Source organism: Tursiops truncatus, chromosome 16 (genome assembly GCF_011762595.2).
Source record: "Tursiops truncatus isolate mTurTru1 chromosome 16, mTurTru1.mat.Y, whole genome shotgun sequence".
Lineage (NCBI taxonomy): Eukaryota > Metazoa > Chordata > Mammalia > Artiodactyla > Delphinidae > Tursiops > Tursiops truncatus.
The window spans coordinates 13,687,379-13,809,274 of record NC_047049.1 but is presented as its reverse complement, the minus strand read 5'-3'; the positions used below and the strand labels follow the sequence as shown (position 1 = coordinate 13,809,274).

Genomic DNA, 121,896 nt, shown 5'->3' with positions numbered 1-121,896 from the left:
TTTGGCTTCAAGGGAAAAGGGGTTCGTGGATGTCCATGGAGGCTTGGTTCCCAGTGAACAGAGGAGCCAGTCTTATTGGAATGAAAGTTAATAAAGCTTGCAACACCTAGGAAAAGACCTGAAAATCAATTTCCATCTGAGATGGGGCAGAGGGGAAAGTCAGTAATGTATCTATAATTCCATTTACAAATTCAGAGTGCACAAAAGAAGTCTGGGCCACATGAGATCCAGAGTTTTGCTTTATTAGACATCTGTGAAGACAGTTTGCAGATACAGTCAGATTGTGAATTGCTGCCACGTTCTGTGAAGTTCGAATTTATAGTGAACAAGACCCCAGTGGCTGTTATTTTAGAATATATTTCCATATTCCAAGCCGATAAGAGATACGATGTTATGGCCAACAACTTTTATACTAGTCACCCACTTCAGCCATTTCCCAGCATAAATACGCAGCTTAATCACAGCTATTTCATCTCTACAATGTGTGATTCGATCTTCAGCTAATAATGCATTTTGACTCCTGTTTATATAGGTGCATGCGATTCTTTGCCACCCTGGCAATTAACCAGACCTGGACTCTAAAAGCTAAACTTGATCTAAATAACATTCTAGGGGTAGGGCAGGCTCTGTAATCTGGATTCATCTTAGCCATCGGTCTGCAGAAACGCTTGTATGTTTCCTCTTTCCTCTCTTGTCCATGTGACATTCTTGTCTGACATTCAACATTTATTAATGCCTGCTGTGTACAGAAAGGGAAGTTACAAAGGAAACCCTTTGACAGTTCTGCTTCCAAGAAACTTGAACCTCAGATAATACGCCAGGGACAACTGAGTGATGTGTTAAGACAACGGGCCTTTTAGAAACTTTCTAAGATTAGAAAATGTGTCCACATGTACCTATCCAGTGTTCTTACTCTAGAATATTTCTGTGGGGGGGAAGGGGAGAAGGGGTGGATTTGAGGATTCCCTCTAAGAGTCTGACTATCAGGGCTGCATCTCTGGAGCAGAAGAAAATCCAGTAAAATCATCACCCCCTCTCCATCATCTTTTTGCCAACATTGCAAATTTCAACCGTTTCATTTAAGAGAAATAGACAAGGAGACATCCTTAATGCAAGATGGGAAAGGCCTTACATTAGCCAAGAAAAGGACTTGACTCTATTACTCACACTTACACTTAATCCAGTAGAAAAGCTGGATTTGTGTACCACCTGATTCCTCCCTTTGATGCTGGTGTCCTGAAAACATCACACTTTGCCTTCAGAGTGACTGCTTCGCCCCACAAGGAGACGCTGACAACCCTGCAGGGACACAGAGTTTTCGGAGGTTTTTCTGCACAGTCACATGGCTTACAGAACCAGAACGTTCAGCTCTCAAAGACAGTTCAGGAGAATCGATACATTATTATGCACCTTTAAATATAAACTGTGAACCTTTGGGAAGGATGTGTGTGTAGAAAGGTCTGATGGAGCTGTCAATCCAGCCGGTCTGTTTCGTAGAGGATTCTGACCCCAGGCACCTCTGTCTGTTGCTCAGTCTGCGCACACAGTCCATAGCTTAGCCTCAGTACAAATCAATGTCTAGTAAGCACAATTAAGAAATGAAACCATGGAAACTTAAAGGCAGCAATGTCATCAACAAAATTCAAAGAGCCTTTTCCCTTTTTTTTTTAACAAGAGCGCATTGTAGAAATCAAGATTCTGTACAATTTTCTAATATTATATGTACATAAAATTATATTACTTATAACTGAATGGAAAAGTCTTGTTTGTAGAGTATGGCTGGCAACACCAAAGACAGACCCATGACATTTAGCTTTTGAAGCCGAGCAGGCAGCGAGAGAACCCTAGAGCCACATCTGTGTCTCGATGCGAAACCCCGCTACTAAGTATGTGACCAGCATCCTCTAGTTCTGGGTTTGTCAGTGTTTCACGTTCTAGTAGGGAATTCTGCAGCAAGCGATGGGAAAAAGAAGACACTTAGCATGAAGTTGGAAATGCTATTTAAAATCTGCATATGATAATGGGTTTGTGAATCCAAGTATTCAAAGTTAGTGGCTGAGTCATCCACCCTCCCCTCATTCGTTATGCATGCCTCTGGTGATTTAAAATCGAGTTAACTCCAGCAGGTGGAAAAGACAGCTTTGAACAGATCACAGGGGCTGAGTCAGGTTCTTGATGCTTTTCCTCAGTTGGCTCCTGAATGTTGAAGACTGGCTTTGCAAGTGGGGAAGGATGGAGAGCGGACACACACACCCGTTGGTTCCTCAGCCCCATTCTGAGGCTGCCTTTCTTCCAATCTTTTTCCTCCCCGGGCCCTTCCTGTGAAGGTTAAAAGCGCCCTCCCCGAGCCAGCTGGAGCTCCAGCCCCACTCACAAGAAGGTTAAAAGCGCCCTCCCCAAGCCAGCTGGAGCTCCAGCCCCACTCACAAGAGGGCAACGTGTGGGATTGTGGTTCTTCACTTGCAGACTCACTCCCTAAGGGAACCCAACTGGAAGCTGCAGGCTCTGGTCTGGGCCCCAGCTTTCCAAAACCCTAAAGATAGGAGTTTTCAAATTCCAACTGAACCACAGTCCCCTGTGGCATTTACTAAAAATTGCAGATTCTGGTTCCCCTCTCCAAGACTTGAGTTCATAAAAGGGACAGAATCCAGGAACCTGTATTTCAGAAGCGCCCAGGCAGTTCTTGCGCGGGAGATCCACAGATCTGCTTTGAAAAAACCCAGCTTCATTCACTAAGTACAGATCTCTGAATGCCTTTAGATAGAATCTTCAGTTCTAGTTTTAAAACTGAAGATTTTAAATGAAACATTTCGTTAAACAGATTCTCTGCCCAGGTATCACCAATGTATTCTTTTCAAAATGTGGAAATAAATGGCCAAATCTCTTAGGGAGATGAGGGCAAGCAGGGAGGAGGGAGTTAGTTTAAGATACGTGTGCCTGTCAAGGGGAGGGGCTGTTCCGGACTCCCGGGCTTGGTGATGTGAAGGAGGCAACCTGCAACTTCATTTTCTCACACAGAATCCTACGAAGGTTAATGCAGATTACTTATGAATTCAGAAATCAGGATTTGGCCTTTGGGGAGTTCTATCACAGCATATAATTGGGGATATGTCACTAGCTCAATATCCATTTCCCTCGAAGCAAATTTTTACCTGCTGAAAAGTCGAGGTGTCAGCTCTCCCACTCACAAATCCTAGTGGATTAGCTGAAGCTACAGTTATTCTTCACTAACCCTTTCTGGAATTTAAATTATGAGAACCTAAAATAGCGCCCAGTGTAGGCAGTCTTCTCCCACCAGCTAAAAACCCTCCAAGTTCCCGGTGAATCATCACTTTTAATCACACCATGATGAAAAGAAATTAACTGCAGATGGATGGCATTTTATAAGCGACTGCCATCCAAAACATGTAAAAAAGAAAAGTCTCAAGAGAGATGAAGAATCTCCTCCTGGCTCAAAGATCTTATTTCAAATCTGGAAGGATCACGACAGGGCATCCTAAGTTCTCCATAAGGGAGATCTCTTCGACCCAAGCCCGATCACTGCTGCAGAAATGTACTGATTCCCTTGTGGGGCGGCGGGGGGTGGGGGGGGGGTTTCACCACTTCGTACCTATGAACACTAGCTGCTTTTCTGGGATCCTCAAATTCCTTATTTCCCCACCTCCATCTTCACTGCCAACAGTTTTTCTGACTCCAGTGTGCCCTCAAAAATCCCTAATTATTTCTAGCCCTGGCTGTTCTCATCTTCCCTGCTGAAATTCAGACGGGTGATGGCTAGGGTCAAGGGCAGGGAAAGAACAGTCAGGGTTGAGGTCAGCAGATGCAGGTGAGCTGAGCCCAGGGGGACAGGCGGCGGGGAGGGCCAGTTAGTAATTTAAGAAGTCGATCCCAACCTTGACGCTCTTGGAAGTGGCTACATCCACGGCCGTGGCCTTGATCTCAGTGTCCCCGAACTGCATGAGCGTCTGGATCTCCCTGCGGGTGGGCACGGCAGTGCCGCTGGTCCCCGTGAGATCGAGGCGCAGCGTGCCGCACTTCTTCACCCCGGGGTCGGTGATGAAGCTCACGTTGTCGAGCTCAGAGCTATAGATGTTGATGACAATGACCAGCTGGGAGGGCTTGGCCGGGGTGTAGCTGCGCTTGACCAGCTCGCCCAGGGCCACGGACTGGTCAGCGGAGATGAACTTGTCGAAGACGTCAGTGCACCAGCGAGTGCCGTCCTTCACCAGCAGCTTCTCGGGCGGGTGCTTGCCCTCCACGTAGCGGTTCAGCACCCCAACCCCGTAGGTGAGCGGGGACCGGCGCACCTTGATGACAGTGGGGTCCAGGCCGAAGAGGACGGCGCCCTTGAGGATGGTGAGGCCCACGTCCTGGGGGATGATGATACGGCACTGGTCGCCGAAGGCAGCCTGCACCGCCTGCTGCAGGAGGGGCGCCTCGGCGAAGCCGCCCACCAGGAAGAGGAACTTGACCGTGGACACTTCCGGCTTCTGAAACAGGTCCCCTGAAAGGGAAGAGTAATGGACAGAGACCTGTCACCAAAAGCCAGGGGGGGATTGGGTGGCCTGAGAATGTGGAGAATGGACAAAGCCGCTTGGGCCAGCTGGAGGACAGGCTTAGTCTGACCTTGTTGAACGGAATATTTTTGTAGAGCCAATCTTTTAAAGAAAGGAGGGGTTTGTACATCAATATGTTCAGGAATAAAAACCAAAGCTACTGCTAAGCAGAAACTTATTTTAACAGCTAGACAGTGATCAGTTTACGTAGTTCTTTGTTACACATAAATGAATACCCCTTGCCCTCTCCAAACCTGCGGCTCTGTTAAGGCAGGCTGTTATCAATATTATTCTTTGGTTTTCATAAAATTCCCATCCCACCTCTAGGAGTTCTGACTGTGTAGGTGCAGGGTGGGAAGTGTGTGGAGGGCCTGGACACTGAAAGAGGCCCCTGGTGAGCCTACTGTTTGTCCCTGGGCGAGGGCCCCTGAGGGAGCAGGTTAAGTGCACGGCCAGATTCCGTTTGCTCTCTTGTGGGAGACCTTTCTTTGGTTTACACAACAGTTCCTCCTCCCTAGCAGAGGTTGTGATTTCTAATTTGTTCTGATACAGCAAAGACCATCCATTCCCTAAGGCCTGTCACTCGATGATAATATCGCTTTAGATCTCCTGCCTCTCTGACTTTTGAAGCCAAATGGAAGCCCAAGTGAGAACAGGCTCTGGGCTGCTTTGCAGTACCTGAGGTGAGGGATCCACAGCCAGTGCCCAGCAACCGCCCTCATGCATGCCCAGGCCCTGCCCACTCCTGCCGGGGCCCTGGCCTGCGGCTCCAAGACCCAGACCCCCTGCCATCCTGACTTCACATACACTGGTTGGTGATATTGGAAACATCAGTCCCCATTCTTGGCCACTGAGTGGCCGAGCCCTGGCTGATCACTTACGGAGATGCTCAATGATGCTATCAATGGTCGGCTTAAAAAGGGCATTCATGGCATCTGGACTCATCCTCAGCATCCCCTGCGAGGACCACTTCACAAAATCCACACTGTGGAGGCATGGCAGAGAGAGAACGAGCGGTGAGTGTATAAAGGATACCCGGGCTAACCTGCATAGTCACGGGCCCTGGTAGAATGGTTGTCACATCCGAGGGGGCTGAAGCGGGCTTGAAAGTCCAAAAAACCCTTAGAAATACACTAAACCACCAGGACCTAGACTCTTAGAAGCTTCAAAGCTAAGGCATAACCTCTTTTGTTTCTCTTTGCTTTTGCCTGTGGCCAACATTCCCCTGAGACAGTGGAAGCCAAAGTCTAGTGCAGAAGGCAGGGTGATAAATAATTCAACAAATATTTGCCGAGCACCTACTACCCATGCATCAGGTCCTGTTGTAGACACTGGGGCCCCAGACAAACTTCCCTGATTTCACACAGCTTATCTTTTTAGTGCGTAATCATAGCTGACACAGAGGTAGTATTTTCCAGGTCTCAGGCATTGTGCTAAGCATATATGAATACATTTCATCCTCACAACAACCCTTTGAGGTAAGTGCAATTATCATGCCCATTTTCCAGGTGAAAAAACCAAGGAACAAAAAAGTTGAGTCACTTGCCCAAGGTCACACAGCAAGTGTGTCGGATTGGAACTCAGAGTCCACACCACCTTCCTCCTCCCCACGAACACATTCTACCCCCCAGACTGTCCCGAGCCAAACATGAGCCCAGCTCACTTGCTCTTCCTCAAGGCGTGCTCCACGCTGTGCCCACGGAACTTCTTGTAGTAGTCAATGAAGGAAAAGGGCAGGGTGATATTCAGAGGGTTAGTTCGGTCCGGGGCAGCTGCCCTTTTGCGAGACTCGAATGCAATCATTAAGTCAACCCAGGCCGCAGGACGCTTGATTTTGAATTGCTCGATAAAATCCTCCCCGAATATTTTACACAGAAGCTTTTCAAATTCATAATCTACTCCTAAAGATCCGTAGGGTCCACCTGAGTCAAGGACACAAAGGGAGACCACTGTTAACAACGGCCAGAAATGGAAGCCGGCGTCTGAGAAGCAGCCTGCCCTGGGTTCTGAGCTCTGCTCAAAGACAGCAGCACAGCCTTGGACCCACTTAGCCAGCAGACCGCAGCTATGCGTTTTTACTTACACTTTAAAACCCTTAGGTTCTTCTCATTCCACGTGGAGAAACTTTCCTACAGAAATCACTCGTCAACAATCTGTTTAAAATCAATTACATTTTAAATAAAATCAATACATTTAACTAACTAGGGGCATCATGGTCTTCCCACCCAGGAAATCCAAGGACAGTGTCTGGAAAACCAGCAGACCTCACTTAGTCCCTGTGATCTACTAATGATTCATCCCCACCCCACCAAGAAGAAGAGAATGTTCTTTGGTTTGATGATCTTGAATCAAGACCAGGCATCGTGGGACCTCCCTAGAAAGCTTAACCAAATCACAGGTGACGATAGTGGCCAGGATCTGAAACAGGCTCACTTTATGCCCAAACCCAAGTTATGGTGGTTTGTGTTTTAAAGGCCATTTAACTGCAATTTTTTTTTTTTTTTTTTTTTTTGCAGTACGCGGGCCTCTCACTGTTGTGGCCTCTCCCGCCGCAGAGCACAGGTTCCGCACGCACAGGCTCAGCGGCCATGGCTCATGGGCCCAGCCGCTCCGCGCGCGGCATGTGGGATCCTCCCGGACCGGGGCACGAACCCGTGTCCCCTGCCTTGGCGGCGGACTCTCAACCACCGCACCACCAGGGAAGCCCCATTTAACTGCATTTTGCTCTCTGGTCTCATGCATCCGTATCCTCCACTGCCTGTAATTCCACATGCTGATGGCACTGAAAGAATGAGATACTGAGAGAAATCTGAAATGGGTAAAACAGCTCAGGTATGAGAAAATTAGCCATTTTTCTCATTTTCTCAGGCTTACCTGTTGCTTTGTACAGTTCTTTAAGGTGTCCCTCCGGTAACCGTATCTGGTGGACTGTCAGGTCTACGGTGCCACCGCCACTGTCCACTACCACATACTTGTCACCTGGTACAAAAACAACCAACCTTTATACAGACCACTTGTCCATCACGTCCTGGAACAAGCTGCCAGGATGACTTGGTGCACCCAGCTAAGCACCATCAACACTCATTAGTACAACAGTTTTGCTAATTAGCCACACAGTGAGTTATTCATGACTAAAGAGATGAGATAGTGTCTGCCCAGAAGTGCCGGTTAGCATGGATGATGAACCCAGATGAGTGAACCTTTAGGACTAAAGCATTCAGGTCATGCGCTGCTGCATACCTGACACGTGTGGACCACTTCCTGCCAAGTTAATAGCACCATCAAATGACCTGCTGTTTAGCACAAGACTCACTCTGGAACTGGTGAGTTCCAATTCCTACTTTTCTTCTGAAGAACCTATATGGTTTTAGAACATGCAAAATTACAGCTCCAAAAAGAGCTCTCCCTGGGTGAGTGGTCTGTAAAACCAACTGATCTGGAACATTTTCCAGAAGTACAAAAGGAACAAATAGAAATGCATTTTTGCCAGCAGCCCCCGCCCCCCCCCCCCCACACACACACACAATCCAGCAGGGGCAAAGGACGTTTAAGGATGCTACCTTCCTCCAGCTCGGACCAGATTTCTCCTATGACATTCTCCACCAAAAAGGTTCGACTCTGCCGATTACGTCGTGTGTGTTCCTTGGCTAGTGGCCAACAGAAAGAAAATAACGACGGGTAAGAAAACATGAAAAAGCTGGCAGTCAGTGGAGGTAAAAGAGCCTGGGGGGTTTAGGAACAGAACATTTGGCGATACTTGATCAAAACGATTACATAAATGCAACATAGGGAATGACAGAGTCAGCTCTTCCAGAGCAAGTAGCTATTTCCACCAGCCTTCATCTATTCATCTGCCTGGCAGCTCTGGCCAATGCCCTGCTGAAAAGCTCACCCTGATGAGATTCCCTTCCTCCAGGGACACTTTCAGGGGAATGCGCATAAAATAGGCCAATTTCCTGGCTTTGCTGCCCCAGTGAGGAGGCTGTCTGCCAAGCAGCCTTCAGTGCGCTTGGCTAAATAATTTCACATCAAGCAGCTTTGTCTGATAGAAGGAATGCGGGGTATGTTTTCCTAATCTGGATCCTGGATAAACGGCCAGGAGCCCTTTCCAGACCCCGTTGAAGTCGACATGCTCTTCAGCCACAAGGTGGCGCTTCAGCCGCAAGGTGGCACGGCTGAACCTAGAAAAGTCGGCGCTGCCTTTTTCCTGCACACCGCGGGACAACCTGGGGGTGGCTCGGAGTACTCAGGGGCTGTGACTCGCATGGGTATTTCTTGCCCCGCAGGCCTCCTGACAGCCCCGTGAGGCGGACAGGCACAAATCATATCGCCCTGTGTTCAGACGAGGAAACCAGGTCAGGGAGGTCAAGGGACTTGCAGTTCCCACGACTCTGTCTTGCAGCCTGAAATTAACCCTCAGGCCACGGACCCCCTCTGCCTTTGAGATTTAACAATTTAGAGTGAAGTCTGAAAGAGCAGAATACGAATGTTAAGAGGTGAGAAAGGTGCTGTGAGAGGGAGCCTGGGAAGCAGCAGAGCACCGGCACGATGGGAATTTGGGCAAATCACTTAACGTCTCTCACAGGCAGAGCAGGGACCAGCCGTCTGATTTATCCTCAGCACCCACTGTGACACCAGGCACACAGCAAGTGATAAGGAAGGCAAAGCACCAAGTGTGAGACTGGGAACCCAACAAATGATCACTACAATGAACAGTTTAGAGCAATCCTGGCTTTACAGACGAAGGCTCTGTCCACCACTCGCTGTCCCATCCCACAAGTGTCCTCCCGACCAATTTTTTTTAGTCTCTAAGCCCTACAAATCCATCTGTTGCTGGTTATCCAATAAAGAACCCTTGACCCTCCAGCCTCCTTCAGCAAGGAGCACAGTGTTTGCAAAACATCTTCTCTGGGGATTAGAATGGCAAACATCGGGCCAGCCTTAAGTTCCTCAGGCTCTGGTTTAGAGCAGAGAGGCCGCCCCCCCCCACCCCCCCCCATCCCGATTAAAGAGTTCCCGCAGGCCTGGGAGGGATCTCCAAACGCAGGGCTTCTCTGCTGTTCCCAACACCGGCTCCAGGTGAACTTATATTGCACACCTCGTAGTGGGCACTGGTTTTCTAAAACAATCTAGATGACTAAGGAAATGGCATTCATAATAAACATCCTAGTGAGGCTAATAAAACATGTTCTAAGCTTCAAAAAATTATCTCATTTTTCGGGCAAATTAAGCCCAAGATTGAGAAAAATGTAATCTCTAATCTCGTTAAGTCTTTTTTTTTTTTCTAATCTCGTTAAGTCTTTTTGGAGTAAAATAATACCGACAGCAAACCCTGCAGTGCTGGAGGCAGAGTGCCAGCTCTGGTCTCCTCAGTGGTGGCCACTGGGAGTCCATCAGGGAGGAGCATCGGAGGGCAGAAAACAGCCAGGGGGTCTCAGGGTATTAATGCCATCCTGGGTATCCCGGATTAAGTGCTCTGCCAGGCCTCGGCACATAGCAAGCACCCCGTCCTTCCGGGAGACAGGTTCCCACCGTAAAGCAACGCTGAGATAGAACCCCTGTCTCACTGCCCCTCTGAGGGATGGTGGCCAACAATTTGAGGATTTCAAAAACCAAAGACACCCCTCTGAGCACAGGAAACAACAGTAAATCCCACAAGGCACAGGACACAGACACAGCAGTGTGAAGGTAGGTAGGATATGGTAAAGAAAGGGAAGCGAAAACTGAGCTCTTGGGGAAGGCAAGCATTCAAAACAATTCCCCCCTCAAATGTGAATGTTATACTTAAGAAGCGTCAATGCCGTGTTGAATTAGCTAATTCTGACATGAGCTGCTGTTTATGAACAATGGCGAAAGAACCAGCATATGAAATACAGAGCCCAGTCAGTCACTCCTCTTTTTTCCAGTTACAACAATGAAGAAGGAAATGTAAATAACGAGATCATCCTGAGTATTTAAAACATGAATGCATTGGATTTAGTTAGCGGTGAGGCCAGCCTTGGCACGATGGGGAGGCCAAGCATTGTGAGAAAAAGGCAAATCAAGCCCTCAAACTTGAGGGGAAGCCCGTTTCCATTCATTCTGGGTGAATCAGATCCAGGGTGTGAACACGTGGCCCCAGCAGGCTGAGGCAGCAGCCTGGGGACAAGCGAACTTCCTGCCACTGTCTTGTGGCTGAGGTTAACAGACGCCTCCACCCTGGGTTCAAAATGAAGAGCAGTGGCTGCCGGGGCAGAGTCACCCTGGGAAGAGGAAGAGAGGCCTGTCTGGGCAGGAAGAATGTGTGCCTGCGAAGTGTGAGCCTGGGCCCCAGCACCCCAGGCAGTGCAGAGACAGGCGTTGGGAAGAGGACCAAGAAAAGCTTGGGACCAACTGGTGACCGTCCTCACTGATGGCATCCCTCTCCTCCTGGGCCTGGGCCTTGCAGGGCAGGATGGAGACGGGCTTGGGCGATGGGGGGCTTTCTGTCCTCGGAGCCCTCACCCGGGCACAGAGCTCAGAGCTGGGGCGCACAGCGCCACCTCCCCGGCTCCCATCAGCTTCCATGCTCACTCACGTGGCTGTGAGTGATCCAGGGTATCTGCAGACTCCGTGGTCCTGGACAGACCGACGGAACCCTGCATTCCAGGGAAAACAGTCCTGAGGCACAAGATTGTGAGCAACTTGCATATAGTAAACATTAAAGAGAAGAAGGCCCTTAAAATGCCCATCCCGGGTCTCCATGGGCGATGCTCCTTCCCACAGCTAAACGAGCATCAGCCCCTCAGGACACGTCAGCCCTTTCCATCTCTAGCTTCAACTCTCGCCAGGTTTACAGTTAAGACACATACTGAGCTCATCACACACGAAGCGGCCCCAGTGAGTGAGTCAGCAATAAATCAACAATCTTAACGGAGGAATTAATAACAAGCAAGTGGGATGAGATTAAGAATCAGTTCATAGAGAGGAGAGATTAAACGCCCAGTAAAATGCAAGGCCGAGAGCCGCTCTCAGGCCACCCTTGGGTTCTTGGAGAGAAGTGCTCTCCCCTAAGGCACTTGGGGTGGGTGACGAACTAGGGTAACCACTGCTGAGTTTACGGGGGTCCTTGGAGGGGCCAGGTAGGGGGCTGAGCACAGAGGTACTTAAGGGCCAACCTCCTTCAGAAGCATCTTGATTTCTCACGACCGCACTGAGTGCCTTTAAAACTCCAAGGCACAGAAACATGCAGGGGGCTGGAGGGAAGACAGCAGGGAGGGGGAGAGAGAGAGCAGGAGGTACCCTGTGCAAACCCAGCTCCTACTGTGTCACTGGCGCTGTACCCATTGACCGCGGCCTTGCTGCTCAGCTCGATCATCTGGTGCAACCGCAGCTTCCGGCAGTAGATGGAGGCCGCCTCGGGCTCCAAGGCAATGATGAGCTGCTCTGAGTTCTCGGGGGAAGCCAGGCCTGCCTGGAAGACAGAAGGCAAGGCTGGGACCCAGGCTCCCTGGCCAGGACCCCTCCAAGGACACCCACGCCTTGGGCTGACACCCGCAAGGAAGGGACACTCACAAGCTGCTTGTTTGGGAAATTCCCTCCACAGCCCTCTCCAGAGCCTAAAATCGGGGGTGATCGGGTGCTGGTCCCCAAGCCGGGTACCCAAACGTCACAGAGTGGGGAACGAAAATGTACAAGCGCCCTTGGGAAATTCCAGGCTCTGTGAGCCTCAGGGCCTCCTGCACTTGGGGCCTGCTTGGCCCAGAACTGAGAAGCACAAAGGGGCAAAGGACCGAAAACTTTGAAAACCACCACGGGATGGAAGGCCGATGGTCTGTTTCCGGTTCCAGGACTAAATGGTCTGACCGGATCGTAGCAAACCCCGATCTTTGGTGGCCTAGAAAACAGAAAGGCCATCACGGGGCCTCAGCTATGCAAGCGTCTGATTCTGTCGTGTGGGAATCTGATCTGTTATCTCCAGAGCACCAGGAAGGTTCCAGGAGAAAGCCCCCCGTGGAATCCCACAGAGTCCCCCTTTCCTAGAGTGCAGGGGGAAAGGCCACTGACAGTTATCTTATTCAAAGCCTCTACCCCTTTCACAGCAGAAATGCTTCTGCCCCGTGACACCGGGCTTGCTCCAGTCACAGCCCCTCCAGGCTTCACGAAGGGCAGCCAGGAAGCTCCGGGACCAGCCTTCTGAGGGTGCTCAGAGACACGGCCCGGACTGGCCTCTCACGGCCTTGACCTGGAGCACGAGATCTAGCTTGCTTGTTGAAGCCGCCCAAGCTCGCGGCTTTCCGTGGTCGCCAGCACAATAGGAGATAAAAACTAGCTCCTTCGATCAGCACTGCGTTTGCTGACTTTGCTGCCGTTTCCGAGGAAACCCGGGATGCGCCCTCACGTGGTACCCCTTTGGAGAAGGCTCCCAGGTGTCCCCAGGCCCCTGGGGGGTTAGTGGGCTCATCTCGTCAACCAGGGACAAAGGTCTGCCTAATGTCACACACGTACAATGACCCGGTGGGGAAGAGCTGGCCTAGAGTCACGGGCGTGCGCGGAAGGAGCTTAGGAGGGTCAATTACTGGGCAAGGAAGGGAGGGGAGCTCAGGTTAGAAATTAGAAATGCCTTTCGTCCAAGCCCTTCACTCTATGAAGAAGGAAACCAAGGCTCGGAGAGGTAGGGCAACCAACTGTCCCGGTTTCCTGGGGCACGGGCCTTTCAGTGCTAAAACCGGGCCAGTCTTAGGCTCCAGCGTATCCCAGAGAAGTGGCAGAGCAGCCCAGGCCCAGGTCTTGAGCCTTGCAGACCAGCTCTTTAATTGGTTCTCAGCTCTCCTGCTCTTAGTAATTCCAGGTACTGGGGTAGGGCCCAGGCCTCTGTACTTTGACAAAACCCGCGGGCGCCCCTAATACTCCCGAACTGGTTTGAAGGTACGCTCTCTACTCATTCACTCTGCGACAGTACCGCCTAGACCTGCTGTCATTCACTGTCACTAATAACCACACCCCAAACGAACCAGTTAATTACGTCTTAATGAGACACCATCAGCCGGCAGGTGACTGAAAATCTCCACTCTGCCAAAACCATGAATGCCTCACAAGGGCAGAACCCGTCTGGACCGAACCGAAACCATGAATGCCTCACAAGGGCAGAACCCGTCTGGACTGAACCGAAACCATGAATGCCTCACAAGGGCAGAACCCGTCTGGACCGAACCGAAACCATGAATGCCTCACAAGGGCAGAACCCGTCTGGACCAAATTACAAGAACAGATGGAACCGCACACGCCTACACCCTCTGCCAGGAACCCGCCTCCTTCCTGCCTTGTACCCTTGGCTAAGGCCAACCACAAGGGCAGCATCTGTGCCCATCAGCAGGGTCCCCAGGTCAGAGGCCAGGTCTGCCCTTAGCTTACACGGGTCAATAGGTTAGTGACACAGATGCGCGACAAGATTTCCCCATCCAAGGGAATGAAGGTGCCCCCTCCCCCAGCCTCACTTTCTCATAGTGTCTCCTCGGACACCCTCAGCACAAAGGCAGACAAAGGTTAAGATGCCCGATGAAACAGGACATGGGTTACACGTGTCAGGTGCCACCAGGAACAGTGAAACCTCTGAACCTTTATCCCCAGGATCCCAGAAGAAGAAATCCAAAGTGACACCAGGAGGAGCCCCGTCTATAGAACAGCGCTCGTGGACTGGTTCTTCTATCCTCATGGGTTTGTACGTAAAGCCAAGGCCCTCCTAGAACAGAAGCTCATAGGCCCAGCTCCCACAACATGGGCTGAGGGAGAAGGAGACGCATTACAAAGCAACAATGGGCCCTGGATGTACAAGCCTTTCCTCCAAAGTTCAGGATGGAGGATAAACTTGGAGGAGGCTGGGGCGGGCAGAGCAGAGTGGTGCCCGGGACTCGGTGTGGAGGAAAGGCACGGGCTCTGCCCACGCAAAAGGCACATTCCTGTCATTGTGTCCCACTGGGATGTCAACCAGCCAGGCAGCTCCCATGTGGCCGGTAAGAGCAACAGGGGCCTGGGCCCAGCGGGAATGGGGACGGCAGGGGACAAAGGAGAGCAGAAAATAGACGCCCTTATTCTCCTCCATGCCTACCCAGAAATTCTGAGCAGGGTCTCTAACTTATATGTGAAATATCTACGTGGAAAATCACATCAAGAGGTCCAGAGGAGTGAAGAGCCTGGAGGAAAATGTTACATTTTCCTCCAGGCTCTTCACTCAAGGGCATCCGAGGGTACCTGGTGTGTGACTGAGACCACCCCCCACACACACACCGGATGCTCCCACCTCCTGAAGATGTGAAAGACAATCAGGCTGACCTGAATCTGCCCCAAACAGCGTGGGCTGCACCCCTCGGGGGGCCTTTCACCTGTCCCTCCCCAGCTGGGCTGGCCTCAGCTCCACAGCCAAAGCTTTGACCCATTTCCATGGGGGCTTCCCCACAGTACCCTGCTCAGGATGCAGACAGAAGCAAAGGTGAAGAGGACCCCAAACCAGAGGGGAGGGGAAAGGCAAGGTCAGTGGGGGCCCCGGCAGTGCCTGGGAGACCCAGGACAAAGTAACAACACTCCATTGCTTAAGCCAGCCCCCCTGTCCACTCCCCAGTGAGAGTGAGAGGCCGTGTCCCTACCAGCAAACTCTCATGGACGTCACAGGGAGAGGGGAGGGGGAGGCAAAGGGAGGCAGCTGCCTCTGCACAGATTCCCAGTCACCAGGAGGCTTCCCAGAGCTGCTGGTGGGCTCCAAGAGAAGGAGGAAATGCGAACGTCTCTGCCACACTCTCAGAAACCCAGATGTCTTTATCTCTGAGAGAAGGATCCAGTGCCCTGAAATGTAAGCTTTGTTTCTGCATGAAAACACTTGCCGTCCTTCTCAGCAGAAGCCCTCTGGCCTGGCAGCTGGCAGGAGACCTGGGGGTCTTTTCCTGGGATCAGGTCAGGGTCAACCGGGGCAGGAGAGCTCTCTCTCCACTTTCAATAATTCTGCCTCTGGAGCTGGTATCTCAAGGCCACTGTTCCGTTCCAACGTGAGCTCTCCCTCTGCTCGGCCCCCGGCCCAGCACCTGGCATATTCTGCCCCCGACTATAGATCCATGGGGACCTGTCTAGCCTCTCCTGCAAGATGGTACATCTTCTAAGGGCAGCAGTCAGGTCTTCTTGCCCCGGAGCACACAGTAGGTGCTCAGAGAGCAGCTGCCGCAGGAACGAGTCACCCATCCCTCCAGCCAGCCTTTATTCTGCAATTTCCGGCCCTTCTCAGGAGAGCATTTCAAACACGACCTGAGGATTCTGCAATCAGAAAGCGTCTGAACAAGGAGGTTGCTACCCCATTTGACTTCACGAATCTGGGCAGCAAGAACTCCATCGTGGTAGTTTGTAGCGCTCTGCTTCCTGGTCACAAGCTCCACCTGAAAGGAGTGGGTGGGTGAGAAGACCGCACTCCAGGGAGGCCGAGGACGTGGGCAGTGACCACCTCGACCACCGCTCCTTGGCCCTGCAGTCAGCCAGGCAGATCCGCCAGGGGCTGTGTCCACGGCTGAGAAAAACGGCTGGACCAGCAGAGTACTCAGCTGGCCTGGTGTCAGACGGCAAAGAGCTGCAGCTGCGCGGCTTCTAAGCGTCATGGGGCTGGCTTTCTTTCCTGACATGATTACTTTTCACTGCAGTTTGTTCAGAAAGGGAGGCAAATGCAAGCTGCAACTCCGCGTTAGAGGAGATCAGCGTACGTGGGGGAACATCACTGATTTAACAGGTTTCTGAAACCTACCAGAGTTACACATTTTAGGCAAAATGCCTCTAGAAATACACTGGACTACCTCCTTTGCATGATGTGCTCAGGACGCAGTGGAACTATCTCCTCATTCTGGGTCTTTTCTGAGGGCCTCAGAAGAGGCATCAGCCGTTCCTTCTGCCACCATCTTTTCACTGAATGTTCTTAAAGGGTCTAAAGCTGTCCCGAGGCTGTGGATTATAAAAGATGGAGACTTAACCCACTTTCTCAACAATCACCTGACATAAGAGGAGTTTTGGAAGTTTCACAGATGAAACTGTGCCCATGTCAAGTGCTGGGCAGCCCTCACTGGCAGTGAATCTCAGTCCTCCAAGTGCAGGCCCCAGGCCCACCCCCTGCAGGCCTGCTTCTCCACGGGAGATGCTGCCCAGAGATTCATCTCCTGGCTCTGGTCCAGGCCTCTCCCCCTCCCCCAGGCCGGTGGAGGATGACCTTCAGCCTCCATGTGACCGTGCCATGAACTTGGGCTCGGGAGGCCTCCCATGAGCCCGGAAGGAGGGGCTCCACTTGCCACAGGCAAGCGGGGTGGACAGACGAGTTTCCCAGCTGCTCTGACGGAGAACCATCCCACCTCCTTCCTCATCCTTCCTGTTCATCTGTCAGAAGCCAGGCCGACAGGCAGCAGCACATCAGGTGGAAGGGCTGGTGGGCACTCAGATTTCAGAAGCTGGGCGGGCCAAGAACTGTGTTTTTTGCTCAGGTTCTGTATTTATCAGGTTTCTCCAGAGAAACAGAGCCAGTAGGATGTATGCATATGTAGAAAGAGCTTTATTATAAGGAACTGGCTTACGCGATTATGGCGACTGTCAAATCCCAAGACCTCAGCCGGCAAGCTGGACAGCCAGGAGGGCCGATGGTATAATTCCCTTGCCGGCAGGCTCAAGACGCAGGAGGAGGCGATATTTCATTTGGAGTCCAAAGGCAGGGGGAAAACAAGGCTCCAGTCTGAAGGCAGGCAGGCAGGCAGACAGGAGGAATTCCCTCTCATTTTATCTAGGAAGGTTCAGCCTTTTGTTCTAGTCAGGCCTTCCACTGATTGAATGAGACCCACCCACCTTAGGGAGGGTAATCTGCTCTATTTAATTGATTTAAATGTTCATCTCATCCTGAAACACACTCACAGCAACACTCAGAATGATGTCTGACCAAATATCTGGGTATCCCTAGGCCCAGTCAGGTTGACACATAAGCGTAACCATCACAGGTATGCATCTTTCTTACTCTGCATAATAAATGGGAGGTGAGGAGGGAGAGTTGGAGAGATGCTGATTTTGGAGAGTAGCAAGCTCTATTTCCATCTTGTCATGAAGACTCTCCCAGAAGACAGGCTGAAGAGGGTGCCCTGATATGCCACCTGCCCCTTGGCAGAAGTACAGATGGCTTCAACGAACCACCTGGATGCAAGTGATTTGAGAGCAGGGCTCCCGTCCTACGACTCGAGCACCCACCACAGTTCTGGCACAGGAGGCCCCTGGCACAGGCTGTTCAATGAATAAATGAACGAGTGAACAAAGAATGAATGAATGGTACCTGCCATCTTAGAATCCATCCAGTGACTGTAAACTGAACACAAGTATCAAATCAGAGCTACAAAGGGCCCAAAATTAAGCTGCACAGACACTGTCCTGGACAAACGTTACCCGGCATGGAGAGGACATGCCGGTCCACAGGGTGTCTCTGGGCCTCAGGAAGCAAATTCCCCCATCCCCTCTGTCTATGCTGGCCACCTGGGCCCTGCCCAGGAGCTGCCGGCCCTCCTACTGCCTGAGGTGCCAAAGCCTAGAGGACGCCACACCCCCCTCAGCCTGGTTTCCCCCTTGGCCTCCCCAGTGTAAGGGGCCTCTCCCCACACTGGCCCCACCCTCTCAGAGAGACAGTCCTTGAAGAGCCGGCCCAGGGCTCCATGAGCCCCGACAAATCTACAAGTCACCGCACCTCTTTCTTTTTCAGGCTAAAACTAAGAACTGTCCCCTTTCCGGGTCACGTGTTTGTTGCTGAAGTCTTCCCATGGGCTGGAAAATGAAAGTCAGAACCATGATTCTTGAGTATCCTTCCTGGGAAAACTCAGGATCCCAGGCTGTGTCTTAGCAGACAGCCATGTCCCGGTGTCCCATCTTTGGGTCTCTGGACACTGCCTGAAGGCTGACACCAAGGAAAAGCTCCCTGATGCCCAGGGCTCCCATGGACAGTGAAACTGCATTTGTGTCTCTTCCTTTTTAAAGAAGTTGCCTCTTTCTGGAACTTCCACCTTCTCCCTTCATCCCTATAAAAACAAATCTATTTTTGGCAAACACAAAGACTGAGCCAGATTCTCACGCTGAACAGAGGAAGGGGAGAGCAGAGGAGCCAGCCTGGGGCAGGGAAGGGAAGGAAGGGAATGGGAGAGCATGGGGTGGGCGGGGCGGAACACTGCCCTTCCTTGAACTCTACCTGCAGCCTGGAGTAAAGCCTCAAGCGTCCAGGACAATTCATGACGCCAAGGTGCCTGGGGCCATTTGACCGTGTTCAGAGATCAGCGCTGATTAGATGGGCGTTTTGAAAGGAAAGGTTTATTTATATTTATACATATGGCCACAGACTCAACATCAAAGGTGTGTCTCCAGGGAAAGGTGGCTCTCTCCTGAGAGGTGTGGCAGGGGACAAGGGGACATCCACGACCTTTGTGATCTTCCCCAGCCCACTCAGGTTGGAGGCTCTGAAACTGAGTCTCAGCACAGACTCGACCCAGGCCCCAGGGTCGGCTTTCATTTATGAACCCCGGGGACTATGCACAACAGGGGCCAGCTCTGTCCCCGGGACCGGAACAGCAGGTCAGGACGGCCTCTGCCATTCTTGCCACGAAGTCAGACACTCATGGGAGCCCCATCGTGGCACAGGTTGTCCGCAAACAACGTGAGGGTTGGGGGCCACGGGGGTTTTGGCACCAGGGGTGCCCACTGCACCCACGAGGGATGGGCTGGCCGTCGACGCTGGGATGTTCTGGCTCCGTGGCGCCATGTTGACTGGCTCGCTCCCTAACTGTACCACTGCCCTCACCCCGCTGTGGGCGTCCTCCACCAGGCAGGTCCAGCAGTCCCCTCCCCTGTCTGGGGCGCCTGTACATGCCGTGCTCCTGTGTCGCTCCTAAGATGAACTGTGCAGAGGACAACCGTACCCCCTTTATTTCCCAGCCGCATAGGTGCAGCTTTCGGCCTCCACCAGGCTGATGGGCCTGGTCCATGGCCATCGGCATTGTCTTTATTTCTTCCTTGTTCAAATATTCTTGTTCCCCAAGCCTTTTCCTTGAGGGTCTCACTTCCATTTGCCCACAGAGAAATACCTCTGAACCTCAGTTTGCAATCCTAGCCCCAAGGAACCTACAGGGGCAACAAGACCTGGAAATGAATAAAGTCAGAAGGAAAACTGAGCTCAGCCCCTCCCCTTGTCCGTCTGACCCCCGCTGCTCCCCGAGGAGGAAGGTGAGGAATGGGAAGGCTCCTGGCCCCCCACCTGTGGGAGACCCCTCGCTGCCTCCCCAAGGAGGCCTGTGAATGCTGGGGGACCCTGGAGTGGAGTGACAGCCACCGTCAGGTGTATCTTGGGCCCTGCCTGCCCCCAGCCCCGCACTTACCTGGTAGGCAGCTTGTCTCATGAACTGCTTGGCGGGCTGTTTCCAGATGGCAGGCACTGTGATAACCCATCTGACATCAGAGTTCTCGAACTCTGAACCCGTCTGATCGCTCAGCTCCTAAAGCCAAGGAAAATGCAGCAGGTCAGGTGGACAGAGCTGGTCCTCCTGTGGCTTTGCTGAAAATCCAGGCTTCCTGGCCGTGAACTCTCGGGGCATCTATTCTGCGGCCCCCCCGAACTTATCAGCGTCAGGAACAAGAGTCTGTTTTCCGAATATACAGCAAACAGGGAGCCCCCAGCTCCTTCCACTCCCTGGATGTGGCTGCAGGTGGGAGATGGGCAGATCTGAGGCCTCTGGCCACTTCCTAGTCATGTGACTTAGGGCAAGTGACAACCTCTCAGGCCTCAGCTTCCTTATCTGTACAGTAGGAATAACAGTAAGCTCATACAGTTATTGGGAGGATTGATAATTTCCCGAGAGCTACACTTCCTGGCAGCTTGCTCCAGTGTCAACCTTGTTAAGCCCTTTCCATAGCTCAACCGCCATTAATCCACTTGAGAATCCTGTTAGGAAGAGATTAGCACTGCCCCTCTTCTACAGGTGGCAAACTAAGGCCTGGATATGTTCGGTATCTTTGTGATGATTGCCCAGCTAGAAAGTAGCAGAGCCAAAGTTTGGACCCAGACGCAGGTCTATCTTGACTTGAAAGGCCAAGGTCTTAACTAAATTGTTACTTTTGGTCTCGTATCTGATCAGTGCCTGGCCCACAGGAATGCTTGACGACTGGTAGCATTTGTTAGCAGAGTTGTGTCACTGTCACCCACCTTACTGCAGGCCCAGCACATCAGTGGAGTTTTCCTGGCAGGATGGTAAGGGTAGGAACAACATGACCTAAGCAAGAACCGTGCTGCCCTTGACTTTCAGTTAATGTAAAACCTATCTACAAAACAGAAACAGACTCACAGACATAGAGCTCAGACTTGTGGTTGCCAAGGGTGGAGGGATGGGGAGGTAGGGGAGGGAGAGGGATGGACTGGGAGTTTGGGGTTGGTAAATGCAAACTATTGCATTTAGAATGGCTAAACAACAAGGTCCCACTGTATATGCAATCTCCTGGGATAAACCGTAAAGGAAAAGAATAATAAAAAAAAAAAGAATGTCTATATGTGTATAGCTGAGTCACTGTGCTGTACAGCAGAGACGGGCACAACACTGTAAATCAACTCTTCTTCAAAAAAAAGAAAATCAGTGGGACCCATGTGGATAAACAGGATGGGTGGAAGCATCAGAGGTTTCCATCAGGCCCAGGTAGACAAAATATGTCTCTAGAATAGCTCTCAGACTCAGTATTCCCACCGGTAGAATGGGAAGAATAACACTAACCCACAGCATTACTGGCAAGATTAAATGAGAACACACAGGGAACATCTGGCCCAGAGAAGACCTCTGATTGATGCTTGTCCCCCCCCTTCTCCTCCCCTTCCTGTTGCCACATTCACCAGACAAATCTGAAATCAAACCTAAACACACACTGATGTGCTTCTGCATCAAAGTCCGCTCTGGGGACATGTTTCAGAAGATTAATAGGCTGGCGGTTTTTTTCCTAATGGGTATCTCATTTTCTCTATTGTTTCACATAGTTATCTTGGGGCTGACCCACCCTCTCACTGAACTAACTTCCTCTTTGATCGGTAAGTTTTTTTTCCCTTTTAAAAAAAACTTTTCATTTTTCATTGTGAGAAAATACACGTAACATAAAATTCACCATCTTAACCATTTTTAAGTGTGTGGTTCAGTACATTCACTAAACTTTTTTTTAATAAACATGTTTTTAAAAACATCTCTGCTTTAGACCAACATGAAACAACCTTTTTTTTTTAAATTGAGGCATAACTGATTTACAATGTTGTGTAAATTGCTGGTGTACAGCAAAGCGATTCAGATAGATATATATACAGATATATATATAGATATGAATGAATATATATATAGATATGAATGAATATATATATGAACATATATATATATATATATATGTTCTTTTTCAGATTCTTTTCCATTATAGGTTATTACGAGATACCGAATATAGTTCCCTGTGCTATACAGTAGGTCCTTGTTGTTTATCTATTTTATATATAGTACTGTCAAACTCCTAATTTAAATCCCGAACTCCTAATTTATCCCTCCCCACCCCTTTCCCCTTTGGTAACCATAAGTTTGTTTTCTATGTCTGTGGGTCTATTCCTATTTTATATATAAGTTCATTTGTATCATTTTTTTAGATTCCACATATAAATGACATATGATATTTATCTTTCTCTGTCTGACTTACTTCACTTAGTGTGATAATCTCTAGGTCCATCCATGTTGCTCCAAATGACCTTATTCCATTCTTTTTAATGGCTAATATTCCATTGTATATGTGTACCACATCTTCTTTATCCATTCATCTGTCGATGGACATTTCGGTTACGTCCACGTCTTTGCTATTGTAAATAGTGCTGCTATGAACACTGGGGTGCATGTATCTTTTTGAATTTGCATGTATCTTTTCATCTTTTCCGGATATTTGTCCAGGAGTGGGATTGCTGGTGAAAGAGCCATTTTTTGTTCGTGTTTATTTTTGTTTTTTTAATCACGTTTTATTTCCTTGCAGGTCTGCGCTGGGCTTTAAAAGCAGGTGAGCATGTGATGGGTTGGGAGGGATTCTAAGTGTGGTGCCTATAACATTCCAGGCTATTTTAAACTCTTTAAACAGGAAAAGGCTCAAAGGTGAATGATGGGCTTCCCTGGCTGTACGGAAAGTTGTCTGATGAGCTGTTTGTTTGCCAACGGGTGGAGATCAGCCTGGAAGGGAAGGAGCCCGGCACTGACTGAACATCTCACGTCAGGCACTTTCACTGACTGTCCCTCGTGAATAGTGAGACTGCTCCAGGGACGTGATTTCTGAGATATTCTACTTGAGCTTATTCTGGTCCAACATGCAATAGTCCCCCTCTGCACTGAACCCACCTGCCCCTCAAACACCAGCCAGCCTCTTATGCAGGGCCTAGTTCCTATACACCTCCTCAAACAGCTCTTCTGCATGGAATTTCTTTACAACGTGTTCCCTGCTCAGAGAAGGTTCCGGAAGCTTCTGGCTGAGCCGACAGGTCCACAACCACCCACCTACCCACGCCCGTGCCTGACCTCTGCCCCCTCCACCTCCTCCCTCCCTTGAGAGATGGGCTGTTCACGCCTTTCTTCTTGGCCAACTTGAAACACACTCCAGTGTCGCAGACTTTCTCAAGTTCTACATCTTCCCTGAGTCCCCACGGCTGCTCCTCTTATTCCGGAGACCCCCACCTCCCTCTGCGCCTTCATCTTTCTCCAGGAGCTGAGCCCATCCTTCTGAGACCCTTCTCTTCAGGCCGACAGAGGTCCACCTCCTCTCTTGCTTCGCCGTCTCCTGGACCAATGGCGGCTTCCCTTCCGCAGGTCCCCGCCGGCCTTACTGCTCCTGCCTCTGGCTGGTCACCACCTTCTTCCTGAAGCGAACACAGCCCATCTCCCTCCCACTTCCTTCCTTAGAATCCTCTCCCCACCCCTTGTCATAGAAGAATTTTTTCCCAGGAACCACTCCCTCCCTCCACCCCACCACCTTCATCTCCCTGGTTTTCATGTTCCTCAAATGACCCCGCAATTGGAGTCTCAGCCTCGCCCTCAGCCCTCGGACAGACCTGCTTCGGGATCTGGGTGAGGTGCTAACATATCACTCTCCTCTACCTGCAGGCCCTCGGGACCACGTGGTCTCCCCTCCTCTAAGCTACCCTTGTGGCCATGGCAACCCATGTGAGAAATCCTTTGAGGGCTCCCCACGACCCAGGAAGAATTCCTTCGCCTGGCCCTTGGGGCTTCACACGATCTCCCTCGGAGCTTTCTGTTCCCTCTCTCTCTGCAGCCTCGCCCTTTGCCTGCTCCAAGCTGCCTGCTTCCCACAGCGGTTTGCTATGTTTTCTTTCCCCTGAGCTGTGCCTGGGCCGTTCCACCGGTGCAAAACACCTGCCCTTCCAGCTGCTGCCTGTCAGAGGCCCGCAATCCCTCGCCTCCGGGGAGGATTCCCTGCTGCTGCCCTTGGGCAGAACCTCTGCCTTCACCGAACACTCAACACCCACGGTTACCCCCTCATGACACCCACCCATCGACTGTATGCACTGGGTTTCTTTCCACGTGGCCAGAACTTGCATAGCACCTGGCTCACAAAAAGTACTCAAAACAAGAGGTACCTGAATGGATGAAAGCAGTGTTACGACCTCACCTCTTTGTCTCCCTCTAGCCCTATTTCTAGAATTCTATTCTACTCTATTTCTAGAATTCACTAAATTTCTTCTAGCAATCACATAATACCAAATGCTTCTGAAGTTCCCAATTCTTTTTGGATAGAGTTTAATACACGAGGCTCTTGAATCATCTGATCTACAGCCGCTCATCGCCACGCTATGCGAGGGGACACCGAGTGGATGGCTCTATTCCATTCGGAAATTAGCCATTTTCTTAATTCTGGGCCATCACTGAACAAACCTTTGCAAGGGCCAACCAAGGGGGTTTATTCACCTGGTCAGCTTCTTGCATGGGGTCTGGGGTGGGGGACATGGAGGAGAGGGGGGACAACAGCAACTATTTACCAAGTAAATAGTTGCTGAGCCCCCAGGGAGGCAGTTAACATCTAATATTTCACTTACTATCAAACGACCCACGAGGCACAGTTATCTGACCCCCTTTTCATGTTAGGAACGTGGGTATCAGAGAGAACGAGCACCTCACCCAAGATCGCACAGCTGCTGCATGTCTCCCGCCTTTCTTTCTCTTGTTTGTTTTACTGAGGTATAATTCACATACCACAAAATTCACCTTTTTAAAGTGCACAGTTTGGGACTTCCCTGGTGGTGCAGTGGACACGGGTTCACGGCCAATGCAGGGGACGTGGGTTCGATCCCTGGTCCAGGAAGATGCCACGTGCTGCAGAGCAACCAAGCCCGTGCGCCGAAACTACTGAGCCTGCACTCTAGAGCCCACAAGCCACAACTACTGAAGCCCTTGTGCCACAACTACTGAAACCCACGGGCCTAGAGCCCATGCTCCGCAACAAGAGAAGCCACTGCAATGAGAAGCCCACACACCACAACGAAGAGTAGCCCCCGCTCGCCGCAACTAGAGAAAGCCCGCGCGGCCAGAAAAGTAAAATAAAATAAAGTGCACAATTCAGTGGGTTTTAGTATATTCACAAGGTTGCGCAACCATCCCCGCTATCTAACTTCATCACCCCCCAAAAGTAACCCATACCCCCTGGCAGTCACTCCTCTGCCACTCCCCCAGCCTCTAGCAACCACTAGTCTACTTGCTGTCTCTATGCATTTGCCTCTTCTGATCATTTCCTACAAATGGAATCATGTGTGGCCTTTTGTATCTGGCTTCTTTCACTTAGCATAATGTTAGCATAATGTCTTCAAGGTCCAGCCATGCCAGAGCAGGTGTCAGTACTTCACTCCTTTTTAAGGCTGAATAATATTGCAGCGTATGGGTGAATCCCATTTAGTTAACCATTCATCCACTGATGGACATTTGGGTTGTTTCTGCTTTTTGGTTATTATGAATAGTGCTGCTAGAAACATTCATGGACGAGTTTTTGTGTGAATATATGTTTTCACTTCTCTTGGTACATACCTAGGATTGGAACTGCTAGGCAGATGGTCACTCCGTGTTTAACCTTTTGAGGAACTGCCAGGCTGTTCTCCACAGCAGCTGCACCATTTTCCCTTCCCACCAGCAGTGCACAAGGGCACATTCTCTGCCCTGAGGCTGTCCCTGCTCCCCTAGCTGGCAGGTGCCCCCCTGCCCCCAGCGCAGGCTCTGGCATGTACCTACCTTCAGCGCCTGTTCCTTAAAGTACCGCAGGGCATAAGCAAAGATTTCAAGAGCTTTGATTTTCTTGCCATTTGCTGCCGTCAGGTCTGTATCCATGGTGAGGTCCTAGAGCCGGGACAGGAATGAAATAGTAAAAAGAAGGAGAGACATGCCTTCTGGCTTTAAGCACTGTCACTTGGAGACCTGGGGAACCCAGTGAACCATGTCTGTGTTTCCTGGTGTTTGAGGGGCAGCCTAGGACGGCACGTCCCCCGGGACAGGGCTGGCAGCAATGTCCCCTTACTGTGTAGGGGGCCCTGGCTGCTCCCCTCAGGCCCCACCTCCACTGCTCCCTTCTTCCCTCCTTCCCTCCCTCCTTCTTTTCCTCTCTCCCCTGGATCCTCTGGGGGCAGAGGTTTCGGGGCAGCAACAGAGCCCAGGAAGAAAAAAAAAAAGGCAGCAGACGCCACTCCTGATGCAATTTACATACTATTTCCACATGACACATATGGTCACCCTTGGGAGCCCCCCTAATGGAAGCCTAGATAATCATACCAAATCACTGACGCGCACGGTGCTAAACAGACACGAAGCTTTCACTTCCCGATGAGCTGCCAACCAGGTCACAAAAATAGAAGGGCTCCTATTTTAAGGACTGTGCGGTCTAATCCACTGGGAGCCCAGCATCATTGCCTTCCTTCCTCTGCCAGAAGCTACAGCAGTTGCTGAGTGCAGTCCTTGGGCGTAAGATGCTCCGTGAGATGCCGGATGGACTGCGGTCATTAAAAAATGATGAAAATAGTCCCCAGAGGGTGGGAATGGGCAGAGAGGGGAGCAAAAATCAGGAGAAAACCCCCGAGTCTCCTGGAACCAGAAGACGCATTGCCGCCAGGGAAAAAAATCAGTGTGGTCTCGGGATTGATCCAGGCTGGCCTTTGGTCTTTGCCTTTGGAGTGTGAAGGGGCATCAAGCAGCTAAACTGGCCTTGTGGGGCCTGCCCATCATCCTGAGCCCTCTACACATGCTCACTCCTCCCACATCTGGGGCTCAGCAAAGACACCCCAGCTTTGGGGTGGTGGCCCCCAGGCGGCTTCCGGGCATCAGGAAGCCACAAGCTTGGAATTGAAAAATTCAAATTGAAAAAATTCCTGGGCTTCCACCTGCAGGAGATTCCTATTGGGCACTGCTGAATCCTATCAGGTGAAACAAGAAGGGTGCATTTTGAGGCGAAGTCAGTGTGCTTCAGAGAGAGACACACACACGGGTGAGCACCGAGCCCTGGAAGGCAGGGTGCTGGCTGCAGCGTTTCCCAGTAACATTTGTTTTGTCATCTGCAAACACTTAACAAGCAGACATATGAAAGCAATAAATAATAGACGCTAGCAATTGACTTTAACTAAGGACCGACCGGCATGGTTCTGAGAGCTTTGTGTATTTTGATTCCTTTAATCCTTACAACGTCCCCGTAAGAAAAGCACTGTCCAAGTCTCCATTTCACAGATAAGGTAAAGCAAGGCAAGGAGAGTCTGAGTGACTTGGATTAAGTATCTCAAAGGTGTCAGAGGTGGGATTTAAACCCAGGCCATCTGGCCTCATGGTCTGTGGTCTTAAACACTATCACCATCCTGCATCTCTAAGTACTGAGAGTTAAGGAAAATTTAAGGGATAAAATGCTTAAATTGAAAAAATTCTATCCTATGGCTCAACATTTCGATGAAGCTTGGGGGAGGGTGCTAATCAACTTGGCCATCTTACAAAACCCTGGCAAGTTGGAAGCAGAACTACTTCAGGCATTGGGCCTCCAATTATTGGGCCCTTGACTTCCTGAGCTACCTCCTTCCCCACAGAGAAGGTTAATGAGCCATTGTTGCTGGTTGTTACTTCCAAACCGGTTAGTTATAACCACTACCCTGAGCCCCCAAAATGCTCCCTCGTCCCCGAGTCCTTCCTTCAGGATTCCTTGATCTCCCAACAATCCTGCAGGTGAAGGGGGATCTCCTGGCACAGCAGGGGTCTCCCAGCCCCCTATGCCTGTGCTCCATCCAGGCAGTGTCTCTCTGACTGGTCAATTCCCAAAGCAAACAAGTTGCTAAACATTCTGAATATCTCCCTGCCCGTGTGTACGTCAGAAAGTGCTGTGTGTTCCACAAAAGTGTCATGTGCTCCAGGTTGTTTCTAAACTCGAGGTGAATGGACATTCATTTCTGCTTGGGAGAAACCTGAGGGCCCCCAAGGTCTGGAAAGGCTGGAGGAACCTCGGCTCTCGAATGTGGAGGACGTGGGGCCGGGGAGAGGCTGGCTCACCCCAGTGGTGTGCAGCTTCATCTTGAACTTCTCCAGGTACAGCCACTGCTTGGCCTCATTGGGATCCAGGTCGTGGTAGAAGTCCCTGGCGGCATACCCGAAACTGTGGAACTTCCTCTCCGGAGTCAACAAGATGGTGGTCGGAGTCTTCTGGTTGGACACCCCAGGGTCGCCTCCTTCCCATCGCCTGCCACCAAGGAAAGGCAGAGGTCATGGGCCTTCTTGCGTAATCCCAATGCAGGCGGCACTGGTGGGAGCACCTACTGTGTGCGTGGCCGTTACAGATGTGAGTGCCCATGGTGACTGCCAAAGGCGCCCTCTGGTTTAGCTGGTTGAGTAGCGACTAGAGACACAACTTCAGTCAATAAGAAAAAACGAAAGGGACAAGTACCAGGTTCTTGCTAAGTAACAAAGTCTGCTTCATCCTTTCAGCGTTTACTGAGCATCTACTGTGTGCCAGCTGCTAGCGACACAGAGATGAAACATTTATGTCTCTGCCTTCAAATAACTCACAACCTAGTAGGTAATGGTTTTTTTTGTTTTGTTTTTTGGCTTGGGTTTTGGTTCCTTAATTTGCAAGCACTCAATAGCAGATGGATAGCTGGTCTGCATCCTCTTTGAAACAGGTAGGGTATAAACAAACACATAAATACCTGCCTCATCAGATGGAAATGAGGGGCCCAGGGAAATGTCCCAGAGGGGTCAGAGGAGACAGAGGCGCCAGAGCTGGGGTCTTGGAAAGAATGCAGGGCTCAGGAGAGACCTGATGTTGAAGGAGGGAAGGACACTGCAGGCTGCTCTGAGGTGGGCAAGCTAAGTGACTGTGTAGGTTGGAGAAAGCGTGTAAATGAGAAGGGTGCTTGTGTACATGTGTGAAAAACGAGACTGGGAAGGTGGGAGGAACCAGGCTGAAGAGAACCCTGAGGAGTGAGAGATTTAATCAGTGAGTAATAGGGAACCACTGAAGGTTTCAGAGCAGGGGCAGGACAGAAATCAGAGCTACTGTTGACTGCAGCGAACTGGACCAAAGGGCGGGAGACGGGAAGCCAGGTGGCTGAGCAGGAGACTCAGGCCTCGAGGTGAGGGAGCTCATACGGAGGTGGAGAGCCCTGGGAAGAGAGAGGGGGGACGACGGGGGAGGAGCCGTCCAGCGGAGAACCGAGCCAAATGGCCTCGGTGGTGAGCAGGTGCAAGGAGCCCCAGAGGTTTCAAGCATGGGAACCTGGAGGAGACAGTGCCCCTCACAGATGCCAGCAGCCCTGGCCAAGAAGGAGGCAGGAGGAAATGTGGAGAGCTTTATTTGAACGTTCCGGCATTGAACTCCCAGGAGGGGCTTGAAGATACAAGCCTGGGGTTCAGAAAGAGATCCAGGCAGGAAACAGACCTGGGCACCCCCATACTGGGGGAACAGTCACAGCAACAAGGTGGGTGAGAGTGCTGACGGGAACCGTGAGGAGGGAAGGAACCCTATCCTGCACATCTATATGCTGAAGAGGACCCAGAAGTGGGGAGGGGTGGATACAGACAGACAGGCAGGCAGATGCGACGGGATTACGTCCTGGAACTGACGGATGGGTGTCATGGAGCAATCAGAGGGTAGGCTGAGCCCCAGCAAAGCTTCCTTCCTTCTCGCAGATAGAAGGAAGGAGAAAAGTAAAGAGTGGATGCTTCTCCCTCCTTCGGGGCCACGGCAGAGACGCCCCGGCTGCCAAGAGGCTCCACGAGGAGACCCCCCCAGGTCCTGGCTCAGCAGCTGGCTCTGGTCCTGCCACTAAGCACACGACCCCTACGAGCAGCCCCCGATGGAGACACATGCCCGAGAGGAAGCGCACCTCTCTCCCTGGCCTGCCCTCCTGGGGAGGTGGCTGTACTCCTGGATGGGCTCTCACCTGCCCCTGGCATCACAGTCCAGACGGAGCGCCAACCTCCACCTAGATTTGCCACACAGATGAGGCTGGAGTCATCCCTGGCCGGTTTCCCAGTCAAGCCCCATGAGGATGCAGGCTTCTACCCAGGGAGCCAAAGTCCCCGTGGTGACCCCACCGAGACGCACGGGGGAGCAGCAGCTCAGCTAGACACTGGCGCCTGGGCCAGAGGCGCGCTCCACACCTTTCGGAAATGGATTTTCCATTACTATTAACACTGACATTTTCAGTAGGTAATGGACTTCCTGAGGTTTTGCCCTTCAAATTTTTAATCCTTCATTCCTATTTAAATACAAAAACTTACACTTTCTCATTCATAACTCTGTCCGTCTGGATCATGGTTATGTTAATATGTTCTGACTGAACTAAAATTCAGGTAGAACCTCCCTCCAGAAATCTCTACGATAACGACGATAATGTCCCTGGAGACCCTGCATCTGTGGGTGTTTTGTGAGAATTCCTCCCCAGCAAGTTCAAAGTTATTTTTGCTCTTTTTTTTTCTTCAGTTTTCATTGTATGACTATCCCTTTGAAATAACATTTCTTAAAACAACTAGAAGCTGATAAATGTTGACTCTAGCTTTTAATACAGAGCTCTTTTCTTTCCGAGGTTCCCACCTCGGGAGACGGCAGAGCGGACCCGCACAGCATCTGTCCCACGAACCCGAGGCAGAATCTCGGTGGTGACTGAACACCGAAGGCTCTGCTGCAATCGGGGTTCTTTGTTATTTTGTTATTTCCTGATGAGACGACACCCACGGGTCTCTGAAGCATCTTAGGACACCCAGTTTTCCAGAGGAAAGGCAGGGCCTAAATCAAGAGTGGGGTAGGGATCACATCTATCATGACTTATGTTTCAAACAGCACTCTCTATAAAAAATGCTAAGATCTTATTCTGGGAGTGATAACTAAATTCCACAATGACCAGCTGAAGGAATTGCAAAGCCCATCACAATGTATCTTCAGAGCCATCCTTGGATTTGGAAAATCAGGGTGATAAATCCCTGGTTCCCAAAGCTTTGAGTGGCCAGAGCCTGCAAGAAGGCGTGAGCCAGTCTTGGGGAGCAGGCACTGGTGCCAGGATAGACCAGGGTCCTCGCAGACAGCTGATCACACGTGGATGGGGTAGACACCAGGGCTGCTGTGTGCATGAGTGGGGGGGCGGGGCGGGGGGAGTGGCCCAGGAGACCCAGGGCAGCTTCAGGGTGAAGTTGGCTGAAATTCACCCCACTCTGCTTTTCCTCAGGTGCTTCCCACTTCCGATTACTGTCATCTCAGGACTTCCCTTGAAAGAGCCAGCACCTTCCCTGCTTACATCTTACTACCTGCTAAGTGCTTGATGGGAAATCTCGTTACATTTGCACACACACTCTGTCAAGCAGGTACTACCATTATCCCCATTTCACAGATGAGGAAACAGAGCTTTAGAAGGTTCAGCAATTGCCTGAGGTCACACAGTGGTGAGTGGAGGCCTGGATCTCCTCCATCACCAGCACCTTAAAAGTCAGCACCTCTTGCCCAGGCTGTACGCTGGAATCACCTGGTTTCAAACATACTGTCCAGGTCCTTCCCCAAACCAAGTCAGAATTAAAGCAACACATTGACAGACCAGGAACCTGGAGCCCAGAGATCAGAAGTGGCTTGCCCCAAGTGGCATGGTGAGTTTGGGCCAAGCGGGGCCAGAATGCAGGACCCGCCGACTACGTACCATTCACCTGCTCCCTGTACTAATCCCTCTCCCCTCCCCCAAGGCCCTCCCTCAAGTCTCCATAGTTACAGCGACCGGCGCCAGCACCTGCCCCTCCCTGCCCACAGCACTCACCTCATTACATGGATGCACTCTGGCTCCTTGGTGAAGCTGTAGGCATAGCCGCTGGATGTGGTCCCGAAGTCGACAGCCACCACCACGAGAAACGTCTGCTGCTCAGAGACGTTTGGGTCGGCATCGTTCTGCAGATAACCGAGCGGGGTACAGGGAGTGGGTGGGGCAGTCAAGCCAGGCTTTCAGAAGGGCTCCACCCTGCCCTGCTGTGTGCCCACTGTAGACAGAAGCATACTGCACATTCTGGTTCAAGGCTGCCATGTGGTGAGTCCTGGGGAGAGGGCAGGCTTTCTCAGCCCCTACCTGAGCAACTCAAGGAGAGATGGAGGTGTCTCCTGAACAAGGGCCAGGCCACCGGGGAGGGCCCCTGCCTACACTTGCCCAACACTCCCTTTATCAACTGTGCACAAACGTGGCTAATTACGGAAACTCTTCCATCTGGGCTGGAACCCCAGTGGTTCCCTGAGTGACACCCCCCTCTGCCCCCCATTGCCCTCCCCCAGTCCCTGCACAGATCTCCAGACCCTGCTCAGCTGTGCCCTGTGCACCTGCCAGGTGACCCCTCCACCTGCCCGGGCGTGTCATGCATGGATGTGGGGCTCAGCATACCAGGGACCCTGCCCGGTCCTGCCATAGACATCATATGACCCTGCTGAGTCCTGCCCCCTTGGGGCCTCGAGCCTTTCCTCATCTGTCAAGTGAGTTGGTCAGGCCATGACAGACTTCCAAAAAATCCTTTAAGCAAATGTAGACTTTTTTTTTTTTTTAACATCCACAGAACTTCAAATTATACCAATAATTTTTGGATTTGAAGAGTATTGGTTAGAGCAGGGGGTGAGAACCCCACATGTCTGGCCTTTCATCACACTGCCCCCCATCCCGTTCAGCTTATCCTGAAGTTTTACAGGGAACCCTCGGGGTACAGAGTTTGAAAACCACAGGACCCAGCTGTTAGGTGACCAAGCCTCTCAGTTTTCCCAAGCCTGAGGGAGTTCCAGGATACAGGACTTTGCGTGGAAACCAGGATGGTTCCAGGAAAACCAAGACAAGCTGGCGTCCCTACCTAGCGATGGCTCTGAAGTTCTTCTCAGCAGGGTCTGCTTTGAGGCTCTGAGCAGCTTGTACAAAGCCGCCCTTTCCTCCAGGTACGTCTCTCTGGTTGGCTACATGTAAATCCCTGGAACGGCTGCCCCACAGTATCCACCTTTGCAGTGAGGGGCAGGGTGGGAGCAAATGCCCAGCCTCCAGCCCCCCGCGCTGCCCAGGTCCTCTCTCTCGGGCAAGCTGGTGCAGAAGCCATTACAGCCACAGCTTTTGGTCACGGCGGTTAACTACAGTGGAAAAGCCACTGCATTTCACTGACTCACCCGCCAGCCCAAAGTGGCTGCTTCCTCCCAAGAGGATGCCTCGCAGTCTCTGAGCCCTGAATCTTTGAAGAGCTGCTCCCACCCTGCCTGCTCATGTTACCCACACCCAGGCCAATGGCTCCAGGAGCACCATCCACACCGTGGAAAGCCTTTGCTGACCCACAGTGGCGAAGGGGCTTGGTAAGGCTCACGGGGCTGGTACGAGGACAACTTAATCTCCACCATGAACGTGAGGAGCCGCTCAGAAGCCCATCACGTAAGAGGCGCCTCTGAACGCAAAGTAATCAGCACACATACCCCCCTCCCCATACACACACATTTCTTACCACAGTGTGGGAAGGGGACAGAGGTGTTATTCCTGTGTCCCCCAGACTCCGGGCTGGAGATGAATATGCAGATGTAGGGGCCATTTCTGAAAGGAAAGACAAGTGCGCTCCTTAGAGGTGGTGTGGACTGAGCCGGACAGCAGCAATGCGGGCTGGGTGGCTTTGCTCCTGCAGGGACTGTTGCCCCTGGAAAGCCAGCTAACGTGGGGCGAGGCTGAACTCCAGCCAGAAAGGTAGGGTGTCTGATCTGTCCACCCCCGTATTTGATATTTAAAACTTGACCAAATGAGACGCTCCTTTTCTCACAGTGACCACCAGGACTCTCCCTATGTGCCAACCAACTCCCACTTAGCAGAGAGGCTGCCCAGTCCCCACATCGCCTTGGCACCTGGCTCATGCCCTCTGCAGAGCTGGTCCTTAGCCCAGGCGCCAGTATGGACCAGAGGAGCCTGTAGCCCCCTGAGATGATGTGCAAATTTTTCATGCATTTTCTTGGAAGGGCATCCACAGCTGTCAGGTTCCCAAAGGAGTATGGGACCCCACCCCAAAGATTAGCAAGCCTAATCGTAAGAATAGAGGACAGGAGTGCGACTTCCAGAAATAATTCCCTTGCTTTGTGGATGCAACACCTCCTCCCTCCCTCTGGCACGAGGCCCTGCCAGAACAAGGGGAACTCATCTCTCTTCAGTGATGCTGAAGGGTTTTGACATTCAATTTAAAAAAACAAAACAAAAAACATAGCAGAAAGACAGACAGATTAGCATTCCTGGGTCCCCCAGTCGGGGCCCTGCAACAGACACGCGATCAAATCAGAGAAGAGCCAACAGCCAGGCAGCATGAATAGCATTTTGTCGATTCCCCTACTGCTCTTGCAATTACTCAGGCACAGACGTTTGTTCTGAAACCTTGCCAGAGCCCCGTGGCTCTCCCCCAGGGATGAGCACCCAAGGAGAAGTCGCCCTGTCCCTGGTCAGTGCTGGAAGCTCCACCCACTCTCCCTGCCCGCTGCCCAGGACCGGCAGGGCCTGCAGGGCAGCGGAACAAGCACTGCAGGCTCCCCCTGCAGAGGTGCTGGCCAGACCCTGGTCACCAACAAATCCCAGGTACCATCCAGTACGTTCTGCAAATACTGCTCCATTCAGTATATAGACTAATACCTGACAGGGAAAAAAAACGGGTAATGTGCTACAACAACACCTGTAGTCAAGGAAACCCAGAGGGTATGAGGTATCTGAGAAAGACCTGTCTGCTTCTAGGGAAGCACTAGGAGTGGCTCCGTCTGCCTCTGCTTGCCAAATCACTTTGGTTAATCCCACGCGCTTACTGATTTTTTTTTTTTCCTGCTTAGTGAGAACTCGAACAGCATCATTACAGTGGGCACCAAATGGGTTGAGGGAATAAAATGAATCATGGAAGAGTGAATACGAAGCTTCAAATCTGCACAGCCACCTCCCCAATCTGCAGGCGTATGCTCCCTCTCCTCCTGATAAGGCACAGTTCCAACCTCTGGGAGAAAGGTTCAGAAGCAAGTAAGTACAGAGGCCACGAATCCACTGGCGGGGCAAAGGACTTAAACAGACATTTCTCCAAAGAGCATACACTAATGGTCGATAAGCACGTGAAAGATGCTTAACTCATTAGTCATTAGGGAAATGCACTCATTAGTCATTAGGGAAATCAAAACCACAGTGAGATACTGCTTCACACCCACTAGGATGGCTCTAATGGAAAAGAAAAAAAGGAAATAACAAATGGTGGCAAGGATGTGGAGAGATTGGACCCCCTGTATATATCTTGTGGGAATGCAAAATGATACAGCTGCTGTGATAAGTAGCTTGGTAGTTCCTCAAAAACTCAAATATAGCCTTACCATAGACTCAATTCCACTCCTAAGAATTCCACTCCTAAGTAACTACCCAAAAGAACTGAAAACAGGGACGCTTGTATGTACGTGTTCACTGCAGCATTATTCACAAAAACCAAAAAGTGAAAATAACCCAAGTATCCATCAACAGGCAAATGGATAAACAACATGTGGTATATCCATTCAATGGAATATTATTCAGCTGTAAAAAGGAATGAAATTCTTACACATGATACACCATGGATGAACCTAGAAAACATTATGCTAAGTGAAATAAGCTGGACACAAAAGGACAAATACCATATAATGTTTAGAACAGGCAAATTCATAGAGACAGACAGTAGATTAGAAGTAGCCAGGGGCTAGAGGGAGGAATGGGGAGTACAGAATTTCCATTTGGGGTGATGAAAAATTTTGGAAAAAGTAGTGACGGTTGCACAACATTGTGAATGTAATTAATGCCACTGATTTGCACACTTAAAAATGGTTAAAATGGCAAATTTTATGTTATATATACTTTACCACAATAAAAAAATTTTATTAAAAAAAACTTGCTCGGGGCTTCCCTGGTGGCGCAGTGGTTGAGAGTCCGCCTGCCGATGCAGGGGACACGGGTTCGTGCCCCAGTCCGGGAAGATCCCATGTGCCACGGAGCGGCTGGGCCCGTGAGCCACCCTCTCTCCACCCGCTACCTGCAAGGCCTGCAGCCATGTGTCCACATTTGCACAGAAGGTTTTGGAAGACACCGAATGTCTAATTGCCCAGAAAATCTGGTGCCGGCAATTAGCAAACAAGCTATTTATCTGCAGACAAACCATCCACCCCGCTGTCTGCTTGGTTCTAATTATCCCATCACTCAGCCCTTCTCAGAGCATGTCCTGCTGACTTGTAAAATAGCATGTGTTGGGCCACACACTGAACACATGCCTTGGGCCCCCAGAGGACTCCAGGGAATTTGAAGACAAGAACCAAGGATGTTTTTTGGTTCTCCCTGTACCTCCCTCCCACCCTGCCTCTGGTTCAGTACGAAATAAATCATTTGACTTGCTGATCACTCAGCCAGGCCTAGAGGCAATTGAACTTCATGGATTTTCTCCATTAGAAATTAAAATGCAGCTACGTTGTGCGATGATTTAAAACTGATTTGCACAGAAGGTATGGAGGAGTAACATTTTTATAGACATTTGCATATCATGCACACCCACATCTATAGCTCTCCAGATCCCAAATCAAAGGTAATTCACCAGTTAATGGGCGCTGACCCTCCACAGAAATATAAAGAGCCTGCAGTGATAACTTTGTTATCAAGCTAATATTTCTCTATTTAACTATTTAAGATGTCAAAAAGGTGCTCAAAAATTTTTAGGGAAAAGAATATGGAAAAGTCTACTTTAGCCCCTGCGGGATGTGAGAAGTTTCTGGTGTGCGTATAGTCCCAACCAATCTTGAGAGCTTTCATTCAACAGGTAAGTGATTAAGAATAAACACAGCAGGGTCAACAGAATATTACCTATTGGTCTATGGATAATTGACAGATCTAAGCTAACAGACAAGAGGAGAGAGTTGATACATGGAACGTCTATATGTACAAGGTACATGCTGTGTGTCCTGGCTACCAATTAAACCTAGGCCATTATCCACAGTAAGAAACACCAACTGTCATTCACTGTGACCCTGTTTAAGTTTCTCTGTAAAGCCAATATAATAACATCTGCCCCATGACTGCTCCCGCCTATGTGATATTCCAGTTCAGTACACAGAGTGTCCTGGGCACATGAGGAGCAGAAGAGAAAGGCAAAGCTAAAAGCCCAAGAAGAAGAGAGATTTTTAGAGTCCAGGCTTGGAAGAGAGAAAGGAAGTTGATGAAAAGAAAAGGGATACTCACCTGCGGAGGTAAGGAGAGAAGACTGGTGAAAGAGATGAAAGGAAAATGCTCTACCAGAAGTGTAGTCAAGGGCAGAGCCGACGGATCAGGGAGCTTTAAGAAATACCTAGTCCGCCGTTCCCACAAGATTAAACAGACACTCAAAGCATCTTCCCATTTCAAGCACTAAGTTACTCTGAAATGCGGTAACGCAGAGGGGTTTGATGATCTCACATCACAGAATCAGAAAAACAAGGAACACTTCAAGAATGCAAACTGTCAGCCACAGAATCAAGCCGAGGAGGAAGAGACCGGAAGCTTCCTAGAAAACCAATAGAAAATCATCTTCAGGTCTTCTTTGTCATTCGTTTTAGATGATTTACCATTACTTATGTCTTATATACTTACTGTATATAAGTAAGTAATCTTTATTATATAGAAGTATATAATCTTTTTTAGTTTAGTAAATATAGAAATAGATACAGGTGTTCCTAGGTTCACTCTTAACCTGGGACTCAGCCCACAAAACATTCTTCAACCAAGTCATTTAAAAAATAATTTTTGCAGCAAAGAGGGATATATAAATAAATGAAAATATTTATGCAGCCAAGTAGAGGAGATGAACAAGTAAAAATAGGATTCAACCAACAAGTCTCCTGCCACAGGATTTTTTAGACCCCAAAGCAGAGAGCAGAGGAGAAACTAGTTGAACTTGTGAGGTTAATACTCATCACCTGCCTTAACAGTGTAATAATTAAAATACAGGCTTCATCAGGGTTCCTGCTATAAAACGTGAGACTTGTAAAATCCAGACACATTCTCATTTGCTCCTGGCTCTCATGGCTTTAATCAAAGCAGACACTCCTAAAATAAAAAGTAGTTTTAATAAGAGAACCTCAGAGACAGCCATAATCATGAACTTGCTCGTTGCTCTCCTCTGCTGGAGACGTTAGTCAGCAAGGAGCCGTGAGCAGAATCGTGGACTTTCTGAGATACATATCAACTCGATCCTGCTCCATAAATACAACATTTTAAAAGATGAAGACGGAACCATTGGGCTGACTTTATTCTACAAGGCTCCAGGCTCATGTGAAATGACAGGTGGTCTCAAACAATGGAGACTCCCCAGCTTTTTCAAATAGGCCTCCTTGCTAGCTTTCAGATTTATGTTCTATCAAACAAATGCTCAATTCCAAAAGGATTTTTAAGGTCCGGTCCTTATGATTTTTAAAATGCAGTGTATGTGTTCATTTCTTTTCTCCTGCTAGCCATGAGATAATAGGTTATTTGCTGACAGTTGCCTAAAATCAGGCCATTTGAAAAAAGCTCTCCCTTTCTCTCTCCTTATATGCCCTCCCTGTAGTGTCATCTTTGAAAATTGATCAGCTCAAGGTCATGTGTAGGTTACTGGCAAATATCTTTTAAGAAGGAAAATTTAAAATTCTTATTACCCTATAACAGGCTGCATGGCTAGCTGAACTAATGCATTATTACCGTAAACTGAACTCCCATTTCAGTAAATAATTTATGGGGTTTTTTGCTCAATCACCATGGTTGATGTCCAAAGTAAATGGAAATTTTATTGGTGTGAACTGAGAGAACCTCCTGACTTCAAAGAACACTGAGTATAAAATAGCTGCTCTCCAAATGCTAAATAACAATTATGGAAATGAGCATTTATTATGGCAGAAACCACAGCATCAGCACCAGGGGGCTGCGTCAGGCCCATCCTGACACTGGACGGCAACTTCCAGTTACCGTCCCCATCACTAAATGGATTAGGAGATAAGATACCCCAGTGAGAGAGAACTGGGGCATCGGAGTTTCCCCGGAGACAGTGAGATCCCCGAGTTCCTGCAACCTCAGTCCATGTGTGGTGGCCGTTCACAATTTCTCTCTTCACCATAGGTTCACAGGAACATGCATGTTCAGGCAGCTGCTGGGGGCGGTGAGGAAATGCTTTCTAGACCAACAGGTCTTCCTACTAATTTTCATGAATTATATTCAGGATCCACACAGCCTCTGCCCACTGGGACCCAGCATTTGAAGGGGCTCCACCAGATCACCCCATACACAGGATAAAGATACTTTTGTCCACCCAACTTCTCTTTCACAGACTCTGGGCTCATCTGGGCAAGGCCATGCCTTATTTCATCTTTGATTCCTCAGCTCCTGATTTGTCACAGGCACTCAGTAAATGTAGGGTGGGTGGATGGATGGATAGGTGGTTGGGTGGGTAGATGGATGGATGGATGGGTGGATGGGTGGATGGATGGATGGATGGGTGGTTGGGTGGGTAGATGGATGGATGGATGGATAGGTGGTTGGGTGGGTAGATGGATGGATGGATGGGTGAATGGATTGATGGATGGATGGATGGATGGGTGGATGGATTGATGGATGGATGGATGGATGGATGGGTGGGTGGATGGATGGATGGATGGATGGATAGCTGGTTGGGTGGGTAGATGGATGGACGGATGGGTGGATGGATGGATGGATGGATGGGTGGATGGATGGGTGGATGGATGGATGGATGGGTGGATGGATGGGTGGATGGATGGGTGGATGGATGGATGGATGGATAGGTGGTTGGGTGGGTAGATGGATGGACGGATGGGTGGATGGGTGGATGGATGGGTGGATGGGTGGGTGGATGTTTCTAACGTGTGCCCAGAAGTGGACTCAGTGACTATCCATAGACTTGGAGGGTCACTGAGGTCTTTCCCAACTGAGGCATCAACCCCCGAGTCAGGATATTAGTAACACCTTTCCTGAGTTACCTCCAACAACGTGGGATCAGCTCTCAAATCACCCCCAGACCGGCCTCTCTCCTCAAATGTCCCTTTTGGTTGGTGCAACCCCCATAGCTCCCAGAAGGGAGGTTTCCTAGGCTTCTCCTTCCCCTCTCATTGCACTCCCAAGCCCTGTCATTCCTACTTCTTAGCATCTCTCACAGTCACCCTCTGCAGCCTCACCACCACAACCTTGGTCCAGACCCTGCTGACCTTTATCAGGGCTCCCACACAGCCTCTTAGTCTCCCCACTCTGAGTCGCCCCATCCAAGTCACGCTCCTCCGCAGTCAGAGCCATCCGGTCAAAACTGAGGTCTGCTCACGTTATTCAACCAGGCCAGGGCCTTCTATTCCCATCCCCCACTGGATAAACCTAGCACACAGCTAGCATCCAGGCCTTTAAAAGTCCACCCTGCCTCCCTCTGCAGCCTCATCTCTCTCCATCGCCCCCATCCCTGGCTCCACCCAATCCTTTCACAGGCCCTGGAACATCTGTGCTCAATCCAGCCTCCAGACCCCTGCACACACTGTTCCCCTGCCTGGAGTGCACCCCACTCCCACCCCCTCCTCCTGGGAACTCCACCTCCAAAAGTCAGTCCCCTCTGTTTGAGGGAGAAAAGCCTTCTCTACTCTCTCGGTACAGAGGAGAGAGGAACTTCTTCGTCAGTGTCTGGGGACTGACTGGCAAAACCCAGACTTGCGGAAATGCTAAGGACAGCAGCCAGGTTTCATCAAGAAATAAATTACAGGGCTTCCCTGGTGGCGCAGAGGTTGAGAGTCCGCCCGCCGATGCAGGGGACACGGGTTCGTGCCTGGGAAGATCCCATATGCCGCGGAGCGGCTGGGCCCGTGAGCCGTGGCCGCTGAGCCTGCGCGTCCACAGCCTGTTTTCCACACCGGGAGAGGCCACAGCGGTGAGAGGCCCGCGTACCGCAAAAAAAAAAAAAAGAAAGAAATTACAAGGAAAATACAGGGGAAAGAAGGAGGGGAAACTATAGATTAAAGGGTCTCTCGAACTTTGATCAGAATCACCTTGGAGCGCTTATTAAAACAAATGTGCTGACCCCACCCCCAAAGTTTCTGCTCCAGTAGGTCTGGGAATGCTGGGTATCTGCATTTCTAATGAGTTACCAGGCCACCTGGGTCAGCCCCAAAGGCTATACCTTAAAAAGACACGTAAAATACAAAGTAACTCCAGTCACTGCAACACTTGGATCTTTACTGGACCATGATTCAAATGAACAAAAAAATTTATGCCATTTATGAGACAACTGGAAATGTAAACACTGACCAGATATTGATAATATGAAGAAATTATTGTTAGTGGTGTAATTATGTAACTTTTAAGAGTTTTTATCCTTTAGAGATACATTCTGAAATATTATCAGATGAAACAATATGATATCTAGGATTTTCATCAAAATAATATGGGATATTAATCCTTTGTCATTGCTTCATTTGCAAATATTTTCTCCCATTCTGAGGGTGGTCTTTTCGTCTTGTTTATAGTTTCCTTTGCTGTGCAAAAGCTTTTAAGTTTCATTAGGTCCCATTTGTTTATTTTTATTTCCATTTCTCTAGGAGGTGGGTCAAAAAGGACCTTGCTGTGATTTATGTCATAGACTGTTCTGCCTATATTTTCCTCTAAGAGTTTTACAGTGTCTGGCCTTACATTTAGGTCTTTAATCCATTTTGAGTTTATTTTTGTGTACGATGTTAGGGATACAGCCACTATAGAGAAGGGTATGGAGGTTCCTTAAAAAACTAAAAATAGAACTACCATATGACTCAGCAATCCCGCTACTGGGCATACACCCTGAGAAAACCATAATTCAGAAAGAGTCATGTACCACAGTGTTCACTGCAGCACTATTTACAATAGCCAGGACATGGAAGCAACCTAAGTGTCCACTGACAGATGAATGGATAAAGAAGATGTGGCACATATATACAATGGAATATTACTCAGCCATAAAAAGAAACGAAACTGAGTTATCTGTAGTGAGGTGGATGGACCTGGAGTCTGTCTTACAGAGTGAAGTAAGTCAGAAAGAGAAAAACAAATACCATATGCTAACACATATATGTGGAATCTAAAAAAAAAAAAATGGTTCTGAAGAACCTAGGGGCAGGACAGGAATAAAGACACTGACGTAGAGAATGGACTTGAGGACACAGGGCAGGGAAAGGGTAAACTGGGATGAAGTGAGAGAGTGGCATGGACATATATACACTACCAAATGTAAAATAGATAGCTAGTGGGAAGCAGCTGCATAGCACGGGGAGATCAGCTTGGTGCTTTGTGTCCCCCTAGACGGGTGGGATAGGGAGGGTGGGAGGGAGATGCAACGGGGAGGGGATATGGGGATATCTGTATACATAGAGCTGATTCACTTTGTTAGACAGCAGAAACTAACACACTATTGTAAAGCAACTATACTCCAAAAAAGATGTTAAAAATAATAATAATAATACGGGATGTTAAAAAAAAATAATAATAATAATAGTAATGTTAAAAATAATACGGGATGTTAATAATAATAATACGGGAGGGGAGGGACAGAGATTAAATGATATTGGCCACAGATTGATAATGACTGAACCTGGTGACTGATTCGTCGGGGCTCAATCCATTATTTGCCCTACTTTTGTATATGCTTTGAACTTTCCATGATAAAAGAGTCGGTGTTTTAATGTACCAGTTTCATGTCCATCTCCCTCTTGTCAGGAGGGCAAGAGGATATTTTTCTCGTCCTGTGTATCAATCAGAGCACCTGGCCCATCCACGGTAGGTAGGTGCTCCAGACATTTGTCAAGCGAGTGAATGCGCTAGTAAGAATATATATTCATTTAAACCGATACACGAGGCCTCTGAAGGCCTGGGAAGGTTTCAGACCTGGGTCACCGGTGGGTGAGGGGTACAGGTTCAGCTGGCTTCTCTGGAGGTGAGACTGTTGGGACAGCTCTTGAACGAGTCTGAGTTTCAGCAGAACCCACCTGGCCCCCTTGCAGGCAGCAAAGCAGGTGTCTGACCACCAGCTGAGTGGCTCTAACTCTGAGGCGGGCTCCAGCAGCCCAACCTCAGATATGAGGCCCTCCTAGACTTTGAAACCACCTCTGTAAACCCAGGGCCTCAGAGGAGGCAGGGGGCTGTCCCCCACCCACTGCTGGATCCCTCCATGTTCTGAGAAATGGGGAGATGCCCCTGCAGACAGGCAGGGTTTCTCTAAAGACCAGGACACACCCTTTTTGCTGTGTTCAGACTCGCTGGGCTCCCAACTCCATGTGGAAGGGATGAGAAGCCTCAGTGAAGGCCTTGGCATCTCCTCACCCCCCTGAAGAATGGCCAGGTGCAGTGCCAATGTCAGCTGTCACCCTGGGACCCTTTGTACTGAAAGAACAAACGCTGAGGCCTCCAGAAAGGGAGGTGTCCTGAGGGGACCGGGCTGCAGGAGCAGCACCCTCCATGCTCAGGCAGGGCAGCCAGCTTGGGCTGCAGGGTCGAGGGCCATGTCTCCCCAGAACCGGGGCAGCTTGAGAACAGGAGCAAAGCTGAAGCTGGCTCCTTAGCTGCAGTTCTTAAAGGAAAGTAAGGAAAGCAAAATGGCTTCTGATGATGGAGAACATGGTGTGGCAGGTGGAGAAAGCGGAGGTCTGGACACGGGCTTGTGAGCCTGGAGAAACTACCTCACCTCTCTCCGGCGCATCTTCTCCCTCCATGAAGTGGGAATTTGGATTCTCAGGGCCTCAATCACTGTGTTGCAATGAGCAAAAGAGGTAAACCCTCAGAAATATGGAACAGTCCGGGATAAAAGGATCGAGGAAAAGGAGTAAGTCTGTGAATGAAGGTGATGAATTTGTTGTGGAACGTATTTCATTGACGTAACTGTGGAAAACACAAACGAAGGTATTCAGGCAATTGGAAATGCCTATGCATTCCAGGGAGAAACGTCTTATTCTAAATTCAAGTTCTTCCATTAAAGCTCATGCTTTGTGTCAATATTACCAAACTATTTACATGTGATTGTTATTTAGTGTATCTGTTCAATAAATATTGGTTTAAACATTAAAAAAAAAAATCACGAAATATGTAACAGCCCTCACCCACTATTTGCTGAATTCCTTCATGGGGTCAGATATTTATGGTTTTTTTTAGTTTAGGCTCTTTTGCAAGTTTATTAAACTCAAATTATTAATTTGAAATTGTTAGAAATGTACTAACTCAGAAATCTATTAGGAAAGCTATCATGGTCGGCACGCACTGAATGCGAATTTCATGCCACGCTAAGAGCTTTACAGGTGTGGCTTGAGAAAGCCTGCGGTTAGGGGCTGGAGGTACTGGCATTCTTCCACTGGATGGGCGAGAAACATAAGGCCTAGAAGGTTAAGAAAGAAGCCCACATTTTTAGGACGCGGCCTGGCTGGATTCGGAGCTCGCCACCTCTGAGCCTGTGCCCCACACAGTACCCAACACCAGGTCCTGCGCAGGTATTGTTTCTCTTGAAAGATGAAACTACGAGAGAGGTGTTAGTGTTAACTTAAATCCCCATTTCACAGATGGGCAAATAGTGCGGGGGAGGTCAGGGGATCACAATCACAGGGCACCCCCAAGCCCCAGCAGCTGTCTCTGCGTCTGGGCTCAGAAGACGGCATGGCTCACCCTTCCTTTGGCTCCGAAGCCGCACAGTGTTCTCCATTTCAAATGCCATAATTCTTCAAATCCAAATATCAGCGTGGGGAGGAGCCACGATAACACAGAGGTTCAGAGTCAGGAAAGCCTGGCCTCAAATCCTAGCATGGCCACTTCCCAGAGGCAGGCCCTGGGGTGAGCTACTTAGCCTCTTCCAGCCTGTTTTCCCACCCCTCCTGGAAAATGGGGGGGAGGGGATCATGACGATGGGGATACATTTCATAGGATCACTGTAAAATAACGCATGAATAAATGAAACAATATCTATAAAACCTGGTGCATGGCGAGCACCTGATAAATCATAGATGACATTTATCATTGTCACCATGATCATCATCACCACATCGGTCCACCTGCTGTTGAGAGAAAGCACCCACGTGCTTACACCAGGGGACAGAGCTCCCACTTACGCACAAGGGCAGCAAATGCATTTTCTTTACATTATGCTTCTCTGGGCTGCTTAATCAAGGATAAAAAGTCTCACCAGACAGAAACTTGGCAAATGGGACCCTCAGGAAAACTCAGTGATGGGAAACACAAGGGCCTTGCTGCCGTGGGTGAGGGAGACTGTCTGGCCCTGACTTCCCGCTCAGGCCACCTGCTCGCCTCAGGGGCACTTTCAGAATAACCACGGAGACCCTGGGAAGCCACGTGACCCTCCGCGCCAGGCAATAAACTCAGGCTTTCCTGTCCTCTGCGATGAAGCACATTTTCGAACTGACCGGGTAAATGAAGAATCAGTCTCCCACCAAGGAAAAGATTCCACCTGCCTAGGCACCTGGAAGGCCAGGGTTTAGACTTCCCCAATTTCTACCGTGAACAGCCTTGGGATGGCTCAGCCCACAGAGGCCACGGCACAGCTGGCGCTGACGGTACTGAGACTAAAGCCAGGGGCAATGGCATTCCAGCCTGTTGGTCTCCCCCGGAGCGGGATCTTTCCCCTCCCAAACACTCATCATCTGTCCCTGGGGAGGGGAGAGGGAGAAGCAGAACAGGAGATAAGGGATGGGGACACAGACAGCTGGTTCACCCCCTTCAGCTGAACCCTCCTGATGAGAGAAAGCTGTACCACCTCCAGGCAGGAAGGGTTGCCCTTAGCCCGCTTGTACCCCAAGCCAGAACCAGAGCACAAACCTCCCGCACCCTGCCGGTGCCTGAGAGCTGAGGCTCGTGCACGTTACAGATCCCTCCGAGGAGCGTCTTAATGGAAGAAATGTCCCAAAACAGCAGCGCAGTTTGTGCAGTGCACAAAGGCACCGCCTTGAGGGCCATCACCCAAGCAGGACTGCACCCACCCTTAGGGATGGGTGCCGTTTTCTTACCCCAAAGGTGCCCTTCCAAGTCATGAACTAAAGGGCTATATCACCTAGAGTGAGCACCTTTTTCCAATTTTTGCACCCAGAGAAGATCTGTTTCTAATTCATCTAAAAGCACCATAAAAGGCAGCCATAGCACTTAATAATCTAAAAAAAGGAAGGAAATGCCTGGAGAGGTACTGAGTTCCCCATCACTAGAGGAGTTCGAGTTGAGGCCAGGCAATCACTTAGCTGTAGAAGAGCAACAGTGGGTCAGAAAGAAGGAGATGGGACTCAGGAGGAATGGAAACCAGGCTGTACGGATTGAGGCATTCGACCAAGATTCACTGAGCACTGCCTGCCGGGAGCTGCAGAAGCTGTGCAGCACTGCGGTTAAGCGCAGGGGTGCTGGGCCTGGGGAGGCTGTTTCAAATCCCAGCTCAGTTATTTATTGATCTTGGTGGATACTGCGGCATCCACCCCAAATCCACTTCTCCCTTCTTAACCAAACCCTATTTTACATGACTAGGGGAGGGGTGACCCTGCCCCAGATCCAGGGTAGATCCTGAGTAGTCTGAACCAATCATGGCAACCCCCTTCCCCTTCCAATGATGGACATGGGAATGGCTTTGTGACCCACAGCTCTGGCTGATGGGACATGAAGGGAAGTCTGCCGGAGGCTCCTGGGAAAGAAACATCCTGACTCTCAAGGGAGCCCATGAGGCCAACACCTGTGGCTGCCATCCTGCCGCCAGCCCAAGATGCAGTCAGCATGGAAAGACCCTCCATCCATCCTTCAGTGGGTCCATGAGCTGCCTAATACCTGCCTTGGAGCCTGCCAGACCTCTGGACTTCCCATTCATGGTCATAACTAATTTCCTTTTTCTAGAAACAAGATAAAGTCAGTTTTTCCATGCTTTGCAGCTAAAAACTGATGCAAAGCTGTGCAATCTTGAACAAGTTACTACGCTTCTTTGTGGTTCAATTTTCCTTCTGTATTAAATAGAGATGATAACTCTTACCTCCTGAGATTAATGAGGATTCAATAAGAATAATGCAGGCAAAGGTCTTAACAAGTGTAGCTATTATTCCTCACAGTGTCTCATTTTATCTTTACAAACAACCCAATGAGGTAGGAGATCGGTAGATATTAGCCCCATTTAACAGCAGAGGAAACCAAGGCAGAGAGAGGTTAAGCATTTCCCTAAAATCTCACAGCTAGTAAGTGCCTGTCTCTAACGCCCAAGTCCCTTCCCTCCAGCACGTTCCAGCCCTGAGGTTCCAGGGGCCCTGAGCCTGGCCTGAGCCTGTACCACGGAAAACTTGCAGCAAAGAGCAGTGAAAAATCAGATCTCTGGAGGGAGGGGGGATAGGGAGGGACTACTAATGGATATGAGTTTCTTTTGAGGGTGATGAAAATGTTCTGGAATTTGATAGCGGGGATGGTTGCACAACCTCATGAATATATTAAAAACCACTGAATTGTAGACTTTAAAATGCTGTGTTTTATGATATGTGAATTGTATCTCAAGAAAAAAAAAATCAAAGAGCTGCAGGAAACCACACTGTAAGGACAACTGTCTCCTAGCCCACCGCCAGGATGGCTGCCGACGACAGCTAGGCCGGGGGCAACAGCTGGCACGGGCCTGTCCCCAGACACCCTGCTCTTTAGCAACACAAGAGCGTGGGCACAGAGCAGCGTCAGTGCCTCAGGTCACCAGCTGTATCTTCACTTTTCCCCTAGATGCTCTGAAGCCGGCTGGCCAGAGCTAAAGGGCCAGGAGACTCCCAAGGGCCAGGCGTCCTGACAGCGAGCTACAGACAGGGGGCTTGTCGGTGCTTCTCCCCGGTTAAGTAGTTTCAAGGGATTCTGGAATAAATGTCAGGAGAAGGTGCCTGATAACCTAGCCACACTAGCCCTCAGCAGGAGTCACGGCCTCATCTTAGCAGGAGGGCAAACTGCATCAGCATTAAAACATTCTTCTGTTAATTATTTGCAAGTGCCCACTGCCTGAGCCTGGGTCCTAGGCCAGGAGGTGCTCAGGAACCTGCCTGAGAAATTCCTGCTCCCAAAATACAAAGGAAAAGAGAAGAGAAATGCCACAAGGGGCTCAAAAGAGCCCCTGGGGAGGTCAAGCATGGCCCATCCACTGCAGCCTGAAGGGAGGCTTCCAAGGGGGCGACCAAATGCCCTCCAGCACAGGCAGCCTGACACCTGTACACAGACCATTCCCCACACACTAGGCGAAGGCTTCATGTCAGCTGGAAGGAAAGAAAGTCCATTCAGAGACTTTTAAGACTGAGTTTCAACTCCCTAGTTCTTACTCTTTTTAATCAAAACCTTCACTGATGGACTGACCTTCTTACAAAAATGTAATTAGTAAACTGGGTTAAGATATTGATTAACTTTAGACTTTGCTAAATTAAGTATACATGGCAAAATTTCAAGAGTAACCACTCTTGAAAGGAGTTGAAATCGAATATCTAACTTCCAAGCAGTAACAGGAGATAAAAACAAAGCAAACTAGTGGACAATTCCCCCAGGACCGAATTTGCTCAAAGCCTTTGCCAAAAGAATATAAAGACCACGTTAAGGTACTTTCCTGAGAATGGTGCTTACTTCCTCAGGCTACTCCACAGAGCAGGGGGAAAAACCCTAAGCCACCAGGACCCAGAGGCTCCCCCAGAGCACCCCATGGCCCACCTAAGGCCAAGCAGCTGTGATGAGGCCCGCAGAGCCTCCCCACCGATACACCAGACCCAGCTCCCGTCCCAGAGCGAGAAGAGGCTGAGCACCGAACTCTGATCCATTTTTTAATCTGCACTTCAAGCAAGTCAACTACAATGAAAACCAAACCAAACCCAACCCTTGGGGTGAATCACGACAGCAGGGTAAGAGCAAACAGACCGCAAACCCCTGCCAATCCCCTGCAATCCCCGTATCTCCCATCCCTACCACGCAGAAAAGCAAATGCGAGTCCTTCCAAATCTCCTGAGCTGAGGTGGGGAAGGCAAGCCTCAGAACCATATGAACCGCAGGAAATAAAATGCATATTATGTTTAGGGCCCACAGGGAGGCCACGCAGACGGCCCCAGATGCCAGACAGTTCAGATGCAGCACGGGTGCCCACACCCCCTGGTGCGGGCATCAGATTCGTGCATGAGAATTCAGGACACGTGACCTCCCAGGACCCCTGGTTCCAGCCCCTGCAGGGCCCAGATAAGCAAGAACCGAGGTCCAAGGAATAGGACTTTGCCCCCTAGCCGCTACCTGTGGATGGCCAGTTGCCCAACCTCGGGCTTAGGAAGCCGTCTGGGCCTCCGTAAGCCCAGGGCGGTGTTCCTCCGGCTTTCCATTGCTGCTGCACTGCGGGCCTGTCCCTCCTGGCACCCGGGCCTGCCCACTGCGCTAAGTCTAACCGTGCACACGAGGGCTTCGGGCCTCATGGTTCTCCTTAACAGCTCCGTCTGCAACTCAATTAGTCAGGGGCCATCTCCGCTTCAGAGCAGAATGCTCCAGATGCAGAGTGACCAGCCTGCCACCCCCAGGCACAGCCCCACCCGCTGAGCCAGGAATGTGTGAGCACAGGGCAGTGACCTCCAGGAGGGGCCCACGGGAATGCCTCAGGCTGGGAAAGTGGCAGCTGGTCACAGGGACACCCACCTGGGCCCGCACTCCCCGCCTCGTCTCCCTACCCCTCTCTCTCCACATACCTAGTCTGGGAAGGTCCCAAAGGTTTGGACACAAGTCTGGGGACAGTCTGCATTAGTGAACAAGAAGACTTCCGGAAGCTAAATGTGTAACAGGGAAGCAGGCAGGGGCCCAGGGCGTCACTTCAGCATTTCCTGGGAAGTCCGTCAGCGGAGTGGACGAGGGTCCCATCCCCCACCCCCCGTGTGCCTGCCCACACCCTCCTCTGCCCCATCCCCATTGGGCTCCATTAGTCTTGTCTAGTGGATATCCATCACATGGGTATTTAATTTATGAGAATCCGACTACGAGTTCTCAGGCCACTACAGAGCAAGTGACTTCAATTTAAATACTGTAATTAAGAACACCGGGAAATTCTATCTTGCCCATGAACTCTTTATTAGACACCATGGTGAGTGCCATGGGGGACTGAGGTGGGTGGGCAGCCCCAGGGTGATGCTGTTTGGCCTTTCAAAGGGCAAGTTTGCTGAGTGGACAAGATGGGGAGGGAACCCCAGGCAGAGGGCAGAGCACGAGCAAAGACAGAGAGAGCAGTGTGGAGAGCTACCCAGAGGCCTTGCACCCTCCCTCCCGGCTGCCCCCAGCTCACATCACATCACAGCCACCAATTTCATCAGGTTACTCCCAGCCTCAAGCACCTGCTGTGGCGCTCCTCTGCCCTTCATATCAGATCTAACGCTTTAACCAATCAGACAGCTCCATTAGCGCCCGCACCACTGCCGCCCCATCATGACTGCCCCCAGACAACCCCCTGCACCAGCTGGGCTGTGTTCTCTGCCATCTGGGAAGCCATTCGCCATCCCCCAGGCCCTCTCGTGCACCGGTCTGCAGGGAGAAAAGGCCCCACTCACCTTCCCGTGGGGGGAGCTGACCCTCATGGCTGCCCTCCCACCAGGCACAGCCTTGAACTACTCTTCCAGGAGTGGAGAATGGGGCCAAGGACACAGAGTTAGCTGGGCTGGAGGAGGACACCTGGTTCCACCCGCACCAGCTCTGCCACAGACAGGACTCTGTCCTGGGCCTCAGTCTCCACAGCTGCAACCTGGGCTAACGACTGCTCCCCCTCACAGGGCTGCGTGGAGACGGCAAGGGAAGACCTAGGAGAAAATGACAGCCCCGAACTGGGTGCAGAGCAGGTACTCAGGAAGCACAGGCCCACCCACCGTTCTGAGGCCCAGAGCGCACACCTGCTGACTGAGGTTTTCCACCTACATTTCCACCGGAGGGCCACTTACTCCCCTGCCCTGGACCAGAGGAGGCCCCCTACCACCACGTGTGCGTCCCGGAAACCACTGTGGGCAAGAAGGGTGGCCATCAGCCTCCGGTGCCCAAGGCCAGCCAGGCTGACCCGTGCTCGTGCTTCACAGCCCCAGCATTTCTGCTTGAGCTGAGCATCCCCACCCTGTGACTCAGCAACTCCACCACCAGGATTCTACCCAAGAGAAATACGTACGTGCCCCCAAAAGGATCTGTTCCAGAATGTTCACAGCAGTTTTTTTTCATAATCGCCAAAAACTGGAAACAGTCCAAACATCCATCCACAGGAGAACGGATGAACAAAGTACGGTCATACGATGGCCACACAATGAAATACGACTCAGCAATAAAAAGGGAGCAAAATCCTCTACACCCAACAACAGGAACAAACCTCAAAAGCACTGTGTTGAATACAAGACCCTGGTCATGAAAGAGCAGATGCTCTAAGGTTCCATTCATATGAAGTCCAAGGACATCGCAGGTGAAAGGTATCAGAACAATGGTTACCTCACAGGGGGGGGGTAGATAGAGACCAGGATGGGGCACAGGGAACTTTCTGAAATGATGAAAATGTCCTGTATCTTGCCTAGTGTGGTGGTTACACAGCGTATCAGCATCCTATTACTGCTGTCATAAATTATCACAAACTCAATGACTTAAGAGCAGACAGTTCTGGAAGTCAGAAGTCTGACACGAGCTAAAAATCAAGGTGTCGACCGGGCTGCGTTCCTTCTGGAGGCTCCAGGGGAAAATCCACTTCCTTGACTTTTCCAGCTTCTAGGGGACACCTGCACTCCTTGGCTTGTGTGCCCTCCCCGCATCTTCAAGGCCAGCAGCAGAGTGCCTCCGAATCTCTGACTCTGGCCCTCCTGCCTCCCATTGTCCCTCTGCCCTTATAAGGACCCTTGGGGTTACCCCGAGCTCACCCCGATAATCCAGGACAATCTCAAATCCCTTAATGCAGTCACTTCTACAAAGTCCCTTTGGCCATGCAAGGTAACATATGTGAATGTTCCAGGAGAGTAGGACGCGGACATCTTGAAGGACCATTATTGGTCCTTCAAGTATATGGATTTTACATATGTAAAATCCACGAGCTACGCACTTAACATGTGTACGCTTTACTGTATGTGAATTCTACCAATTATAACAGGAAAGAGCAAACAAGAAGGGCACCTATAACCTGGGCTGTAGATGTCTCGTCCCGGGCATGGCGCTGCAGGCACCATCTCACTTAATCCTCATACCCACCCTGCACCATCAACTGCTTTCTCGCAACGGAGGCGTGAGGAGAGAGAAAACCTCGCCTGCAGCTGGCAGGAGGCAAAGCCAGCTTGAATCCAAGCTCTGCCTGCCCCCCAAGTCACCGAACACTCCTGCTACGGGAGAGGCCCTTTGATGCCCCATTGTTATTGCCATGTGAGTACTAGAACTTTCCCCTAACTCGGTTCTGAGAAAAACAGTGGGATGAGAAAAGAAAACTCAAGGTAGGGACAGCAGGGGTGGTGGAGGCTGCGCACTGGAGACCCCCTGCCCTGTCCAGAGGGGTGACCGTGCTTTGGGTCCACCCAACAGAGGAATCAGAAATCCAGATTTTTAGGTGAAATCTCTCATCCATTTTAATTATAGGCAGAGTTCAAATGGATGAGCAAACCTTTGTCCACAGGCCTCCGGCCAGCCACCTTGCACACCCCTCCCACCTGCCCCAGCCGCAGCCTCGCCCCTCAGAACCCCGCTCTGCTCTCTGCAGGCCACGGGCACCTGCGGGGAAACCGACAGAAGGACACAAAGCTGCTCCGGTGAGAAGGGACCTGACCGCTCCTAAAGGGAGCCCACGAGGCAGCTGTAATGAGGCCTCCTGCCTGCTGGGAACGCACACTCCAGCGGGGACCAGAGGCCCTGTTCCTGAGATCCCTGCTGCTCCGACCACTAAGGGACCTGCAAAAAGAAGGTCTGGGGCTTCCAGGCAAATTTGCCGTTTGCCCACCTGAGGGCCCCTGACCGCACCTTGATGGCTGGGGCCCAGGCCACCTGTGTCCAGGTTCAAGCAGAGCTCTGCTGAGCCATCCACAGCTGGGAGCCCAGGCACCTCAGGCAGCACCCGCCGTGAGCTCTAGGAGGAGACAGCTCGGTTACTTTTCCAGTCCCCCTGCCTCTCATGCCCGCGCAGAGCCCTGCACCTGGGCAGTGCCCAGCCCACCCTGCTCCCTGCATGGTTGGTGGTGTAAGGGAGTCAAGGGGTCTTGTGGCGTGGCTTTCTTGCCAAGGGGGCAAAGCATGTGAGGGAGTGTTACAGAAATTATCCAGGACAAGCGTTTTTGAAGAACACAAAAATCTAAACTCAGAAGCCATCAGGCCGCCTCCCCACTCTCTCCCGTGGGGCCTTAACCAAGAACCACCACCTTTAGAGCCTCTGTGTCCTTGTCTATACAAGGAGGATAACACCCCCTTCCCCAGGCACTGGGTTTTATGAAAGCACATCTATCGGTTCTGTCTCACCTGGCCTGGTAAGTCTGGAAGGCTGGACACCCAGCGGTCAACAGGGGCTGCTCTGAGGGGTGTGGCCCTGGCTGTTTCCTCCTTTCTTCCTTTGGATTATACTTTCCGTGATGAACATGTAGCACTTTTGTCATGAGAACCAACGTTACCTTGGTTTTTACCCAGTCCCTGCCCAGGACAGAGCGAGGACAGAGGAGACTGGGCAGGGTGGGGGGAGCAGGGTGTGAAGCTGGCCTTCACCCAGCAGCGCCTGCAGCCTCTCCGCTACTGCTCAGCCCCGGTACTGGTCCTGCCCGAGGTCCCTGCCTGCTCCTCTGCTTCCCACACCAGGACCCCCAGCCTCCACCAGCTCCCAGAGATCGCCCGGCTCCCGCACCCTGGGGCCACGCTCTGTCTGGCAAACCTCCCCAGCGACCCTATGGAGGAGGCTGTACCTCTCAGCTGCATCCTAGACATGAGGAGACAGAAGCTCGGGAAGGCTTCCGGTCCTGCCCAAGACCACACAAGGAGTACGCTGCAGAGCTGAGACGCGCACCCGGGACTTGAGCTGGTCCCACCATACCACGCGGCCCTCCAGAGCTGAGCGCTCAGCTCAGGGACCCACCTGGAAGGAGCTCTCGAACTGCCTTGACCTCTTGGCCTCCTCCAGGCCCAGGAGAGGAGCTCTACTTAGTGGGTTTGCTCTGGCTCTAACACTCGACCCTCCAAACGTCCCCAGCTGTCCCCTGCCTGAAGTGGGCCATTCTTGGTGCTGAGACAGAAATCTTGCCACCCTGCGGGGGGGGCAGGGGGGGGCTTTCTGCTTGGGTCGCAGGCCTCGCCCTGAGCTCCTAGGTCCTGGCTCCACCGCAGGGCTCCAGCCCCTCCAACCCGCACTGCCCTCAGCTTTACTCATGCACCTCCTGGTAGGAGTCCTGCTGTTCGGTCCCCAAATCTGGGAACAAGCCTGGAGCTGGCACTGTGCATGGGACGGCCACAGGGCCCCCCCATGGGCTCTGAGCCCTGAGGGTTCAGCTGGGGGTCGGGGGAGGCATGAGGGGGGTCACCTTGAATTGTAAGCATCTTCACAGATGGAAACCAATTGACAAATTCTTCTCTGAGGGTGAGGCAAAACCAGTGTGAGCACGGGGAGAAGAGTGGGGAGGGAGGCGCTTTGCTGGCAGAAGGAGGTGGGAGGGGCCTCTATCTTGCGACTGAAATCCCTGACTACTTCTTAATGAGTCACAGGCTGCGCGGGGCCACCCCTCTGCCACGGTCATTGCATTTTCGCCTTCTGTTTGTGTTTGCAGCTCATTTCAACCTCACTGCTAGTATTTCAGTAACAAGTGACCCCACCCTCCCCCGCTCCCCCCGCACTAAGATTTTTGAGGGGCAGTGTTAACAGGACCCCAGCTGCATTCTTCAGCATGCTTTATTCTATCTTAAGGCCTTGCTCTACAGGAATACATGTCCATTTCATAATACATATAACTACATAACTATAGATATATTGCAGTATATATACTATATATTATATATATAATATAGCTCACTGAGGAAGTCTGTTTTTTCCATAGAACTATTCATTCAACATACAAGGTTTAGATCAAAAAATAAGTAGGACAAAGTGAATTCTGACATTCCTACTGTGCCCTGATAAACCCCATCCCGCGGGCTCATCTTCCTTCCTGAGAACCTCAGGCTCTGCCCCCGGCATGTAGCACTTGGGGATCTCACTGGTGAATGTGCAGGAAAGGCCCAAGGAATGCAGCGTTGGGGAAAAATCAATGCCCACAACTAGCCAAGTCCTTGTGGGTTCATGTCTGAATGAACCATACGAACTCCAAGGGAAGACCTATGAGAAGCTTCCACAGTCTCTGTCTCTCTCTTCCTCTGTCTGTCTCTTTCCTTCCCTTTCCTCCCCTCTGTTGCTTCCTCTCCCTATCGCTCCATACCTGCATGCACACACGTACTCACGTGTGCACACGTACACACACGTGCGCACACATACACTCCCAGCAGCCTGTCCTGAGACGGGTCTGGAAGGACCCAGTGAGCCCAACAGAATCAGGTCTTCGCTGGGTCTTTGGCACCACTGCTCACCACTCCCCTTCGGACTAGACAATCCCCTTTCTTCCAAGTCCCCTCCAGGGCCCAAGCTGGGCGCTGCCACCCCAATGTCCCTATCCTCAGCCTCCCCCATCCTCAGTATCGCAACCCAGACAAGCAGTCTTCGCTTGCCTTGAGGGACAGCAGGACCCTACTCGGCCACTAGGTCACTGTGTGTTCTTCAGGTGACCGCCACATTCTAGGATTCTGTTTCTTTATCAGGAAAATGAAGAGGTTGGCTCATAGGTGCTGAAAGCCCCATTGGACCTTCCAGCTTTAACCATTTCTCACTCTGATCATCAAAGTCACACCAAGTGCTGATGGCTGATAAAGACTCAGATCTGCACAGCAACTCTGCCCCCAGATCTCCACCAATTCTGGTTCCATGATGCCTCAATGTACCAAGCAATAAAATCCCCTCTATGTGGGCCCAGTAAAGTGTCATAAAGTTTTTATTTTGCCAAGGACAGACATTAAAACTGTCTTATTAAACCTATTATCTGCTATTTTATTCAATTCATAAAAGAACGGAAAATAGGACTGCACTAGTTATCTACTGCTATTAAGAAAAAAACTGGGCTTCCCTGGTGGCGCAGCGGTTGAGGGTCCGCCTGCCGATGCAGAGGACACGGGTTCGTGCCCCGGTCCGGGAAGATCCCACATGCCGCAGAGCGGCTGGGCCCATGAGCCATGGCTGCTGAGCCTGCGCGTCTGGAGCCTGTGCTCCGCAACGGGAGAGGCCACAACAGTGAGAGGCCCGCGTACCGCAAAAAAAAAAGAAAAAAACTGTCTCCTACAGGTAGTTATGGTGCTAGTAACCCGAATAAGTCATTTGCAGGAGATGGTTCCTAGGTGAGGGCTGTACATACAGGTATTTCCCTGAAAATCTTCACATTCAGCAAAATCCTATTAAAAATAACAGGATTCATGGGGAAAATAGGGTTGTTGCGTATCAGTCAACACCTACAGAACCCTGCACCTGAGCCTTTCCAAAACCAGTAATGGCTTGAGTGATATCCTGGTCCAGCGGCTACCGGGCCCTGGACCCAAGACCACACCATGAATAAGTCACTGGCTCCTGTTCCTCCTTTGAGATGAAGGACCTCAGGGGCACTCACTTCCTACAGAGACCGATCTCATCAAAATGAAAAGCCCCATCCGGAATGTCACCTGCACCACTGCTTTCTTACCGGGGCAACGCCTTCCAGCTCCTTCAGCTGCCCTCTGAGCTTTCCCATACAGCTTAAGGGGATGGAAAGATAAAACATGGCCACAACTGGCACTAAAGGAAGGTGAATCTACCCATTTCCCGTTTTCTTCTTAATTCTTATTGATCTTTAATCATGAGAAAGCCCATCCTGATCTACCAAAACATAAGCACACAGGGAATATTTGCCACTGAGCCAACACAGCTTCCACGTACACCCACATCGGTCCCCCATTCGTCAATCATGGAAACGCATGTTGTAACAAACAAACAAATAATTTCAGGTGTAAGATAATGGGAAGTGGCTTTGAAGAAAATTCAGCTGTGAGTAACATCTCACAGTTTACAAAGGGCTGATTTCTGGACAACTGGCGTGCACTCACAGAACGTCTTAAAAAGTAAGAAAATCCAGCCTACAAGTTGTTTGAAAACGTACGACAAGTTTTTAAGGTTTGTACTTGTATCATGTGAGTCAAGCTGACTCAGATTAAAAATAGCCCCGAATTTTTTGCAGCACCTCCCATAAAGAGGTGGAGTCTATTGCTCCACCCCTTGCCTCTGGCCGGCCTGGTGAATTGCTTCGAGGAGGAGAATGACTTCTCAGGAAGGTCTCAAGGCCTTGCAGCCTCCCGCCTCCTCCTCTTGCTGCCCTGAGACCACCACGTGCAGGAGCCCGAGCTAGCCTCCTTGAGGATGAAAGACCACATGGAGAAAGAACCCAGCTGCCAGCCAGCACCAACCCCCAGGCCCATGAGTGAGGCTATCTGGGCTCTCCAGCCCAGCTGAGTCATCAGACGGCTGCAGTCACATTAGTGACCCCAGGCAAAGTCAGTGAAAGACCTACCCAGTAGAGACCTGCCAATAGGATGAGGAGCAAATACAATGGCTATTGTTTTAAACCATTAAATCCTGGGATAGTTTCTCACATAGCAGAAGCAGATACAATGTGATATTTTGTAGACAGTTCACTAATTCTTTATTAATTTAATAGTTTCCCCCACTTGGGAGCCAATAAACCTTTGATTCAGGTCTCAATGATTCCATAGGCCCCTAAGAAGGATCTAATCCAGCCCCAAAAGTGGCAGTGTCTCCAAAGACCCTACCAGGATTGATTAAAAGCCAAGGGCTGACCAACAGCCCAAACTCTAGGAAGGCATCATGCAGCAGGTTCGAGAGGAACCCGACAGATGTAAAACACAGAGGAGAACAGTTCCCAACAGTCACACTGCTCCTGGGGGAGGCGGAAGACTCTGTAACCAACGCACCTAAATCTTTCTGACTGTGGTGGGCTGAAAAACGCGCCGCCCACCCCAAATGTGCCTGTGTTCTAACCCCTGGAACCCATGAGTATATGAAAAAAGGATTTTGCAGATGTGATTGAATTAAGGATCTTGAAAGAGGGAGATTATCCTGGATTATCCGGGTGGGCCTAATAAGAGATCCTTATACAAGGGTCCTTAAAAGAGGAGGTAGGAGGGGCAGAGTCAGGGGAAGATGTGACAATGGAAGCAGAGATTGGAGTGATGCACTTGGAAGACGGAAGAAGGGGCCGAGAGCCAAGGAATGCAGGTGACCTCTAGAGGCTGGAGAATGCGAGGAGGCGGGTTCTCGCCTAGAGCCTCCAGAAGGAACACAGCTCTGCCAGCACCTTGACTTTAGACCGATGAGACCCAGTTTGGAATTACTTCCAACCTCCAAACTGTAAGATAATACAGTTGTGTTGTTTTATGCCACTGAGTTTGCGATCATTTTTACAACAGCAGTAGGAAACTAATACACTGGAGAATTCCTCCTGACTACAAGAACGTTAACTTGGAACTTTTATCCGTATAACAAAAACAGCTAATAATAACAGCCAACGTTAATTTAGTGTCTACTTTGTGGCTCTGTTCTAAGTGCTTTTCTTGTACAAACTCATTTAATCCTCACAAAAACCATATGAAGAAGACTATTACAATCCATATTTTACAGATGAGAAAACTGAGTCTTTAAGAGGTTAAGTAACTCGCTAGGGCCACAGAACAGGTAAACGACACAGCCCACAGCTGAGCCCAGGCAGTCTGACTCCAGACCCCACATTTAACCATTACATCTCCCAAATCAAACCAACAATGATAATAATCAATTACAGCCATTTACTGAGCCCCGTCTAGGTACCAGGCTCATGCCCAGCCCTGGACATACTGTCTCTCACTTAATAGTCACAACACCCCAGTGAAGCAGGATTATTTTTCATCCTTATTTACAGCAGAAGAAACTGAGGCACAGCAATGTTACACCCAGATGTTAAACACATCTGAACCTAGAAGCGTCAGAAGCAAAAGCTCGAGTTTAACCACACACCCTCCTGCCTCCTTCATCCCACTTGAGGCCCAGATGGCTGAGAAGAGGACAGAGATAAGTAGCACGACCACATAATTTATCTTCCAAATTGAGATACTGAGAAAGTGAACGGAGTCACTATTAATGCTTTCACTGGGGCAAGAGGCATAGAGCAGAACTGTCCCGGCAAACCCAGACACATGGCCACCCTAAAGATAAGTGGACTAAAATCAAGGTGCATACTCTGCAGGTCACGGTTCCCCAGAAGGGGCGCTGTGGAGCAGCTGTTGGCCCCTCCTGACATCTACAGCTGCCAGGTCACCGTCAAGGCTGGAAAAGGAGGGTGGTCCTGGCAGAGCTCAGAGCAGAATCTGCAAAGCTCCAGATCTGGGGTGTTATCACGGCGGGCCAAGTCTTTCCGATGGTGGACTGGAAGTCCACTGAGGGCAGAGGTTGGGCAGCCCTGGATAGAGCCCAGGTATGCAAAGAGACCTTGAACCCCACTGGTGCCCAAGTCAGAAATCCATCGTGGAGCTCAGAGGCTCGGCAAAGGGCTAAGTGAGAGCCAAGCAGGGTCAGCATCCTGAGACACCAGCTCTCCTCTAAAGACCTGGGTCTGAACAAGACAAGGTTGCCCACTCTCACCACTATTATTCAACATAGTTTTGGAAGTTTTAGCCACAGCAATCAGAGAAGAAAAAGAAATAAGAGGAATCCAAATCAGAAAAGAAGAAGTAAAACTGTCACTGTTTGCAGATGACATGATACTATATAGAGAGAATCCTAAAGATGCTACCAGAAAACTACTAGAGCTAATCAATGAATTTGGTAAAGTAGCAGGATACAAAATCAATGCACAGAAATCTCTTGCATTCCTATACACTAATGATGAAAAATCTGAAAGAGAAATTAAGGAAACACTCCCATCTACCACTGCAACAAAAAGAATAAAATACCTAGGAATAAACCTACCTAAGGAGACAAAGACCTGTATGCAGAAAACTGTAAGACACTGATGAAAGAAATTAAAGATGATACAAACAGATGGAGAGATATACCATGTTCTTGGATTGAAAGAATCAACAATGTGAAAATGACTGTACTACCCAAAGCAATCTACAGATTCAATGCAATCCCTATCAAACTACCAATGGCATTTTTCACAGAACTACAACAAAAAATTTCACAATTTGTATGGACACACAAAAGACCCCGAATAGCCAAAGCAATCTTGAGAAAGAAAAACGGAGCTGGAGGAATCAGGCTCCCGGACTTCAGACTATACTACAAAGCTACAGTAATCAAGACAGTATGGTACTGGCACAAAAACAGAACTATAGATCAATGGAACAGGATAGAAAGCCCAGAGATAAATTCACACACATATGGTCACCTTATCTTTGATGAAGGAGGCAAGAATATACAATGAAGACAGCCTCTTCAATAAGTGGTGCTGGGAAAACTGGACAGCTACATGTAAAAGAATGAAATTAGAACACTTCCTAACACCATACACAAAAATAAACTCAAAATGGATTAAAGACCTAAATGTAAGGCCAGACACTATAAAACTCTTAGAGGAAAACACAGGCAGAACACTCTATGACATAAATCACAGCAAGATCCTTTTTGACCCACCTCCTAGAGAAATGGGAAGAAAAACAAAAATAAACAAATAGAACCTAATGAAACTTAAAAGCTTTTGCACAGCAAAGGAAAGCATAAAGAAGACAAAAAGACAACCCTCAGAATGGGAGAAAATATTTGCAAATGAAGCAACTGACAGAGGATTAATCTCCAAAATATACAAGCAGCTCATGCAGCTCAATATCAAAAAACAAACAACCCAATCCAAAAATGGGCAGAAGAGACCTAAATAGACATTTCTCCAAAGAAGATATACAGATTGCCAACAAACACATGAAAGGATGCTCAACATCACTAATCATTAGAGAAATGCAAATCAAAACTACCATGACGTATCACCTCGCACCAGTCAGAATGGTCATCATCAAAAAATCTACAAACAATAAATCCTGGAGAGGGTTTGGAGAAAAGGGAACCCTCCTGCACTGTTGGTGGGAATGTAAATTGGTACAGCCACTATGGAGAACAGTATGGAGGGTCCTTAAAAAACTAGAAATAGAACTACCATATGACCCAGCAAGCCCACTACTGGCCATATACCCTGAGAAAACCATAATTCAAAAAGAGTCATGTACCACAATGTTCATGGCAGCTCTATTTACAATAGCTAGGACATGGAAGCAACCTAAGTGTCCGTCAACAGATGAATGGATAAAGAAGATGTGGCATATATATACAATGGAATATTACTCAGCCATAAAAAGAAATGAAATTGAGTTATTTGTAGTGAGGTGGATGGACCTAGAGACTGTCATACAGAGTGAAGTAAGTCAGAAAGAGAAAAACAAATACCGTATGCTAACACATATATATGGAATGTAAAAAAAAAATGGTTCTGAAGAACCTAAGGGCAGGACAGGAATAAAGATGCAGACATAGAGAACGGACTTGAGGACACAGGGAGGGGGAAGGGTAAGCTGGGACGAAGTGAGAGAGTGGCATGGACATATACACACTACCAAATGTAAACTAGATAGCTAGTGGGAAGCAGCTGCATAGCACAGGGAGATCCGCTCGGTGCTTTGTGTCCACCTAGAGGGGTGGGATAGGGAGGGTGGGAGGGAGAAGCAAGAGGGAAGAGATATGGGGATATATGTTTACGTATAGCTGATTCACTTTGTTATACAGCAGAAACTAACACACCATCGTAAAGCAATTATACTCCAATAAAGATGTTAAATAAATTAATTAATTAAATAAAGACCTGGGCCTGCTGGACAAGAACCCGGGCGCCTGAGGCTCAGGTTGTGTCTGCCCCTTCCCAGCAGTGGGATCTCGTCCAGCCCTTCTTTCCTCTGAGCCTCCTGGACGAAATGCAGCCTCTGAAAACTGCCCTATCTCCATCCACAGCATTCATAATAATAAACAATAATAGTGGACAACAGCAAGTACTCACCATGAGCCAGGAAGTGTACTCAGCACTTAGCAGGGGTTATGGGAGTAAATAAAATCCACTCTGGGATGGGTGCATAGGCTATTCCCACTTTACAGATGAGGAAACTGAGGTGGGGGGGGAGTAAGTAAATTGCCCAGAATCCCATTGCTGATAAGTAGTGAAGCTAGGATTGGAATCCAAGCTGAGTGCCCCTGTAAAATCCTATTGGAACATTCTCTCTTCCCCACCTGGCCAACCCAGAGCGGCGCACTCTAGTTAGTGCAGGGATCCCCAGAGGGAGGGTCCCATTCCCCTGGTGGACCAGGGACCAGGCAGTCACGTTTCACACTAATTCTCGACCAATTATAAGACTCATTGATAGGCTTTGCAAATATATCCCCAGGCCCCATTTCCCTGATGGGCCTAATTCCAGAAAATCTGGGAATGAGAATTTTAATGACCTCCCCCCAGGTGATTCCTAAAGCTTTTCCCTTCCTGTTCAAGACCCTCTTGAGCCTGATTCCGTGAAAGAGTCTGCTGCTCCCATGTCCTTGACCTCCTCTAAAACGCTCTAGTCTCCCTCTGGACCCAGAGCGCAGCCTCAGCAGAAAACCTTCTGCAGGCAGCAGGATCTGTCTAAAGTACTAACTTCATGTGGGTTCCATGCATTTGGGCTATGGTTACCTTCTGTTTGTGGAAATGATACAGGTTTTCTATTTATGGAAGTGATATAAATAAGACTCTTAAAATAAGTGCATTAAAGAAAAACAGTAGGTCAATTTTTTAAATAATACATTATAGTTTGGGTGGTCGGTACAAAAAAGGGGAACCTCAAGTAGCTAAAGACAGACGGAGAAGCAGTTCCCTGAGGATAAGAGGTGCCTGAGGAGGCTTTCCTGACAGCCCTGAGCTCTGTTCTAGCACCAGCCCCAAGAGCTAGGTCACCCGGGGGGATGCATTTAATTCCACTCAGCCTCAGTTTCCCCCTGTGTAAAATCAGCCACTTCGTGGAGTACTTGTGAAGATTTAATGAGATGAGACAGGTGAAGTATTTAACACAGGGCTGCTGCTTAAGACTCCCCGGTGACTCAGACAGTCCAGCACCAGGGAGTGGACCGTGTCCGCTCCCTCCCCTCCACTCCCACGTGCTAAGGTCCCAAGTCTGAAATGCAGACATGTGAAAACTCAGTGATTCTCAAACTTGGCCACTCTCCCAAAGAGGTCCTGATATAATAGTTCTGGGATGAGGCCTGGGCACCAGGAATTTTAAAACACTCTCCAAATGCTTCTAACAGGCAGCCAGGATTAAGAACCACTGTGGTAACTAACCCCAGGGAATGTCCAGTGGCCAAAAAGTGTGGCTCCTAGGGCTTCCCTGGTGGCGCAGTGGTTGAGAGTCCGCCTGCCGATGCAGGGGACACGGGTTCGTGCCCCGGTCCGGGAAGATCCCACGTGCCGCGGAGCGGCTGGGCCCGTGAGCCATGGCCGCTGAGCCTGCGCGTCCGGAGCCTGTGCTCCGCAACGGGAGAGGCCACAACAGTGAGAGGCCCGCGTACCGCAAAAAAACAAAAACAACAACAAAAAAAGTGTGGCTCCTGACACCACCCACTCCAGGACCATTTCTGGATGACAGCTGCCCTCATTCTTGCTTCCCACCAGTGGACTCTGCAAAGATGGGGAAAGGTGTTCAAAAGCATTCAAAACAGTTTCCTGCCCATCCGTTATCTTCACTGTTCCCACAACAGACCCAGCAGGCATCATGCACCCCTTTCACAGACCAGGCAAGGAAACCTTAGGTGGAGCTGACCCGCAGTCTTTGGGCTCCAAAGCCACTTTGCTCCTCCAGCCCTCCGCACCTCTAGTGCACATCTGGACCAAGAGCAGGACTGGGAGTCATTTGCAATAAACATAACACAGCAGGGATTTGCAGAGCCCGCTGCGGGGGCCCGGGTGGGAGGCGATCGCTCCCTGCCACATGCTGCTTATTCATTAAACCGCTGGTTCCTCCCTGCCATTCTAATTATGCGCAGCGATAATAAAGAAGCTTTCTCTCTCACCAAAGAGGCTTATTTATGCGAAGAGAGCACTTCACCCCCACAAGATTGAGTCGTCACTCAAAGCCTTGTTGGAATCAAAGTCGCATCTCTTCAGCGATTGACTGAACCCCATCCACCTCCCCCTCCAGCTTCCGCCCACTCCTGAGCATCAGCGTTTCTAGAAGCGCCACTTCCCTGTGGAGTGGGCAGGATGTGGATGCCATTCCCCACTGCTGTACTCCCTCACAGTTTGCTGACTGAGATTCACTCAACACACAGTAGGACAATTATTGAGCACCTACTATGTGCCTCCCTAAAAGTATGGAAATGCAAGACACAGTCCCTGCCCCTGCTGGGAGAAGAGTGAGTGAGAGAAAGAGCACAATCTTTTAAGCTCCATGACCAAATCATACCCCATCTCCAGCATTCATTGGCTGGGTGAAGAGATTCATTGGCTGGGAAAAGTTACAAAATTTCTCAAAGGCCTCAACTGCCGCATCAGCAAAATGGGGTAATAATAACACCAACCTCATGGGGCTGTTGGGGGAGTCAGTGGGATATTCCCATAGGAAACTGGAATGAACGCTAGTTGGGATTAGCCATGGTTAGCACCAAAGGCTTTGCCCCACACAGGCAGGATCTCATCCAGATGGAGGAGTCCAGGAAGGCTTCCTGAGAAGTGATACCTGAGCTGAGTTTTGAAGGATGAGCAGGAGTTTGCTAGAGAAAGTGAGGATGTTCCAGACAGGGGGAACTGCATGAGGGCCACAAAAGATGACAGGGCTCTGGGAAACGAAGGAGATGGAAAACGCAGGAGACACGCACAGGGGTGCATCACGGTGACAGGGGACAGAGCTGCAAGGCAGGTGTGGACATGCAAGTGGATCCCATGGCCACCGCCCTAACTAGCGATACCCAGAGCATCACTTCGACTTTTTCCTGGCTCCTTTGGGAGCCACAACCAGTACCCTTCCACGCCCATCCGGAGTTCAGTGGCCACAGGAAAGTGGGGCAGCCACGCTCTATTAGTCATGCACTCATTCATGCAGATGCTCAGCACAACTCCCGGAGGGCCCAGCACATGCTGCGAGACCACCTCCTAACCCTCACTGAGCCCGTTTCCAGATGTGCCACGCTGGCCTGGCAGCTTTCTCCTCAGTGAAATAGGGGTGAAAGTGCCCCTTCCTAGAGTCATTCATCCAATAACAAATGTGACCAGGGCTAAGTGAGATAATTCAGTATTGTCAGATTTCAATACAAACTAAGTCCTCAATAAACGTCACAATTTAAAATGTTTATTTTTTATTACAATTATCTGCCAGGATGGTAAGAATCCCATCTCCAAAGCCCAAAGCACTGCTTCTGGAGGTACCCCCAACCCAGGCAAAACCCCTGCCTGCTGTGCCTCTCCTTACCCTCCCCCAACCCTGGAGCAAATGACCTGGTTTCCACTGCCCACACCTAGCCCTGACTCGGTCACCACAGGAGCTAGTCCAGCCTGAACCACGCCAGCCCCCCAGTTGACCTCATCCTTCTAGGGCTCCACATGTCAACCAACTCAGGCGTTGGTGGGAGCAAGCCTGAGGGTCATCTCAGCCATTTTGGTCCAAAGCTCCAGGGGTTAAAGGGTGGACCTTCTGATTTTATAAAGTAACTAATTTAAATGTTCTATTAACGAAATTTGCAAACACATACAAAGCAAATGGAATAGTAATGAACCGTCAGGTACCCGCCACCCAGCTTCAGTGACCACCAACCTGCCATTCTTGTTTCACAGGCACGTCCCCCACTTGATTTACTGGGAAAAGTTTTATAGCTTTGTGGCCATCCCTTCTAGCACACCCCACCACCCGGGGTTCCCACTGCTCACAAGTCCCATCACATTTTGATGCCTCTGGCACCGAGAGAATCCTTGAAATAATCCCCTGAAGAACAATCATTTTTATGTCCCTAACAGAATGGTAATCACTGGCCCACGGGGCTGTGCAGGATGGTGGTGAAGGGCTGGAGCCCTGGAATCAGGACAGCCTGCTCTGTGTCCCAAGTCCATGTGCCTAGGTCCAAATCAATACTCACTAGATATGTGACCTTGGATAGGTCATTCAACCTATGTTTAGATTTCCTACCCAGTAAAGGGGCAATGCTGGTACCAGGTTTCTTGTGTGGCTTTAAAAAATAAAATAATGCATGTTCATTGCCCAGCACAGAATATGCAATGAGGAAACCTTAGAAATAGATGTGTTAGGTGGTGGGTGAGCAGGCTCGGCTCCTATGAGATACTATTAATATCTCTCATTTTATAGATGAAGGGATGGAGGCCAGAGAGAAGCAGTGAGCTGCCAGGGACAGCCTGCTCTGTGTCCCAAGTCCATGTGCCTGGAATTGTCACAGCATGCCTGGAACCACAGATCACTGGAAGTGAAGAAACACTCTAGAATAGATGCAGGCAGCAGTGGCAGGTAGCCCAGCACACCCCGCATGTCTCCCCATTCTGGATGGGGAGCTCTCTCAGCCTGAGAAGAGACAACTACACAGTGCCCCTGTGAGTGTGTGCAGGGTAGGGGTGCTGAATTCCATTTTTCTAGACAAAGCGGGGGAGGAGGCTGGTACACATCGTTGCTCACTCTTCTGATTTGACAAATCCTATGGCCAACCTTGCACTGGATATAGCCACCCACTGTTCTAACATAAGAGGCAAGAAACTGCTTCACTAACTTAAGCTTTAGCAATCCTTAGCAGTTCTGATGTCCCTCCCTATCATCCTACTTTTTTTTTTTTCCAATTTAAAGGGTGGGGAAAAGATAAATCAATCCAGTTGCTGAGTGATGTTCAGACAAAGACAGCCTCCAGCCCACTGCCCGTGTTTGCCAGCTGAGGAAGGGCAGGAGAGGGGGGCAGATTCGAGATGCTGTATTTAGGCCCCGCCTGGACTCTCCACGTCCCTTCCAGGAATGAGCCTTGTCAGGATCTCCCCCTCCCCCCGGCACTCCCCCACCACTGCAGTGCTGTGTCGGGAGGCACCTCCCAGATCCGCAGGAACAATGGGCTGGGGAGGGGGCAGGTGCGACTCCGAGCTCATCAGAGGGCGAGGGGACGCGGCCACAGACAGCAAGACTGTGAGTACACTTCTCGTGGTGGTTGTGCTGCCACCTGCATCAGTTTCCCCAGCTCCGGTGGGGTCCCCGCACAGCCGAGCGCTCCTTTCCTGGACGAATTTCCCTTACGCCCTAGGCATTTAATTTCGTCCCCGCTAGGAGGCTTGCCTTGTCGCTCCGGAGGAAGCCCCCGGGCCACGCTCCCCTCCAGCAGCTGCTACTGCCAAGGCCCTGCAGGTCAGGGACGCGCGGCATCCTTCGTGCGCCCAACTTTCCCCACTTGGGACCCACAATCCTGGCCAGCCTGTCCCCTCTGCTGGCGAAAGCCATGATTTATAGCCCTGGGATCCAAGAGCTGCCCCTCCTCTTTCCCCCACTCCCAGGTCCAGTCTCGCTCCTTACCCTCCCTCCCCCCACTTTCTGAGCCTGAACCACGCTTCCCAAAGAAAGCGGCCCTGGCACATTTGCTAAATGCGAGCGTCTGCCCCCTGCACTGGGCGCCGTCTCCTCCCCCCAAGCCCGGGCAAGAAGGGATAGAGGAGCCCCCGCCGCTTCCCTCCTCCTCAGCCCAGAGAATCCCCGGGGGTGGGCGGGGATGTAGAGTGAGATGCAGTTCGGCCCGGAGCTACAGCCGCCACTCCGGGTGCATCTGTCCGGGTGAGAGAACAGGTCCAAATCTCTGACTCCCCCTGGTGCCCACCCCCGCCTCGCTGAGTCACGAAAATGAGCCGCTGGGGACACCGGGTCACCCCGAGGCCGGCCGTTTAAATGGCCAGCGTGGGCGTCCCCGCATAGCACGCAGGGGACGGACATGGGGGAGGGTCCTCACCCAGACGTGCATTGGGCCCCCGCCGCAGGCGACATCCCGCGGCGGGGACAGTGGGGTGTCCGGGCGGGGGCTGCGGTCCTCGCCGCAGTGTCCGCACCCCAGCTGGGAGCGGAGCACGTGACCAGCGGGCCACCCTTGGCCCCCTGGACTCCCGGCCCCGCCGCGGTGCTGACCCCGGCCCTGCCTGCTAGGGAAGGATGGAGTGGGGGCGCCTACTTTTCCGTGGCCCGCGAGGGGACTGCGGGGCGCCGAGCGCGCCTCATCCCTTCCTCCGCCCGCCCCGCCGCAGCCGCAGGACCCGCACGCTGCGCTCACCTCGGGGCCCAGTGTCGCTGCCGCCGACCTCCTTGTCCGCCATGGTAGCGCAGCCCCCGCCCGCGAGAGGAGCCTCCGGCGCAGCGCCCGTGGCCGTGCAGGTCCCTGTCCGTGTTCTCCGCGGGCGCTCGGGCCGGGTCTGAGCCGCCGGGTAGCAGGAGCACTGTTCTGACGCGGCCGCCGCCGCAGCTCGGGCTCCTCCCCGTGCTCCTCCAGGGCCCGCCCCGCGCCCCGCCCCGCCCAGCCGGCCCGCTTGGGAAGGAAGGCGCGGCGTCCGGCCCAGCCGGAGAGCCCCGGGTCCTCCCTCCCGGACCCGCCGCGCCTAGCCGGGCCCCTCCTCTCCAGGGCTCACCCCCGAGGCGGCCGCACCCCGGGTGGTGGCGCGGCCCGGGCCCGGGGGCTCCCTAGCCGGCCGGAAGCAGGCGCGCACAGGGCGCTCGGATGGGCGAGCGGCGGGGACTGGATTTCAGGCCCCCTCGGCCCCGCTACGCGCCAGACCTTTGGAACGGCCGGGGGCTGAAGCCCTACAGCAAGCACTGCACACGCACCCCACTCTCCAGAGGACGCCCGCTCCAGTTTATTTCTCTCCCCTAGGGTCCCAGAGGAGCGGTCAAGGACCCGCGCAAAGGCGGAACCCGGCGCGGCCAGCGCTCGGGCCGCAGACCGAGGACCTGCGCCGGGGCGGTGCTGTGGGCACCGACGCGGGCGTCCGCCTCCAGGCCGCCTGCCGGACTCCATGGCAACTCGGGACCCGGGAGGCGCTTGCTGCGGAGGCTGCGTGGAGCCTTCCATATATGGGCTCCCACCCGGGCCCTCCTTACAAGTCTGAGAATAACGACGTTAATAATTCAGGGCTTGGGAGGTCAGTGATTCATTCTCCCTGTCCTCTGGCTCCACCACACACGTGCCATGGGCACCTGTTCGGTCCTGGCCAGGTGGCTTCTGAGTCCGCTGTGCAAAGAGGCAACCAGGGCCGTGATAACATTCTAATGATCACAGTCGCTGGATCCTTCCCTTGTGCCTGACACTATGCTAAGAGCTTAAGAGCCTTATCTCACTTTCTCCGAATAACTCTTAGAGTTGGGGACCACAGGTCCCCATTTTGCAGATAAGAAAACTGAGGTTTGAGGCTGTTAAGTGATGATTCCAAGAACACACACAGCAAGTAACTGCCCAGGCTGGAATCCCCACCTAGGTCAAAACCACCAGCTTTCCCTCTGCCTTGAGATGGGCCACAACTCCAAAAGGCATTTAGGGGAGGTGTAATCGTGCAGCCCGTTTTTGGAAGAGGGGGTGGGCAGAGGGCTACAGGGAGAGCCCAGAGACTGGGGTCTGCTCAGAGGGTAATGGTCTGGGTGATGAGTTAAAAGGATGAACTTGTCGTCTATCTGCCTGCATTAAAAATCCCAAATGTACAGTCTCTGACTGTGTGTGAGACCACGGGCAAGTTATTTAACCTCTCCGAGCCTTAATATTTTCATCTGTGAAATGGGTACGACAGGAGAACCCACTTCCTAAGACTGAAGAGGACTAGATGAGATGATGTGTGTAATATGTTTCACTTGGGGTCTGGCGTGTGATATGCAGTCCAACAAGTATTAGATATTATTAAGTCATAAGCTTTTTAAAAAGTGGACAATGGCCAGTTGGGTGGGGCAGTGGGCGGTAGGGGCATATGGAAGGGGGGCTTCCAGAGTAGAGAACAGTGTCTTCCTGCAGAGCACCCTCTCCTTACCAAGGTGGCTTGCTTGCTCAGAGGCAGACCCAGGAGATGGTCTGGAGGCCAAACACAGGCAAGAGGAAGGGCTGAGGCAGCTGTCCAGGTGACAACCTGGATGAGCAGGCTCAGGATGAAGAGCAGAAGGGCCGCCACTGGCCCCGCATCAACCCGAGAGCTGCCTTCCCGGTTCAGCTCATATGTCTCCATTGCGTGAAGATGGCCGGGCTGAGGCTCCCTGGAGTGGAATATGAGAGGGCAGGGACAGTCACCAGCACTCTCTCCACTGAGCATCAGTGTCACATGGACGCATGCCTAGGCAGTGATGCCAGAAAGAGCTTTTTGTTAAACATGGTTCTGATTGAGTCTCTCTTGTACTCAAAACCATGCTGGGCTTCCCTCATCTATGGGAAAAAGCCCTGACTCTTTCAGAGAGACATGCAACACGTTTCACAATACTAGTGAGCCCAACCTTCCGCTTCTGTAGTCTCTTTCCCAAGAAGCCTTTCCTCCACCAGCCTTCCTCGGCCATGGTCACAAGCTGCCTCTATCTCCACGTTTGGCACCCCCTTCACTTCCCTCCTCCACCTGCCCACATCCAGACATCCTTCAAGGGCCCAGTCCAAAGCCATCAGCCCAAGGACACCTAGGACACTGCCCCGCATCCCCCGGCTCCCACGGTATTCTGCATACTCACACACCTCTCTTCTTCTCCTCCCTCTACACTGTCTGCCGCCCAGTACTCAGGAGGCTCCACCGTCTATCTGCAGGGAAGCCCACCTCTACACCCAGGGCTGGACTTTCCTCCAGGGCTCCAGACCTACTGAAGTTCTCCCCAGGGTGCTTCCCAAGCCCTTCCCACTCAACCAAGGCCCGGCTCATCCTCTCCTGCCCTCCCTCCTGGGTGCCTGGTCTCAGTAAAGGCAGTGCCACCCTCCAGTCGCCAAGCCACACACCTGGGCGTCAGTTTTCAATGCTCTCTCTGCATCCATCCAAATTTATTCAGTCTCCAAGTCAAGTGTTGCCCAGTTGATCTCTCTGTCTTCACGGCCACCTCCTGGTCCAGGCCCCATCAGCTCTCACTGCCTGTGGGTCTGCAGGGTCCCCTCACTGGTCGGACCTCTGGTTCCTGTCCTGCCCCCTCAGTCCATTCTTTGGGAATCCAGTCTGCCCTGCCCACCTCTCCAGCTCCATCTCTCCCCTACGACTTCTTTCAATCCCTCCCGCCCACCCCTGTCTCTCTTATGCTGGGATTTCAAACACCTTAAAATGCATTTGAGGTTTGGACCACTCCTCCCCTCATCCTGCTACCGCCAGCAACCTGGAGAACTCAGCATGGGTCTCCCCAGTCCAGGAAGCCTTCCCTGCACTCCCATTCTGGCCTGGGTGCCCCTCCTCAGTGTCCTTATGGCACCCTGTCCCCACCCATCAGGGTCCTGACCCCCGGTGTCAAGACCTCGGCCTTGGCAGCCTGTCAGAACCAGCAGGAAGCCCACAGCCCTCGCCCTCCTACCGCCTGCTGTGGAAAGGCCTTGGGCACCATCTTCCCTCTCCCCTGACCCCCAGCTGTAGTGACAGGAGAGCATGTGAGGCAGATGAGCAATGACATGCAGGCCCTGCCGTGGGCAGAGAGCAGACAGCTCCGATTTTCAGGGAGCATGAAAGGCGAGGCACACTCTGCCTTGGATTTGCCCTCGTGGCGTTAATAATCATCACAGGAGTTAAGAATCGCCCTGGTGAGCACATGCTCAGCAAGCCAGGTGCTGGGATGGTCTACACGCACCGTCTCACCGAATTGTCGCAGTGGCCCTTGCTGTTTTACGGGAGAGGACATGGAAGCACCTGGAGGTTGAGGCACCCGCTTGGCTTCCTCAGGCTATTAGTAGCAGAGCTGGGATTCAGGGCCAGGCCCATCTCTTGTCACTGGACATCAGGAAGGGCTCCCTCCATCCTCCTTTGATGCCCATGGTCTCTTCCCTAACAGCTGCCACAACCCTTCTGCTGCTACCAGATCCTACGTGAACTGGCCTCCTGACGCCTCTTGACTCTCACTCCTTCAGCTCTCCCCTCCCTCAAGCACAGGTCACCCATCTGAGCCTGCCAAACTGGCCCCACCTCAGGGCCGCTGCTCTCGTTGGTCACAGTCCCCAAGAGCATCACGGGCCTTGCCCCTCCCTCCCAGTGCCTAGGAAGGCACTGGCACCTTCCCAGACCATTCCATCTGAGGCCACTGCCTCTCCCCACTAGGAGTTAAGCTCCATGAGTATAGGATGTCGGACTCTGGTGCTCACCTCTCTATCCCAGTGACCAGAACAGTGCCTGGCACATGGCAGGTACTCAATAAATGCTTGATGGTGGATGGACTGACTCAGTAAGTGAAACCAAAACACAACAGGCTTTGCCCAGCAAGAAGGACCAAGCCCGCCATCCGGACGTTACCATGACTCCGGGGGCTCTCTCAGCCGTTTCAGGGCAAGTCAGGTCCAGATTTGTGGGAGGTCACTCGGCAGCAAGTCTCCTCCAGCTCCCCTCCAAACCTCCTCCCCGCAGTGCTCCCTGTGGGTGTCCCACAGCACCCGCCATACAATTTCTTCTCCACCCTCGGCCACGGCGGCAGTGAGGATGCCCCGCCCCACCAGTACCAATTTCAGATCTCAGCTGGACACTTGAGTCCCCAAAAGAGGCCCAGGCCAGAACCAAGTCACCACCTTCCAGTCCCCTCATGCTGGTCACTCCAGCCACATGGGTCTGTCCTCAGGTTCCCCAAAAGCCCACACCTCCACTGGGAGCCCATTCTCCGCTCATCTTGCCAGGTAAACCTCTCGCCTCCTCCAGGTCTCAGCTTAGACGGCACTTCTTCCAGGAAGCCCTCCAAGACAGCATGAGGCCCTCCTCTGTCCTCTGCACCTGACTCCCCAAGCGTCCCTGTCCTAGCACCTATCACAACTCAGGGGTCAGTGTTATTATTAACCCACTGTATAGATGACAATACCAAGGCCCACCTAGTTAAGAAGCCGCAGAGCTGACACTAGAACTCTGAGATGAGAACTTGGGTTGTTCTCGGGTTGTTCCAACTTTAGGCTGCCCATCTCCCCCTGTAGCTGCAGCTCCCCAAGGGTAGGTGGGCCACGGCCACATTTGTAGCTCCCAGACTCTGGCATAGTACCTGAACAGACAGTTAAATGTTAAAGGAAAGCAGCCTCCTCAAGCTTCAGGCCCTCACCTTTCTCATCCTCTCCAGGATCCTCTTCACCCAGCAGTCCACAGACACCTCCCGCCAACAGCCTCCCTCTTTGTTCTTTGGTCCAAACAAAGACGTACACTCCCCCCTCCAATGTCAATTCATGCAAATGGAAGCCCAAGCCCAGAGGCCCACCCAGCTAACTAATCCACCAGGCAGCCAGGATACCCTGTCACCTGCACCCACCGCCCACTGTGAAAAGGGCTCAACACGCTGGACAGGTGGGGAGTGGGTGGCCGAGGGCAGTGGCTGAGTCCTCCAGCCCCAGCTCGGACAAAACTGCAGAACATTTGCTCATGGATCTACCGCTGAGGGTGCTGGTCCTGTGGACTCATCGGGACATGGGACAGGGGAAGTACAACCAGAGGAAGCAGAGTGGAGAAGAGCATGTGTCAGGGGGTCAGCCAGACCAGGGTCCAAATCTGGACTGAGCCCCTCCCCGCCCCCTTCAGGTGACCTGGGGACACACCTCCCTTGGTCTGTTTCTTCATCTATAAAAGGGGTTGATAATCATAGGTAGGATAATTATGGGAGATAATATATGTAAAACACTCAGCACAGGGCCAGGCTATATATGCCACAGTAAATAGGACTTCTTATTGTTTGATTTGTAAATTTGGACCACAGAAATGCCTCCTCCTGTGTATTATGAGCTATAGAATGGATCTAAGCAAAATTTTCTTGGCTGATAAACACACACAGAAGATTCAGGGGTGAGAGGCTTTTTTTTTTTTTAATGTTTATCCCCCCCAAAAATTTTTTTAAGTTTGAGAAACACTGATACTCATCCAAATCTGAGCTTTTATGTAGGAAGTTTCCAGTAAAAGCTGCTTTGGACTTTATGATATGGCACCAGAATTTTGTCTATAAACTAAATATCATAAAAGTGACTCCTTTATAGCAAGACCAAGATTCAGATGAGCTAAGGCAACATAAAAATGTATGGGGAGGGGCTTCCCTGGTGGCGCAGTGGTTGAGAGTCCGCCTGCCGATGCAGGGGACGCAGGTTCGTGTCCCGGTCCGGGAAGATCCCACATGCCGCGGAGCGGCTGGGCCCGTGAGCCATGGCCGCTGAGCCTGCGCGTCCAGAGCCTGTGCTCCGCAGCAGGAGAGGCCACAACAGTGAGAGGCCCGCGTACCGCAAAAAAAGAAAAAAAAATGTATGGGGAAAGCCTGGGCATGTGTCAGGTCCTTGACCTCTGACTTTTAGTACATTTTAAAAACCCAACCTCAAAGCCGAATCACGGTGTACAGTTTATACATCCTTTTCCCTTGAATTTCCATCCCATCTGGTGTGAATCAGCCTCTCCATTAACATTGCAAAACACACTCCACATATACAACATGGGCTGCTGCCTGACTCTTCCAGTGGAAAAATTCAAGGGCCAGAGAAAATTATTTCTCAAGATATTACAATCACTACAACCTGCAGTGTAAACTCTGGAAATGCCTGCTCAGGTAATGAAGGGTTATGCAAATCTTTTTGATAAATATTTTAAACAGCAGAAGAAACGTCTGTGGTTACTCGCTCAGCAGCATTCTCAGAACTGCTCAAACCCTGGCCCTGTAAGCTCCTGGTTCATAATAAAATGGAACATTCTGGAAGTCACATCTCAAGGGGGACATTGCAAAGTGAAACAAGGCTCAGAGAAGGAAAATTGAAATGATGGTATGGCCAGGGGAGGTTTCACAAGAGCTGCAACGAAAGATAGACTATTACAGCCAAAGGTTTTCGTGTTACAGAGGAAAGCTACTTCTTTCCTCTTCTCTAGCTCATAGCCCAGTGCCCGGCTCACAGTAGGTGCACGATAAGTATTTGTTGAAGAAATGAATGAATGGTGAAATACATCAGTGATGGAGTGGAAACTGGGGCGATGCTAAATCTCTTGTTCAAAGTCGCATGATTGGTGACAGAGCTGGGGCCAGACTCCAGCCCCCTGACTCCCAGCTCAGCTCCACCACAAGCCCACCCCACACGCGTCCCCCTCTGCAAAAGGCCCAGCAGGAGACGGCTCCTTCTGTGACTGACTGGTGATGACTGACCGGGACTCTGGTAGAGGCACTAAGGCCATTTCCAGCTCTTTGGAAATGAGCCCGGTGGATGACAATATCCATGTCTTGGTGCCTCGACCCCCAGGATCCCTCCTCTCTAGCTTTCTAGAATTCTATAACGGGCACGGAGCACTCTGCATAATGCAAAGATAAATCTGAGCGGATCCAGCCAGGTCCAGCCACCTGCAGCCTCAAATGCCAAGAAGAGCCCTTGAAAACTCGAATCTCCCCCTAATCATGGTGCTGCCTGGTCACCCACACTGCTACAGCTGCCTATCTAGATTGTTCTACCCCATCCCAGGGACATATGCTCTAGATAGAGGCAGGCTGGTGCGCCCTCTCGGTCTGCACAGTTGTGCGTTTACTTCCTGGTGGCAGACTCATCGTCACGGTATTTGCCTGGAAAAGAGGCATAGGCAGCTCTGGGCTGAAAGGAAAGGAGATCCATCTTTAGGTCACCAAGTTCCTGAGCTCAGCCTGGTGGGATCTTATTTCTGGGCCTCAGTTTCCTCACCTGTAAAGTGGGGAGGTTACATTAAGGTGCTTTTTAAGTCTTTCCTAAGGGCCCATGAAAAGATGTCCTTCAGTTCTGAAAGCTGTAGACCTTCATTTACTCCTTCTACAGATATTTCCTGAGGTTTTACTATGTACCGGGCACTGTTCAAAACAGCCAAAATGTATACTCTTGGCCAGCAAGTCTCTATCTTTATTAGGGGGAAAGGGTGTCACAAACCCTCTTGGGAAACAGAGCTGTGACTCTCCTTCCCAGGACCGTGCACAGATTTGTACTCACCACCCCCCACCCCCACCCCATACAGCTCCAGGGTCTCAGCACCCTGCAGCCCAGCCGAGGACTCTTCGATGTCACATTAACAGCCAAACTCCAAAGCCTCTGCTGCTTGGCAATGAAACAAAATGGTGGTTTTTCTGCGGGCGGGGTGGGTGGAGGAGGCTGTGTCATGACGCAGCTTGTGATGGCGAGGGCTCTGGCATCAGACAGGCCTGGGTGACCCTGGTCAGGTTATACACCTTCTCACAGGCTCCACCTCTCCCTGTACAACGTGGATACTGATGGCATCAACCTCACACGGTGGGAAGATCATTGGAGACAGCGCAAATGGAGCGCTCGGCGTCTGACCCAGAGCCAGCACCCCCCAGGCAGCAGCTGGGCCTGACACAGCCGAGCCATTGCACCAGGCCTGGCCCTTCTACCGGCACCTCCATCCAGTCCAGCCTCAGATAGGCTCATCCTCACTCCCTTTATTAGAAAATTCCAGATCCATATGCTTGAGATGGATTTCCAATCTGGATAAAGCTCCAGGCCGTGTGGGAAGAAAGCACAGGCATCTTGACCTAAGTGAGGAGATGGAGAACTGTGGGGTCTTTGAGGACTTCGTGGATTCAGGAAAAAGAAACAGCCTGTGGCTATAAACTCTCTTAAGTCCTGTCTTCTTCTCCACATCTCTCTTTGATTTTTACTTTCCCTTGGCCTTTTCCCTCATTAACAAATGAGTGACGAGCATCACGCCTCTGCGCGGCCAGCATCATCATGCCGGCACAGACCACCTCTTTCATCTCTTATCAGCTTCAGTCCCCTGAGCCCTCCAGCCACTACTCTCGCGTCCCCTTCAGTCCAGCTTCTGAAGCCGCCTGAGGGATGGCTGGAACATTTGTAGAGATCTACCTTTCCTCTGGCCATAACCCCTCTGAAGACTTCCCACCGGAATGAGGATCAAACCCGTACCTGTTTCCCAGGCCTGTGAGGCCCTGCAGATGTAGCCTCGTCCACCCTGCCAGCCTTATAACCCGGTCACACCCCTGTTCCCTTCTCCAACTCCTGGGCCTCTGCTAGCCCATATGACATATTTGCAACAATTAGAACAAGGGGTCCCGTTCTTAAGACACTTCACTTCCAACTGCTGGAAAACCAGCCAAATATGCTTGGTCGAAATAACATACTCGTTCCATGTTCCAGAAAATGGAAGTAAAAAAATATGCAGACGCACAACGTCTAGGATGCCTCCCAGGGTTGATCAGTTCACAACCTGCCCATACTTCTATGTCCTGTAGCAGGCCCAGCTCTTCCTGTCTCACCCTCTGCTGACCTCTGCCCCGACCTCCACCCCTGCTTTATATCATCTGACTGGCTCACCTTAAAGGTCAGCTCCTCGGAGAAGCCCTCCCTGGCCTCACCTGCTGTTCCCTGTCTTATCATGCCACCCCATTTCTCCATGGCACACACATACTTTCAAGTCATTTTGCTTATTTATTTATTGTGAGCCTCCCGCGCTAGGCTATAATCTCCATGTGGGCAGTAGTAATAATGAACATTTATTAAGCACTTGCTGTGCGCTAGACACTGCTGGACACTTTACTTCTATTGCCCCATTCAAACTTCTGCAATGCAGAAGAGGAAACGATATTATTATTGTCCCCATTTTACAGACAAGGAAACTGAGGCCCACCATGGATACCCAGGGAGTAAGCAGCAGAGTCAGAATTTGCACCTGGGCAGGCTGAGCTCAGGAGAGTGCCTGGGTCTATCCTGCATCCCATGGAGAGTTGCGCAGGGCTGTGTCCCCACACCTAGCCTGGCACCTGGCACCTAGCAGAGCCTCAAGAAACATGTTGAATGAATGAACCAGTCATCGAATCTGGAAGGCAGAATTATAGTTTAAAAAGCACCCTCACATCTCACTTGAATCATAAAGTACTCGCAGGGAGGCGTCACTATTCTCAACATTTTTAGGATGAAAAAATGGAAGGCCTGGTGAGATCATGAGTAACCTTGGCTGAGATCGTAATTCTAAGGGGCTGCTTTAAGCCATTCATTTATTTTTGTGTTTTATTTTAAAATTGCGTGTATATTTTGCACTGTATTCAGTGATATACCTGCATTTGTTTTCTAAACAAAACTAACATCTCAAATTTATATTACTTGTTTTTAAAATGTCTTATTGCGGAAAATTTCAAGCATCAACACAAGTAGAGAGAATGATATAATGAACCCCCAGGTACCTATCACCCAAATTACTTAATTTTCAAAAACTAACTCTCCCAGGAAGAATTCACAGTACCTGTCATTTACACGTTTTGTGTAAATATGCTCATTTAATGTTCACAGCCCTCCCTCTAAGAAGTACAAATTAGTATCAGCGTATATTTACAGATGGGGACATTAAGGGTAGGGAGGTCAAGTCAATTGCTGGAAGTCTTGGAGCTAGAAGAGGCAGAGCCAGGAGTCACCCAGAGCCTGCCAGCTACTTGGCAGTAAAGTACACGCTCTTAAACAAGTCAAGCCAAGGAAATGGGCCCACGCCCTCTTCCTTTTATATCTAAAGTTCGCATTAAAGTCGCACCGTTTCCAAAAGCATCCCACTCCTAATCAGCTAAGACACCTTGCCGTCCATTCATCCTCTCCTGCCTTCTTTCCCATTCATTCTCCAGTTCCATCAGACACGTGCCAGACCCCTCACTGTGCTGAGACACAAAGTCTAGCCAGACATGGACCCAGACCTCTAGGAGCTCCTAGTCTCAGTGGAAAGGAGAGAAACAGACAGGCATAACCAAAATGCAAGCAGACCCTGACCAGTACCCAGGCATGCAAAATGTATAAGATATATGCTCTGGGCCTCACCCACCCTCTCTCTCCTCCATCAGGAAGTAAGGCCCTGGAGGGCAGGGGCCAGGGAGCAGAGTGGTTAAGGGGTGTGGATTTGGGAGTTGGATTATACTTGGGTTTGAATTCCAGCTCCATCCTTTCCTAGCTGTGTGGGCTTGGGTAAGTCATCCATCGTCTCTGAATAACTTGTGAAAGAGGATTGATAAAACCACATATTCTAGAGCCATTGGAGCATTACATTAGATAATACTTAACCCGGTTTCTTCAACAAAGGAAGCTTCCCATCAACGTTGGCCATTACAATTGGCTGTTACTCACAACCAGTTCCCAGTAATGGGTCCCAGCTTGCCTGAGTGAGGCAACTTTGTAAAAGAGTGTACACTTTTCCCAGTAGGATGCTTTTCTTAATCGCCCTCCCCTCAGAAAATCTGTAAATTTGGAAAATAAAATAAAATAACTTCTTACCCTTCCTACTCAGCTGGCCAAGGTTTTCGGCCACTTGTGAGAAGAACAATCTGGTGGTCAGTGGAGCAAGGACAAAGATGCCCTGATGTTTCCCAGACCCGTGCTGGCACACACCCATCATTCTACAAGCAAACCTGTGGCCAGCAGGGGCCAAAGATCAGGCTCAGGCCATCCTGGGTCCCATCCAGCCTCTCTCCAGGACTTTCTCCCAGGTTCATAAGGCCCAAGAAGATCCCAGAAGGACACCAGGGATCCTGGGACACACAGAAGTCACTTTGCCTTCAGAGGTTATCACTGTGTCGGTAGTGGGACACGCAGCAGACCTGGCCTCAGGATCCCTGGCTCCAAGAACCAGGTGCTGCACGTATTTGCTGTGTGGCTTTGGGCAGGTCACCAAGCTCTCTGATGCCCAGTCTCCCCATTTGTACAACACAGATAAAATTCACACTTATTGCTCCTGCCTCATCATGCCTCTTGCACTGTTGGTGGGAATGTAAATTGATACAGCCACTATGGAGAACAGTATGGAGGGTCCTTAAAAAACTAAAAATAGAACTACCATATGACCCAGCAATCCCACTACTGGGCATATACCCTGAGAAAACCATAATTCAAAAGGAGTCATGTACCACAATGTTCATTGCAGCTCTATTTACAATAGCCAGGACATAGAAGCAACCTAAGTGTCCATCAACAGATGAATGGATAAAGAAGATGTGGCGCATATATGCAATGGAATATTACTCAGCTATAAAGAGAAACAAAACTGAGTTATTTGTAGTGAGGCAGATGGACCTAGCGTCTGTCATACAGAGTAAAGTAAGTCAGAAAGATAAAAACAAATACCCTATGCTAACGCGCATATATGGAATCTAAAGAAATGGTACTGATTAATCTAGTGCAAGGGCAGGAATAAAGATGCAGACATAGAGAACGGACTTGAGGACACAGTGGGGGAAGGGTAAGCTGGGACAAAGTGAGAGAGTGGCACGGACATATCTACACTACCAAATGTAAAATAGCTAGCTAGTGGGAAGCAGCTGCATAGCACAGGGAGATCAGCTCAGTGCTTTGTGACCACCTAGAGGGGTGGGTTAGGGAGGGTGAGAGGGAGACGCAAGAGGGAGGGGATATGGGGATATATGTATACATATAGCTGATGCACTTTGCAATACAGCAGAAACTAACACAACATTGTAAAGCAAATTATACTCCAGTAAAGATATATATATAGATATAGATATATACAAAGGTTGTCATTTTCTTCATTTCTTATTTTGTCTTGTGTCTGATAAACTTCTAAGGTTGGAGCAAGAGAAGAAACTAAAGAAAAAAATCAAAGTATTGAACTTAAAAAATTGTTTCTGTTTTTCAGAAACAAAGCAAATTGAGGATAAGAAGAAAAAAAGATGAGGAAATTGTTGGCATTACACGTGATCTAACAGGCAAGTGAATGTATATGATTATCAAAGTCTAAGAACTAAATATGCCAAGGTCACAAAGAAATATTCCCAAGAAGAAAGCAAACAGTTAAACAAGCACATGAAAAATTATCAGTCTCATCGTAATTTATACATGTGTGTACACAGTTAAACACTTATTAAACATGGGGTAAATTATAAAACAGTGAACCAATAATATATATATATATCTGATGATGATGAGACTGTGTTAATATCTATACTTTCATACATACATAAAAAGTGTCATCATACACTAAGTAGTTTCACACTTTGGAAAATCATATGGTAACATTAAAAACACTTCTATCAATTAATCTTCATAGGAATGTATTCTACGTCAAAAGAAAATAACTATGTTTATTCATGTATTTTTTTTAAGTGGAGTATAATTGCTTTCCAATGTTGTGTTGGTTTCTGCTGTACAATGAAGTGAATCAGCTCTATGTATACATATATCCCCTCCCTCTTGGACCTCCCTCCACCCTCATCCCACCCATCTAGGTCCTCACAGAGCACCGAGCTGAGCTCCCTGTGAATTGGGAGATTAGGATTGATATATATATATATATATATATATATATATATATATATATATATATATATATTGAGATTAGGATTGATATATATATATATATATATATATATATATATATATATATATACTACTATGTGTAAAATAGATAGCTAGTGGGAACCTGCTGTATCCATGTAGTTTTAAGTTTATTTCATGCAAGGAGCACAATTGAATAAAATTACAACTGTAAGTATGAAGGTGTAACAACATGGGGAAATGTTACAATATAATATTAAGTGAAAAAGAGCAGAAAACGTATATAGGCATGATGATCAGAACCGCTAAAATGACGCCCGCATGGGGACAGATCCTGGCATGCAGCAAAACCAAGCACTTGTACTAAGTGGACGGATAGTGAGGGAGGCTTTGGCCCTTTCCAGATTTCTTTTAAGGCTTTATCATTTTTTTCTATCTCCCTGTTTCTCCAAACTTTGCCCTGAGACCGGCCCTCACGTCCTGGGAGGGGCGAGGAGCCGTGTCCTGCCTCCATCACCGCCCCAACTCTCGCCATTTGATTTGGTTCCTAAATTGTGTTGCTGTTTCTTGAGCCTGCAGTTCTCAAAACAAGCTGGTCGGAGGGTGTGTGAGCTCAGACAGCAAACAAGCTTCAGCAAATACTTCATTAGAGCCAACACATTCAACCTTGCGTTGGGGCCAAGGAATTTCACATTTGGACACGAAATGTCAGTCCCTACAAAAGGCCCTCTGAGGCTCCGGGAGTGAGCTCAGAACGCTGCCCTTCCCCACGCTTGCTGGCCACGGCACTGGAGCTCCCCAGGCAAGGGCCATGCAGGGTGGGGCTCACTCTACCCCCTTAGCGGCCTGTGGCCACCTCTCAGCCCTTTCTGGGTCACGTGCCCCATTGGGAATTTGCCAAATGTTCAGACTTTGCAAATCGTTTTGAGGTGTTCACAGATCTATATGGTGGGACTTGATTCATCCAGCATTCACTCATTTGTGCACTAAAGCAGGCATGTATTGAGGACCTATTATGTACCAGGCCATGAGGATCAATACAACAGTGGGAAAACCTGGTCCCTGCCCTGGAGGAGATCACCGTGTCTGGAAGTAGACAGAGAACAAGAAAATACAATTTCCAATGAATTTAGGTTAGGATATTCTGGGTATAAAGTTATGCTAATATCAAAAGCTAATATTTACTGAATGCTTATGCGATGCCAGGCTTGGTTCTAGACCCTCCCCGTTACTATTATTGTGGGTTACGTGGGTTATTGTGGGTCACGTGGGTCATTGTGGGTCACGTGGGTCATTGTGGGTTATGTTTAATTCACTTACTCTCCCAACAACTCCAGAGGAAGATACTAGTATTATCCTATTACGGATGAGGAAACTGAGGCACAAGAAAAATGCAATAACTCGTTCCAGGCTGGTCAGCAAAGAAGTTTCAGACCTGGGACCCCCACCAGTGCTCAGGCTGGTAACCGAGCGGCCCCTGTCACAGTGTGACTCACTCAGGGACATAAGGGGCTGATCAGTAAATGGAAGGAGGCCAGCAGGACCCCTTGGGCGCCCCCTGTGAACAGATGCCTTGGTGGACTGCATTATGTCTTGTTCCTGAGCTGGGTTCATAGCAGAAGCCTCCCTGGGAGGATCAGCCCTCACACGGGCCAGCCCTTCTGGGTTCTGAGTGATGGGGAAAGGATCAGGCCCCAGACAGGGAATTGCTCACTTAGGGCCATGCTGAGTGCACCCGTGTGGACAGCCAGGCTCCTCTCCCCGGGCCTCCTGACCTCCCTCCAAACACCCCTTCCCTTCAGCAGCAAAGGGTGACTCCAGAGTTAGACTCAGCAAGTCCACATGCGCTGGATGAGACCACACAAATACAGAGTCACATTAAGAGACAGAACATCTTTTTAGGCTGAAACCAGGAAGAAAGAAAGGCAGTTCATAGAGGTCACAGTTAAAAACATAGGCCTGAGGTCAACATCTTGCTGTGTGACTTTGGCACTTCTGGGTACCTCAGATTCTACATCTGTAAAATGGGGATAATAACTGTACCTGCTTTATAGGAATGTTATGAAGATTGAATGAGTTAGGACATGTGCACAGAAAAAGGGGCTGGCACATACACCCCAGTTTTCTCATTTGTAAAACAGGGATGCTAATAGCATCGCATAGGGTCTTTTCTATGATTACCTAAAATAAGAAAATAGTACCTGTGAAAGTGTTTCCAACTCTGTTAAATGCCACCAAGTGCAAGGGATCAAAAATTCCCAATATCTGCTAGAAACATTTGCTTATTTATTCAACACATAATAACTAAATAAATGATACTAAATTATAAGTGTGTGTAATCTTCCCCTCTCCCTGCTTCTAACAGAATGCTTCTGTGTACATGCTTGGTGTTGGCTTTCTATGATATTAATGGAGGTAAAGGATAACACACACACACACACACACACACACACACACACACACACACACACACACACAACTTGAGAAGCCAGAGACAAGCTGATATATGTGGGAAAGAGAATTATAACTCTCACAGAGTTAGAAAAGAAAAGAAGAGGGAAAGAAAACAGCCCTAATCTAAAAGGTGAAGGTTGAAGGAAAAAAAAAACAGAACAGGGGCTTCCCTGGTGGCGCAGTGGTTAAGAATCCACCTGCCAATGCAGGGGACACGGGTTCGAGCCCTGGTCCAGGAAGATCCACATGCCACAGAGCAACTAAGCCTGTGCGCCACAACTCCTGAGCCCGCATGCTGCAACTGCTGAAGTCCGTGTGCCTGGATCCCGTGCTCCGCAACAAGAGAAGCCACCGCAGTGAGAAGCCCACGCACCGCAACGAAGAGTAGCTCCCGCTCACCACAACTAGAGAAAGCCCGCGCGCAGCAACGAAGACCCAATGCAGCCAAAAATAAAAAATAAAAAAATAAAAAAGAACAGACACTAAGAAGGAAGTTTGCAAATCTGGAAAGAGAGGAGAGAGATGTTGGAGGTGACTGCCATGGATATGAGAAAATAAGAGTGCAGGGAGGCAGGCAAATATTAACTGAGCTTCTCTACACACCAGGCACTGTGCTAGGCTCCGAATTCACAAGCTCTGGTCCTCACAGAGCCTGAGACATAGCATAAGCAACTGGCCCGCTCCCCGCCCCACTCTCTCATCCTGGGGGTTGCCAGTCCCCACAGACGCCGACAGTCACTCCTCTTCAGCCCCGAGGGCACCTCTCAGGTCAGGCCCTTGCCATCTCTCCCTGGATTATTTTGTCAATGGGCTCCCTGCTTCTAGCCGCAATCCCTCCCCCACAATCCATTTTCTACACTGCTGCCAAAATGTGTTTTTTTCCCCCAAAATGCAAATCTGATCACGACTTGCCCCTATTTTAAAACTTTAAATCTTGACTTCCTCCTCACCCCTTACAGGAAGAAGCAGTAATGCCCAGGCTCTCATGCGAGTGACCTGAGTCTGGCCTAACCCATGACCCCTCCCTCCCCTATATCCTCTGCATCTCATAGCCTCACATTTTCACACTGTCTGAAAAACCCACTAGAGTCCTCTTTTTCACCTCTTGCTCTTTCGAACTCAGCCGAGCCTCACTCCTCTTCTCTGGGTATCGCTCACCAGGCCCCCACCTCGGACGAAGCTAACCCTTCCCTTCTAGGGCATTTCTCTCTTTTCTCAGCAGTGATCTGTATACATCTGCCCCTGATACTCAACCGCCACCAACTTAGGGACAGTAATGCATCATGGTCACCTCTAGCACAGTGCCAGGCATGCGGTAGATGCACTAAGAAGTTTTGTTGCTGATGGTGACAGAGATGACAGGGGACAGAAAGATACCTCCTGCTGCTGGGAGGGTGTGGCACTACCAACTCAGCAATTCAACTGGAATTATGCATGGTGGAAACTTGCTGCTTTTTTCTAACTCATGGCACATGTGAACCAAGAGAAGTCAATGACCTTTCAGCTAATAAAATGTTCTCAAATGACACAGTGAACCATGATCATGTTCAAACAATAACAACAAAATAACAGTAAACATAAATAAGAAAATTAAAATCTAGAACACACCGCCCAGAGGTAACCACTGCTGACATTCCTACAGTGGACTCTTCAGAACTCTTTCCCATGCATGTGTTACATGGGTCTGTGCAGTGTAATATGATCCAGGCTTTCCATGCCCAAAGGGCTCCAGCCTCCCAGAACCTCGTGGAACTTCCCCCAGTTGGTTGGGGCCAAGAGACCTTCCATTTGGGGCTTTGGCCCTGGGCAAAGACATAGCTGGCCCCAGTCCCAACTTGGGGCCATCACCAGGCAGACACAAAAGGGGCATTTTTCTTTCTCTCGTGTACAGAGTGTGCTCCGGACTGGGAGTTTTTCTGGGTTATGAGATTCAACTCAATTGGAAAAGATCATCTGAGGTTTCCCAAGAAAGTCGGATATAAAGACAGCATAGACTGAAGTTTTATTTTTGTCCAAAATGATTATGAATTATGAAAGCTGAGGGAACAGCTGGCTTTTGTGGGAAAAGAAGGAGTATGGGTAAGATCTGTAAACGGATAGAACCATTGAAATGACCCTGAAAGGACCATTGAGTTATGGGAGGGACTCAGCAATGAGTCTCTCTCACTTCCCTGTATCCTCCGGTGGGGCGTTCACATAAGGAAGTCTGTGACTGAGGGATTATGGGTGAGTTAATGTTAGGATTTGCCCAATGCCAGGGCTGAGTCCCATAGGACCCACTGGAGGTCCTCTGTTATGGCTGCCAAGGAAATGATAACACACTTTGGGGAAAATCCATCTGTTGGTACTACCCTATGGAAGCCTTAACTACATAGGGATTTATACTTTGACCCAGTAATCTCACATCTAGGAATCTACCTGCACATATGAAACAACAAGGCAAAAATTGGGATTATTTGCAATTGCAAAATACTGGAAACAACACAAACGATCTTCATAGATTAGTTGAATAGAAACTAGGGTAATCCATTTAAGGAAATTCTATGTATCCATAGAAATGAATGAAGAAAATCCCTATGAATTCACGTGGAGCAATTTCCAGCATATATAGTATAAAGTAAAACAAGCAAAATACCAAAAAAAATGTATTTTATATTTTGCATAAGAAAAGTGGAAATATACATATATATGTATGCTTAGTTTTGCAAAAATAAATAGAGAAGCAATAAACTAGAAGCTAATAAACATGGAGAGGGGAAAAGGTGAAGGAGATGGAGATGGCAGAGAGACAGCTATGAATTTACCTGTTTAGATATGATTTAACTTGGAGTGTTTTATATATCCAAAATCAAAATTAAATCTAAAGTATTTTTAAAATCAAACTCTAAATTTGACATAAAGAGAAACAAGCAAGTCTTACCGTGCATCATGAGTGGTAGGTATGAAATAACTATACAGAGAAAATCATTAATTCAAGTAATTTTGGACAGAGTATTCTGACTGTTTATCGTTACATGACATTTTCTAATGACAAAAAGGACTGCAAAGACATATTGAACTTAATGTAATAGGTTTGTCGTTGGTAGAGATACTGGTGGTATACTTCTGAAACTATTTTTCTGTGTGTGTCTATTGAAGGATAGAGCAAATGAGTAAATATTGGATGTTGTTGGAGACCAGGGTTTTAACTGTGGAGAGGGAAGATACAAATATAGAATGGGGTAAGGTGAAGAAAAACTTGTTATTAGATTTGAATTAAATATATCAGTGCATATTCACGGTTTTAAAGAATATATAGTTCTTGGTTCCATTCACTAAAAAAGCCTAGAAGCAATGACACCCTAGTAGCAATGAGCCCCCTAGAGCCCAGATATTGTTTTCTAAATATCATGCCCCACTAAAAGGAACCTGCGCTCCTTGGAGATATAGCTAATTCTAGGACTGAGATGGAATAAATACAAGTTAAGCCTGAAACACCTTGCTTTGGCGGCAAGTAAACACATGCTCCAAGACCAAAGAGGTATGTCAAAAGGACACAGGAGCCAATATGAAGGAGTTCCCACTAGCCAAATCTGAGACAATATGAGCAAGAAAAAAAGCAATAATGATGATAATTTATTAAATACATCAAATTTAAAAATTAGATCTGAGTCCATAATATTAAAAAACAAAAAATTAATATTAAAAACAAAACAAAAGATGTTTACTGAAAGAGAAAAGAAGGAGGAAGGAAGATTTTGATGGTATTTATTGTATTATTCTTGTGGTTTATCTGCAGGGTTTAGAATTTTCAAGATTAGAAGTTGAAGGGATCATTGCCAAAAAATATTGCAGTTATATGAGGTGATGGGTGTGTTAACTAACCTTATTATAGTAATTATTTCACATAAATGTATCAAATCACGTTGTACACCTTAAACATACACGATGTTATATGTCAATTATATCATGATAAAGCTGGGGGAAATAAAATATTCAAATTTTTTAAAAGTTGAAGGGGAAAAAGAAACATGCGTGAAGGGAAGGACATACCAGTAAGATGCTAAGAAATGGGTCAGGAGACCCCAGCAGGCAGTTGTTTCCAAAGGGGTGATAGCGCCCCCAGAGAGGGCTTACAAAGTCAAGTCTCCCTGTTCCCCACAGTCAATGTTCTCACAGTTGTTTCAGAGACGGTCAGTCTCTCTGTAGACAAGCACGTACACATGTATTTTCTCCATTTTCTTACCCGGTGGGAATACACTGTACACTGTTCTGTGCCTTTGTTTTTTCTCCCTGCAACACGGTACTTGGACTTTGTTCCATGGCCCATAGAACTTCTGTGTTCCTTTCTGCAGCTGTTTGTCATTCCATTGCCTGAATGGACCGTTAATTCACACAACCAGGTCCTATGTGATGGGTATTCGCTCCCTCTCACGGTTCGGCTGGGTCCATCTCCCTTCTTTTCCACCCTTCACCTCCTTACCTCCTTGCCCCTTTGCTTGTCCACACCCAGCACTGGGGTTGATCACTAATGTGAGCCCTGAAACTGTAAGGTGACCAACTTGTTCTGGTTTGCCTGGGACTGTCCTGGTTTAAAAACTGAAAGTCTTGCACCCCAGGAACTCCCCCTGTGCTGGGCAGCCCAGGGTGGTTGGTCACTGTACCTGGGAGCAAAGTGTCTAGTGGCCTCAGCAGGAGGCAAACTGTGGTCCTGAGTAGAATTCACCTAACCCTCTCCAGAAAGGTCCTCCAGACGCCTCTGCCCAGGCCCCAGAATCTAAAGACCTGTGAGAAAGGAACGCTTCCCGCCCGTCTGCATCTTCAGACAAGGCTGCCCCACCCCTGAGTCCCTCGCCTGGACGCTCGACCCCTGTCAGAGGCATTCACACGAAAGTCCAAAGCTCCCCCAGTGGTTTGAATGCCTGGAAATGGCATAACAAACGAACCCAGATTATCATTTCTTCCCCGTGATTCAATCAGCTTGGCCTGGCTCGGGGGAATCCCCTCGTTTTAATCATGTTTTCTTCAAAATTCACTCTTGCTAGGAGCACGGGATGCCATTCATGTATCTTTGGTTCAAATCGTCTCTCAACTATTCTTTCCTCGTAATTTAATAAGCTACTAATTTTATTGAGAGACTACCTTTAAATGATATGCCAGCGACTTAAAAAGGAAAAGCAAACATTGGGGTCCCCAGGGAAATGCTGTGTTTGCATCCGCGAGTCATCCCCAGAAAGATCCAACAGGCTGACAGCCAACCGTGTCCTGGTTGGGGAGTGAAGAGCAGCAGTGCCCCTAGGGACCCCTGCTGTCTGCCTCAGATCTGTGACCGGGAGGTGGGCTGTGGTGGCCAATGAGGGGCTGCTGGCCTCCAGGGCTGGGGGTGAGGCCCCGGCTGGTTCTAGCAGGTCCTAATGAGTCTGTTCCACAAGGTCTCCTCATCTGCTGATTGACCTTGAGGGAAAACTGGCCCAGGAGACACAGGCCCTGGAAGGAGGCAGCAAGAGACAAGCGGAGGACAGGGGCCTGGGACCCGCTGGGCCACATAGGCCGGAAGGGGCGAGGGGGCGGCATGGGAGAAGGCTGATGCTCTGACCCCTCAGCCCTGGTGCAGGCTCTGTGCCAGCCCCCTTTCCTCACCAGTGATAGCAGGGCTCTGTCCCCAAGGCAGGGCAGACAGGAGCAGGCACTGCTCCTCCTGTCACCCTTCACCCCCTAGGGCTCTGTGACAGCCTGGGCTCAAGTCTGTTAAGGAAGGTTTTTTTGGGCTTTTTTGTTTTGTTTTGCGGTACGCGGGCCTCTCACCGCTGTGGCCTCTCCCGTTGCGGAGCACAGGCTCCGGACGCGCAGGCTCAGCGGCCATGGCTCACGGGCCTAGCCGCTCAGCGGCATGTGGGATCTTCCCGGACCGGGGCACGAACCCGTGTCCCCTGCATCGGCAGGCGGACTCTCAACTGCTGCGCCACCAGGGAAGCCCTGTTAAGGAAGTTTTGCTTGGCCAGCTCAGGGTTACTCCTCTGCCCTGGGACAGCCTCTACTTGGCCCCATATTCCTTAATCACCCCCTTTCAACAGAGGGTGACTAACTCTTCTAATCTCTTCTAACCCCGACTTCTGACACGCAGGGCTACAAAAGCAGCCCTCGGACACAGTTTGGCAATTCCTCAAAAAGTTAAACCTGGAATTATCAAGTGACCCAGCAGGCCCGCTCCTAGATGTACGTTGAATACCTATCTTCACATAATTACTAGCCCAGGAATGTTCATAGCAGCACTGCTCACAATAGCCACGAGGTGGAAACAACCCAAAACTCCATCAGCTGATGAATGGATAAATAAGATGTAGTTTATCTGTACCATGGAATGTTATTCAGCAATAAAAGGGAATGAAGTGCTGACAAGAGCTACAGCGTGGACAAACCTTATGCTAAGTGAAAGAAGCCAGACACCAAAGGATAAATATTGCATGATTCCATTTATATGAAATGCCCAGAGTAGGCAAATCCACAGGACAGAATGCAGATTAATGACTGCAAGGGGCTGGGGGAGGGGGCATAGGAGTGGCTGCTAATATTAACAGATATGAGGTTTCTCTTTTGGACGATGGAAAGAAATGTTCTGAAATGAGATAGTGGTGACAAATGCACAACACAGTGAAAATACTGAAACCCCGCTGAACTGTACACTTTCAGTTGGTGAACTTTATGTTTTGTGAATTATGTCTCAATTTTTTTTAAAGAAAGCAGTCTGCTGGAGTCACCCTTTGACCCCGGCACTGTTCTATATTCCCGGCAAGCTTGTTCCTCTAAATGGTCTTTAAAGTCCCTACGCTGCCCTCTGCTTCCCACAGGCAGGCTCTCCTCCGCCCTGGCCCAACTTACAGACGTTGCCCGGTTCTTCCCTGCCCCAAATACCCCTGCTGCTGGCGAGCAGACAAATGTGGGGAGAATGAGGGGGTGACATCCAGGACAGCATACTGAGACACAAATCAGACCATACGACATCTCTGTCCCTGGAAGTCCCCTGGCCCAGCTACCAGCAGGGTCTCCCCTCTGACCAGTCATCACTCCGGCCTCCCCCTTCCTCCAGCCACCAACCTTCCTGGAGGGCAGACCCTCCAGGCTAGACCGTGAGGTCCTGCTCTTTGCAACAAAGCCCAAGGCGTGGCCTCAGGGGTCACTTCTTCTAAAAGATCTTTTCTTTCCTCCCTGCTATGGCATTGCCCTCAGTCCTCTGCTCCAGCCCAGGAAATGGAGACTTCGAGAAAGTCAAGTCTCCCAGCTACCAAGAAGGGCTGTGTGTCCCCGACATAGACCCTTGAGGTCTTCTACTGTGAGGGCTGGGGCTTAAGGGCGCCAAAGCACCAGGAACTTGCCCTCGGGAGCCATGTTTCCATCTGGCTGTTCCTTTTACTCAGAATGATGCTGTGGGTAAGCTCTGTCCAGCCCTCCCCCACCCCCGCTTCTTCCCTAATTTTCTTGGCTCAGGACAGCTTTGCGATCAATCCGCCCATCTAAACCCAGGACTCAGAAGCAATCCATGGCGCTGAAACATGCTAATTAGGTTTAGGCAAGAGAGCTCAATAAATTGGAGCAAAACGGCGATTGATTCCGCTATCAGCTCTCCCGGAGACGCACAAAGCAGGGCTCCAAAGACAACGGGAGGAGAAACAAAGAAATCACCTAAGAAGCCCATTTACTCCCCAAAGGTTCGGTTTTCATAGCAAATTTTTTGAAGAAAATGCCAGCTGGGGGAAGACGTCTTAACAAGTGCAAGCTGAGCTGGCCTCGGCTCCTTTGCTTAAAATTCCTTCCGTCTCAGGTACAGTCCCGACAGGGCCAGCTCTCTGGGAGAAAGATACAGGAGACGGTGGCCGCGGAGCCCTGAGGTCATTCAGGCCATGCCTCAGAGAGGAGCTGAGCTCAGACCTCCTCCCCACCTCATGCAGAGAGAGGTGAACAGCAGGGAGGAGCCGCTGCTTTTAGTGAGTGTGGCCTCACGCCAGGCACTGGACGTGCCATGCCCCAGTCAGTCCTCGGAAGAGCCTGATGAAAGAGGTGTGGTGTGATCCCCACTTTGTGGAGGAGGAGACTGAGGCTCAGAGAGGTCAGTGACTAGTCCGTGGTCACACAGCTGCCAAAAAACGGAGACCCCCCCCCCCCCCTGCATTGGCTCTCACATGCTTATCAAGACTCTGGCCTATGTGGGCCCCTGTGAACCCTCCTGGTGAAGTTCAAAGCACATCCTCAGATGAAAGGCTTTCTGCAGAACCATCAACACAGGCAGCAGGTGCAGACAGGGGAGGTCCTGTCCAGAGGCCACCCTGTGTGCCCCTGTGGACAGCACCTGGATGAACCAACCAACCACAGGCCCTCCTGGGGTTTGTGAATTGGTGAAGGAGGCAGAATGGCTCAAAGTGGCTCAAAGCCACGAGGCACACGGGTGGGGGAGCGAGGTGATACCAGGCAAGGGGAAGGAGGTGAGCCGGTGACTGGGGCCAGGTGGGAGGGGGCAGGGGGCAGAGGGAGGCGCTGAGACCCCACGTGGCCCACCCAGAGCCACAGCGGGAATGTCGGGGGGTCCCATCTTCCTCGAGGCCCCCCTGGCTGGCTGGGTGTCACCAGGTTTCTCCCCCTTCCCCTCCCTCGGCGTCCCCACCCCCCAGCAGCCCTCTGGTTTGGAGATCAAGGAGCATTTCTCCCGGAAGCTGCCCCACCCACCAACCTTCTTTGAATTTTCTTAAAACATAAATGCGCCAGCGGCCTGAAAGCCTTTTCTAAGGACGTGCAGGAATCTCTCTGGGCGAGGTTTTTAATTTTAAAGGGAAAACCTCCCTCTCTTTGCACGGGCTCTGTGTGCGCTGGGAGAGGGAACAGTGGAAAGCAGGCTGGCGCCTTCTCAAACAGGTCAAGGGGCCTGTTTGCCGACCCCGGGGCTCCTGGAAAGGGGGGTGCAAGGGAGAGTGGCAGAAGGACGCAGAGGCGGTCCAGGCTCAGGACAGCCCAGAGATTTCTGTTCCTACAGGTCAAAGGCCACGGATTTTGTCCCCACAGAGGACCTGGCTGGGCTGCCCCACTGACATACTCTCAGCAGGGGCGCATTCATGGAGCAAATAAGACTAGAAGCTCCTTTGAGGGCCTGCGCCGCCAAGCAGGGGAGGTAGGGTGGACAGGAGCCCTGATGGCCATTCGGGACAGAGGCCAAGACCGGAAACCTGGGGGTAAGCCCTGCAGTGAGGTCAGTGCCAGGCCTGGCGGGGTCCAACATCCTCTGGGAGCTAAAACGAGAACTGATGGGATTTTAAGCTGTGCAAGAACCCAGGGCAGAGTGTGGTCTGAATCATTTCCAGAGCCTGGACACAAGGGCCACAGAGGGTATTTCCAGGAGGAGTGAATCCACAGGGATGGGATTGCAACTGTGAAATCCCATCCCGGGGAAGCCCAGCCTGCCCGCGAGTTTGACAGGGGCTCTGGGAAGGGAGGAGAGGAAGCAGGCCTGCAGTTTCTCTCTGCGGTGGATGAGGGCCTCCCCCAGTCAGGGGAGCTTGTCTCAGGCTCCGGGCCCCAGGTCAGGAGGACGATGATGGTGAAGGGATGCTGCCCCTGGGATCCCGGGGGCCAGAAACACAGAGCTGGCAGGCCCATAAGGGTGACGGGGTGGTGGTCCCCTCAGGTCCACGCTGACGCCAGCACTCGTCCAGGCAGCTGCCCCAGGGGCTGCACCCCTCACTCCCACCCTAGCCACGGCTGCACCTAACCACCCCCCACCTGCAGCTCCAGCTGCTTCCTTTGCAGAGCCAAGTCCCAGCAAGGCAACAGCAGGCCCACCTGGGCCCGGGCATTTCCCCCACCTTCCCCCGAGGCCCAGGACGAACTTCTGGCCTGATGTGAGGCCCCAAGAAGGCGCAGACGTTCGTGCAGCTGAGCAGCAGCAGTGGTACAGGAGCACGCCTCGCACACGAAGAGCCAACAGTGTTTCACTTCTCAAAACCTCAGCTCCGGGGGGCTTCCCTGGTGGCGCAGTGGTTGAGAGTCCGCCTGCCGATGCAGGGGACACGGGTTCGTGCCCCGGTCCGGGAAGATCCCACATGCTGCGGAGCGGCTGGGCCCGTGAGCCATGGCCGCTGAGCCTGCGCGTCTGGAGCCTGTGCTCCGCAGCGGGGGAGGCCACAACAGTGAGAGGCCCGCGTACCGCAAAAAAGAAAAAAAACAAAAAAACACCTCAGCTCCGGAAGGGACCACCAGGCAACGCTAGCCCAGCAGGTGGGTGAAGGGCAGGAGGCCTGGGCGCTGTGCCTCGTCCTGAGCCAGGCTGGTGAGGGAGAATGGCTTTCCCTGCTCCCAGTGGGTTCCGAGAAGGGAGCAGAGGGAAGCTGGCCATGGTGCTGGGCCACCTCCCTCTGTCACCTCTAAACCTTACTTAAAATAAGTAAACCAAAGAACCAACTGTGACCCACCTCCCTATGCCCCCGCCAAGTCCTCAGGGGGTGCTTTCAGCCAACAGTCGCCAATTACAGCCTGAGAAAGCCGTTCTCACTGAGCAACTCCAGGAAGGAATTCAACTCCGCTAGCGCTTATTAAGCTCTATCGGGGCCCAGGTCCTGGTCAAGAGCAAACCTGCACAACAGGCCACCCTCAGGAATTCGCAGCGCAAGGCATGATGGTCACTATCACGGTGAAGGGGCAGAGGGCTGAGAGCTGGCAAATCCAACTGCACATTACGACTCTTCCACCGTTCAGCCCAGTGACCTGGGGCAGATCACTTACTCTCTACGATTGAGTGTCATTAGCTGTGAAGTGGTGGTGAGGCAGCGGGGGCAGGTAACACTTGCCACAGAGAATGCTTTGAGGATCCCAGAAGTTACTGGTCCGAGACCACCGTGTCAGTGGTTCTCAAAATGTGGTCCCCGGACCAGCGGTATAAACGTTACTTGGGAACTTACTAGAAATGCAAGTTCTCTGGCTTCACTGCAGACCTACTGAACCAGAAACTCTGGGGGCGGCTCAGCCATTGGGCTCTAACAGGCTCTTGCCGCAGCCTGAGACCCCCTGGGACAGGAACACCAATGGTTCCTCACTACCTTCTGGTTAGGAAGTAGGTGTTTGTGGCCCAGCTATGACTCTTATCAGGAAATACTGGAGAACAGAAATATTAAGAAGGAGGTCTTCTGCGTGTCCTCAGCCCCTGCCACCAGAAACACCCGGGACCACCATCCAGTAAGCTCCTTCCCCAGGGCCGGAGTCTCGCTCGCGCAGCGCTGGCCTGATTCCACGGGGCAGACCACTTGGGCCCTGAGCTCCTTCTTCCCTGGACCCCCGGCTCCTGCAGGACCCACTTCTCCTGCCTCATGGCCTCCTGCTTGGAGGCACTGTCCAAGACCCAGGTCCCGCTGCTGCCCCGTCATTCCCACCTCCCTCTCCCAGGGGTCTCGGGTCACCCCGGCCCCTCAGCCGGCTTTCCACCACTGGCCCCTCCAGGCTCCTTCCTCTTGACAGTTTCTTATCACCCACCAGCCACTCTGCCCACCCACCCTGCTTCTTTGGGGGACCCCAGCATTCCCTGCCCCCTCCTTCCCATCTTGGGCCTGAATGAGCGCTGATTCACCCTTCATTAGTGTCTTCCAGAAAGCCTGGCACGGTCCCCCCGAGGGGCTGGGCCAGAAGCCAGTCACAGCAATGGCTGCCATCGCAGTGTACTCATCACGGCCAAGGATGCGCAAGTCCTTCACATCAGCATCTCCATGACCTTCAAGCCTGCGAAGGGGCCTTACGACCCTGTTTCACAGATGAGTGAACTGAGGCGTGCTCAGGGTCACACGGGGTCACACAGCCAGCAAGAGGGAGGCCTGGGGTTTGAACTCCCGCCAGTCTAACTCTGGGAGGGAGTCTCTAAGGTTAGAACTAACCAGTATATCTTCCAGAAATGGGAAATCTAACATTGACCGTGAAGTTATTTCCTGTCTGTTCTGTATTAGTTCACTCCAGCCCAGACCTTCAGGACAAGTCTGCTCCCCCAGATAGCCTCTTGACCCTGGACTCTCAGAGTGCCTGATGAGGGACGGCCTTCTCTCCCCACCGCAGGCCTCCTCAGGGATCCTCAGGCTGGGGTGAGCCCTGATTTCCCTCAGTGCTTGGGATGGAGCTGGGCCATTTCCTTTGATTGTTAGGGAAAGGCTGAGCCCAGAAGGCCTTGAGCCCAGAAGGCCGATGCCCTGAGGGACAGCAGGGGTTCAGAAGAGGTTTCAGTCCCTTCCCAGCCCCTCACTGAGCAAACAGCCTGGCCTTCCTGCATCCTAGTGGCCTCTCTGTGGGTGGCCTCTCGTGGGGGGGCGGAGCTGCACTGCACGGGGGCTCCTGGGCCCGTGGCTGTGCCTTTACTGTGGTCCCCGCAGGGGCCGGGAACAGAGGCAGGCCTGGGACACACCCCTTGTGCGCTGACTCCACCAAGGGCTGCACGGGGCAGCTGAGTGTCGTAGAGGGCGTGAACGTGGCCTTAGGGTAGTGCGGGGAAGGGCTTCGTGTGCACCCGCTGTCCTTTGGGTCCTCTCTGGCCTCCAGTTAGGTGTCCCATCCCACTCGTCTCCGCCGACCTGGCCTTCGAGTGCCCCCAGCACCCACTGCTGCTAAGCTGGGGCTCTGCCACTGCTCACAGGTCCCTGCTTACGGCCCACCTCGCCCCTCCCGCCTCTGCTTGTCTGCCGTCATCCTGTCAGCACCTCTGTCCCTCAGGAGACACCCGAACTCCCGGGCCTTCTGTAGGAGACACGCTGGTCTCACTGTGCACATCTGGGGCACTACCTCGGGTTCATCTACTTAGATGTGTCTCCTCACCTCTGGGTTCTCTCAGAGCCCCTGTGTCTCGCCCCCCACCCGCCGGCCACATCCTCATGCTGCTCTTACCACCAGACCTCTCCCGGGCAGGGCGGAATACTTTCTCCTTTCCCTTCTGTCTTCTGGGAACTTTGCTTCCATCGAATGGTGAATTCCTTCTAGTTACGGCTTATGGTAAAACTCTGTGATCAAAGTCAGAGGTACTGTCGCTTCATATTTAGGGCGAAGCTTTGGAATTTAGAAAACCTTTTTATCTCTTAACAAAGCCCAGCTTTCAAGACTATTATTGTTTTGCCAAGGAAGCAAAACAAAATAAAAAGTCAAATTTGATCGTCAAAGCTGAGCAATGAATTTATTACTCTAGCAGAAACCTACCCGTTCCCTGAAGCACTTCAACGCATTAATTCAATGGATGCCACAGAGCACCAGGATTTAAGGGCAATTAAAAATACGTCCGTTTTAGTTCTTAGAATTATCTCCATATACGATGCTTAATGACTGTAATAGGAACCTGGACTTGGTTCAAGAATGGGAGATATGGACAACTTGGACTAGTTTCAAGTTTGCTTCCAATTTGATTTACTCCTGAAGCAATGCAAGGGATAAACAGGACCCAAGAATGCCTCTGAGTGGACCATCACTCCTCGCATCCCTTTGCGTTGCCCTCCGACAGCCCAGTGGTGGAAGCCGCAGACCAGGCTGGAGGAACCGGGGGCGCAGACCTGCAGACAAGCTCCTTTCACTCTGGTCATCACTACCCGGTTGTTAAAGCCCCGCTGGGCGCCACTGCGCACTCTCTACACTTCTGAGCCTGCACTGCCGCCTTTTCCATTTATGCTGCATGAGAACTCTCTAGGGGCAGTTCCGGACAGTCCTGCTGCCCTGGCAAGTGGCCAAAATAATCTGTATAATAATAAAAGGAGTAACTTGAAATCATTGATTTTAGAATAATTCTTGCCTTTCTTTTCCAAACTCTCCATGTGGCAAACGGTGGAAGGCGTCCTCGGGTGGATAGAGCCGTGGTGCCGTGGCCTGCCCCTCCCCCCTGCCCCTCCCCATCGCCCTCCTCTCCCTCTAATCTCTCCACCCTCACACCCTTCCAGGGAGCCCACGGCTCAGCTTCCGTGGGCCCAGACGTGATGGAGGCATTTGCAGTAGGAGGGGGCACGCCCAGAAGGGGGCTGGTAAACGTTAACAGCCGGCTCTCTCAAGGCTGATTTGTGCAGCGTGTGCAGATTCCTGTGCTGTAAACACTCCGCCATGGCCGATTTAGCCACCAGCATGATGTCACCGAACGCAGAGTTGGGAAGAGGTGTGCCATTATACAGTACTTGCATCACACAGAACAGATGCAAGGGACGTAGGGGGAGCTGGGACGAAGCGAGAGAGCGGCGTGGACATATGCACACTACCAAACGCGAAATAGATGGCTAGTGGGAAGCAGCCGCGTGGCACAGGGAGATCAGCTCGGTGCTTTGTGACCGCCTGGAGGGGTGGGATAGGGAGGGTGGGAGGGAGGGAGACGCAAGAGGGAAGAGATATGGGAACATATGTATATGTATAACTGATTCACTTTGTTATAAAGCAGAAACTAACACACCATTGTAAAGCAATTATACTCCAATAAAGATGTAAAAAATAAATAAATAAAATAAAATAAATTTAAAAAAGTAACCTCAGCACATAGATGATAGTAACATAATTCCAAAGGGCTGAGATTTGGCACTAGTTTTGGTGTGTATAGAGTTTATTCAACTGTAATATCCTATCACTTAATTTTTAGTAATAGCTGTGTTTCACGACTGACTCATAAGATGCCTGATAATTTAACAATCAGCTCTCAGGAGCTGCTACAAACCGGCTCCAACACCTCACCGGGCTGCCTCTCAGGGGCCACAGCTGATTGGAAAAGGGAAGGGCATGGCCCTGAGAGGAGACACAATATGGTTACTTGACATTTCCAAACCATATAGCCTTAAATATGCCCCTAATTTCGTTAACTCAGAGTAGGTTTTCCCCTCACAAATGCACTTAATCTTGCGCAAGGCAGCTAATTCACAAAAGGATGACTGGGCATTGATGGACTAGTCTCACTAAAGCCTCAAGGTGGCGCTCTAACAGCAGGCCTTAGAAGGCACAGAGAAGGAGCTAGTTCTTCAAAGCAGGCCCAGCGCCCTCCAGAAACCAGCCACAAGGAGCTGCACTCTGAAGCTTTGTGCTGTCCTGTCAACACATGGATGAGAGATTCTCCTGTCTTGCCCATAATTCCCATAACACAAGCCGGGCTTCACCCAAAACTCCGCAGCAGAGTGGAAGGGTCCCTCTGCTCTTGGGTCACAAAGGTGTCAAATGCTGATGCCGAATGCTGCTGTAGGTCAGTTCACTCCTTTCAAGTTAGGCCACAAAACACCCTTGTTAAAATTCCCGAACCAATCACCCTCTCCCGTGGTTCGTGGTTTCAGAGCCATCCCAGCGCCTTTAGCAGCGGCTGCTTCTCTGAGCAACATCGCCGTGGCCAAGTCATAGATGAACTCCAGGGGGCTGACGCACAGCTGTCAGTGCTAACAGTCAGCACACCTTGGTCTGCGGTACACCTACCTGGGTGCCCAAAGCAAGCTTGAGAATATGCGGGCGGGAGAGACACCCTGTTCCCCGAGGACATGGACAGGGGCTAGCCTGCCCTCATGGAGCTTAGTCTACTGAGAGGAGCTGGACCACTAATCGGTGGGCAGGGCAGGGCCCAGAGCAAGCAGAAAGCACCAACTGGTTCTCCCCCAAAGGGCAGGGATCTACGTCATCCGCAGGTCTGTGCAGCCCGGAGCACCCAGGAAGGGCAGGAATTCCTCGCATGTCTGCAAAGCTGTCACTTCGTCTCCCCCCGCATTCCCACACACTTAGCTTGTCTGAGAACATGAGGTTTAGCAGTTGCCCACTGGGAGGATGGTCTTCACCCCAGAGTCCCATTTTCAACCTTCCCTGTTTCATGGACCCTTTGGTTATCTGGGGAAACCCACGGGTCCTTCCTCAGTAGACTGTTTTTAAATGCATAAAATAAATCACATAGGATTACAAAGGAACCTAATTATTTGTCAGTAGGATTATCAAAAGACTTTTAAAAATTGTGATGTAATTAGTAATTAGTACATGTGCTTCCTCATTAACACATTAACTACCAAAGACCTAGTAGATGTTTATAACAACTACCATCTCAAAGTAGATGTTTCAAAATATCTACCAAAAAAAGTAATGTGATGTAAAAATATCTGTGATGGCCTTCCCTGGTGGCACAGTGGTTAAGAATCTGCCTGCCAATGCAGGGACATGGGTTCGAGCCCCGGTCCGGGAAGATCCCACATGCCGCAGAGCAACTAAGCCCGTGAGCCACAACTACTGAGCCCACATGCCACAACTACTGAAGCCCGTGCGCTTAGATCCCGTGCTCTGCAACAAGAGAAGCCACCGCAATGAGAAGCCTGTGCACCGCAACGAAGAGCAGCCCCCGCTCACTGCAACTAGAGAAAGCCCGCGCGCAGCAACGAAGACCCAACACAGCCAAAAATAATAATAATAATAAATTTAAAATATCTGTGATTTTTATGAGTGACAAGCCACGGGCATTGCTAGCACTGTTTGGTTTTTTGCCTACGCTAAATTTCACCTAGAAGTTAGTGAAAATAAGAACATAAATTTTTTTTTCCATCCCAATTCCCTGACCCCTTGACTGCTAGTCTCGTTAAGATCTCCTACTCTGGGCTGCCCCGTGGCCCACTCTCTCCACTGCCCAATCAGTGCCTCTGTGTCCCCATCAATTATTATTATCATTATGAAGGCCCCTCAGTCAGCCTTGAGTGATTTCACATGCACACACGCAGATGCTCTCCTCACTCTGTAGTTTATACTTCCTGGGAAGAAGACGCTTGTCACTATGAAATGTCTCAATAAAGGTTGATGGGGCAGCAGCAAGGAACCCTGTGGCCGGGGGCCAAGGTGAGGCCAAGGGGACAGGCCCTCCTGCGTCCACTGCTTCGTCCTCAGGAAGTCCCTTCCTCAGCCTTTCCGTGGCTATTGTTTAATTGTTGCTAAAAGGATCAAATTCAAAGCACTCAGCCTCTCTCCCGTCTTCCCCTAGCAGCGCATCCAGATTTTAATCAATCTCCCAGCTGTCAGCCGCACCAATCGCCCCAGGGGCTTCCCCGGGCTCTGCCTCTCCAGGGGCTGCTCATGGGTCCTTGGGTCCAATTGTCAAATCCGACTCAACACAGAAAGGATTTCTTAAACAAGACTCAAAACAGGCAAACCATAAAAAAATTTCAACACGTCGCTATGTTAAAATTAAGAACAGAACATTCATCAAAAGACACCATAGAGAAAGAGAAGGCAGGTCGCAGACTGGGAGGTGATATTCATTTCACCTATAACTGACGAAGGGCTGGTATCCAGGATGAATAAAATGCCTACAAATCAATTTTAAAGAGACAAGGCATTAAAAAAAAAATGGGGAAAAACAGTGACCAGGCACTACACAGATGAGGCCACACGAAGGGCAGAGAGACATTTGCAGAGATGCTCAAGCCCAGTCATGACCTGTAAATGCAAAGCGAGGCCCTAATGAGACGCCAGGTGGTACCCGGACATCTTTCCTGTTTACTTATTGGTTTATCCTCTTCCTCCTCCTATAGGAGTGTAAGCGCCACTCCAGCAATAACTTCATCTGCTCGTTCACGCCTTTGTGCCCAGCAGGTGCTCGGTAAAGCTTTGTTGAATGAACGGATGAATGAATGAATGACTGTCTGAGGGATATGTCTGGGGAGGCTGCCGTGCTTGTGGTTGACCCCTCTGACACTGTCCACCCAGCGCCCCTTTAGCAGGAATTGCCCCTCGCTCCACATGGCTCTCCCTGGGGTCACCGTGTCCTTAAAGCAGGGCCTGTGCCTCTTGTCCTGTTGATTGGCTGAGGAGTGAGTCCCTGACTGAGCTGGGCCAATGCATCCCTTCCTGGGATCTTTGAATTGAAATGAGATAAACAGACGGCAACAGGGATGGACTCTCGCAGGGGGGCTGAATCTGAAACACCGCAAAGGGTCGGGGGGGAAGGCGTGGCTCCCAGAGCGGGGAACCAGGGAGGCCAGGGCCCTGGTGCCGTCCTGTCCGGGGTGTCACGGAGCCCCTATGCCCTAATTATGTGTCCCGCCTCCCCTTACACTGACTCGAGAAAAGTTTCTGTTACTCCCATCAGGACTGTCCCGGCCAGTCCAGGACCCCTAGCCAGTACAAGGCCACAGACGCTGAAGTCCACAGCAGACATTTCCTGGCCTTTGGGAGACGTGTTGTGTCCCGAAAGCCCTCATCTCGCCCGTCTCCAGGCTGGCTTTGGGGCTTGATTTCTCCATGTCCACTATCAGACTCCTCTCCTCCCCCATCCTGACCCTCCCATCATCAGGATGTTCAAAGCCTGGGATGAGGCGACGGGGTGACTTCCAGAACAAGGACAGTGACCGATGCCCTGTCAGGGTCCTGCTGTGGGAGGAACGAGGACAGCCCGGGGCCGAACCGCCTGCAGAGATGGTGGGTAACGGACACATGGAGAAGCAGCCCTGCCCCCTCTGCCCTGGGCTTCAGGACGGCTGCCCCTCCCCCAGATCCCGCCCACTTCTCTGTGGCTCCTTCTCAGGCTCCCCTCAATGCAGGCATCGGCAGGACCCCACCTTCACACCCCGCTGGCCCCCAGCCTGTGGGATGCACACTTGGCCTCTGACGTCCACTCCATCCTGCTCTCTCTCTCCCTCACTTCCCCCCTCCCCCCTCCTCCCCCCACAAATGTCCACCTGCCCACGGAGGACCGTCCTCCCCAGAAATGGTCCCAGCCCCCCCAGCGCCGCCCCCCCAGCCTAAGCCAGGTGTACACGTGACCCCACCCGACCCCACCCTGCTGCGCCCCCTGCCCTACAGCCCTAATACCCCAGAATCAGCCTTTCCCTCCCCCTCTCCTCCCCTCCCCCCTCCCCCTCCCCCTTCCCCACTGACCACCTCATCCAGCCGGAAACCCCACAGAGCCAATGTCTACAGCACATCCTCCCCCATCCAAGTCCACTGCCCAGCCGTGACACCTTTCCTGATCTAACTCCTGTCTCTCCAGCCTCACCTCTCCCCAGCCTCTCCCCTGAACCCTGAGCCCCAGAGTACTGGCAGCTCCCTGAGGTCTCAACAGATGACGAGCACCCTTGGTGCCTCCCCATCCCCACTGCCAGCTACTGCTCATCCCTGAGGCTCAGCTCAGGATCTGTCCCCAGGAGATCCCAACTGTGCTCCCAGCTGAGTTACCTGCACCCCACTCTGCACCCCATCCCCAAAGCCCCCGTCACACGGCACAGCCCTCTGAGGGCAGGCATGCCTGGAATCCCTGCAGAGATCCACGAAGGTCCCCTCACAGGGGCCCCCGGCACGCCTCACACGGAGAACCGGATTTTTTCTTCTGGGGAACAGTGGGGATTCTGGAGCAGAGACTTGTAGCAGCTGGAGCACAAGGTCATGTCCAGGTTTGGCTTCAGGGATAACACGCGAGGCCTAGGCTCAGTGTGGGAGACTGGGAAAGGGCTGGGAAGAACAGTTCTGGGCCTGGGCCTTAACCTGGGGCTGCGGAGGGGCCCCAGGGGGCCCGTGACCACCTGAATTGTGGTCAACAGACGTGCACATTTTTTTTGGATAGAAGATCCAGTGCTTTTGTCAGAATCTCAAAGGGTCTGAGATCTAAGAAAGGTCTAAATCACTGTTCTCAAAGAAAAATGTTCATCCTCATTTATAATTAAAGAAATGTACGTTTAAATCAATTAGATGTTTTTCCCCTATCATAGTGGCTTTCATCCCTACCCGCCCGTTAAAATCTCCTGGGGAAATTCTGTGCCAATGCCCAGTCCCCTTCCCCGCCACGGCTCCCCCAACCCTATACAAACACAAAACTGTCCGATTCTGATTTAATCGGTCTGGGATATGGGATACGGTGCAGGCATTGGCATTTTGAGAAAGCTCCCCCGGTAATTCTGACCTCGGTCAAGACTGAGAACCAGTGACCTGTCCCATTGACCAAGGGCACTCATGCAGGGGTTGTATCTCGTGCACTGTGTGGGAGTGGTTCAAAAGGTCTTTGGAGAGCAATGTGGCGCTGAATGTGAACTCTAAAAGTGCCTGCACCCTCCGAGCAGCCCGTTGCACTTTTAAGGATTGAGTCTATGGTAGATATTGCACCTGTGCTTAAAGCTGTCCATACGAAACAGTCACTTCCAGCTGCTCCGAACAAAGGATTGGAAAGAGCCCAAATGTCCCCTAAGAGGAATAGTTACATCAAGGATGGTGCATCCACACGATAGAATACTCTGTAGCCAGGATAAAGCACCTGCAGCGCTGTAGGAACTGATGTGGAAGGATTTCCACCATCGCGGTTAAGTGCAAACCAAAAGCCAAGCGGAGGGTGTGGTTTGTGAACACGTCCATTCACATCCACATCCGCATATGCACCCAGGATCTCCGGGAGGACATATACTGCTAAAACCTCTTAGCAGTTACTGCCTTAGGGGAGAAAACCGGGAAGCTAGGATGCACGGACACTTGGTTTTCATCCACTTCCCCTCTTGTATTGTTTGAATTTTTGTCATGAATATGTGTCGCTTCTTCAAAAAATAATTAAGAAGGTGAAAGGGAGAAGGGAGGAGAAGGAGGGAAGAGAAGAAGAGGCAGCTACTTGGCAAGGGGATTAAGACGCAGAGGGCGCTGGGCAGAATGTGGGTGGGTGCTTTGGAGCTCCCAGCTCCAAAGCAGCTTCCGCGTTGCGGTGCGGGCGTGGGGCTGGGATGGAGGGGGGGCTAAATTCCCCTAGCTCAAGTCAGGCCCTGGAGGCAGACGTCAGCTGGCCACAGTGGATGTGGGGTTCAGTGACCTGGATGGAGCGGCCAGAAGGGCTGTGGGGATGTAGAGAACAATCGTATGGACATCACGGGGGTGGGGGTGGGGAGGGGCGGGGGGGGGGGTGATGGGGAGATTGGGATTGACTTATACTGGGAGATTGGGACTGACATATATACACTAATGTGTATAAAATAGATAACTAATAAGAACCTTCTGTATAAAAAGTAAATAAATTTAATTTAATTTTAAAAAATTAAAAAAAAATAAACAAGGTCTGTGGGGACGGCTGCCAGGCAGATCCCCCCCTCGTGCCACCTCCACGCAACCGCGTTAAAGGAAAATTGTGTGTCATGGAGCAAACTGGAAGTCACCGGACATACATCTCATCTCTGCTCTGGTTACAGAGATGACATTCTGCAAAATTCTAGACCCTGGGGAACAGCGGGAAGCAGGCATGCGCACAATGTGCTGCAAACACCGCCCTCTTGTGGTGCAGCCGATGAACTGCGCTCAGATCCACAATCGCGCTGCTAATGTGTTCCTAACTGGAGAAGGAAAAAGTACAATTTATTTCTTAAGTGAAAAGAAGTACTCAATGAGAAAAGTACAGATTCAAACAAACAAACAAAAAACCTCATGTTTTAAGTGTAGTGCATGAACCAGCTCCCAGTGAACTCTTCTCCAAATATAAAGTAGCTTTCTCCCCCCAGAATATATATTCAAATCTACATGGTAATAATACTGAAAAGCATTGAGAAGAAACACATGCAATCATTAGGCTGTGATCAATAACTCCTGTTAGCATTTTAGTGAGCAGTGAGCATCCCTCCACACTCTCTATAAATATATACACACAGAGAGATATCCAAATTTACATCAATGGGACCATGCAACACATGCTATTTTGTAGCCTGATTTTTTTCTCTCCACAATACATTGTGGACATCTGCACAATAAATACATGCTACATCACCATTTTTTATGTTTTAAATTGTACAAGTTGTGAAAATATACCCAGAGAGTAACACAAATAAAATATATACATATTAATCCATTAATAACAGATGGATTGGGTCAGTTATGGTATATGCATCCAGTGGAATACTATGCAGCTATTAATCTAATGTACTGATGTGGCTATATGTCTAAGATAGTTCATGTAATGAAGTAAAATTACATTGCAACATACTATTTATAGACTTCTTTTGAATATTTACAAAACTGTTATAGAATAGTTACAGAACTATTTTAGCTTAAAAGAATACATATAGATATCTGTATCTATACCTATTGAGATTACATATATATATATATATACACACACACCTGTATCTGAAGAGGAAATGTTGCTTGAAGCATACAACAAAAACTCTCTTAGGAAATATGATTGGGAAGACAAAGGAGCTGTGAATTTTTTATCTCTCATTTTGTCTCTTCTGTATTGTATGATTTTAAAATATATTATCATCTTGATGATATTACTCTGAAGCCTGAATACACCATGACTTATTTAAATAATCCCTTATTGATGGACATCCAGGTTGTTCACAACTTTCCTACTAGGAACCACCCTGCACGTGAGTTACTTATTGTGCACTTGTCTGATTATCCCTCTGGATCAGTTCCCGGGCATGGAATTGCCTGGTCAGGTTTTAAACAGCGCTATCCCTAATATTTACTATCAACATATCACAGAGTGAATTTGATGTGACTGCACTCTGCCTGACTGGGTTCTTGAAGTGCCTAATGCCTGTCTCAGGGGAGAGGGCATAGACTCTGACCATGCTTTGTATCTCTGGAGGCTCTATGGGTCAGGTTCACTGGATCTTTTATGCCCAGATGTCCCTCTTACTGTCTTGACTCCATTTGTTGCACACCTCCACACCTTCTGTCATCCTTGTTCCCCTCTTCCCACAGCTGCCAGGGTAAGCCTTTCCTATCAGACCCCGCTCACACCCACCAGGGCTTCACTTCACACTGGAAATTAACCAAGGTCTTTTCCATGGCCCCCGAGGGGCCCCTGCACCACATGGCCCTGTGACCTTTCCAACCTCATGTCTTCCTCCTCCTGTCCTTACTCAGTGTGCTCAGGCCACACTGGCTGGCTTGCTATTCCTGACACTCTAAGCACACAGTAGCCCCAGGGCCTGTGCTCTTGCTATTCTCTCTGCCTGGAATATCCATCCTGTAAATATCTTCAAGCCTCTCCTTCAATTCATTCATATCTCAGCTCAAATGTTATTCTGTCTTCCTGAGAGAAGCCTTCCCAACCACCATGGCTTTTTCTTTTTTTTAACAACTTTATTGGAGTAGAATTGATTTACAATGGTGTGTTAGTTTCTGCTGTATAACAAAGTGAACCAGCTATACGTATACATATATCCCCATATCTCCTCCCTCTTGCGTCTCCCTCCCTCCCACCCTCCCTATCCCACTCCTCTAGGTGGTCACAAAGCACTGAGCTGATCTCCCCGTGCAACGCGGCTGCTTCCCACTAGCTATCTACCTTACGTTTGGTAGTGTATATATGTCCATGCTACTCTCTCACTTCATCCCAGCTTCCCCTTCCCCTTCCCCTTCCCCGTGTCCTCAAGTCCATTCTCTACGTCTGCGTCTTTATTCCCAACCATCCTGTCTTAAAAGGCACCTCTCCCTTCCCAGACACTTCCTCCTTAGCCATTTTTGTTTTTTTCATCCTAGCCCTGAGACCGTATTCAACATCTACATGTTCATTTGCCTTTGGTTTGTTCCTCCCTCACTCAGTTACAAGCTCCGTGAGAGCAGGAAGCTGTCTTGCTGCGTCCCCAGCATCCAGGACAGCGCCTGGCACATGTAGCTTCAGTAAGGACGCGTCCCTTGAATGAATGAGAAGCTGGTAACACATGGAAAAGCGAAGCTTGACTAGCCTAGAGATGCCATTTCTCTCAGCTGCTCCAGAATGAGGTCAGGTGTGTTTAAATCATCTTTTCCATCTCTGAGGAGCTTGATCAGGAAAATCTGACAGAACCTTTTTAGTGCAACCATTTGGGAGAGAAATGGCAAATGGGTTATTATTCAGGAAAAATACTTTTCCTCCAAACTGGAGCAGCACATCTACCCCACGTACTTGCTCCTTCAGAGAAAAATAGAAAGGTTAATATTGCCCCGTCACAGGAAAGGAGCCAATTAGCGAGACTGTGATTCAGAAGAAGAATAGAGGTTAATTGCTTGGAGTCCACATGTCTCAAATGCCTAATGCTATATCATTATTTTTTAGCTACATATTATGCATTTCATACACTTAAGTATTCCACCTTATTACTAATTAGTAATTCCTTATCCTTAAATTTTACCCAATTCAGGCTGTCATCATAGGGCCCCCCATTTGCCCCAAGATGTAACAAAATTGTGGAGGAAAGGTTGGCACCTCCTATTCTTTCCCTGCCACCTCCAACCCCCACCAGGGTCCCCCAGGTTCACCTCTCCTCTTTCCCCACCCACTGGATCTCCTGTCTCAGCTTCCCTCGGACCCCAGGCGTTCCTCTGCATCTTCCACGTCCCGGGCACTGTTGGGCAAAAGATGTAAATTCTCCCTGCTCGGGTGACTTTTTCCTTCGGAAAGGCCCACAACTTGGCCCCTTGGAAATGTTAACTGATCAGTATTTCCTGGGACTGTAATAATAATAGCAACAACCATGATGGCCGTAAATGCCTTTTGAACATTTTTATGTCGCAGGCAAGGTGCCGATGAATTTTACACGCATGATTTGAATCCTCATGAAGCGATGGACATCCATGTACATTAGGGTCGTCTAAGCAAATGAACAGACCAGCCCAACCCAGCTTCAGTTCTGCAACTGCTCAGCCTGGGAGAGCTTGTGAGAAAGTCGTCTTCTCTTTCAGTTTTCTCTTCTGTCACGTGGGTTGTCTGAGGCCGCCCTCTCCTGTTCACTGTCCTGTCTGAAGAGGTTCCCAAGTGCCCAGAAAGCCTTCAGAGCACCCTCTCCCTTTTGGCTGGTGTTTCTGGGATTGCAACCATGCTCTTCCCATCTCCTTGTCATAGAGACATGGCTGAGAACATACAGGATGAAAAACACGCCAGAGTCCCAGCCTTAACCCGAACTTGCTGGGTGGCAAAAATGCTGCCTTAGGAAATGACATCATTTTCGGGGTTGTCCCCGGAAGCAGAGCTGCCTGATGAGGCATGTGATATGGGTGCCCTTCGTGAGGTAAAGATGCTTCTGACCAAATGAGCTGTCCCTCTTTTTCTGAAATGAACAGTCCTGGACTATAAACCAATCATGTTTACTAAAAGGCAAGCCGGGAACATGTGCAAGAAACAAGAAAGGCCATACAGATTTGGAAAAGAACCAAATAGAATTTCTAGAACTGAAAATTATTAAAGTTAGAACATATTGGATAAGAGAATCCATAGTTAGAAATAGATCTGAAGAAGCTATCCATCCCGAATACAGACCTGAAGAAATTATCCATCGAAGGACAAGAAATGGGGAAACAGGAAAGGAGATTAAGAGACAAAGAGTACAGGGTGAGAAGTTCTATAAGGAAAAGAGAGTGTGGCAGTGGCAGCATAAGAAGAAATAAGGGCTGAGAACCTTCCAGCACTGATAACACTGCCAACCCCTGGGTTCAAAAAGCCCAATAAATCCAAAGCGAGAAAAACTAAAACAAATCCATGTCCTGACACATCACAGTGAAACTGCTGAACACCAAAGACAAAAGGCAGACCTTAAATGTGGTCAGAAGGGAAAGGCAGAAGGTTTTCAACAGAACAACAGACCGACAACTGACTCCTTATCAGCAAGAACGGAAGTTAGGAGAATGGAATGACACATTCCATGCTGCGAGAAAAATAACTGTCAACCTAGAATTCTGTACCCACTGAAAATATATTTCAAGAATAAGGTGAAATATAGACATTTTCAAACCAATGAAAAACCAAGAGAATATGCCACCAGTAAAACTCAGTAAAGAAAATTCTAGAGGATGGATTTCAGGCAGAAGAAAAGTGATTCCAGTTTGAAGATCTCAGAGGTAAGAAGGAATAACATGCATAGAAATTTAAACAAACATTGACTGTATAACACAACAATGATAATGTCTTGTGAAGTTAAAGAAAACAAAACAGAATTAAAAGACACTACAACAGTAGCATGCAAATGCGAGAGGAGAGGGAGGATGAAATCAAAGCGTCCTGAGCTCTTCGTATGGCATGGAAGGAAGGTAAAGGTATTCCTTATCTTCAAATTCCGATAAATTAGTGGGCACATTGTAATTTCTAGGGTAACCCCTAACCTAACAGAAACAGAATATAACTTCCAACCTAATAGAGGGGGAAAGTGAAATGAGAAAAAATAATCTGCAAGATAACAAGAAAAAGAGAGGAAAAGGAAAAAACAGTATAAAATGAGATGGTAGGTACAAATCCTAATGTATAATGATTACAATAAATGTAAAGGGACCAGTGCTCCTGGTATAGAGATTACAAAATAAGAATTTTCAGGGCTTCCCTGGTGGTGCAGTGGTTAAGATTCCGCCTGCCAATGCAGGGGACACAGGTTCGAGCCCTGGCCTCGGAAGATCCCACATGCTGTGGAGCAGCTAAGCCCATGAGCCACAACTACTGAGCCTGCACTCTAGAGCCCACAAGCCACAACTACTGAGCCCGTGTGCCACAACTACTGAAGCCCGTGCGCCTAGAGCCCATTCTCTGCAGCAAGAGAAGCCACTGCGATGAAAAGCCCGCACACTGCAGTGAAGAGTAGCCCCCGCTCGCCACAACTAGAGAAAGCCCACGTGCAGCAATGAAGACCTCAATGCAGCCAAAAAATAAATAAATAAATTTATTAAAAAATAAAATAAGATTTTTCAAAATTTAACCATTTGCTGTTTATAAGAATCACAACAGAACTTAAGGATATAGAAAGGTGGGAAGTAAAAGAGTGGGAAAAGATATACAAGGGGAACAAATATTAAGAGGAATGACTATATATTTGGGCCATAAAGCAAATCCTAAAAAATTACAAAGGATTGAAAACACACAAGTCATGTCTCTTCACAATTCTAACCTCAATTCATAACTCTGATCACAATTCGTAAACTAGAAATCAATAGGAAAAAGATAGTTATTTTTTTAAGTCCACATTCGGAATTAAGAAACACACTTTTAAGTTTAAAAAATGACAATCAGAATTAAGAAAATATTTAAAAATTGAACAAAAAAGAAAATACTCCATATCAAAAAACTTACGGGATATAGCTAGAGCAGTAGAGAAATTTATAGCCTTAATTGCTCATATATTTTAAAAATCAAAAAGAAGAAAGGCTGAAGACTAATGAACTAAGCATCCATTTTAGAAGTTGGATAAAGAAAAGCAAAATAAACCCAATCGTTCCTAAAGCAGGTCTCTAAGGAGTACAGTCCACTCTCAAATCCAAGAGTGCAAAATGGCCTTCCTTCACCCTGGAGGGTTCCCTCCCACCTCCTTGGGATCCCTTCCTCTAAGGTTATTTCCCCGGACACGCTAGGCTTTCTGCTGGTGGTACAGAAGATTATTTTTGATGGTATTCAGGCACATAGTTATTTCAATTATTTTTTTAAACAGTTTCCTCCTACTTAAGAACATGTAATGTAGCTCTCCATTTATAGTAGGAAAATGAGGTTTCTTTTAAAATATATATTTATTTAGTAAGAGGATAAAATTCAAAGGAAAATATTAAATAAATAATAGAATAGGGTTATTTACCAAAAAAAAAAAATCTCATCTCCAATATGGGAAAAATAACAGTCCCATTTTACCTCATTGTGTTGAGGGTTAAATAAGTTATACACAGTATAATATGATAGTTCATGAATTAATATATCACTTGTAAAGCTTCCTAACAGTCGCTGGTACTTAATAAGAACTCAGTGAAGTTAGTTATCGTAATAATATTTAGAGTGATTATTACTTGAATGATGAGAATTTGAGAAACACTAATCCGATGAGGCTCCTTAGACCAGTGACAAATTCTGCTGGGCAAATAGAAAGCGGAGAAGGCAGCGGCCCCGCCGGCTTCCACGTCTTCTGTCCCCTTAGGGCTCCTGGCTCCACGCTGGCCCCGCCCAGGCTTTAGACCTGCTCCTGCCTCACCATCCCCAGGAGAACCAAGTTGGCCCGGACGCCCACATTCACACCACGGGGCCCAGGGTAAGGCTGATGGGATTCAGGATGTTACTGATTCTCCAAAACCTTTGTTTAAAAGGGCGAAAGCCTTTACCACGGGAAGAGAAACGTTCAGCTGTGGCCTTGCAGCATCCCAGCTGAGGAGCAGGACAGAGAGACGGGGGCGAGCCTCCCAGTCTCGGGGCATCTCCTAGAGGTGACACCTTCAGCCCAGGTGGGGTGGGGAACAGGGTCCCAGAGCCGAAGGTAATTGGCCTTTATGATTTGACAAGAGTGGTATCTTTGGGTGTTTGAGGGCTTTTCGCGCCAGGAAGACTTCCAAATTGTCCTTTTCAAACTCAAACTGTATCGTTTCCCCTCCGTCTTCAAAGATGATTCGCAGAGATACTTGGAGGCTTCTGCACTGCAATGATTTTATTTTCCCTGAACGACTGTTCCTGCTCCGTGGGGCTTATTCTTGAGGTCTTGGAAGGAAACCCCACAGAAGCGACAGGCACCAGGGCGGCAGGTTTGATGTTTCCTGTTTGCTTACGCGGGAGCGGGCTGACAGCACTGACTCTCTGTGGACACCAGGGGGCGCTCCAGCTCTCTCGTTGGAGCCCAGGACCCGGCTGCCTGGCGTTCCTCGCTATTCCGTAAGCAGAGAGGCCTGTGGGACACTAATAAACACATGGGAAGTGTCTGTGAAAATCCCATCTGCCTCTACTTCTTGGCTGTGCATAGAGCTGCCAGCGCCTCGCTGAGGGCTGCTTCTTCGTTGGGGCCCCTTAGGTGGTGGCCTTGACCCCAGGGTCTTACAGTCTGATCCGGGTGGGAGTGGGTAGCGGAAGGATCCAGGGAGCAGAAGTGAGACACGTGGGTCGCTTGTCAAACCAAACATGTGCTAGGAACTCCGCACTTGTGTTTTGTGTAGATGTTCAGTGTCACAGGGACACATGCACCACATCACCCAGTGGAGGCGCTAAGGAGGGAAATCTTCACCTCCCTTGAAGGGCTGGACCTGGAGAACGCTTCCCAGAGGACCAGAGGGGACGGCTGGCTTTAGCCAGAAGCCCAGGCAGAAGGACACTCCCAGCAGAGGGCACAGTTTAGGCAGACACAGCGTGGGCAACTTTGAGCAGTTCTGACGTTTCTGGAGGGAGGAGGACAGAGGCAGGGGCCAACGCGGCAGTGCCTTCTAAGCGGCTCAGGACCCTGGCTCTCATGCTGTGCTGGGGGGCCTTCCCGGGCTTTCTGCAGGGGAATGACATGATCAGGCCACTCGTCTGCAGGGTGGAGGGTGGACGGGCGGGGCAGGGAGGTGAGGGAAGAGGGAGGAAGCCCAGTTAGGAGGCCTCTGCAATGATCTAAAAGCTCCACTAATGTTACATGGCACCAGGGAGACCATCCATCCTGGTCTGCACAGAACTGGGGGGGTTCCCAGGACTCCCCACTTCCAGCTTTAAGACCCACAAAGTCCTGGGTAAACTGGGACACGTTGGTCACCCTATTAGCCACTAACCAGCCGTGTCCCTCCCTTAACCACTCATAACCTTACTCTTGTCATTTGTGATCACAGTTGAGACTGGCAAATTTCAGATGAGTTTTACTAACACAGCACTGTCTTTAAACAAAATCTCACACAGAAACTCAGTATAGGAAACACTCGAAGGCGGAGCCACTTAGGTTGAAGTGCAGGATGAGGTGGGAGGGGGTGAGGGACCAGCCTGCCCTTTCCCTCCGGGCCCTGACTCACCTCCGCAAAGCACAGCCTCGGCCTCCCGGGCTGACACTGACCTCCATGTCGGAGGGTCCCCCTCTCCCAGCTTTATGACTCCACATTCATGCGCTGAACTGAAAACCCAGCTGAACTCAAATCAGTGTTTTGATTCAATTGCAGGCTATACTGAAGACTAAAATTTACCCCTACTCTAAAATTGGTCAATCTCTTTGAACTGGCATGAAATCCATATTGTTTCCCTAGTTATTGTCTTGGAATAAAATCCAGTCTGCCCATGAACTGACTTTCACCCAAATGCCCACTCACTGCTGGCACTCGCTGGGCCTCATGCTGCCTTTGCAGGCCTGACTGCCCCCTGGTCAGGGGGGCACAGCCTCATCGGGGGCCATCACCTCTCTCCCAAGCTCTGTCTTCTCCCCCACCCTCACCCTACTCCCTGGTGTATCTAGGACGTCTCGCTATCCCAGGTCTGAAGGCATCTGTCACTCCTAGCCACGGACTGGACTGGGTTTGCCGTGACCCTCAGCCCAGGCCCTTGGCCACCTCTGAGCCTTGATGGGCCTCATTCCCGACACAGCTCCCGGCAGAGTCTGCCACCTCCTCTGCTCACCTCCCAACCTGTTCAGGGCCATCCCCTGAAACCTGGAGCTTCTGTTGCCTCATCTATTAGGCAGCATCTCTGGGCCCCGTTGGTACATTGAACATTGCATTTGGAAGCAGGAGATGTGAGTTCAGATTCTAGCTTCCCACGTAGTGCTGGATGACCTGAGGAAACACACACACACACACACACACACACACACACACACACACACACACACCCCACAGGGTCTCTCCTCTGCTCTTACAAGGCCCGACTGAACAGAAAGGGGTCTAGAAACTTCTTATAGAGAATGTCAAACCTCTTAGCTTCCAGAAATCTCAGAATGCAGTGCCCTGCCCCCCAGAGGTGGCCCTGCTGAGCCCACCCCTGCACAGTGATGATTTCTGTGCTTCTCTGTCTCTAGTCTAGACTTCAAACTCCATGAGGGTGAGGACTGACCTCTTCCCTCTGCCACCAAGTGCTGAACGTGGAGTAAGTGCTCAGCTCCTGTTAAATGAATGACTCGATTCCTTTCATTCAGAAATAGGTAGTGAGAATTTATTATGGGCCGGGCACTGGTCCGGGTGCCAGAAACACATCACTGAACAGACAAAAATCTCTCCCTACCTAGCACTTATATATCTCGTGGGCAAATGGATAAGCGGGTGGTTCTTTGTGCTGTGGTTTTGTTTGGTTTGCTTTTTTCCATGGTATCCGTTAAGGAAACTGCTTGCTCCTACACTAATTCCACATCTCCTTCCTAATACCCACAGTGCGAGAAGATGACAAATAGGATCCCACTTTTCCCAGAAAATGAAAGCAGGGCGGCTGATAGCCATGGGCAACTGGATTTATGCTAACAGAGGGCTCCAGGGTAGAGCTATGAATGGCTCTGTCTCAGTAGTAGCCAAGCTCATTCCCCCAGCAACAAGTTAGTTTTGAAGGGAAACAAAAGCTTTCTGGGGAGGCCCCAGCACTCCCACTCACTCACCCCCAGCTCTGAGAGCTGACGACGCCCAACCCAGCCTGCTCCATCAGGGGACTGCTCGCAGAGACTCAAGGGGGTGTCACCCAGTTACAGGCCACCATCACAAAAGGGGTAGACTGGGCAAGTTCTACAATCCTCTCCAGCTGCTAAGATCCCTCTGTGTCCCGAGAGCAGGGGTCTTGGCTCAGCGTGAAACCCTGGTGCTCACTCATGGGAACCGAATCAGTTTTTAGGCGAGAGGGAGTTATGAACTTCCCAGCACTGCCCAGCTTTGCAACAATCCCTCCCCCCACTGGGTGCCCCAGAGCCTTTCTCATTCTGTCTTTTTCTCACGTGAATGCCGGTCAAGAAACTCAAAGATGCCTTGCACACCACCTCCAGGACTGATTCCTTAGCTGGAGGTGACAGGGTAATTTACAGAGGTAATTTACACGGCGCACAGCACCTCACCCCACCCTCCAGGCTGCCCCGGGTTAAGTGATGTCCATCACCTAATAGGTCACACATCTGCACCGTCACTTTCTCCATTCAAACAGAAGCCCTCATGAAGACCCCGTATGGATGCATAAAACCAGAGTCCACCAAAATATGCAGCCTTGAAAACTTCTCATTCCACTCCTAATGCACCAGAGCTGCAATGGGGTGGGGCGGGGGGCACACGTGGGGGACAAGACAGAGCAGAGGTGCTTCAAAAGTCACATTTCCTTGCCCGGGACACTGGCCACCTATAATTTGCTCTGACACTCGGTCTTTTTGTCTATTTCAGAGAGATATGAATCAGAGTTAAACTCTACCAAATAAACAAGCTATGTTTTAAAGTTCTGTAAAACCTACAATTTCAGAAAGGCTTGATGTGGTTGACACTAAATTGATTTCAACATGTCCCATTTCCGGTCTAATGTTGGGTTCCTTTCATCAGGAACAAACCTACTCAATAATGGCTTGATTCTAAGTGAATGGACTCAGTATAAATACATAGGAAGCACAAGCACTCATATTAATTTTCTTCCTTTATTAAATAAAATGAGATGGCGTGTTTCACTTCTCAAAAATTAATTTTCCATAAAGTTTTCATACACACCCATCAAAGGTTTTCAGAGCTGAATAATCACGTTGCAAACTGAAAACCCACTTTGAGGTCTTCATTGTAACACGCAACAGAACCCTGGTGCTTGCCAAGGTCAGGAGGTTGTCCTGGGTGTTACAGCCCCTGTCCCAAGGGTACTCGAGGGGAAGCTGGGAAAGGTGAATTCCTAGCCTCTGGTCACCTCCCACTGAAAACTGGTCAGCCTGCTCGCACTGGATCTGCATTCAAACATTCCCACCATCACAGTAACTCAGAAGAGCATAGCAACCACAAAAATAAATTGCACAGAGGAAAAAGGTTTATTTCTTATAAACAAACCTAATATGTATTCAGTTTAAAACGTCTGTGGCAAATCTATACATGTGATAAAATCTCATAGAACTATTCACCAAAAGAAAAAAAGGTGATGTAAAAACTGGTGAAATCCAAACAAGTCTTAGTTAACAGTATTGTACTGACGTCAGTTTCCTGGTTTTGATAACTAACTATACTGTGGATATGGAAGAGGTTATCTTTGGGGGAAACTGGATGAAGGATACACTGGTCATACCAATTTTGTGTCCAAAAAAAAAAAACATGTACAACCAGTGGTGGTACTACATTTGCAATTTCTATATGAGTCTAAAATTGTTTCAAAACTAAAAGCTTTTAAAAAATATGTGGGCTGGGTAGAGTGGAACAGACACATTTAGCCACATTGGGGAGCGTGTAAACTGGCACAGTCTTTCAGGAGAAGACTCTGGCAGAGTCCCTCAAAATGTACAATGTACTAACCCAGCAATTCCGCTTCTAGGAATCCAGCTTACAAAACTACTTGCACATGTTAATATAGAACCTTCTTTGCAGCACTGCTGTTAAAAAAAAAAAAAAGGAAACAAACCTACATCTCCACGAGTAGGGAAAGAAGTCAAAGTGGAATGCCCATGCCACGGAATACTGTGCAAGCATAAAACGAAGACGGCAACTCAACACAAAGATATGTGCAGCGCACTGCTCAGTGCAAAACGTGGCCGCAAAATAATACGGATATGGATAGGAAGATACTATTTACCTAAAAGCTTATTTATGTGTGTACACTTCATGCGGTTGTACAAGCATGGAAAATGTCTGAAATGATACACCCTAAACAGCTCATAGTGATTGCTTCTGGGATGGAAAATTCTTAGTAGGGCTGGCAAGAGTCACCTTCACTTTGTTTGAAATACGTTACAGTAAAAACGTGTTGCTTTTAGAATTGGAAGAACAATAATAGAAACATAAAAGAAAGAAAGAAAATGGAGGCAAATTGGGAGGCCAGTGGACGAGTACAAAGGCCTGACATGGGAATCCAGGAAAGGCTGACTCAAAAAGCCACAAGGGCTTCCCTGGTGGCGCGGTGGTTGAGAGTCCGCCTGCCGATGCAGGGGACGCGGGTTCGTGCCCCGGTCTGGGAAGATCCCACATGCCGCGGAGCGGCTGGGCCCGTGAACCATGGCCGCTGAGCCTGTGCTCCGCAACGGGAGAGGGCACAGCAGTGAGAGGCCCGCGTACCGCAAAAAAAAAAAAAAAAAAAAAAAAGCCACAAGAAGGTGGTGGCTTAGCCCGAGTGGCTGCCTCCATCACCAATCACCGGCCCCTCCCGTGGGAGAATCGAACATCCCGTCTGCAGCCACCGATGTGCAGAGCCTTCCCATGGAAGGAATATCCTTCCCTGTTCCACCGTGAGGCTTGGACACGTGACTTGCTTCAGCAATGGAATGTGAGCAGATGAAACATCTGCAAGGTCCAAGCAGGAGTTTTAAGTCATTGTGTGGTTCCACCAGCTCTGTGGCTCTCTTCCCTTTGTGTGTCCCTGACAGCAGCTGCTTCTTCAGTCTGGTTCCCAGAATGAAGAAGAGACACATGGAGCAGAGCTAGAGGCAACTCCAATCACCACGAAACGGAGCTGAGAAATAAACCGTCGTGCAGTAAGCCGCTGTGATGTGGGGATGCTTATTACACAGCCTTACCTCATGAAAGCTAATTTATGAGCTAGAGGCACCAAAAAAAAGTGAGGGGACTGATAAAGAGTTGGTATTTATTGAGGGCATATTATGTGAAGAACCTATACCTGAGGTAAGGGGCATAGGGGTGAGTACAGAGACTGTGGGATCAGAACATGCCACCCCAACGTGTGCCTCTGGGGTATAAGGATTATTTTGAGTTGGAGGCAAATGAAAATCAACAGATGCAGAAAGATGCCTTTATCTGACTAAGAGCAGAAACTTCCAGAAAATGGGGACTGCCATACATCCCTTCTCCTGGGGAAGTTTTATGACCATGGAGAAAAAGGAAAGTCAGCTCTGAAATGGACCTGCACAAACACACTGGACTCCATCAGCTGCCCTTGGAAACCTAAAACCCCTTTCCTTTGTCTCGTCACTTCTCTACAAACGTATTGTTCTTTGCAAAGGTGCTACGTAAGCCCAAGTTCTAATCACCCTTTTGAGTTACTCCTCCCAAGGTTTCCCCCTAGTGAGGTGCTGCACACAAAAACTGCTTTTTCTCTTGTTAATCTTTTTGTTGGTCTAATTTAAGAGGGCCCCAGTCAGAGAACCTAGGAGGGTAGAAGGAAAAGGTCTTTTTCCTTCCCTACAATATCGTCTACTTGGGGAGACAATGCTCACACATGCCAAGACCCACTTACGCTCGCTCAGAGTTTACGGGGCAATGCAGTGCAGTGAGGGAAGCCTGCAGCTGGGGATGGGAGGAGGCCCGCCAGGGAAGGAGGAAGATGCCACAGTCTCAGGTACACCTTCCTGTGTCAGCATCTGACGCCCACACACACTAACAGGGCTGAATGAGGGCATTCTAATAAAGCACAAAAGCCATCAGCAACAGTTTAATCACCCTCCCCTTTAAACCAACGGTTCCAAGAAAATACCCACCACCTGGAGATCCTGTGTGGTGCCTTGTATTGCTGGGTTACGTACTCTCAGAGAACGGGAGGGCCGTTCTGTGACGATACGTTTTGTGTCGACTGGAAATGATCTGAGCCTGAACTGTATTTCCAGAAACCAGCAGTTACCCCTTTGAACAAAGCACATCCTTGTGCAAAAGGAATTCTCTTAAAGGAGACAAAGGGATGTGAGCTAGAAGGAGGGTATAAAGACCACGTTCTCCCCTCGCCTCTTCTTTCGCTGGGTTACCATGGCCCATTCCTCTGCTTCATACGAATAGGTCACTTGTAATGTTCTTCTCCAAATCTGGACATTTCTGTTTAAAATCCTGCCCCCTCCCCTTTTCGAAAACGACACAAGTAAGCCACGAATAGTTTCCCTTGTTAAAAGATTCAAGCCCATAAGTACATAGAGCAAATGTGAAAGTCCCTTGAACACACACCTCCGCCCTCTCCCCAGCAACCGACACACTCTTGCAACCTCCCGGCTGTGCACTCCCTCCCACAGAGAGAGACACATGCATTCGCACATCCTTTGTTTCCTTCCCTCCCCCATTTCCTCCTTTCCTTCCTCTTCCCCCCAGAAATGGGAAGCATGCACCTTTCTTTTCAACCAGATATGATTCTTATTTTCTCCTCCAAGCCATTTCTAGGACTGGCTTCCTGAAGATTTCAATCTGTTAGCTTGTCTGTTTGTTGTTTGTGGCTACTAATGGCTGCTAAACTCACAAAACGCCCCGTGTGTTGAGTTCTGTCAGGGATCCCAGGGGTAAGGAGGACTGAGGCTTGGGTTTGCCAGGAAGTTATTCCAGTCGGCCTGGGGCAGAGGTGCCACGAGACTCTTCCATCCTGGGAGTTGAGGGATTGGGCCTTGGGGGAGCAAAGCTTGGGGTGTCTGTATGTCCTGAGTTTCCAGAAGGGGCTGGAGAGCCTACATCCTGCAGGGGATTTGTCCTCCCTGAGTCCCTGGGATCCCCAGTCTACTGTACTGTGGTCTCACTGCCGCCGCCCCACCCACCCACCCAGAACTCCCCATTCCCCTCCCTGCACCGCCAGGCCCGCCCGCCCCTGCCCAGGTCACAGCAAGAGCCCCTCAGCTAGGCATCAGGCGCGTTTGTGGGAAGAAATGTTCCCGAGTGTTCCTATGCAACTAAATCAAGTGTATGTGTAGGTGTTCTGTGTTTTTACAAACTCTCCTCCTTGGTTGTTATAAGATTAAAACAATTTTCTCCCTCAGTAAATGCTTCCCTTCAAAACCACTGGCAGCACTAATTCACCAGCCCCTTTGTGACTTCTATTTTCTTGGGCCTGGGAGGAAATCATGATTGCGGGGCCTGTTTCCTTCTAAGAGGCCAGGGCTGAGCGAGTGATGGACGGGAAGAAGTAATGTTTCAGTGACATCTCTGATCAACGTTTTATTTATTTTGAAGTTCAAAAAAGATAGGTGAGCATCGTAGGTCTTTCGGGAAGGCAGGGATAGCAGGTTTGGAGGTAAATTACTCTCTTATCCTCAGTAAATTTAATGGACACTTTTATTAAAACTGCAGGGAATTTTAAGGTAGTTCTATTCCTATTTTAAAACTATAGTTGAGGATTTGTTTTTAATGCCTGGATCGTTTTTTGCTGCTGAGAAATCTAAACATTTTAGAGACGGGCCGCATTTTATTTTCCTTAACAATGATGGGGAGTTCACGCACACCTGAGGACACAGAAACATTACTTAAAATCACAACGGATTTCAAGGAAAAACGTACACAAAAGGAGAAAATGAAAAAGCTGGCCTGGCTGATGTCAGGGGGTGGATACCAACTTGGGTTTGTCCTTGAAAAAAAAATTCACCTGTCACTGATCAACGGTGCCAGTTCGCCAGCGTGTGATTGAAAACGCACTCCTGCTGACTGTAAAGGGCTCCGTTCACGTGACTGTTTACATAATTACACAGCGAAACATTGCAGTCTTTTGGATTTAATACATGTTTTAACAAGCCCTTCAACTAAGTTGTAGCCTTCTATAATCAAATCAAGTCTTTTCAATTAAAACACTATTAGAAAAGGTGTCATGGAATCACAGTTACACTTTACCGCATGAAAAGACTCAAGGATCGCTTGGCTGGAAATCTGAGCTAAGTTATTAACGACGCCTGAGCTTAAAGGCCACGTCAGCCCGCCAGGGAGGGCGCCCAGGCTGAGGGGCTTGGGTCCTGCACGAGCGACGCAGATCCTCAGCCTCAGGCCACTTCTTTGTGATCAACTGACGGATGGCAGTGGCCTAGAGAGCTTGAAGGTGTCTGTGGCTCTGAGCTTGACCCCAGGTGCACCATCAAGTGTATCATGGGCCAGGAGTGGTGGGCACAGGGTCACCAGAGAGATCCCCACCTCCCCCTGGCATTAGTTACAGCATCGTGGGATTCTAGAGGTAGAAACTATTTTAGGCATCGCTTAATCTCACTGCTTCGTTTTAGAGATGTAATCCGGGGGCTCACAGAAGATACAGACGGCCCTCAGTACCCTCGGGTTCCACATCTGCAGATTCAACCAACCATATTTTTCCAATATGGAAAATATATGGAGAAAAAACTCCAGAAAATTCCAAAAAAGCAAAACTTGACTTTGCCACACAATGGCAGCTACTTACATAGCATCAACATTGTATTTACAACTATTTACACAGCATTTACATTGTATCAGGTATTAGAAGTAATCTAGAGATAATTTAAAGCATG

The 121,896-nt window shown here is 50.0% G+C and overlaps 1 protein-coding gene across 1 annotated transcript; it reads right to left on the bottom strand.

Moving 5' to 3' along the window:
• Positions 1-217: 217 nt before the first annotated feature.
• Positions 218-69,447, bottom strand: HSPA12A (heat shock protein family A (Hsp70) member 12A). The gene is made up of 12 exons (XM_033842415.2): positions 68,444-69,447; positions 33,554-33,639; positions 31,861-31,988; positions 28,115-28,301; positions 25,832-25,936; positions 19,928-20,044; positions 11,817-11,988; positions 8,117-8,203; positions 7,431-7,535; positions 6,220-6,478; positions 5,438-5,541; positions 218-4,504 (listed from the first exon to the last, which is right to left on the bottom strand). Exons 1-12 carry the CDS (start codon positions 68,484-68,486, stop codon positions 3,867-3,869), a joined length of 2,031 nt encoding a protein of 676 aa, XP_033698306.1. The 5' UTR covers positions 68,487-69,447; the 3' UTR covers positions 218-3,866.
• Positions 69,448-121,896: the final 52,449 nt, after the last annotated feature.

Coding starts and splice junctions, on each gene's coding strand:
- HSPA12A (XM_033842415.2), bottom strand. CDS start 68,486: ATGGCGGACAAGGAGGTCGGCGGCAGCGACACTGGGCCCCGAG. Junction 31,989..33,553: donor TGTCCCCTTCCCACACTGTG/GTAAGAAATGTG, acceptor GGTTATCTGCAG/AACGATGCCGACCCAAACGT. Junction 25,937..28,114: donor TGAAGCTGCACACCACTGGG/GTGAGCCAGCCT, acceptor TCCCGGCTCTAG/GACCTCACCATGGATACAGA.